The 126,558-nt window shown below is 43.4% G+C and overlaps 1 protein-coding gene across 1 annotated transcript; it reads left to right on the forward strand.

Moving 5' to 3' along the window:
• Positions 1-16,995: 16,995 nt before the first annotated feature.
• Positions 16,996-120,297, forward strand: LOC121287881 (3-phosphoinositide-dependent protein kinase 1-like). Its single transcript, XM_041205880.1, has 14 exons — positions 16,996-17,142; positions 89,266-89,562; positions 95,395-95,437; positions 96,365-96,502; positions 96,693-96,837; positions 99,800-99,897; positions 100,312-100,387; positions 101,923-101,991; positions 104,640-104,736; positions 107,222-107,395; positions 108,138-108,355; positions 110,182-110,239; positions 112,446-112,598; positions 115,285-120,297. The coding sequence occupies exons 1-14, from the start codon at positions 17,119-17,121 to the stop codon at positions 115,396-115,398; spliced, it is 1,704 nt and encodes a 567-aa protein (XP_041061814.1). The 5' UTR covers positions 16,996-17,118; the 3' UTR covers positions 115,399-120,297.
• The last annotated feature ends 6,261 nt before the right edge of the window (positions 120,298-126,558 follow it).

Consider the following 126,558-nt stretch of genomic DNA (forward strand, 5'->3'; position numbering starts at 1 on the left):
CCAACAAAAGCAAAACAGCAATTAAGTAGCATAGTAACATTCTATGTATAACTATTAAAGTTTAGGTATTATAGATCAACATATAATGCATCATATAAATATGAAAATCTGTGGTTTTTAAGTACTTTGCAAAAATGCTATTATTTTATGTACTCACCAGTCCATTACTTCAGCTCATGGACTTTGGCCAGGAAGCAGAGGAAACATACGTTGAGGGTTTTGAAGGGCTGATGTTGGAGATCAGGTCATTCTGCAGCATGAGGGTGATAAGGTTGGGCTCAGACAGCCCGCAGCTCAGCAACATAGGCATTGCTACCGGGTTCATGGTCGGGGCTGAATTTTCTGAGGAAGGTAGGGTGCTTCTGAACAGGCATAGGTCACAATGTATGATGGCTACTGGCCACTGGGATTTCAGCCAAGCTCTCCATATTCGCTGGAGACAGAAAATTCAGTGAAGGTGCCACAGGCAGCAGCCCATGATCTGAACTGAGAATGAGATATGAGCAGGGCAAGGGCAGGGCCAAATGCCACATGAGCCTTGGTGCCAGAGCGGGGCGTGACCCCAGAAACTGTTTCTGTGACCTCAGTTGAAGTCATGACACACAGATTGGGAACCACAGTTCTGAAGAGCAACAAATAACTTCCTCAGAACTTTGATGCGCTTCCCAGGCAATGAAGCATGCCTTTCAATGTATTCACTGTTGTACAGTGGGAAATACAGGAGCCAATTTGCAGACAGCAAGGTCCCACAAACAGCAATGAGGTAAGTGACCAGATAATCTGCTTTAGTGATGTTCTTTGAGAACATAAGAACTAAGAGCGGAGTAGGCAATTCAGCCCCTCGATCCTGCCCCACCATTCAATACGATCGTGGCTGATCTCATTTCAGCCTCAACTCCAATTTCCCGCCCTCTCCCCATAACCTTTCAACCTGTTACCAATTATAAATCTGTCTATCTCCTCCTTAAATTTATTCAGCTTCCCGGCATCCACTGCACCCTGAGGTAGTGAATTCCACAGATTCACGACCCTTTGAAAAAAGCAATTCCTCCTCATCTCTGATTTAAATCTATAACCCCTTAGCCTCAAACTGTGGCCTCTCATTCTAGAATGCCCTACAAGGGGAAACATCTGCTCCACATCTACTTTGTCTATCCCCTCTAGCATCTTATATACCTCAATTAGATCTCCTCTCATCCTACTAAACTCTAGCGAGTACAGGCCTAAACTGATCAATCTCTCCTCATAAAACAAGCCCCGCATCTCTGGAATCAATCTAGTGAACCTCCTCTGAACTGCCTCCAATGCACTACATCCCTCCTCAAGTAAGGGGACCAAAACTGTGCACAGTACTCCAGGTACGGTCTCACAAATGCCTTGTACAGTTGCAACAACATTTCCCTATTTTTATACTCTATTCCTTTAGCAATAAATGCCAAAATTCCAGTTCCTTACCCCTTCCTTAACCTTTGATTTTTTTTTGAGGGATAAGCTTTGATCAAGATACAGGGAGAACTCTCTGTTCTGCTTCAAAAAATGGCTTGGGATTTTTTACATCCACATGAACTGGCAGATAAGACTTCAGTTTAATGTCTTATCTGATAAATGGCACCACTGGTAATGCAGTACTCCCTCAGTACTGCAGCAGTGTCAGTCTACGTTATGTGCTCAAATTCCTGGAGACATTTACGATAAGAGATACATAAGATTAGAATTCTACACATTAAATATAAATAGTTGAAGATAAACTATATTGGTTCTTCACAATTAGATCTTATTCACTGCTACTGCTATTCTGCTATCTGGCACCTCTTAGCTTGAAACGTTGCATCAATATTTGGAGGAAATGACTGAGCCTGTCTTGGATAAAAACATGAGGATGACTCATCACTAAAAAACTTGTGCCCCGACTTTTAATGCTAAAAGTTGATCTCACAGTTTTCAAATGCTCTGCATAAAGAAATTTTTAAGTCTCCTTCTTTTCATCTTGTATTTATAGTTCCTTGTCTTAACACCTCAACTACTGGAAACAGTCTGTTTCTGTCTATCCATTCCATCTTTCATAATTTAAGCATTGTGATTGGATAATCAGTAAGCACGTGCAGGGAGAGAAGCAGCGCACGGCTGAGGCCCTGGATGGAGCAGCTTCAGAAATTTGGAGCACTTCGAATGTCAGGGTTTGAGGGAAAGTGGGGCAAATTTCCTGATAATTGGCCCACCTCTGAAATAAAATCTGGGGGTCTGAAGCAAACAATTTCAAAGGCTGTATGTTTGCCACCACTAGGTTAAGAGAAGTATGGAATCTAAGGTCCTTCATTTTAAATGTGGGAAATTGATAGACAGCATGTTCCCAAGGTTGGATTAAAGCAAAATTCTTTGGAAATTCTGGAAAAACTCAGTAAGTCTGGCCGCATCTGTGGAGAGAGAAACAGAGCCAACATTTCGAGTCCCTATGATTCCACATGGGCTCAAAATGTTAACTCTGTTTCTCTCTCCACAGGTACTGCCAGATCTGCTGAGTTTTTCCAGCATTTTCTGTTGTTGGACAGTTAGTTGTTCCTCACATGGCAGGAAATGTTAATAGGCCAAGGAAACAACATCTGAGCCTGATCTACACTCGTGAGTGCATCGGAAATGATCACGTCGACTACGCTATTCCACAGGTGTGAGATGATAGGAATCATTCCCTGACAGCAGAAAGAATGGATGTCCCAATTATCTAACCCACCATAACTTCCCTTTCTCATCCTTCTCAACCTGTCTATAGCCTTTGACACTGTTAAGTGTACCATCCTCCTCCAACTCCTCTCCACCATCCTCCAGCTGATTGCACTCATTGGTTCCATTCTTTTAAATTTAATCATACTCAAAAAATCGCCTGCAACTATTTCTCTTTCCACTATTGGACTGTGACCTCTGATGTCCTCCAAGAGTTTATTCTTGGCCCCTTCCTATTTCTCATCCACTTTCTACCCCTGGGAAACATCATCTGAAAACAGCATCAATTTCGAGATCAAACCCTTGTCTGCTCTAAGTTAACATCAGGGTCGTAGCAACTAGCATCAGTGCTTTTAGTTTAAGAAGGGGAAAAAAATCAGTCTGGAGTCCTGCTCCTAACTGATCCAGGTCAGATGCCAGAACATAGACATGCCTGTGCCTGTTGGGCAAGGACAGAGTGGGAACTGGCTGTAATGCCTTTACATCTGAGGTACCATCAGCCCTCCAACGCCCATAACCCATGCAGAATGGCAACTTATGGGGATCCATGGGTGCCCATAGGGGCTGTACCCCAGCAAAACTGTAAACTAAATAGTTGGGAGGAAGGGTTCACGTGAGAGGAGGGATTTGGAGGTTTAAAGAGCAAGGATGAGCCCGTAGTGCAGGGTAGTGATGCAGGTAATGGTAACCACAGTGTGACAGGAAGGAATAGAGTGTTCAAATATAAGACTGCACCAGCAAATAAAGTCAGAATAGGGAACATAGTAAAAAGACAAAATTAAAGACTCTTTATCTGAATGCACACAGCATTCATAACAAGGTGAATGAATTGACTGCACAAATAAACAGAACTGAGTATGATATTATAGACTTTATAGAGACTTGGTTGCAAAGCGACCATGACTGGGACCTGAATATTCAAGGGTAATTGACATTCTTGGAAGGACAGGAAAAAGATAAAGGAGATGGGATGGCTCTATTAATAAAGGATGAGATGAGTACAGTAGTGAGAAATGATCTTGCTTCAGGGGATCAAAATGTAGAATCAATTTGGGTGGAGATAAAAAATAACAAAGGAAAGAAGTCACTGGAGGGAGTGGGTTATAGGCCCTCTGACAGTAGCTACACTCTAGAACAGAGTATACATCAATAAATAGTGGGGGCTTGGAAGAAAGGTACTGCAATAATCGTGGGGAATTTTAATCTTCATATGGATTGGATTAATCAAATTGTCAGAGGTTGCCTGGCGGATGAATTTGTAGAGTGTATTTGAGACAGTTTCTTAGGACAATATGTTCTGAAACTAACCACGGAGCAGGCTATTTTAGACCTGGTAATGTGTAATGAGACATGATTAATTACTGACCTCATAGTAAAGGATCCTCTAGGTAAGAGTGATCATAACGTGATGGAATTTCATATTCAGTCGAGGCTGAGAAAAATGGGTCTGAAACTAGTGTGGTAAACTTAAACAAAAGCAAATAAGTGTATGAAGATAGAGTTGGCTAAATTGGAATGGGAAAATAGATTAAAAGTTAAGATGGTAGAGAAGCAGTAGCAGACATTGAAGGAGATTTTTCATAATTCTCAACAAAGTTAAGTCCATTGAAAATAAAGATGCTATGAGACTCTAACTAATGAAGTTAAGGATGGTATCAAATTGAAAAAATATGTAAAATGCTGCAAAGTTTAGTAATAACCCTGGAGAAATTTTAGACACCAACAAAGGATGGCTGAAAATACTAAAGAGGGAGAAATTAAGTATTTTGTATCTGCCTTCAAAGCAGAAGACACTAAAACAAATATTTTGCATTTGTCTTCACAGTAAAAGTCACTAAAAGGATCCCAAGAATAGTAGGAAATCAGGAGGGAAAAGGATGGGAGGAACCTAAAACAATCATGATCACTGGAGAAAAAGTACTAGGAAAACTAATGGGCTAAAGGTTGACAAGTCCCTTCAACCTGATGGACTGGATCCTAGGGTATTAAAGGAAGTGGCTGCAGAGATAGTGGATGCAGCGGTTGTAATCTTCCAAAATTTCCTAGATTCTATAAAGGTCCTACCAGGTTGGTAAACCACAAATGTAACACCACTATTACAGAAAGAAGGGAGACAGAAAGCAGGAAACTATAGGCCCGTTCATCCAACATCTATAATTGGGAAAATGCTAGAAACCATTATCAAAGGTGTCGTGGCAAAATATTTTGTTTTGATTTACTGTTGTGTGATATAAGCCTATCACATTTTAACCTGATCTCTTTGTGTGTTTGACAAATTTACCAGAGTTCTTTGAGGATGTAATAAGCAAGCTGGATAAAAGGCAACCAGTAGATGTAGGTGCCACATAAAAGGCTACTGCACAAGATAAGAGCCCATGATGTGGGTGGGGGGGGTGGGGTGGAGATATATTAGCATTGACAGAGGATTGGCTAACTAACAAGAAACAAAGTGTCAGGATAAATAGGTCATTTCCAGGTAGGCGGACTGCAATTAGTGGAGTGCCACAGGGATCAGTGCTGGGGCCTCAATTATTTACAATCTATATTAATGACTTGGATGAAAGGACAGACTGTATTGTAACCAAATTTGCTTTTGATACAAAGATAGGTAGGAAAGATAGTTGTGATACAAAGTGTCTGCAAAGGGGTATAGACTGGTTAAGTGAGTGGGCAAAATATTGGTAGATGGAATATAATGTGGGAAAATGTGAGGTTGTCCACTTTGGCAGGAAAAAATAGAAAAGCAGAATGTTACTTAAATGGAGAGACTGCAGAATGCTGCAGTAAGAGAGATCTGGGTGTCCTCATACCTGAATCACAAAATGCAAGCATGCAGTTACAGCAAGTTATTAGGAAGGCAAATGGAATGTTGGCCTTTATTGCAAGGGGATGGTGTATAAAAGTACTGAAGTCTTGCTACAATTGTAGAGGGCTTTGGTGAGACTGCACCTTGAGTACTGTGTACAGTTTTGGTCTCCTTCCTTAAGGAGGGATACACTTGCATAGGAAGCAGTTCAGAGAAAGTTCATTTCAGTTCAGAATAGGTTGTCTTATGAAGTAAGGTTGAGCAGGTTGGCCCATATGCTCATTGGAGTTTAGAAAAACAAGAGATGATCTTATTGCGATTCTAAGGGGGCTTGACTGGCTAGATGCTGGGAGGATGATTTCTCTCGTGGGAGCATCTAGAACTAGGTAGCACATTTTAAGACAGAAACGAGGAGGAATTTCTTCTCTCAGAGGGTGGTTAGTGTTTAGAATTCTCATCCACAGAGAGCAGTGGAGTCTGGATCATTGAATATATTCAAGGCTGAGTTAGGCAGATTTTTGATTGACAAAGGAGTCACAGGTTATGGGGGGCAGGCAGGAAAGTGGAGTTAAGGCCACAATCAGATGAGCCATGATCTTATCGAATGGCGGAGCATGGTCAATGGGCCAAATGGCCTACTCCTGTTCTTATTTCTTATGATCTTATGCATTATCAATGCCCTGAACACAAGAGAGAAGCATCAACGAGAGTACTTAAAAAATAAAGGAGAACTCTGCCAAACAATAATAACCTTATTCAGACATAGTGCACAAAGAGACCAGGTTAAAATGTGATAAGCTTATATCACACCACAGTAAACCCAGTTACATTCTCAACCAATGTAGACCAGTCGGTATGGTAAGGCATCAACACAGTTCCCACCTACCGTACACAGCTGTTTTTGCTCCAAATACTCTCTCATTTGTCCCTCAACAGTCCAACACACTGTACTCTCAGTTCTTTTCATTGTTAAGAACTAGAGATAGTTTGAGTCAGTTGTATGTGCTTTTGTGTGTTCGGAATGAGGTATATCTTTAAATTTAAGTTTAATTTGTGTTTCTGTATTGGTTTGTTAAGAAAGGGGGAGAACTTGAGTTTTGGTTTCATTTTAAAAGATGTCTACATTCTAATGAGGTTTTGTGATTCTTGAAAGGGAGTTAAAACAAATACAAGGTAGAAAAAACTGCTGTCACCTAGCAACAGTGTCCAGAGGGTGGGACCCACAGAGACAGAGAAACAGAACGGCAGCCTTTTAATTTAGTTGGAAGCAGGTGCCAGGAGAAGCAGCATAGAAGAGGGCCAGATAGCAAGTCCCAAACTAAAGAAGAAGCCAAAATCAGGGAGTGGAACAGGAGAAAGGCCCTAAGATGACCTAGTCAAAGGAAGAACAGGAATCTGGAAAAGGTCCTATTAAGTGAAGTTAAGAGTGAGGAGCAGAGGAAGGCTCCAAACTTAAAGGGAAAAAGCTGCAGGACACAGACTTAAAGCAAAATAGGCTTGCGAGAAGCCTGAAGATCCAAGGAGACAGCCAAAGGTCTGTAAATCTGGGCATGTGAAGCAGTGGTGTTCTGTTGGTACAGCTGAGTATCTGAAAGAAAGCTCGTGGAAGAAAGCTTCAATGTATGTGCCGATCCAGGGGAGGGAACCCCGGAGGGGAGTTTGAAACCCTGGATGTGGGACCTTGTGGAAGGCATCTGAAATAAAGCATTGATTGGGAGAAGATTCCAAGGCAGGTTCTTCGAGAATGGAGTTTGGAAACCCTTATGTGAACGATGGAGTCCAGTGAGACCTGTTGGCTCACAGTGTGACAAGCGTCTGGGGGTAGTTGATGAGAGATCCAAAAGCATTTGTTTGGGGTGGCATCTGTCACTTGGTTTCAGAGTGTGGTGTGTCTGACCACAGGTCGCCTATTGGGTTACATGGACTGTGTACTTACTGTGAACATTAGAGTAAAAGATAGCTTTTGTAACTTGTATTATCCTTACAAAATCTATATATATCTGTAAAGGTATAGTTGTGAGTGAAGGAGTATTGTAATATAGTTCATCTTTTCTTGTTTGATAAATGTTTCATTCTTTTGTTAGAAGTTCATCAGCTGGCTCTTGTGACTCTGTTCAGTAGTCACGCTCCATGTTTCTAAACAAAAAAGCCAGGTCCCACCCTGGGATCCGCCTTGTCTAATAGTAACATCAGCTAGGACCATATCATCACATGACAAACCTTTGATCTTCCAATGCTAGCCTATCTTAAAATCTCCCAATGTATGATCCAACAATCCCACACAACCCTTCCACAATATGCAGCTTGCATCCATCGACAGACTGCATTGTCAGAGGTGCTGCCTTTCAAATAAGATGCTAAACTGAGGTCCTGTCTGATATCTCAGGTGGATGCAAAAGATCCCAAAAGATATGAACGAGAGCAGGGCAGTTTCCCTCGTGTCCTGGCATATATTTATCCCTCATCATTAAAAAAAAGACACCTCCCATGTCTCACTAAGAAAACTAAGATCTCGTCATTTTTGGGATGTTGCAGTGTATACATTTCATAATTATGACAGTGACTAAATTTCAAAAGTAAATAATTGACTGTAAAGTGCTTTGGAGCATGAAAATCACCATAGAAATGTAAGTCTTTCTTTTTCTGTCAAAAGAGGTAGGTGCTGGGAGGAATCGGATGGGCTATGTTCCGGAGGCACTGATATCAGGGATGTCTAGGCTGAAGCTGAATAATGGGAGAGTTCGTGCACTAAGGTGATCTACTTGGTGAAAGACGCTCTTTGGTCTGCCCGAAACTTGTTGGTATTCCGGTGCAGAGAGTTGTCCCTTACTGAGTGTTGCAGTCTGGCACATTCCAAGGTCCAGGACTATGTGCTGAGGGGCACACTAAAGCTTGGGGCAGCCACCACAGAGGGGCAATGGAGAAATTTCCACCGTCTAAGGCCTTTCAGCCATAGTGCACTGAGGGGCTGGAAATTGTATAGAACCCCTTGGGCTGTATGACTCACATTGAATGTATACAGTAAATATTAAATGTATCATAATAATATTGAAGCACCTCAGAATGCAACATGATCTATGTAGAAAATTTGAATATCATCGCACTTTCTACGATGGCCATTTTGAAATGTTTTGTAATGTTCTTTTAGATATTTTATTAGGTATATTTTAGTATTTTAAGGTATATTTAAGGTATAAATGTCAACAGCTTTATCTGGGCTTGATATTTCGACGTTTCTTTAGTTAGTCATGGGAGGTTCAGGAGCTGTCTAAGAATGACTTCCACTGACACCTTTCTGTCACTCAAAGCAACGCAGTTGAGGTTTGAGAGGAATAAGAACATAAGAAATAGGAACAGGAGTAGACCATTCAGCCCCTCGAGCCTGCTCTGTATTCAATAAGATCATGGCTGATCTTCTTGTGTTTTGATTTCCATCTTCCCATCTAACCCTGATAACCTTTGATTCCCTTGTCTAACAAGAATCTATCTACCTCCACCTTAAAAATATCATCTGAGGCAGAGAATTCCAAAGTCGCACAACCCTCTGAGAGAAAATATTTCTCCTCATCTCTGTCCTAAAAGGGGAACCCCTAATTTTAAAACAGTGCTCCCCTAGTTCTGGACTCGCCCACAAGAGGAAACATCCTTTCCATGTCCATCTTGTCAAGGCTGTTTAGGATCTTGTATGCTTCAATCAAATCACCCCTCAGTCTTCTAAACTCCAGTGGAAACAAGCCCAGTCTTTCCTCATAAGACAACCCACTCATTCCAGGTATAAAATTTATGCCACAGCATAAATTGAAATCACTGCATCACTGTGAAGTAAGAATACCCAACCAGAAAAGTAAAAGCCAAGTTAATCCCAAAATTAATTTCAAACTTATTCTATAGAGCCTCACAATGGTAGAACTCCTTGGTTTTGTTTTCCTCCCACAACCATCTACCTTCCAAACCCAAGCTTGGTGTTGTTTCTTCTTGATTCACATCACTGCCTATCTTACCAGTTCTGCTGATGTGGCAGTATAGGCCTTGGCCCTTCACCTAGTTAACTGCTGCATCAACTGCTCCTCTGTTTACACCATATCTCTGAGATCTGATCTCAATGTCTTTATGGCTACATGTGTGTTTTTGTTTTCTAAGTCCAATCCTTTATGGCATGTTGTAAAAAGTTTGTGTCCCATTAACTGCCCTGTTTAACTAACAAAGAACAGGCCTGTTAAAAAGGCTGCAGCTGGAAATCTCAAAGAAATCCTCTTCCTTTTTATTGTTTCCATGGTACCAGGAAGTAAGTACTCAATGCACTTGATTCAGAAAAAAGAACAGAAAATGCTGGAAACACTCAGCAGGTCAGGCAGCATCTATGGAGTGAGAACCAGAGTTAACTTTTCAACAGATCGCCTCCTTATTCTTTACTCCACTTAATGTATTTTATTCAGTTCAGTGGAAGTACATGGCAGATACAGGACAATCTGGGTAATATATCTATGGATATATGGTTATTGTTTGGACTACTGGAACGTACACTATTGACATCCAGCTCAGTGCTTCAACACTATTATCATCTGCAGCAAAGTCCAAAGACACACCTAGTCAAAGAGGTGTGCTTTAATAAAGCTCTTTAAGATGAATTGAGATGTAGCAAGAGGGAGCCATTGGAGAGACAGTCCTGGAGAATAAGTGAAAGATAACTGGTGGATCTGCCACTGATGTATAAAAATACAAGAGGGAGGGATTAAACAATGGACAAAGGCTGGGAAAGTGGAGTGTACCATGGATGTATGCTGGAAAAGGGTGCAAAGATCAAGAAAGGCAAACTCATGGAGAGATTTGAAGGGAGGACAAGAATTTCAATGTTAATAGAGTGGGGCAACAGGGAGCCAACGGACATTGAGCAGAATGTGGCAGCAGGAGAGGAACTTTGGTAGGATGAAATGGGGCTGGTAGAGTCCTGAATGAGTTGGAGTTTGAGAGCTTGGTAGCAAAGGCATTGGAAAAGTTGAACCTGGAAGTGACAAAAAAATGAATGAAATGGGCAATAGCTTGGAGAGGGAAGTAGGTGGTCTTAGCGATGGACTAAAATGCTGGCTTTGAAGCTCAGCTTAGGTTGAGCAGGACTTTAGGGTTGTATACAGCTGATTTTATTTTGAGAAGGCATGAGGTAGGAAAACATCCAGAGAACCAGGGCTAAGGGGTGGGGGCTGAACAGAATGACTTTGCTCTTGCCAGTATAGTGGCAAAGTTCCATCCTATCTGTGGCTTAATATCAGGGAACACAAATGCAAGGATAATTGATGGGGAAGTAAAGCCTAGCATCATTTGCTCACATGGAAGAGGATCCTGCTGAGGAGCAATGTATAGATGAGGAGTTCGAAGGAATAAAGGATGGAACTTTGTGGGCACAAGAAAAGCTAGTGCAGAATGTCTACTGACTGTGGTGAGACCTGTGAGATGGTCCACAGAGGAGAAGTAAGTAGGATGACTGTGGCAGTAGCTTCAAGAGAGTAAATTGGGATTACACACCTCAGTCACTCAGATTTGGTGTTTAGGAAGGATCATTTGACCTCAATAGAAGTCGTCAGCATGTAGGTACAGTAAGTAAATAGGAAGGCAAACAGAATGCTGGCATTTATTGCAAGGTGCATGGAGTATTAAAGTAGGGAAGTCTTGCTAAAGTAGGGAAGGCATTGGTGAGACCGCACCTTGAGTACAGTGTACAATTTTGGTTTCCTTACTTAAGGAGGGACATACTTGCATTGCAAGCAATTCAGGGAACGTTCACTAGGCTGAATCCTGGGATGGAGGAGTTGTCTTATGAGGAAAGGTTTTGCAGGTTGGGCCTATACTACTTGGAGTTTATAATAATGAGGTAATGTTACTGAAACATAACATATTCTGTGAGTGTTTGACAGGTAGACACTGAGAGGATGTTTCTGCTCGTGGTGGAATCTAGAACTTGGGGATACAGTTTCAAAACTTAAGGCAAAGATGAGGAGGAATTTCTTCTCTCAGAGGATCGTTGGTATTTGGAATTCTCTTTCACAGTGAGCAGTGGAAGCCGGGTCCTTGAATATATTCAAGGCAGAGTGAGAGATATTTTTGATTGACAGGGAAGTCAAGGGTTATGGGGGCAGGCAGGAAAGTGGAGTTAAGGCCACAATCAGATTAGCCATGATCTTATCGAATGGTGGTACAGGTTTAAGGGGCCGAATGGCCTACTCCTGCTCCTATTTCTTAAGTTCTTCTGTTCTTATGATTTAAAGGAAAAGGAGAGGGTGGAGTTGGGTGATGGTAGGACCTAAGAGAGGTTAGCGTTGGTGGTGGGGAAACTTAGAAACAATAAATCAGGACACAGTTAATTAATACTTGAAAAATTATGGGCCAATACATGAAAGTCAGCAAAACAAAACAGAATTACCTGGAAAAACTCAGCAGGTCTGGCAGCATCGGCGGAGAAGAAAAGAGTTGACGTTTCGAGTCCTCATGACCCTTCGACAGAACTGAAAGTCAAATGAAAGTCAGCAATGGATTTATTAAAGGCAAACTATGTTTGACTAACTTAATTTCTTGAAATAACATTGAGTGTTTTTGAGGATAGTGGAGGTGATGTGTATATGGACTTTCAGAAGGCATTTCACAAAATGACACATAATAGGCTTGTTAGCAAGATAGAGCCCACACAATTAAAGAGACAGTGGCTTCATGGATAGAAATTTAGCTAAGGGACAGAGTACGGCTGAATGGTTGTTTGTCACACTGGAGAGAAAGACGTATAGAGTGGTTCCCCAGGGGTTAGTTCTTTTTGATATAAATTAATAACCTGGACTTGGGTATTCTTGGTATAATTTCAGACTTCGCAGATGTTACCTGAGAAATGTAATAAACAATGAGGAGATTAGTAACAGACTTCACCAGGACATAGGCAGACTGACGAGATGAGCAGGCGAAACTTAATGCAAACAAATGCAAAGTGATAAATTTTTGGCAGGAAGAATGAGGAGAGGCAATATAAACTAAATGGCACAATTTTAAAGGGTGTGAAGGAGCATGGAGATCTTGGGCTGTATTTACATAAATCTTTGCAGGTGCTAGGCCAAACTGGGGAGCCCGTTAAAAAAGGCATTTGAGATAATTGACTTTATTGATAGAGACATAGAATATAAAAGTAAGAAAGTTATGCTAAGTCTTCATAAATATTGGTTTGACCATAGCTGGAGTATTGTGTTTAATTCTGGTCTCCATACTTTAGGGAAAGTTTGGAGGCTTTATAGAGGGTGCAGAAAAGATTTACTAAAAAGGCACCAGGAGTGAGGCACTTCAGTTATGTAGAGACTGGAAAAGCTGAAGTTGTTCTCCTTGGAGCAGAGAAGGCTAAGAGGAGATTTAATAGTGGTGTTCAAAATCATGAACATTTGATAGAGTAAATGAGGAGATTTTTTTTCAGTGACACAATGATAGTAACCAGAGGATACAGATTTATGGTGATTGGCAGAAGAACCAGATCTGATAAGAGGAAAATGTTTTTACACATTGATCTGTTGTGATCTGGGATGCACTGACTGAAAGGATGGTGGAAGCGGATTTAATAGTAACTTTCAAAAAGGAATTGAATAAATACTTAAACAAGTAACAGAGCTGTAGGGAAGAACAGGAGAGCAAGATTAATTGGCTGGCTCCATCAAAGAACAGATACAGAATGGCCTCCTTCTGTTTTGTATGATTCTATGATTTCAGATTAAGAAGATAGAAAAAACACGAGGCTGGATTTAGTCAGCACAGCAGATGTCTCGTCCACTAGTTGGAGAACTGGCAGGAAACCCTGTCGCTTCCATGGGGGTGACCCAACACTATTAAACTACTGTTGGGCCTCCCCATTGCCAGCTCCCTCCATCAAGTACAGAGTGTCCGATAATGGAGCCCCCCCCCCAGGAGACCCCTGGCAAAGCCGACAGGGTTTGTTGGATGGCCTGCAGTAGTCATGGGAAAGTTGTGTGACTCCCATTTAATCCCTCTGCCGACTTAATTAGGGGAAGTTTTGCCACGACCAGGAGACTAATAGGCAGCTCTCCTGTGACCGAGTGATGATTGCCATGATTGCTACCGCAACAGGGTGCCTTAAATCCAGCCCATGTCCTTTAACAGTAAACGTTGAAAGGTTTAACAGTGCATGAGGAGGAAAGGAGCTGATGATGTTTGTCATTGAATCAAGATGGGGCTGTTGGGTGGCCAGGAGCTGAATGGGAGGGCATCAAGGGAATATGGGGTTTGTCTTGTCATTGACATGAGTGGAGATAGAGGAGAAGCTGGAGGTCAGAACTGAGGTAGACAATGGAGAATGGGAGTACAGGGGCTATTGAGGTCTGAGGCAGCTGACAAGGCATTGATATTGGGATCAGGATGCCTTCAGAGACATGAAGGTGTCCCGCTGTACACTGTCAGATGCTGTTGGTGACAGGGCTGCTGTATAATTGTTAATAACAGTATACAAGTGAAGGAGAACGGGTACAACACCTGATCTACATCACAGGGCTGCCTCCTTAGTGCTTTATTATCCTGCCTCTGGCAACAGACAGAAATGGCAGATAAATTTGGTCAGTCTGTTTGTGCAGACCATCAGTTGGCTCTCTGACTACCAGCTGCACAGACTCTTCCTCTCCTGACAAGAAGATCTGAGGCCAGAAGTTAAGACATGAATACAAGTTTTTGAGTATCTGCACATGCCCAAATCCAATGTTGCATTCAGGGAGTTATGGAGCAGTAATGGTGATGTATCCCGAATGTTTTTAGTAGGCTATATAATTACCATGTGAGTGACAGCAGTGCAGTTATTTACTCAGTACATCAGTGACACCTCATGGTAGAAGACCAATATTGCAGCAATCTGACTTTCTCCTCCTCATAACTCTTACTGGGATACAAATTCACAAATGCAGAGTGCTTAAATAGCCAGTCTTCATTGGACAGTCCAGACAGTAGATGCCAGAGGATATTTGATTACAAACCCTGTCTGTCTCCTCCCCCAGTCCACAGACGCTTATTTTCCAGAAAGGGTGTTGGAGTGGGGAATCACTGAACAGTCACGAGCAGGGATGTGAGCAGATTTTTCCTCTCAAATCCCAGAGACACTGAGGCTCCTTTTAGTGAGTGCTCTGGTACTGCTTTAACTGAGATCACCTAACTCAGAACAGAGCACAGACCAAACCTCCAACTTTCCTGGTATGTGTGATTGAGTATCACGCTGAAACGTATTTCCTACCTTATTGTTATAAAGGCAGGCTACCGAGGTTGGGTAACTGGGTCTGTTGTGTAATGGGCAGTTGGAATGTGAGCTCTTAGTAGACACTTGTCAATATGAATTTATCTGACAGAGACTACAAGCAGCACAAAAACAGGGTCCTCGCAATCTCAGAAATAAGAGACTAGCACTCCTGAATTAGACCCCTTTAAATCATTTGCCTTCTTGTAGAGAATCTTGGTATTTGTTTTCCTGTTTTTGTGTTTTTTCTCATTCTTATGATTGCTGTTGCAGCTCCTGTAGGACCTGTATATCACTGAAAACAATTCCAAAAGGCTTCAGTGGGAAAGACCATCAACCTTAATGTCAAAATTAGTTTAAATGAAATTAGGAGAGCAGGGAAATAGAACCCAAGTTCAAGACAGTATACAAGCTTAAGACTAACATCAGGAGGTTCCTCCAGACACAGTAGAATGGACTCCCGAATACTGCAGTAAAGTCTAAAACTCTGTGTTCATTTAATAAACAAATGTATGCTGTGGGATTGTTCTGGGTGAGTGAAATAAGATTGGAAACATTTTGTAATGCATAGTCATTTTCAATTTTAGCTTCCCACCCCATCCCTTTTTTCCCCTTCACCCCTGAAGCTGTTTATAATGGTTATAATACCATTCTATGGCGATTGGCTGTTTCCAGTGCCTCACCCACGGACAATCTTTGTGTGTGAAGCTAAATAGTGCCAGGATACTATTCACAGCTAAGGCCAATCCTGGTCCCATCTAAAGTCCACACAAAAATTAACCTTCCAGCAGGAGGCCCTTTCAGCCAACAGCAATGGAAAACTGGCTTGCTGCTCCCTTCTCGAGCTCAGGAAGGAGAATTACTTCTTACTGTCAGTTAGCTCAGTATGGACCAGGAATGGAAACTGGGGAATTTTCTGGCCTATATAGGTCAGCATGATGCCAACTATTAAGCAAGGAGCAACCATAAAATATCTTGAAGAGAAACAGAATTGCTTGTTGGGATGTCAGTGTGAAGGCAACATGAACCTGAAACAATATGGCTCAAAAGAAAATTAGCAATCCCTACAACCCCAACACAATTTATCCGTTTGGTGTTGTTCAATGATGCCAGCGATAACAATGCTTAGGGGTTTTTGATATATGCATGTCAAAAACTTGCCCACCCTCATTAACAATTTAATAGCTTTGCAAACCTTCTCCACCCGCCCCCACCACCCCCCCACCCCCCCACTCTGACCAAGACTGGAAATTCTGGGCCATGCTACAGCAATGTGGTGCAATTCATTTTTACACTGGAACTTTCAACCCAATTATTCCATTTTCATAAAAGCAAAATACTGCGGATGCTGGAAATTCCATTTTCATGTTATTTTCCAAAAGAAAACTACACTTCTGATTAAATAATTTTTAGATATTCTGTACATAATAAACATTTCAGATGGCACAAGTACCTAACATAAACAGGAGCTGGATGTAATGTAATTGCTCTATTAAAGCAACAGTAAAAGACTAGTGGCTCAGTTGGAAGCACTCTCACTTCTGAGTCAGAAGGTTGTGAGCTGAATTCCCACTCCAGGACTTGAGCACAAATGTTGAAGCTGACACACCAATGAAGGACTGAGGGAGTGCTGCACTGTCAGAGGTGCTGTCTTTTGGATGTGATGTTGAACTGATGTTGGATCTTTCAGGTGTTTGGAAAAAAACTCGATGCTATTTTGAAGAAAGGAAGTCATCCCATTCTCCTGGGCCAATACTTATCCCTCAAGTCAATATCACTAAAGGAGGTTATCTGGTCATTACCATATTACTGTTCGGGGAGTTTGCGATGTATAAGTTGGCTGCTCTGTTTCCTATGTCATGACACTCACTACATTTTCAAAAAGTACATCATTGGCTACAAAGAGCCTTGAGATGTCCAGTGTTCGCGAAAGGCGTTATATAAATGCAAGTCTTTCTTTAACTCAATCAAGGCAAATTTACCAGTTTGAATCCACCTTCAAAACATACCCAAATGTACTACCACGCACATGCGCTGCTCGAATAACCGGCAAAGTGGCGGGGGGGTGGGGGGGGGAGCGGTTTGTTCTTTGATCGTCACCGGTTTAGCCAATAGCAACGCAGCACAATGTGGTGGTGGTGTGGTCAGCCGGGCGCCGGCACAGTGTCCAATCAGAAGGCAAAGGGAAGGCGGGATTTCCGATTGGGCCGAGGCGCATTGTTGTGCTATGACGTAAGGAGTCAGGAGAGGGAAAATGGCGGAGGGAGCTGCTGCTTACCGGGGGTAGTGATCAGGGCCGGGCTCGGCGTTAAGACCAGGAAACAGGCCGGGGACCGTTTCCATGGCGAGAACGACCAGCCAGATGGTAGGTAACGGCTTGCTGAACCAGACATCATGGTGGCCCGATGGGGGCCTTACACTGTCTCTCCCTCTCTTCAGAGAAAATCTGTGCCAGGCGGCAGGCCTGTCTCCAGAGATCAAGATGTGCGGCCAGGTGCGACAGCGCTCCGCCCCTCGCTACCCTTGCGGCCGGGGCTTGATTAGAATAGGGGGTGGAGTGGCTGTAGTGCGGGTTGGGCACCGGTCCTGCGCCAGGTTGCGAGGGGCATGAAGTGCTTCAGTCTGATCGTGCCAAGTTGGTCCATAATCAATTTCTTCCTCCGATTGCTTCTGTGTCTATGCGTGTTTGTAAACGGGGGCGGGATGTTTATGGAGCCTTTGGTGGGGGAGCGGCGTGGGGGGTGGCGGCGTGCGCGCGTGGTGGGGGGGTGGCGGCGGCGTGCGCGCGTGGTGGGGGGGGGGGGGGGTGGCGGCGGCGTGCGCGCGTGGTGGGGGGGTGGCGGCGGCGTGCGCGCCTGGTGGGGGGGGGTGGCGGCGGCGTGCGCGCCTGGTGTGGGGGGGGGGGGGGGTGGCGGCGGCGTGCGCGCGTGGTGGGGGTGTGGCGGCGGCGTGCGCGCGTGGTGGGGGGGTGGCGGCGGCGTGCGCGCGTGGTGAGGAGGGGGGGGGGTGGCGTGCGCGCGTGGGGGGGTGGAGGCGTGCGCGCGTCGTGGGGGGAGGCGGCGTGCAGGTGGGGGGTTGGTGGCATGCGCGCGTGGTGGGGGGATGGCAGAGTGCGTGCACATGTATGTATGTTGGGGAACTTGCGTGGGGTGTGCGGGTTGGGGGGCACGTGTATGTTGGGGCTTCGCGCGTTGTGTTGTGGAGTGCGCAGGGGCTGCGCGCGAGCTGGGGAGGCGGGGGAGGGGGAGGCCGTGTGTTGGCGTGTGGAGCTGGGGGAGGCGGCTGCGTGTGGTGCTGGGGCAGGATAGAGGGAGGGTCCTTGTGTGTGTGTGTTTCTTGCGTGGGGGAGGAGGGGAGAGGATAATGGGGGCCGTGTGTGTGTGGGGTGTGGAGTGCGCACCTGTGTGTGTGTGGGGTGTGGAGTCCGCACCTGTGTGTGTGTGTGGGGTGTGGAGTCCGCACCTGTGTGTGTGTGTGGGGTGTGGAGTCCGCACCTGTGTGTGTGTGTGTGGGGTGTGGAGTCCGCACCTGTGTGTGTGTGTGGGGTGTGGAGTCCGCACCTGTGTGTGTGTGTGGGGTGTGGAGTGCGCACTTGTGTGTGTGTGGGGTGTGGAGTGCGCACCTGTGTGTGTGTGGGGTGTGGAGTGCGCACCTGTGTGTGTGTGGGGTGTGGAGTGCGCACCTGTGTGTGTGTGGGGTGTGGAGTGCGCACCTGTGTGTGTGTGGGGTGTGGAGTGCGCACCTGTGTGTGTGTGGGGTGTGGAGTGCGCACCTGTGTGTGTGTGTGGTGTGGAGTGCGCACCTGTGTGTGTGTGGAGTGCGCACCTGTGTGTGTGTGGGGTGTGGAGTGCGCACCTGTGTGTGTGTGGGGTGTGGAGTGCGCACCTGTGTGTGTGTGGGGTGTGGAGTGCGCACCTGTGTGTGTGTGTGGGGTGTGGAGTGCGCACCTGTGTGTGTGTGTGGGGTGTGGAGTGCGCACCTGTGTGTGTGTGTGGGGTGTGGAGTGCGCACCTGTGTGTGTGTGTGGGGTGTGGAGTGCGCACCTGTGTGTGGGGTGTGGAGTGCGCACCTGTGTGTGTGTGTGGGGTGTGGAGTGCGCACCTGTGTGTGTGTGTGTGTGTGTGGAGTGCGCACCCGTGTGTGTGTGTGTGTGGGGTGTGGAGTGCGCACCCGTGTGTGGGGTGTGGAGTGCGCACCCGTGTGTGTGTGTGGGGTGTGGAGTGCGCACCCGTGTGTGTGTGTGGGGTGTGGAGTGCGCGCCCGTGTGTGTGTGTGGGGTGTGGAGTGCGCGCCCGTGTGTGTGTGTGGGGTGTGGAGTGCGCGCCCGTGTGTGTGTGGAGTGCGCGCCCGTGTGTGTGTGGAGTGCGCGCCCGTGTGTGTGTGGGGTGCGCGCCCGTGTGTGTGTGGGGTGCGCGCCCGTGTGTGTGTGGGGTGCGCGCCCGTGTGTGTGTGGGGTGCGCGCCCGTGTGTGTGTGGGGTGCGCGCCCGTGTGTGTGTGGGGTGCGCGCCCGTGTGTGTGTGGGGTGCGCGCCCGTGTGTGTGTGGGGTGCGCGCCGTGTGTGTGTGGGGTGCGCGCCCGTGTGTGTGTGGGGTGCGCGCCCGTGTGTGTGTGGGGTGCGCGCCCGTGTGTGTGTGGGGTGCGCGCCCGTGTGTGTGTGGGGTGCGCGCCCGTGTGTGTGTGGGGTGCGCGCCCGTGTGTGTGTGGGGTGCGCGCCCGTGTGTGTGTGGGGTGCGCGCCCGTGTGTGTGTGGGGTGCGCGCCCGTGTGTGTGTGGGGTGCGCGCCCGTGTGTGTGTGGGGTGCGCGCCCGTGTGTGTGTGGGGTGCGCGCCCGTGTGTGTGTGGGGTGCGCGCCCGTGTGTGTGTGGGGTGCGCGCCCGTGTGTGTGTGGGGTGCGCGCCCGTGTGTGTGTGGGGTGCGCGCCCGTGTGTGTGTGGGGTGCGCGCCCGTGTGTGTGTGGGGTGCGCGCCCGTGTGTGTGTGGGGTGCGCGCCCGTGTGTGTGTGGGGTGCGCGCCCGTGTGTGTGTGGGGTGCGCGCCCGTGTGTGTGTGGGGTGCGCGCCCGTGTGTGTGTGGGGTGCGCGCCCGTGTGTGTGTGGGGTGCGCGCCCGTGTGTGTGTGGGGTGCGCGCCCGTGTGTGTGTGGGGTGCGCGCCCGTGTGTGTGTGGGGTGCGCGCCCGTGTGTGTGTGGGGTGCGCGCCCGTGTGTGTGTGGGGTGCGCGCCCGTGTGTGTGTGGGGTGCGCGCCCGTGTGTGTGTGGGGTGCGCGCCCGTGTGTGTGTGGGGTGCGCGCCCGTGTGTGTGTGGGGTGCGCGCCCGTGTGTGTGTGGGGTGCGCGCCCGTGTGTGTGTGGGGTGCGCGCCCGTGTGTGTGTGGGGTGCGCGCCCGTGTGTGTGTGGGGTGCGCGCCCGTGTGTGTGTGGGGTGCGCGCCCGTGTGTGTGTGGGGTGCGCGCCCGTGTGTGTGTGGGGTGCGCGCCCGTGTGTGTGTGGGGTGCGCGCCCGTGTGTGTGTGGGGTGCGCGCCCGTGTGTGTGTGGGGTGCGCGCCCGTGTGTGTGTGGGGTGCGCGCCCGTGTGTGTGTGGGGTGCGCGCCCGTGTGTGTGTGGGGTGCGCGCCCGTGTGTGTGTGGGGTGCGCGCCCGTGTGTGTGTGGGGTGCGCGCCCGTGTGTGTGTGGGGTGCGCGCCCGTGTGTGTGTGGGGTGCGCGCCCGTGTGTGTGTGGGGTGCGCGCCCGTGTGTGTGTGGGGTGCGCGCCCGTGTGTGTGTGGGGTGCGCGCCCGTGTGTGTGTGGGGTGCGCGCCCGTGTGTGTGTGGGGTGCGCGCCCGTGTGTGTGTGGGGTGCGCGCCCGTGTGTGTGTGGGGTGCGCGCCCGTGTGTGTGTGGGGTGCGCGCCCGTGTGTGTGTGGGGTGCGCGCCCGTGTGTGTGTGGGGTGCGCGCCCGTGTGTGGGGGTGTGGAGTGCGCGCCCGCGTGTGGGGGTGTGGAGTGCGCGCCCGCGTGTGGGGGTGTGGAGTGCGCGCCCGCGTGTGTGTGTGGGGTGCGCGCCCGCGTGTGTGTGTGGGGTGCGCGCCCGCGTGAGTGTGTGTGTGTGTGTGTGTGGAGTGCGCGCCCGTGTGTGTGTGGGGGGGGTGTGGAGTGCGCGCCCATGTGTGTGTGTGGGGGTGTGGAGTGCGCGCCCGTGTGTGTGTGGGGGGGTGTGGAGTGCGCGCCCGTGTCTGTGAGTGGGGTGCGTGCGCGCGCGTGTCTGTGAGTGGGGTGCGTGCGCGCGCGTGTCTGTGAGTGGGGTGCGTGCGCAAGCGTGTCTGTGAGTGGGGTGCGTGCGCAAGCGTGTCTGTGAGTGGGGTGCGTGCGCGCGCGTGTCTGAGTGGGGTGCGTGCGCGCGCGTGTCTGTGAGTGGGGTGCGTGCGCGCGCGTGTCTGTGAGTGGGGTGCGCGCGCGCGCGTGTCTGTGAGTGGGGTGCGCGCGCGCGCGTGTCTGTGAGTGGGGTGCGCGCGCGCGCGTGTCTGTGAGTGGGGTGCGCGCGCGCGCGTGTCTGCGAGTGGGGTGCGCGCGCGCGCGTGTCTGCGAGTGGGGTGCGCGCGCGCGCGTGTCTGCGAGTGGGGTGCGCGCGCGCGCGTGTCTGCGAGTGGGGTGCGCGCGCGCGCGTGTCTGCGAGTGGGGTGCGCGCGCGCGCGTGTCTGCGAGTGGGGTGCGCGCGCGCGCGTGTCTGTGTGTGGGGCGCGCGCGCGTGTATGTGAGTGGGGCGCGCGCGCGCGCGTGTCTGTGTGTGGGGCGCGCGCGCGTGTCTGTGTGTGGGGCGCGCGCGCGCGCGCGTGTATGTGTGTGGGGCGCGCGCGCGCGCGTGTATGTGGGTGGGGCGCGCGCGCGCGTGTATGAGGGTGGGGCGCGCGCGCGCGCGCATGAGGGTGGGGCGCGCGCGCGCGCGCATGAGGGTGGGGCGCGCGCGCGCGCGTGTATGAGGGTGGGGCGCGCGCGCGCGTGTATGAGGGTGGGGCGCGCGCGCGCGTGTATGAGGGTGGGGCGCGCGCGTGTATGAGGGTGGGGCGCGCGCGTGTATGAGGGTGGGGCGCGCGCGTGTATGAGGGTGGGGCGCGCGCGTGTATGAGGGTGGGGCGCGCGCGTGTATGAGGGTGGGGCGCGCGCGTGTATGAGGGTGGGGCGCGCGCGTGTATGAGGGTGGGGCGCGCGCGTGTATGAGGGTGGGGCGCGCGCGTGTATGAGGGTGGGGCGCGCGCGTGTATGAGGGTGGGGCGCGCGCGTGTATGAGGGTGGGGCGCGCGCGTGTATGAGGGTGGGGCGCGCGCGTATGAGAGTGGGGCGCGCGCGCGCGCATGAGAGTGGGGCGCGCGCGCGCATGAGAGTGGGGCGCGCGCGCGCATGAGAGTGGGGCGCGCGCGCGCATGAGAGTGGGGCGCGCGCGCGCATGAGAGTGGGGCGCGCGCGCGCATGAGAGTGGGGCGCGCGCGCGCGCATGAGAGTGGGGCGCGCGCGCGCGCATGAGAGTGGGGCGCGCGCGCGCGCATGAGAGTGGGGCGCGCGCGCGCGCATGAGAGTGGGGCGCGCGCGCGCGCATGAGAGTGGGGCGCGCGCGCGCGCATGAGAGTGGGGCGCGCGCGCGCGCATGAGAGTGGGGCGCGCGCGCGCGCATGAGAGTGGGGCGCGCGCGCGCGCATGAGAGTGGGGCGCGCGCGCGCGCATGAGAGTGGGGCGCGCGCGCGCGCGCATGAGAGTGGGGCGCGCGCGCGCGCGCATGAGAGTGGGGCGCGCGCGCGCGCGCATGAGAGTGGGGCGCGCGCGCGCGCATGAGAGTGGGGCGCGCGCGCGCGCATGAGAGTGGGGCGCGCGCGCGCGCATGAGAGTGGGGCGCGCGCGCGCGCATGAGAGTGGGGCGCGCGCGCGCGCATGAGAGTGGGGCGCGCGCGCGCGCGCATGAGAGTGGGGCGCGCGCGCGCGCATGAGAGTGGGGCGCGCGCGCGCGCATGAGAGTGGGGCGCGCGCGCGCGCATGAGAGTGGGGCGCGCGCGCGCGCATGAGAGTGGGGCGCGCGCGCGCGCATGAGAGTGGGGCGCGCGCGCGCGCATGAGAGTGGGGCGCGCGCGCGCGCATGAGAGTGGGGCGCGCGCGCGCGCATGAGAGTGGGGCGCGCGCGCGCGCATGAGAGTGGGGCGCGCGCGCGCGCATGAGAGTGGGGCGCGCGCGCGCGCATGAGAGTGGGGCGCGCGCGCGCGCATGAGAGTGGGGCGCGCGCGCGCGCATGAGAGTGGGGCGCGCGCGCGCGCATGAGAGTGGGGCGCGCGCGCGCGCATGAGAGTGGGGCGCGCGCGCGCGCATGAGAGTGGGGCGCGCGCGCATGAGAGTGGGGCGCGCGCGCATGAGAGTGGGGCGCGCGCGCATGAGAGTGGGGCGCGCGCGCATGAGAGTGGGGCGCGCGCGCATGAGAGTGGGGCGCGCGCGCATGAGAGTGGGGCGCGCGCGCATGAGAGTGGGGCGCGCGCGCATGAGAGTGGGGCGCGCGCCGCATGTGTGGGTGCGTGCGTACGTGAGTGGGGGGTTGTGCGCGGTTCGCGTGTGTAGGGGCGAGTGCTTGTGTGTGTTTGTGTGGAGCACACGTATGTGTGGGGGTGAGCGCACCCATATGCTTGTGGAGTTGGGTGGATGGGCAGTGTGTGTGGGGCTGGGTGGGGTGAGGGAGGGAGGTGTGTGTGGGGGGCTGTAGGGAGGAGTGTGTGTGGGGTGCTGCAGGTAGGAGTGTGTATATGGCTAGCTGGGTCGGGGGAGGGTGGAGTGTGTGTGGGGAGCTGGGTGGGGGGAGGGTGGAGTGTGTGTGGGAGGCTGGGTGGGGGAGGGAGAGTGTGTGGGGGGCACTGGGTGGGGGTGGGAGGAAGGATTGTGGGTGTGGGGAGGAAGGAGTGTGTGGGGGGAGCTGGGTGGGGGGAGGGAGGAGTGTGTGTGCTGGGTGGGGGATGGGGGCAGAGTGTCTGTGGGTGGGCTGGGGGGAGGGAGGAGTGTTTGGGGCTGAGTGGGGGGGGAGGAGTGTGTGTGGGGGGCTGGTTGGGGGAGGGAGGGAGGAGTGTGTGGGGGAGGGAGGAGTGTGTGGGGGGGCTGGGTGGGGGAGGGAGGAGGGAGTGTGGGTGGGGGGAGGAAGGAGTGTGTGTGGGGAGCTGTGTGGGGGGGAGGGAGGTGTGTGTGTGGGGGTGCTGGGTGGGGGGAGGGAGGACTGTGGCGCTGGGTAGGGGGAGGGATGAGTGTGTGGGTAGGGGGAGGGATGAGTGTGTGGGTGGGGGGAGGGAGGAGTGCTCGTGGGGCTGGGAGGGAGGAGTGTGTGTGGGGCTGGGTGGGCTGGAGGGAAGAGTGTGTGTATGAGACTGGGTGGGAGGGAGGAGTGTGTGAGGGGGCTGGGTGGGAGGGAGGAGTGTGTGTGTGGGGCTGAGTAGAAGGAGGCAGGAGTGTGTGTGTGTGGGGCTGGAAGGAGGGAGGTGGATGGAGGATCCACCTCCACCTGAGCATGGGGACAGTTTGAATGCGTACATCAGTGGGTGCTGTTAATACGCACACCTTTTGGCAGGTATTTGAATGCAGCCATCATGTGGGAGGGATTTGACATGTGTAATGGGATTGTGCATGCTCTCACCCCGCCTACATCCCAGGGGATGGCAGGCATGATTATTTGCGTAAGTTAAAAGCAAAAATAAAAGCTAAAAACTGCAGATGCTGGAAATCCAAAATAAAAATACCTGGAAAATCTCAGCAGGTCTGACAGCATCTGTGGAGAGGAATACAGTTAACGTTTCGAGTCCCTGCGACTCTTCAACAGAACGAATAAAAATAGAAAAGAGGTGAAATATAAGCTGGTTTAAGGGAGGGTGGGGCAATGATTATTTGCGTGCAGGCTTGGAGGATTATGTGCTTGTTGTTTGCGCACAGGCGTACATGCGTGAGAGGGTTTTTGTTTCTCTGCATTGGATGTCTGTCTGGGGCAGCTCTTCCAGGCAACACTGTTTTATTTGTACTGTGGATTAAAGGTTTTCCTACAGAATATCCCACTGCAACATGGAGGCAGGGTCAACATGACCTCTCAGAAATGATTTATTGAATGTTGCTGGTTGGTACAGGATTGAATTCTTACTGAAGAACTTGAGTGGAGTAAAAATTAATTGAATCTGTTCCTCCATATAAAAAGTACTATTTACTTGATTATGCTAAACCACTGAGATTTACTTCCTGGGGCTGAATTGATTGCAATGCTCTGTCATATCAGATAGCAGTGAAATTTAGTTTTGTGCAGGTTTTGTTTTGTCCTTTACCAAATTTTGAATACCCTGTTCAAAGTGTATTGCAGGTCTTTGATCAGTGTCTAGGGTGTGGATTATAACTTCTGGTTTTAAAGTACAGGGCGGATTGATGGAGATGGTCATGTCTTGCACTGTTGTGATGATTTATCACTGAATAACTCTTGACTGAGGAGATGCCTCATGGGCTTGGCTGCTATTTCTCTGAATCTTCAGTGGTTTTCTTAGTTTGAGCAAAAACTGGGATTTTGCATTCAATAGCTCATATCCTGCAATTTGTTGCAATTGTCTTAGAAAATAGATGTCCAAGAATGGTTGAATCGCAAACTGACTTGGATTTTGGCAGAGGCTTCATTTTCCAGTAGTGAAGCTGAAATGTTCTTTACAAGTTGGTAAAGCACAGACCTTTTTTTATTGGTTCAAAGTCTTGTTTGCCATATTTTTGTTTTCACTAGGAACTAATCAATTAAATTCCACTTCTCTTCTGAAACCTGGAAATCAAATTCAAAGTTTGGTTATCGTGAGTAGCCAACACCAATCCTAAAGGTGTATTTTGTATTGCAGGATGTGAAACTGATCTGTTTGTACACTTGCAGAAAGGGTTGTAGTTTTGAGGCTGTTTCCTGTAGATAAACTAGTGAACTTTTTCTTAAACAAGTGATAAACAATAGTCAAGCTCATAAGGTAGTCCAAGGCATGATGTGGCACAGAATTGTACAGATCAGCAAAGGCCTCCAATTCCATCCGTGGCCTGTACTGAATTTGCTAAAGTGCTGGTTGGTGTACTGCAATTGCTAAATACTTCTGGACTGGGACAAAATCAATTTGGGTTCCTACACCAGATTACCAATCAGTGATTTTTATGGGATAGTGTCTGATCAAGTGAGGGCTGAATTTGGTTGGCTGTGTTGCTTTCATGCTGCTATAAACTGCTGGAAATCATTGGCCTTGAGAATAAAGAGTGGTCACTAGTTGAGGTACAAGACAACAATGCCAGTTCCAATTGTTTCACACCAATGCATGAAACAGAATATTGAAAGAAGAGAATAATGCATTGGGAAGAAAAAGTGTCTAGAGAAGAACCTTAGTCCTGGGCTAGAGATCTGGCATCTTTTAGTTTTTAGCCTAGAAGTCTCCTTTTGATGAGCTAAATGGTGGCATGTTAGTGCTTGGAGTTTAACTTTAAACAGACAATGACTTCAGTAAAAGCAATACCGTTCCATTCTGTTATATGTGATGAATTAGCACAATTGAAGTTTTGACAGGTGTCGCTATATGTAAATTTTATCAATATCCTGGCTATTGGTAGAAATGGAACTATGTGCAGATCATTGATCAAAACCAGTCCTTTGCTTCAGTGAAAGTCCAAAGGTTAATCTCTCAAATTTCACTGGAAAATCCTTTGTTAGGATTTTATTTTTGCAAATCCCAGTTGAGATTGGGGTTAAATTTAATAATGTGCAGACAGTAGACCTGAATATTTTAGATTGTTGTAATTTCTCCTTCCTAGCAAAGTCCCTTTTTTTAACAAAAGTTTCTAAATAGTGTGAATTTTGTGTAGGAGAAGAAAGTGGGCTGGAGCTGATCTCATGGCTTGCTGCTTTTTACTTCCAGGTGTTAAGTGGCTATGTTGTGGTACTACTGTAATTATCCCTTAGTGATGACAGGAAAGAGAACTACACAAAACAGTAACGAAAGGGCTGTTTAAAATTGTCAAAACAATCCATATTCTATAGATTGAGAGTGGCAGGGAATTGTCATTAATATACTGTCCTTGCTTGAATTTGGGCCTGAACACACTGTTGACATGTTGGAACATCGGGAACCAACTGGGGAAAGAGAAAAACTAACTTCTCCTTGGGGTACAAAGTATGCTAATTCTGTTTCTTTATAAAAAGCTCTAGTTTCTAAACTTTGCTCAAGAATATCACTGTTTCACTTTGTTTATCCTCCGCTGCCAATGTACCAGCAAGATTGAGTTCACAAGAAGAACTGAAATGTTTATGGCTCACATTTGATACCAGAATATTGAGTGCTCTATTGAAATGTTTAAATTCATAATTTCAAAATCCAATAAATTACTGCTTCTGGAACAAACTTAGTAATGTGGTTCATGACCAGTTTTATATTGGGGACTGGGAAGGAATATAGGTAATGGTGGTGATGCCTTATGTAATATCCCTCCCAGTTCTCCCAAATAACTGTCATTGAGAGCCAAGCATACACTGTGGATACCTCATGTAGGCCAGACCAGGTTTAAGTGGTAGGTTCCTTTCATGAGAGATTTTAGTGAACTAGTTGGCTTTGTATAGGGAAGTGAGAATAATTGGTAGCTCTTTCAGAGAGCTGGCACAAGAAGGATGGACTGAATGGCTACCTCTTAACCATTATTAATCTATGATTCCATGATTTACCACAGTTTGGCAACTTTCAAGGTCATTTTACGGCTGCCAGCTCTCAAATTGCAGATTTAATATACACAGTTTCACAACTGCCTTGAAAGCATTTGAACTTGTAACCTCTGGTTGCTGCCCAGTGCCGTAACTACTACACTACCTTTCACTTTAGGTCAAGGAATACTTTAGGTCAAGGAATACTTGATTTGAGTACAGGCTAAGGGCACTGGAAGATTGCATGAAGGTATCTAGGGAGGTATCACTGAGAGCAGTGGTGGCTTTATAAGATTTGCTAGAGGTAACAGGTTTTTGATTGTCAGTATGTAATTCCAGCAAAGTACACTTGTTATCACGGACATGAGAACAATCGTGGAACTGTTTGCCATTTGAATGATTTATACAAGTCTAGCTCCAGCATTTGTTTAGGGTCCTTTTAAGAGATTCTTATTCCAGTTGCCGGTTTTCTCCCCTCTCTCAAAGGCACTTGTTTCTTGCTGGGGTAAGATTCTGTGGGTGGGTGTCTGCACCTCACTCAGAGCAAGTGACATTATTCATGAGTGAGCTTTGGTGATGGGAAACAGTTTATCCACAGTGATGGGTGTCTGAGTTGTCATCACTGCCTTTCCATAGGCACGAATTTTCAAGATAGTTACTAACTAGTGAGCGGTCAGGTGCGGAATCTTGATGGATTTTCTCCTTCTCTGCCCTGTAGTGCTACAGCTGCCACCTAATGGCACAGACTGAGTAAAGACTGAATGAATAGTTCCCCAATGAGATTTAAAAAATCAAATGTTGAAAATCTAAAATAAAAACACAACCCTAGAAGTACAGTTCTGCCAAGCAAAGGATGGACTGAAATTCTAGTCAATAGCACCAATCTAAAACATATTGACCTTTTGTTTTTGTAGGAGCGGAATGACCTGGTGTTTCTCAGGTCATCTTTAATTCTGATAAAAGAGACATGCTATCTAATGTTTTTGTCTTGCACTCATCAGAATAGCTTGCAAGAAATTACCAAACTGTAACTGGGGAACAACGATTTATACAGCAATACTCAAGTTCTGTACTACTAAACGATGGACTGTTTCGTTCCAGTTATGTAAATAAATGTTTATTCAGATCAGGCAAACGATGATCACACTTGTTAGGTTTGTCAGATCTAAAATTTGTTTCTAAATAAAGAAGAAAATCATTCAGTGTCACTATCTGTGATCATAGAACATAGCTACCAAACAGTGAGTGATAGACAAACTTTCCCTTAGAAGTGTTACTTAAAAGGCTGCTCATACACTCCAGTGATCAGATTCCCGCAAATGAATGCTTATAATATTTCAGCAAGTTACTGACCTGTAACTTGGGGACATTGATAAATAAACAGCAGGTCCCTATGCTTCTATTCCTAAATTAAATCAACTAAGAGTCAAATGGAGAACTTGGCAATAGCCTGTGTCATTAAAATAGTACAAATACGCATATAGACACAAAACACTATACTCCTGTAACACCACAGTTCATATACTCCTCTAACACCACAATCTGTCCCAATAAGCTAAATGAAGGGGTGGGGTGATGGTTAGCAGAAATAGCCAGGAGTACCCGCTTCTGATTAGTATTAAGTAACTACAGTTGGGAAGTACATGTGGAGAGAAATTAAGATCATGGTTGGTTGTGATGGCCTACATGGATGAATAACCTAACATTTACTGCCTGGACCCAAGCATTTTGTAACATCAAGAAATTATTGGCCCCCAGTGTCTCTGCTTCCACCACCATTGTAGACACAAGAACAGAAGAATTAGGAGCAGGAGTTAAATCATTCAGCCCGTCAAACCTGCTCGAGTTTTCAAACATAAGTTATCGAATATAAGACCTCAACTTCACTTTCCTGACGTCCACCCCGTCACTCTTGCCAATCAAAAAATCTATCTAACTTAATCTTCAGTATATTCAATGACCTTGCCTCTGGGGAAGAGTATTCCACAGACTAACAACTAAGATAAACAATTTCTCCTCATCTCCAGCTTAAATAGGACACCCTTAATTTTTGCACTTGATTGGTATCACTCTTACTGTCTGTCACTGTCCCTTAGTTCTAGACCTGCCCACAAGGGGAAAAATCCTTTTAACATCCACCTCACCTCGCCCCTTCAGGATCTTCTATAGTTCAACAAGATCACCGCTCTTCTAAACTCCAATGAGTATAGATCCAACCTGCTCAACCTTTCCTCATACCCGCTTTATCCCAGGAATCAGTCGAGTGAACTTTTTCTGAAATGCTCTAATGCATTATATCAGTTCCAGATCATTACCACTGGCTGAGTGAAGAAAAGGTTCCTCCTCACAGCACCTCTGCATTTCTCACCCAAAACCATAAGCCCATGTCCTGTAGTCCTTGTACCATCAGCTAATGGGAACAGGCTTTCTTTGTCTGTGTTATCTAAACCTGTCATAATCTTGCAACATCTATCAAATCTCTCCTCAACCTCCTTTGTTCCAAGGAGAACAATCTCTACTTCTCCAACATAATTTTGTACCTAAAATCTCTCATCCCTGGAATCTTCTGGTAAAGCTTCTCTGCACCCTCTTGAGAGCCCTTGCATACTTATGGACTGGACGCAATACTATATTTGTGGCTTAACTGGAGCTTTACACAGGTTCAGCTAAATCTTCCTGCTTTTTTATTCAATACCTCTATTTATGAAGCCCAAGATCTCATATGCTTTGCTAACTGTTCTCACTTTCAAAGACCTATGCATATAAACCCCCCAGGCTCCTCTGTCCATGTACAATCTTTAGAACTGTGCCATTAAGTCTATATGTCTCTCCCATCTTCCAAAATGCATTGCCTCTGTATTAAATTCCATCTGCCCACTCTATTGGCCGTTCTATGTCCTGTTGCTCTTGATTTGTATCATCCTCATTGTCTGCCACACCTCCAAGATTTGTATCATTGTCAGATTTTGAAATTTTACTCCTGATTCATATCCAAGTCATTAACATATATTTTTTTAAAAAGCAGTGGCCCTAGCACTATCTTCCAGTCTGAAAAATAACCACTTACCGTGACTTGATATTTTCTGTCCTTAAGTCAGTTTTTTTTAACCAAGCTGACACTGACCCTCCTCTTCCATAAGCCTCAGTTTTGTTAACAGCCTTTTATGTGGAACTCTGGTGAAGGCGTTCTTAAAATCTGTATGGACAACATCCATTGCTTTTCCTTTGTCAACCTTGCTGTTACTTCATTAACAAATTCAATTATATTAGTCAAGCACGTTCTGTATTTTACAAATCTGTGCTGGCTCTTAATTAACTCAAACCCCTCTCCGCAAGTGCATGTTTATCTGATTATTGTTTCTAAAACCTTACCCACCACTGGGTGAGGACAGAAAATTGAGAGAGAATGATGTTGCGTTGCGGGGATCTCCTGTTCCATGACCAAACGCCATTCCCCAACTTTAGCCATATGTCTGCATCATAAGGACAAATGTGACTGAATTAGTCGTCAAGTTGTCAGCTTGGTTGTGTATCTTTCCTGGACCTTCAGACTCCTCTTCTGGCTTGACACAGCGTTGGGTGGTGTTTGAGCAGAGGCTCGCACTCTATCTCGCTGCCTCCTCATTCTGCCATCACTCAAGAGTGCTCCCACATAGTTCTAATAGTTACTATTTGGGAACACTTCATAGGAACCTAAAGACCCTTGGTTCCCAGTTTGAAAGTCACTGGAATAGATAATTGCTTTCAATCTCCCATTTTTCTCTCTGCTACTTTACAGTGCTGTTATAAAACATTGGAAGTGAAAATGATTGTTCTGGTTGGTTCTTTTTGATAAAAACATGCTTTCATTTTAATCCAGGGGGATTGGCCTTGTCATACAGGTATTGACAGGTAAATTAAGTTGATTTATATTTTGTAGTCAAGAAAAATTATGCTCTTCCAAGTGTTTCAACTAGTTTAAACTTACAGGCATGGAGGTTCCATACTCAATTCAGCCTGTGGTCTGTGTTGAATTAGGTGATCTCAGCAGGGGGGTGTTGTTGGTTTGAATGTTGTCACTGGTTTCCTCAATATCCCAGTGTCGAGATTGGAGGGCGAGGTGCAAAATAAACCAAACTTGCAACTTCTGACTGTTGAACAGCTCTTGCTGGGAAGGCATGTCTGTGGACATTTGGTGAGGACTGTACTGGGCTCGAATGAGACCATCCCTCTTCCACTCCTATTCTCTCAATTGAATAGTCAATTTTCACTCAGCTATAGCTGCAAGTTAATGAAACTTAGGTGAGCGATCAGAGGATATGTTTCTGTGAGTGTGATTACAGTTTTTTGTGAAAATTTCATGAGTAGGATGAGCAGTGCCAGAATGTGGACAGGCCTTGCCCTCCACAACTAAACTTTTCAGAAGGCAACAGTTGATTAAAGAGGGATAAACTTAATGGAGTGCCATAATCAATATCTATTGCTGTACTATGATTCCTTTATAAGGGAACACTCTCATTTTTTGTCAGCCTTTGAATGTGCAAGGAATCTGTAGCGGAGTTAGTAAATGAGGCAATAAGGACAAGAAAGCTGCTGAAATAGGGCAACATTGTTAATTCAGGGATGGAAGTGCAAGTTGCATGTGGTGGAGCTGTTGTGCAGATTGGTAGGGTCATGGATAAGGGGATTCTAAGGGAAGCCTGTGTGAGGAGAACAAAGGCTGACAATATGATGGAGAGAGCTGAGCATGCAGTAGGGTGACTTGTTAAGGGGAAAGTAAGAGAGGATTGATACGAGCAACTATGTAGGAATTGGTGGCTGCTCATCCAAACTCTGCTGCCTGTATGCTGACTTGCACCAACATCCCTTCACTCCTCACCCCTTTGCTACTTTGATTCCCAGTCCGGCAGTGTTTTGAATTTTAAAATTCTCATCCTTATTTTTAACTCCTTCTCCATGATCTTGCTGCCCCTCATCTTTGTTATCTCCTTATCTCTGTAACCTCCTACAACCCTCCCAGTTCTCTGTGCTCTTCCAATATTGGCCTCTTGCATGTCCCCGATATGAATCACTCCACCATTCATATGTGTCTTCAGCTGTCTAGGCATTAAACTCTTCGAGTTCCTGTACTAAAATTCCTTGCCTATTTTAAGATGTTCCTTAAAACCTATCACTTTGACCAAGCTTTTGACCATTTGTCCTGCTATCGTATGCAAAATTTTTGTTTAATGCTTCTGTGAAGTACCTTGGAATGTTATACTATATTAAAGGCACTTTATAAATGCAAGTTGTTAGTGGAAACTAGATGGAGGCCTTACAAATACCCAGTAGTATCCATGATTGGGGAAGCAGCAGAGTTTGCTGTTTTGTGATGCAAGCTTAACATGGAGATATTGGGCAAGTTCTTTTTTCCTTGGTGTGATTCAGGATCATACTGTGACCTGGATACGGCCAATTTCGCTTCTGCTTTTAGTTTTGAGTGGGCGAGGCTCAGGGTGAGCTGTACAGATAGAGCGATTGCCAAGAGGAGAGATACTGTGTTGTTGAGGGTGTTTTTTTAATGTAATTTTCTACCTGCTCTTCCTGTTGGCCTTTCCAGTGAATCCGGCAGGTTTGCTTCCAGGTTGCAGTCAGCTATGGGAACACTGTGCCTTTTGAACTCTCTGGCACAGATCTCACAGCTATAAAAAAGACTATAGGTTAGAGATTACTGCAAAACATTGATCACCATCCAGGAATTTTTTTTTCCTCAGGCTATTATAAAGGAGAACAGAGATCTTCACTTAACCATCTTTAAAATTAACAATGCTTTAAACATAATTCTGGTAATTTCTAGACCACTGTAAACTGTATTTAAAGACAAGGTAGTTGGAAAAGGCAGTGTTCTGTATTTCAGTATTATTAAGTGTACGTTATCACAGCTGTCCGCACACTTGACCCACCAAACAGTTTTGCTGAAAAAGAGACTTTTTTGTCAAAGCTTTCCATTTTGCACTCATCAGGACAATTCGCAAGAGTACCAAATGTAAAGGGAACAACAATTTATACTGTATGAGAAGAGAATGCTACTCCCATCGCACATAGTATAAATTGTTGTTCCTTTTACATTTGGTATTCTTGCAGATTATCTTGACGAAAGGCTTTGACAAAAGAAGTCTCTTCAGCAAGACTCAAGTTCTGTACTCCAAATGACTAAACATAGTTTTCATGGAATACATGTTTATAACCACCATCTCCATTTTATAGTGGCACTTGGCATAACTCTGGTGTGATTCAGGACCCTGATCAGTTGAAGGGCATATGCAATTCAATTAGACTGCAGTCAGAACAGAACACTGTCAGCATGCATACCTGTTGATTGACACCTTTTTTTCCTATTAGTCTCATAAGCCTCATAAGGTTTCTTTTAACCAGTCTGCTGCCTCCCAGTTCAATTAAAGTTTATCATACTTCTAATTTCTGTTGACTCTGAAATCAGATAGTTTAAACCATAATGTGCTCACTGGACTAAGTACAGTGGGAATCTGTGCCAAGCTACTGCCCATTTATGGTTGATTCAGTTGAGATGCTTCTGGTTTTCAATATAATTTTTTTGTCAATAACACTCCATAAGCAGCTGCTAAGATGCATGGAACAATTCTCTCCAGCTATTACATTCCCCCCCCCACCGCCCCCGAAAAAATCAACAATGACTAATGACCATTAGTTTTCTCCCCAGGCAACTGGTTAAAGTTTATAGAATCACTTCAATCCACCACGCTCCGAAATAAAATTGTCTAAACAGCTAGTCATGAAACAATTTTTATCATTTGAATATTTTTGCAGTAACCGTTATATTTGAGCCCTGGCAGTGTTGGTCGACATTGAATCACATAGGAGTTTGATCAGGGGCATAAAAGTTAAGCCCCTTTCTCCCAGTTTCAGCCTGTGTACCTTCACACCTCCTTGTATATGTGCAGTCTCACCTTCTTGTGTTTGGTATCACCTCTTTGCCACATCCCTCTCCTTTGTTTCTGAAAGTTAAGATTCACATGGGTCACAAGTGATTTGTTGTAATTCTACTGAGTCCACATGGATCAAAATGACACTGAAGTGTTAGTACAGAGTATTGGTCGAGTAATTGGACATGAGGAATGAGGAGTGTCATACAACAACAACTTGTGTTTATATAGTGTTTTTAATGTAATGAAATATCCCAAGGTGCTTCACAGGAGCATTTTAAAACAAAATATGACACCAGCCACATGAGATATTAGGTCAGATGACTAAAAGCTTGGACAAAGAAGAGAGATTTCTCTTGAAAAGCGTCTTGAAGGAGAAAAGCAAATTAGAGAGACATAGAGACAAAATTACAGAACCTGGGGCCTAGGCACGGCCATCAATGGTGGAGCAATTGTGATTGGGAACGTACAAGAGGCCAGAATTAGAGAAACGAGGATATCTCAAGGTTGGAGGATGTTATAGAGATAGGGAAGGAAAAGGCCATGAGGGATTTGAAAAAAAGATGAGAATTTTAAAATCAAGATGTGGCTTGACTTGGAGCCAAGCACAGGGTGATAGGGAAACAGGATTTGCTAAGAATTAAGACACGGACAGTAGAGTTTAGGGTGATCACAGATTTACGGAGGGTAGAATGTGGAAATCCAGCTAAGAGCATGTTAGAATAGTCAAGTCCAGAGGTAATGAAGGAACTTGCAGCAGATGAGGTGGGAGAGGGGCAAAGTTGAGTGATGTTACAGAGGTGGAAAAAGGCACTCTTGGAGTTGCCATGAATGAGGTCTAAAAAGGACTTACTACTTTTCCTGTAGTGTACTGGTATAGTGCAGGCAGGGAGATCCTGTACTTTTGTTTTGTATTCACAGTTCCAAGAGTCAGCTACTTGGTATGTTACTGAATGCTCCAATAACTTTATAAATGCACAGGCAATGCAAATATGCAAGTCTGAAATAAAATCCTATGACCTGAGTTTGATCACGTGACACAGTTATAGGAACTTTACTGACTCTTACCCCTCTAGGCTTTTGAATCTTGAGCTCATGATGTTGATGAACTAATGAAGCTTTGATCTTGTGATTTGCAGTCATCTGATCCCAGAAAAGGCATATGATAAACTAGGGCTAAGGATACTAAAGAATGTAGAAATTTAGGAGGGAGTTTGGGGTTGGGGGATATAGGGAGAAGGGAATAGTGAAGACTTTTATAAGCATGTTAAAAATTGAAGTAAGAGTAGACTCACTCGAGGGTGATGGGAGATTCTGATTTTAGAGGATCAAATTATGGTGAGATATTAAATGTTAGCTGATGACCTGTTCAGCTGGTGCAAAAGATGCCATGGCACTATTCAAAGAGCAGGTAGTTTTCCTTGTCTAAATAGGTGTTCACCACTCCCAAAATAGATTAACTGGTAAGTCATCTTGCTGTGAGAACTTGCTGTACATAAATTGTTTGCCATGTATGCCTACCTGATAGTAACTACACTTCAAAAATAATTCTTTGGTAGTGAATGGCTTTTGAAAGATTTTTAGCAAAAACTAAAGAAGGGTTTTGTGTTGGGGAAAATAAGAACTGAAAAAGACTTCGGTAAGATATACAGGTTAGCAAAATAGGCGGTGGATGCAATTTAATGTGTGCAAGTGTGAGGTTGATTGCCAGTCTGTATAGAGTTCAAGCTAGCTGACATCAGCTGAGGTAGTAATGGGAAGGCTTCTGTAGGCTGGGTGAGAAAAATCAGCCAGTGTAACTGGTCCTGTTTGCTTTCGACTCTGGAAAGTGCTGGTGTCTGGATTAATTGGTCAGCTTTTTGAGTGTATTCCTAGTTTGTCTTTTTAAAACAGTGATTTCACGCACAAGCACTTTCAAAGAGAAGACACTGGATAGTGATCAGGAGATAAAAACTTGGATTTATGTGATGGTTTCACATTATCAGGATATTTCAGAAAACACCATAGGCAATCAGTTATTGATCTCTAGCTAAACCTGGCAGTGAATTTGCAGACAACAAGGTCCCACAAAAGTGCATGCATGATTTAGTGCAAATAATGATGATGTTTGATGAATGAGTGTTGGTCAGGATGCTGGGAGAACTCCATGATCCTGCTCCAGCAGTGCCTTCAGCTCTTTTACATACATTTGAACAGGCAGACTGGTTTATCATCTTGTTGGCGCCCTGACAGCACAGCACTCTATCAATGTTACGTTGGAGTGTCAGCCAAATTTTGCGCTCAAGTTCTGGGGTGGTGCTTGTACCCACAACCTTCTGACTTCAGTAAGAGCCTTTGAGCCAAGCTAATACTAGAATGAGATCTTGGTTTACTTTTTCTTTTCCCCAATTCGGGATGCCCTGCAGCTGCCAGCCTGACTTGGTGTAGTCAGGATTGAGTGAAGTCAGCACCAGTTTTCTTAGTGGTTTTGCACTCTTGAAATAAAACAGAAAATGCTTGAAAAACTCAGCAGATCTGGTGGCATCTGTGGAGAGAGTAACAGAATTTATGTTTAGAGTCCTGTATGACTCTTCAGAGCTGAAGTAAAGTAGAAATGTGATGGATTTTATACTGTTGAGAGAGTGGGGGGAGTGGTGGAGCAAAATGGAAGTTCAGGGATAGGTGGGAGCTCAAGACAGATTTGACAAAGATGTTATGCGCACAAGACAAAGGGAGTGTTAATGGTAGTGTTAAAAACTAAAGGTGCTAATGGTGGCATAAAGGTAAGATAGAATGTTAATAGCAGAACAAAGGTTTGGCGCTTTGTGAAAACAAAATATAAGAACAAGTCATAGATGGCCTTGTGTGGGGAGGGGATTGGGAAAAAAAATGTTAAGATCAAAATGGAGGACAGAGTTCATGGTCTGAAGTTGTTGAACTCAAAGTTGTGTCCAGAAGACTGCAGAGTGCCTCATCGGAAGATGAGGTGCTGTTCCTCCAGTTTGTGTTGGGCTTCACTGGAATAATAGCAGGCCAAGGACAAAAATGTGGGCATGAGAGCAAGACGGTGAATTGAAATGGCAAGCGACAGCGAGGTTGGGGTCATGCTTGTAGATTGAGCGAAGCAGTTACTCAGTCTTCATTTAGTTTCCCCAATGTAGAGGAAACAGCATTGGTAACAGTGAATACAGTAGACTAAATTGAATGAGGTGCAAGTAAATCACTGCTTCACCTGAAAGGTGTGTTTGGGGCCTTAGACGGCGAGGAGGGAAAAGATAAAGGGGCAGATGTTACACCTTCTGCGATTGCACAGGAAGATGAGATGTGATGTTGAGGTCACGGAGGAGTGGACCAGGGTGTCACGGAGGAAATGCTCCCTACATAATGCTGACAGGGGAGGTGAGGGGAAGATGTGTTTGGTGGTGGCATCGTGCTTGAGTTAGCAGAATTGGCGGAGGATGATCCTTTGAATGTGGAGGTTGGTGAGGTAAAAAGTGAGGACAAAGGGTTCTATCATGGTTCAGGAAGGGAGGGGAAATGATGAGGGCAGAGGTGTGGGAGATGGGTCGAATGTGGTTGAGGGCCCTGTCAACCGCAGTGGGGAAGAAACCTCAGCTCAGGAAGAAGGAAGACATGTCAAAAGTGCTGTTTTGGAAGGTAGCATCATTGGAACTGATGCGACAGAGGTGGAGGAACCAGGAGAATGGGATGTAGCCCTTACAGGAAGTGAGGAGCTGTAGTCGAGGTAGCTGTGGGAGTCGGTGGGCTTCTGATGAATATTGGTGGACAGTCTATCACCAGAAATGGAGGCAGAGAAGTGTTGGAGATGTGAACGTGAGAGAGGGTTGTGAACCAGAGGGAAAATTGATAAATATTTCCAGGTCCAGACGAGAGCACGAAGCGGCATCAATATACCAAAAAAAGAGTTGTTGGAGGGAAAACTCTGATTTGCTTTGCATCATTGACTCTGTTGCTTACAAGAAGGGTGAGAACAAAGGAAACTTGCTTTGTCAATTGCTCTTCACCACTGAAGTGCAGTATTTGAGAGTCTTGGTAGAAAGCTAGGGCAGGATTGTGTACTGTGTAGTGCAATAGCCAAATGTTGTAATTAGGTGCAAACTATCTTCCCAACAAAACTGCTGCACCTTTTTCTGAGTATGGATTTTGACTGTTAATCTGTCAATTAGTAGTTTGGAAATTTGAACAATGTCCTCTAGTTTTACAAGTTATTTGATATATTTTCAGATCCTATTTTGAGTTGAATTGAAGAATAAATATTTAATAATTTTAAGAAACTTGTCTTATTTGAACTTTTGTTTGCATTGAGGGAGCATATTGCTAGGAAATAGAACACTCATTTTTCAAGCAAGCTAAATCAACCACAACATGTTTGAATGCGGATTAAAGTTGCTTCTCTGCTCTAGCAATGTGTCTAAGCTCAAAGCTCCTGTACCAATGAAACTTTCCTCTATATCCCTAACTAGTCATCCTGTGTCCTCTTAAATGTGATTGACAGTTACAACTTGCAATGTAACTACATGCTTTTGAGAAACTGCATTGATTCCAAACCAACTTGTTCCAAGTATAAAAACAAAAAACTGCGGATGCTGGAAATCTAAAACAAAAGCAGAATTACCTGGAAAAACTCAGCAGGTCTGGCAGCATCGGCGGAGAAGAAAAGAGTTGACGTTTCGAGTCCTCATGACCCTTCAACAGAACTAGGTGAATCCAAGGAGAGGGGTGAAATATAAGCTGGTGAACACCCCCCCCCCCCCCCCCCCCCACACACACACCCACACACACCCACACACACACCTTAAACCAGCTTATATTTCACCCCTCTCCTTGGATTCACCTAGTTCTGTTGAAGGGTCATGAGGACTTGAAACGTCAACTCTTTTCTTCGCCGATGCTGCCAGACCTGCTGAGTTTTTCCAGGTAATTCTGCTTCTGTTTTTGTTCCAAGTAGGGTCCTTACAGCCAGCAGACACTATCTATTGAATGAGACAATCCGTGTGTAATGAGCTTAGCAGTCTCCTTTAAGTTCCCAGTGTGTGTGCGGACATGGACCATAAAATTGATCCGAATTTGGTATTAATTGACAGTTGTACTGATTTAAAAGATGATGTTCAATGCAATGCACCATCCTGGCTTTAAATTCTAATCAAAGCATAACTGACGAATGATCAAATTATAAACTTGCAAAACTATAATTGGCATTTTTTTGGGTGAATTGGTGATTACAGCTTTTCTGTGCAACTTCCTACTTACAAACTTTATCTTCTAAGGGGAAAGCTGTGTGTAAACATCTATAAAGTAAATGTTGCAGTTTGTTGATGAGCCAATCAAATAATCCAATTCTTTTAGAAAAAAAATCTAATATTTATCTCTAACTGAAATTTCTAAAATTAAAAACACTTGTTTTGCAGTAGCATAATTAATTTACTAGTTGAATTGTGTTTTGTGTCTATTAATATACCCCCAGTCCTACTTCATCCCTTACCACTATTTCAAAGAACAGCTGAATTCTCCATGGTATCTTAGCAAATATTTTTCCCTCAACCAACTAAATCAGATTACTGGTCATCCCCTTCCCTGCTTCTGAATCCCCTGCCCCCTCTCCCTGTTCTGCTTCATCCCTAATACTTCCCTCCCCAGTGCCCATGGCCTCTCTCCATTACTCCCAGACCCAGTTCTCTCGCTTACTAGTAGTTTGTGCCAAAGTTGTTCCCAAAGACAACCACAACTTGCATTTATATCAGGTCTTTAATGCAGTAAAAGGTGCATTACAAACAAGTCAATATTGTGGTAATACTACAAGTACATAACACCCCAGTTCATATAAAACTTCCATGACAGTGCACATGGTGAGTTGGAAGATCTTGCCAGTGTGTGATGTATAAGTTTTAAATTTGTGGGTCTATACCTAACATTGAGATATACTTTAGTATGAATAGGAGAAAACTGTTTCCTCTTATAAAATGTTGGTGTCGAAAAGTCAGCTTAAAATTCAATGAGGAGAATGTTGGAATAAATTTCATTTGCTAAAAGGGTTATTGCAGTATAGCTTTGCTTACAGGGAGTAGTTGGTGCATAGACTACTGTATATTTAAGGGTAAATTTAATAAACATTTGAAGCTGGGTTAAATCAATGGCAACAGGGAGAGCTTTAGCAAAGAGCCAGGCTAAGTGGGTATTCTGCAAGCTGTAAATTAACTTGGCTCTGATACTTCACTATCTTTATCTTAATGTCCTTAAATCTCTTAATGTTTAATTTTGGGCAAGAACTCATTTCATTGGTGCTTGCTGAGTTGTTGCCTTGTGATTGAAGATAGGTGTCGGGTTGAATGCCTACTATTTTAAAACTTTTTCCAAAAAGTTACAGAAAAAATCCTCCAGCCCTCTTCTGTTGGAACTTCTTGCCATTTTGAAATTAATAGTTTGGCCCTGTGGTGTAACACAGCATATGTTACGCCACATGATGGTTGGTCACAGATCTCTATCTGCAATTCCTGTGCCTCTTAAACAAAGCTTGTCCTATGTTAACTGAGTATCTGTAGGTGGAAAGCAAACGTCAGGCACTTACCATCTCATGCTCTCATCGTCTCAAATCATGGCACTTGAGCAGAAACCCATCAGTAGTACACTCCTGACTTTAACTTGTAGTGCGTACTTAGGGTAGAGGCTTGCATTGCCTTCAGATCCAGAGAATTTTGGTCTGCGTTATACTGCAGGGCAACATAGCAATTGTGTTGAAGGCAGTTACATCAATAGTTGTAAATTGCCATGAAAAGTCTGCGTATTTAAGAGGGGACGTTTGCTGAGTGGGACAGCTAAGGCTGTAGATATTCACCTTCTAATTAGAGATCCTGACAGCTGCTTTTGTTAGCGTCTGGCATGCAGGCATAGCCAACCAACTAAATGGAATCATGAATCTAGTCGTGCTAGTGCCTTTATAGTGTGTACCCAGCTCCATTTAAATATTGTAAGCTGCAAGGCCCACAGTTGGGGTTTCTTTAATTAACGAAACTCAATTTCAGAAGGCTCAGTTTTTTAAAAAAAGAAACCTGTTTTAATAAAATAACCTTTACCACTTGCCCAAGGCATGAATATGCTGGGGCAGGAAAGAAATGGAAGGTATTTATGTCTGGTCACATTTAACTGAGCAGTTTACTACAGAAGATGTTATTGTCATGCCATAAAAGATTAGTTCATTTGTGAGTTGAGAAAGCAGGATATCCTGTTGTGAAATTGTAAAGAGCAGTTTCCTCATGCTATTTTATAAAATACTGTTTGCTTTGCTTGAGATATTTTTACTTTCTCCTCATCCTGATTTCTGAACTTGCTACTTCAGTCTACAAAATTTCCCTGGACATGCCGGTGACGTTTTTTTTCTCCTTTCCCAATTTCTCTCCCACCTTGAAGGCAGTAACTTGGGGTATGGATCCATGGCCACACTAAACTGTTGCATATGAAGGGTGAGCCTGACCCTTTTCTACCTGTTGTGGACTCGAGCATGCATGTGGCTATCAAGAGTGGGAGCCTTGTCTTATTCTGCTGCCCCAACCTTGTGGGCTCCTGTAAAGCTGCCTTGGTACGGACTAGGGGTCCCTGACTATATTTGACTAAAAAATCCTCAAGGAAGCCATTGGAAATTTCTATCTGCGATGCAGAGACTTGAGTTGGGTTAAGTGTTTGTTTTTTTAACATTTCCTAAAGTTGTGCATACTAAATTCCTTCGCTCTCTGTGCTATAGAGTTGTAATTTGACATTAACTTGCACCTGTTTGTTTTTTGGAACAAATGGGGTTTTTTTTCTGCCACTTCCTCTGCTGAAAGTGATTGTCTCTGGGCTTGATTTCATGAGCTGCAGAAATCTCTTGGTAACCATGTAACTACTCTTTACATGTGGTTCAAAACAATGAATAGTTTACAGGATGGGCGCAGGGGGGATATTAGAAGAAATGGACAAATCACAGCTTGGTGTTCAGTTGACATCCAAACATGCACAACGTCGCTTTGGAAGTACTGTACATTGATTACATCCACTCATGTCCTTAAACACTCATATCATACACACATGTTGTACAAAGTGCAGAAATTGCACTGGTCAAAGACTTTAACATGCTATGTGAATGTGACCAGTTTGCTTTCTTTCTTTATCCCCTCTGACTCCAACATCAACAATTGTCTTGCCCTTCATAGTCCACCTTTGACATTTTTCCCCTGTGATTCTGCCACTAAAAAGAAAAGAATAACTTACATTTATTTTGTGCCTTTTGCAACCTCAATATCTCTAAGTGCGTCACAACCAATGAAGTACTTTGAAGTGTAGCCTGTGTTCTAATGTAGGAAATATAATGGTCAATTTGTGCACAGCAAGCTCCCACAAACAGCAATATGCTATGACCAGATAATTTTGTGCTTTCTTGTGATGTTGTTGGAATAAATACTGACTGGGGCACTGGGATAACTCACAACTCTAGAATAGTGTCATGGAATCTTTTACATTCACTTGAGATGGAAGATGAAGCCTTCAAGGTGCCATCTTTCAGATGAGACATCGAACCAATAGTGTGGCCTCCCTCAGTATTGCATTGGAGTGTCAGGCCCGGTTTATTTGCTCAAGTCCTGGAAGGGGTCTTGAACCCTCAACCTTCTGACTTGGAGGTAGGAATGCTACTAGCTGAGTCATGATTGACACCACTACCAATCTCAAGTCATTGCATTCTCTCCAATGGCTTCTCCTGCATCCGCATGTCACCTCTCTGACCACATTTCATCCTCCTTTCCCCATAAATGACATCATCTACAAATTTGTTGCAAGCTTTCCTATGTATGTAGATAATTCTCTCTTCTACCTCATCTCTTCCATCAACCCCAGGACTGTTGTCACTTCTGCAAAGTGCCTAATTGACAACTACTATGAGCCAGTTGATAGTTATGGGGTGTTGATAAACACATTCACGTCCCAGATCTTCATTCCAATTTCTTTACCATCTCCACTAAAGACTGACCTGCTTATGCTTCTGTCCCATCCCTCCCCTTTCTCCCTCCTTAGTATTCACTCATTCTATGTCTCAGTCCATGAGCTAAGTAATTGGGAGTTGTTAAGGTCACATGATGTCAAAGGTATTAGTTCATCTGGAGGGGATTTTTCCACTTCTAATTTCTAAGTGTTTGCACTTGCACCAAAACGAGTGAAGCGTCGGGAGCCCTTGGCTAGAACAATATGTCATAATTGACACCACCACCAATCTCGAGGCTCTTGTGGCTTTTCATGTTGACATTTTTATTGAAAAACATAAGCAGTGTTTCCGGGGCCATAATGCACAACGAAATTGAAGGTGGGATAGATTGGTTGTTGCCAAAATTAAACTAAAGCCCAGATTTTAAGGTCAGCTTTGAGAGTGTGGTGCTTGCAGTTCACTACACTTGGAGCTACCCACAGACTTTTTGTCCCTCAGACTTTTGAACATAACTCGCTGTCATTGAACATCTGATCCAGCGTGATGTGGTGCATCTACAAGAGATCAGTGGTGTTTGAGCAAAGACAAATGCAGCCTTTCTCTTTAGCTAACAAGATTGAAGGGCCCTCACTGAGAGAGAGCCTAAACCAGAGAAAAGATAGAATATTTAATTCCTTGTAAAAATCCTTTCCAGAAAGTGAAATAGTGAGGGAAAGATGAAATTGAGAGAGAGAAATAACAAGCAAAGAATTTTTAAAAATCTTCCAATAATTAAATTCTGAAGAAATGTGACTCCACACTTGTAAAATTGGATTTCCAAGTACCAGAGAAGTTGTTTGTCAATAATCAGAACTTATCATAGTCTTCTTTAGAATTGACTTAAACCTGGATGCACGCCTTTTTCTGGCATGTTTGGTGGATAAGTATTGTAATTTGTGCCCTTACATGGATTTCAGTGCCAATTCTAATCTTGAGGTACCAGTGTAGCAAAAGTTGCGGAGGATCAGAACAAGTTGAGCAGCAACTTCTGAATTTCATGTGCATGTATGGACTTTGGAAGTTGCTGGCCTATAACCTCCTGTAGCTCTATTTACTGTCTTGACTAAAAGTCTGGCCCACTCCCCCTTTAATTTTCCAACACTTTTTTCAAATGCACTGTTTCTGTAGACAGCCTGTTCCATACATTCAGTGTTTATGAAGCATTTAACTCATTGTATTGTTCACCTTTCATGAATTTTGTGACCCCCTGGTTAGTGCTTCTGGTTATTTCAAAACCATTTATTAGAATTCAGTTTGTCTGTAGCTCTTAAAATCTTAAACTTCTGGAAGGACTCCCTTCCCTGCCACCAATAAACAAACCTTTCTCCAGGTATGATGCACGTTCCCAACTTCCTTGTTTTCTACTGGTAGCATTGGTGTCTGAAACATTTAGTTCCCCATTTCCCTATCATTATGAAAGAAAATGCCTCAGTGGAGTGTGGAACCCAGAACTTCTCATACAGTTGCCTTTGCTACTGTTGCATTTTGTGATGCCTGCAAGGACCCACAGACTCTTCCCTCATGTCTTGTGGGAGATGCTTTTTTTATTCGTTCATGGGATATGGGTGTCGTTAGCTAGACCAGAATTTATTGCCCGTCTGTAATTGCACTTGAGAAGGTGGTGGTGAGCTGCTTTCTTGAGCCACTGCAGTCCATGAGATGTAAGTATACCCACAGTGCTGTTAGGAAGGGAGTTCCAGGATTTTGACCCAGCAACAGTAAAGGAATGGCAATATATTTCCAAGTCAGGGCGGTGTGTGGCTTGGAGGGGAACTTTTGGATGGTGGTGTTCCCATGTGCATGCTGCGCTTGTCCTTCTAGATGGTAATGGTCGTGGGTTTGGAAGGTACTGTCTAAGGAGGCTTGTTGAGTTTCTGCAGTGCATCTTGTAGCTGAAACACACTGCTGCCACTGTGTGTTGGTGTTGAAGGGCTCTAATGTTTGTGGAAGGAGTGCCAATCATCCAGGCAAGTGGAAAGTATTCCATCATACTCCTGACTTGTACCTTGTAGATGATGGATAGGCTTTGGGGAGTCAGGAGGTGAGTCACTCGTCGCAGGATTCCTAGCCTCTGATCTGCTCTTGTAGCCACAGTATTTATGTGGCTAGTCCAATTCTGTTTCTGGTCAATGGTAACCCCTAGGATGTTGATAGTGGGGTATTCAGCAATAGCAATGCCATTGAATGTCATGGGGCACTGGTTAGATTTGCTTGTTGGAGATGGTCATTGTCTAGCATTTGTATGGCATGAATGTTACTTGCCACTTGTTAGCCCAAGCCTGGATATTGTCCAGGTCTTCCTGCATTTGGACATGTATTGCTTCAGTATCTGAAGAGTCGCGAAGGTGCTGAACATCTCCGCTTCTCACCTTATGATGAAAGGAAGGTCATTGATGAAGCATCTGAAGATGGTTGGGCCTAGGACACAACCTGAGGAATTCTTGGTGATGTCCTGGACCTGAGATGACTGACCTCCAACAACCACAACCATCTTCCTTTGTGTTACGTATGACTCCAGCCAGTGGGGAGTTTCCCCCGTAATTCCCATTGACTCTAGTTTTGCTAGGAATCCCTAATGGCATACTCGGTTAAATGCTGCCAAGATGTCAAGGGCAGTCACTCTCAGCTCACCTCTGGAGTTCAGTTCTTTTGTCCATGTTTGAACCAAGGCTGTAATGAGGTCAGAAGCTGAGTAGCCCTGGTGGAACCCAAACTAAGCATCAATGAGTAGGTTATTGCTAAGCAAGTGCCACTTGATAGAACTGTTGAAGACCCTTTCCACCACTTTGCGGATGATGTAGAGTAGACAGATGGGGTGGTAATTGGCCAGGTTGGATTTGTCCTGCTTTTTGTGCACCAGACATAGCTGGGCAATTTCCCCCATTACTGAGTAGATGCCAGTGTTATATTATTTGGGATGATGTAATTAGGTGATGCCAAACTCGGGCTTTCAAATTATGTAGTTTGTAAGAGAGGCGTAAAATTGAGTGCTATGGCCTTACAGCAGAGGTGGTGGCCTTTTAGCCTGTTGTGTCTGTGCTGGCCTTAGAAGGAGCAATTCACTGAGTGCCGCTTTTTCCGAGCGCCTTTGCCTTGTGGCGCTGCACACCTTCCTTTTTCAGATAATGATCCAATTCCCCTTCAGTTGACGCGACCTCCACCATGCTCTCAGGCAATACATTCCAGATCTTGACTATTCGCTGCGTAGAAAAGTTTTTCTTCATGTTGCCATTGCTTCTTTTGCCAGTTACCTTAAATTGGTACCCTCTATGTTCTCGATCCTTCCACCAATGGGAACAGTTTCTCCATATCTGCTCTGTCCAGACCCCTCATGGTTTTGAACACCTCTATCAAATCTGCTGTCAACCTTCTCTTGAAGGATAATATAAAATATTAACACAGAATTTTAAAAAAAAGCAAATAATGACTAAAAGATGAATAAGGAGGGTCAAAATTAGAGAATGAGAGAATGCTAGCTAGAAATATAAAGACAGATAGTAAGAGTTTCCAAAGATATTAAACAACAGAATTAACAAAGTGAGTGTTTGTCCTATGGAAAGTGAGTCCCGGGAATTAATAATGGAAAATAAGGAGATGGCAGATGAATTAAACAGATGTTTTGCATTGGTCTTCACTGTAGAGTAACATCCCAGAAATAGCTGTAAATCAGGAAATGGGAGGGAGGAACTCAAGAAAATTACAATCACCAGGGAAGTGGTACTGAGCAAATTGTTGGAGCTGTGGGCTGACAAGTCCCCAGTTCCTGATGGACTTCATCCTCGGGTCTTAAAAGAAGTGGCTAGTGAGATAATTGTTGTGTTGGTTTAGTTTTCCAAAATTCCCTAAATTTGGGGAAGATTCCATTAGATGGGAAAATAGCAAATGTAACTCCTGAATAGGATTTCATTGTTCGGCAGACTTGTGCTGATCAGGTCACGATATTTGTCACATGATACAAAACATGCAAAGGATGGGATGAATCTTGCAACAATCTTCCAGAAATGACCTGGGATTGAGGGACAGGATTAAAAGTGAGCAATTGTGTACCAAAATGTTGACAGCAGCTCTGTCAAAGAATATTTTTAGTTGCAGCAACTGATCACTACACAGCATAAAGTTGTGGTGTAGCAGCTGAAGTATTTCAACATGCTTTCACTTCCTTCAGTGGGGGCCTCTTTGCCATAAACCTTAATGGAGCTAGGTACAATATTTTTAATGTGAATTTTTTTTTCCCTGTGTGATTTTCTACTTGTTTTTGACGTTGCCAAAGGTTGTGTCTGAGTCTGGAGCCATATCCTCAGTCAAATGGGCTGCTACCAGGTCCTAATGTCCACCAGATTTAAATATTTCACCTGTGAACAGTATCAGTTTGCCACATGCTTAGGGCCAATTTGCCACTAGTGGCAAGTGTATTGGACAGCACTAGTTTAAAGTCTGAATTACAACACTGAGGATACCAGGACAAGAAGTGGGTCGGACAATATATGTGTAATTTAGAGAGATCAAAGAGGACAGTTTATAGCTTCTGACTGTATTGGGATTTATTTGAAGGTAGGCAAATGTTACAACTATAAGAAAGTATCAGAATTTAAAAAACGGGATGCTGAAAGTCATTTAATAACTAAGCAACTGTAGAAGCAGAGGCAAGTGTGAATAAAGGCAGAGGAGGAAACTCAGTAGACAGGAAGCTATTTGTTCAGGGTATCTTGGGCACAGTTCATTTGTCTTTAGCTCTCAATCTGAATATCAGGTAGGATTGCAGTGTATCCAATAATGCAAGTGCAGGATGTTTGCATTCTAAATGTTCTTGCAGAACTTTTTTTTAAATGAGTTTTTTAAGTTCTGAAAGGAAATTATGTTTAGCCACTGTTTTTACATGTGAACTGTACTGGAGATCCTGTGGTTACTATAGCTGCTCCAAAGATTAAATATGTGAATGAACCCACTTCTCCATTCTTAAAGCTCTGAGAGGTATCAGCTACTACTACAGGAAACCACACTCTGCCTAATCTGCTTGGTAATGCAAGTGTCCGCTGCTCCTGTTTACTGTAGTTACTGTGTAATTGATCCTTTTTGTTTTGAGTGCAGTGTTCGTTAGCTTGAGTTTCATCTGAAGTGTTTGCCTACCTTATGTTTGCAATCTGGTTCAATGAAGAGTGCAGGAGGGCATGCCAGGAGTAGCACCAGACATAGTTAAAAATGAGATGTCAACCTGGTGAAACTGCAACACAGGGCTGCTTGCGTGCCAAATAGCATAAACAGCAAGCGAAAGACAGAGCTAAGTGGTTTCACAACCAACGGATCAGATTTTTAAAATATTCTTTCATGAGATGTGTTCATCGCTAGAAAGGCCAACATTTGTTGCCATCCCTAATTGCCCTTGAACTGACCGTGCTAGGCCATTTCAGAGGACAGTTGAGAGTCAATCTATTGCTGTGGGTATGGAGTCACATGTAGGTCAGACCAGGTAGGGATGGCAGATTTCCTTCCCTAAAGGACATCAGTGAACTAGATGGATGGGTTTTTACAACAATCGATGATAGTTGTTATGGTCACCATTACTGATGGCTAGCTTAATTTATATTCCAAATTTATTAATTGAATTTAAATTCCTCCAGCTGCTCCAAACTTTGCGGTCCTGCCATATCCAGTGGTGAACATTGGTGGACAATTAAACAACGCACTGGAAGAGGAGACTTCACAAATATCTCCATCCTCAATGAAGGCGGAGCCCAGCACATCAGTGCAAAAGATAAGGTTGAAGCATTTACAACAATCTTCCCCCAGGAGTGCTGAGTGGATGATCCATCTCTGCCTCCTCCAGAGGTCCCGAGCATCAGATGCCAATCTTCAGACAATTCAGTTCACTCTGTGTGATATCAAGAAATGGCTGAAGGCACTGCATACTGCGAAGGCTATGGGCCCTGACAATATTCCGGCAATAATACTGATGACCTTTGCTCCAGAACTTGTTGCATCCCTAGCCAAGCAGTCCCTGTACAGCTACAACACTGGCATCTACATGGCAATGTGGAAAATTGCCTAGGCACATCCTGTACACAACAAGCAGGACAAATCCAACCCGGCCAATTACCGCCCCATCAGTCTACTCTCGATGGACGGGGTCATTAACAGTGCTGTTAAGCGGCGCTTGCTTAGCAATAACCTGTTCGCAATAACCTGTTCGCTGTTGTTCAGTTTGGGATCTGCCGGGGTCACTCAGCCCCTGATCTCATTACAGTCCTTGGTTCAAACATAGACAAAAGAGCTGAACACCAGAGATGAGTTGAGAGTGACTGCCCTTGACATCAAGGTAGCATTTCACTGAGTGTGGCATCAGGGAGCCTTAGCAAAAGAGGAGTCAATGGGAACCAGGGGGAAAACACTCTGATTGGAGTCATACCTGACACAAAGGAAAATGTTTGTCGTTGCTGGAGGTCAGTCATCTCAATTCCAGGACATCATTGCAGGAGTTCCTCAGGGTAATGGCCTTGGCCAAATCATCTTCAGTTGTTTCACCAATGACTTTCCTTCCATCATAAGGTCAAAAGTGGGGATGTTTGATGATTACACATTGGTCAGTACCATTCATGACTCCTCAAATACTGGAGTAGTCTAAATGCAGCAAGACCTGGAAAATAACTAGGCTTGGGCTGACAAGTGGCAAGTAACATTCATGTCACATGAGCGCCAGGCAATGACCATCCCCAACGAGAGAATCTAACCATTGTCCCTTGATGCCTCAATGGCATTACCATCGTTGCATCCCCCACCATCAACATCTTGGGGTTTGCCGTTGACTAGAAACTGAATGGGACTAGCCATATGAATACTTGTGGCTATAAGAGCAGGTCAGAGGCTAGGAATCCTGTGGTGAGTAACTCACCTCCTATCTGCCCACCATCTATGTGGCACAAGTCAGGAGTGTGATGGAATAGTCTCCACTTGCCTGGATGAGTGTAGCTCCAACAACACTCAGGAGGATTGACACTATCCAAGACAAAGTATCCAACTTGATTGGCACCCCATTCATTCCCTCCAGCACTGATGCACAGTAACATCATTGTGTACTATGTACAAAATGCACTGCAGGAACTCACTAAGGCTCCTTAGACAGCACCTTCCAAACTGACCACCGCTCCCATCTAGAAGGATTAGGGCAGCAGATACATGGGAATATCACCACCTGGAAGTTCTCCTACAAGCCACTCACCATCTCGACTTGGAAACATATCACCATCCCTTCACTGTCAGTGGGTCAAAAGCCTGGAACTCCCTCCCTCACCATCCCGACTTGGAAACATATCACCATCCCTTCACTGTCAGTGGGTCAAAAGCCTAGAACTCCCTCCCTCAACAGCACTGTGGGTGTACCTGCACCACATGGACTGCAGCGGTTCATAAAGGCAGCTCACCACTAACTTCTCAAGGGCAATTAGGGATGGGCAATAAATTCTGGCCTAACCACATCCCATCTCCTGAATAAAATAAAATCTGTTTTATGCACAGGCCAAGCGAAGGTGATTTTATTTATCATGTCCCCTCCCTGAGCTGCCTGTCCAGCTTGAGTTTATGCTGGGTACAATTTTGAGTGCTTTGCCCAGTGGTCATCCATCATGTGATCCTAAGCAGATACTGCCAACCTATCTGACCAGACATATTACAAAGTTTTCCTGAGCTGGATTGGGCATCCACATAGATTTTCAACGGGACGCAACAGAGTAGCGAGGGGAGACATCCCTGCTAATTTTCCCTTCCCTTCTCTGATGACATTAAGGCACTTTATAGCAATCCAACTGTCATGTAGTATGAGAACTAATCTTACACAGTTCAAGGATGGGGAAATGCCCCTTTTTTTCACACTGGTTGTTGCATACTGCCTTTACCAACTCACCAATTGGGAAGCCAGCATGCTATTTTTTTTTAACTCAATTCTGTAGCATGTGATGTGCACATAAATAATTCAGAATTTGTAAGTATAACTTGATGAACGTAACTTATTTTAAATGGGACTGAAGCTGTTTCTGATTTTTGAGTTGAATTTCTAAATTGAAAAGGAGATTTTTATTTTGGAATTAAAATAGTTTTCTCCACCTATTCTATGGCATGAACATGTTTATGAATGCTCATCAGTAAAGAAAGCCACAAGTTTCTTTAACCCTACTTCCTGTGCAGTTGCACTTAAAGTGATAACCTAATTATAAGTTCTTGTACTACCTACAGAGTTGTAAATGAAGATTGTTAACATCACACTTCAATTGCATAATTTATTCAGTATTTTCTTTACCAGATAGCACATCCTAATAGTGGAAATGACTGTTTTGATATTTCAATTAGGAAAGGGCAGGCCAGTGTTTAATTTTTTTTTTTGGCATCTTCAGGTCTTGGGAAAGCCACAAATTGAGCCCCTAAGATCAGTTTCTAAGTAGTCAGTAAATTCACATGTTAATCTGCTTTAGAGGTTCTGCCTATTTCCATCTCTGTCTAAAATATACAGTCTTTACAGTCTTGTCTAGCAGCTATCACGCCTTTTGCCATGTTTTGTGACCTTTGGGTGTCAAGTTTGATATCTTTTTAAAGCCTGGAAGTAATTTTATAATGCCTACAAATGGTTTTGTTATATCTATCATTTGTTTTCCTTGCAGGCCTCCTAATATTATGTGGCACTGATGTACTTCCAAATTGTGTCTGCTAGCTCCATCCATAAACAACTATCCTGACAACTGGCCACAGTCCTGCTGTCACAAAGCACGTGGATTCTGATTTTAACCTCCTTTTAGCCAGCAAGGGGTGACCTGTTGGATATGGATGGGTGCTGCTTTAAATGTGAAGATCAGTGTAGGTTGAAAGGCCTAAAGAGTTAAAAGTGTTTTTTGTTTATCATTTCTTGCAAACAGGAGTACTGCTCTGCTCCTCATGTGGAAAATTTAGGCCTCCCTAATCAAGGAATCTCTCTTTCCTCCCTATTCCCTGCTTGCAAGAGCTTCCTGATACCTCTCAACTTCAGTCCCCAGCTGGAGTCTCCTGCCCAATATGGCAACTGGCCAGCAGGCATAAGTACAATTTTGAGTGGGAAATTGAGGTTTGAAGGTTAAAATTTCTTGGATTTGGGGTGGTTTACTGTTGCCTTAATCTCCAACTGCAAGAATGTTGCCACAAGCTAAGATTGGGGCTCTACTGTTTCCACATCCCCCATTATTGTAGCCTCTGAAACTGCCAGTTGCTAAATTTTAGCCAGAGTTTCAGTGGGGTTGTGTAAACTAGTAACTAGTCTGTGTAAACTCCCTATAACATAGGACTTACATTAATTGACATACTTTCATCTCATTGAATATTGGTTCCAAAGGTGAAGTGCCAGTGTTCTAATTGCTCAACCCACTCAGTATGATTATCCATTCAGTTTTTGTATGCATTATCAATATTTGATATTGCCAAGGTGGGTTCTGAATGATCACAAACTAAAGAGGATTCAATTCCAGGCCATGCTGATGGGTTGACAGTCTCCTCTGTCCACTGGCTGTGAAGGTTCAATGTGAAGCCCTATACTGCTAAGTGTGGGCATGCAGTGTACATTGAGGACTAATTAATAATGTCATTCAGATGGCAGTAAGGTTGGTGGTGTGAGAAATGGGATAAAGTGTCACTGTTGCAGTAGGTGGCAGGAAAGGTATTGGAGGCGGTGATGTGTCGATGCAGAATCAGAGGAATTGTACTCTATTTGGCTGTGTTTATTGACTGGAGTAAGAAATAGGAGTAGGAGTAAGTCATACAACCCATCAAGCCTACTCCACCATTCAGCAAGATCATAGCCAATTTGATCTTGGCCTTAATTCCATTTCCTACTTGTCCCTTGTAACCCTTTAATCTGATTTGTTTGCCTAGCACATTTTCTTGAGTAATTGTTTTAAGATCCTCCTGATTTTTACTGTAACTGGGATGCTTTTGGTGTCTTCTAGCATGAAGACAGATAAAGGCTTGCATTCAGTAGTGCTTTTCAGTATCACTAGACTTCTCAAAGTGCTTTACAGACAATTAAGTACTTTTTGAAGGGCAGTAACTGTTGTAATATAGGAAGTGCGGCAGCTAATTTGTACTTGGCAAACTCTCACAAGCAGCAACGTGATAATGACCAGATATTCTGTTTTGTTTTTGTGTGGTGTTGATTGAGAGATAAATATTGGCCAGAACACCAAGGATAATGCCCCTGCTCTTCTTTGAAATAGTGCTAATGGTTCTTTTCCATCCACCTGAGAAGGCAGATGGGGCCTTGGGATGGCTTCTCCAATGTAGCAATCCCGCATTACTGCACAAGAGGCAGCCTTGAGTTTTGTGCTCAAGCCCTAGAGTGAGACTTGAACCTGGCAACTTGTGATTCAAATTCATGTGCTACCTACTGAGCCACAGTTGATACTATAACAAAAATTAGAGAAAATACTGCACAGAGGGTTGTGAACCTTTGAAATTCTCCACTCTTGAGGACTGTGGCTACGCAGTTGCTGAATGTATTCAAGACAGGTGGATAGACATTTGGACACTAAGCGATGTGTGGACAGGGTGGGGAAATGGAATTGAGGTCGAAGTTAAGCCATGATTTTTCTTAATGATGGTGCAGGCTTGAGTATGGTATGGCACATGCTCCTATTTCTTATGGATATGAGAGTCCATAAGCATCAATTTTAAAGACCCTTTAAGCATCTCTGGCGTTTTGTTCCACCTGAAACTGCGTTCTTGGATGCTGATTAATCTCATGGATATTTCCTAATTTAGAAAAAAAATGAAAATAATTATGCTTCTTAAAATATGTTAGACCTAACATATATGCCTCCCAGCAGAAAGTAACACATTTTTCAGTCTCTGATCTGCTGTGTTGAACATAAGCATCTATTTTGAGTCACAGCTGCTTAACCTCAGAATATGATGTGAATTTCTTATGCGTTTGCCTTCAGCAAATAAACATACTTTCCATGACAAAACGAGTGATGGTCATGTGTACATAAAGTAAACTTTGAACTAATCCACAATTACCTTTCAAGGTTGGCTCTTGAAGATGGATGAATGGTCAACTGCACTAAATGGTAATTGGCTAATTGCTGAAAGTGATTTGTTGCTATACAGTACTCAGCTTTATTTTGTATCTTTGCTGTGAAAATTACTATTTTAGTAAATGTTTTTCTACTGCACCAACAATGCATTATTGATGGTATAATTACACGTACTTGTTTGAGTAGTGCATCAATTTCTATTTTCTTCATTTAATACTTCCGATTTGGAGAGTTTGCATCCTGCCTTTCATGCATGTACTGTGAAATGAAGTAAAGTTTGACAGTGGTATTTTTAATTGGTTAGACTTTATATTTAAGGACATGAATCTTCCTCGTGTCCATGATTGGTTCTCCTTTATGGGAAGATGCTTAACTGATCTAAAGATTGAGAAAGAGCAAAGAAAATGCACCTCATCTTAGTGATCTCACATAACTTCATTGTGTCTTCTCTAGCACTACTGTAAAGTACATCTGTGTGCTAACACCTCTTATTGCTTTACCACTTCGTCTAACGTATCTGTCACCATTTTCCTATTTACATCCAACTGACTTGGCTGCCCAAGTATAAAATTTAGTCTGGACAGCTGGGGAAGAGCTCTTATGCCTTTACGCTTCATTCCTTAAGTATCTTCTTTCTTTCTAGATCCTTGATGCTTGCCATTGTAAGTCAAGGTGCTTTATTTGCTGGTTTTGCCTCTGCTGTAAGTAGTTTTACACACACAAGGAAGTGTAGTTGCAACAGTGCTTGGCCTTACATAATGTGCACTCTGATGGCCAGCAACCAAGATGAAGTTGGTCTGGTTGCAAAAATGCACTAATCACCAGAATTGCAGGGAAATTACAATACTAAAATGAGATGTTTGGTGCAACCAGTTTGTATTGGTGTTTATCTTGCATGCAAGCAATAGTCCTAATCCTGTGTGCCTGCCCTGTTTCCATGTTTCTCTATCTGCCTTTCCTTTACCAAATTGGGAACATAGGAACAGGATTAGGCTATTCAGCCCCTTGAGTTTGTTTCATCATTCAATATCATGGCTGATCTGTGACCTAACACTGCCTTTATCCCAAATCTCTTAGTACCTTTGGTTAACAAAAATCTATCAACTTCTGATATAAGATTAACAATTGATCTAGCAGTGGAAGAGAGTTCTAAACATTTACCACCCTTTATGTTGAAGTGTTTCCTGACTTCCTGAAAGGATTGGCTCTAATTTTGAGTCTATGCTCCCTAGTCCGAGACTCCCCAACCAGTAGTCGTTTTACTCTCTTTACCCTCCCTGGTCCCCTTAATATCTTGAAAAGCTTGATCAAATCAAGTCTTAATCTTCTAGATTTTAGTGAATACAACCTTAGGTTTGTGTAATTTCTCTTGGTAATTTAGCCCTTATGTATTATTCTATTAAATCTATAATTCATTCCCTCTAAGGTCAGTATATCCTTCCTAGGGTGTAGTGCCCAGAACTGCTCTCAATATTCCAGGTGTCATCTAACCAGGTTTTTCTATAGCTGAAGCATGACTTCTATCTCTTTGTATGCTATTTCTCTAGACATAAAGTCTGGCATTCCATTGGCCTTTTTGGTTATTTTCTGGACTTGTTCATGACATTTTAATGATCTGTGTACCTGAACTTACATTGATCCTAGGTCTTCATTTGGAAATATCTTCTTCTATCCTTTTTAGGATTACCTCGTATGTGCCTACATTGAAATCCATTTGTCACAGCTTTGCCTATTTGTTTCACTTAATCTATCACTATCTTTTTGTAATTGTATGATTCCATTTACATTACTTACAATGCCACCTATCTTTGTATCATCAGCAAATTTGGATAAGAACATAAGAAATAGGAGTAGGCCATTCAGCCCTTCGAGCCCATTCCGCCATTCAATGAGGTCATGGCTAATCTTCTACTTCAACACCATTTTCCTGCACTATCCCCGTATCCCTTGATGATTTTAATATGTAGAAATCTATCGATTTTAGTCTTGAACATACTCAATGACTGAGCTTCCACAGTCCTCTGGGATGGAGGATTCCAAAGATTCACCACCCTCCGAGTGAAGAAATTCCTCCTCATCTGAGTCGTAAATGACCTGACCCTTATTCTGAAACTCTGTCCCCTGGCTTTAGACACACCAGCCGGGGGAAACATCCTTCCTGCATCTACCCTCTCAAGCTCTGTAAGAGTTTTGCATGTTTGAATGGGATCACCTCTCATTCTTTTAAACTCCAGAGAATAAAAGACCTGTCTATTTAATCATTCCTCATAAGACAATCTTTCCATCCTAAGAATTAATTTAGTGAACCTTTGTTGCACTGTCTCAAGTATAACTTTCCTTAGGTAAGGAGTGCAAAACTGCGCACAACATTCCGGTGAAATCTCACCAAGGTTCTCTATAATTGCAGTAAGACATCTTTACTCCTAGACTCAAATCCTCTTGCAATAAAGACCAGCATACTATTTGCCTTCTTAATTACTTGCCGTACTTGCATGTTAGCTTTCAGTGACTCATGAACAAGGACATCCTTTGAAGTTCAATACTTCCCAGCCTCTCTCCATTTAAGAAATACTCTGCTTTTCTGTTCTTCCTACCAAAGTGGATAAGCTCACATTTCTCCACATTGTATTCCATCTGCCAAATTTTTGCCCACTCATTTAACCTCTCCAAATCCTTTTGAATCATCCTCACAACTCACACCTTCACTTAGTTTTGTGTAATCTGCAAACTTGGAAATATTACCTTTAATCCCCTTATCCAAATCATTAATATAGATTGTGACTAACTGGGGCCCCAAGCACTGATCCTTGTGGTACCCGACTAGTCACAGTCTGCCAACTAGAAAATGACTCATTTATTCCTACACTCTGTGTTTTCTGTCCGTTAGCCAGCTCTCAATCCATGCCAGTATTTTCCCACCCCGACCAAATTCTATGTACTGTAATTTTGTTCACCACTCTGTGGAGCCTTGTCAAAAGCTTTCTGAAAATCTATACCACATCCAACGGTTCCCCCTTAACTATTCTGCTAGTTACATCCCCCAAAAAAACTCCAACAGGTTTGTTAAACATGATTTTCCTTTTATAAATTCATGTTGACTTCCCAATCCTAACATTTCATTAATGTCCTGTTATCATATCCTTTATTATAGATTATAGAAGACAGAGAGTTGGGATAAGGAGGGCATTTTCAGGATGGCAACCTGTAACTAGTGGAGTGCCATAGGGATCAGTGCTGGGGCCTCAATTATTTACAATATATATTAATGACTTAGATGAGGGAAGTGAACGTACTATTGCCAAGTTTGCGGATGACACAAAAATAGGTGGGAAGGCAAGTGGTGAGGATGACACGAGTCTATAGAAGGGTATAGACAGGTTAAGTGAGTGGGCAAAAACTTGGCAGATGGAGTTTAATGTGGGAAAATGTGAGGTTATGCACTTTGGCAGGAAGAATAGAGGAAATGAATATTATTTAAATGGAGAAAAACTGCAGAAGGCTGCAACACAGAGAGGTTTGGAAGTCCTGGTGCATGAATCCCAAAAAGCTAACATACAAGTTCAACGGGTAATAGGGAAGGCAAATGGAATGTTGGCCTTTATTTCAAAGGGAATGGAGTATAAAAATAGGGAAGTCTTGCTAAAACTATGCAAGGCATTAGTTAGACCACACCTAGAATACTGTGAACAATTTTGGCCCCCTTATCTAAGAAAAGATATACTGGCATTGGAGGCAGTCCAGAGAAGGTTCACTAGGTTGATCCTGGGTATGGAGGGATTTTCTTAGCAGAGGTTGAGTAGGTTGGACCTGTACTCATTGGAATTTAGGAGAATGAGAGGCAATCTTATTGAAACATGTAAGATTCTTAGGGGACTTGACAGGGTAGATTCTGAGAGATTGTTTCCCCTTGTGGAAGAATCCAGGATCAGAAGGCATAATCTCAGAGTAAGGGGTCACCCATTCAAGACAGATGAGGAGGAATCTCTTCTCTGAGAGTAGTCAATCTGTGGAATTCTTTACTGCTGAGGGCTGTAGAGGCTGGGTCCTTAAGTATATTCAAGGCAGAGATAGACAGATTTTTAATCTGTAAGGGAATCAAGGGTTATGGGGGAAAGGCAGGAAAGTAGAGTTGAGGATTATCAGATCAGCCATGATCTCGTTGAATGATGGAGCAGACTTGACAGGCTGAATGGCCTATTTCTGCTTTTATGTCTTATGGTCTTATAGATTCTAGCATTTTCCTACTACTGATATCAGTTTAACGGGTCTGTAGGACTCCATTTTCTCCCTCCACCCTTTCTTAAATAATGGGGTTACATTTGCCACCTTCCAATCTGCAGGAACCATTCAGAGTCTAGAATTTTAAAAGATGACCAATGCATGTACTACCTCCATAGTCACTTCTTTCAGCACTCTGGGATGTAGATCATCAGGTCCAAGGGATTTATCTACTTTGAATCCCATTACTTTAGTACTTTTTTTGAACTAATAATATCTCGCAGTTCCTCGTTTACATTAGTCCCTCGATTCCCCATTATTTCTGGAATTCTTTTAGTATTTTCCTCTGTGAAGACAGACACAAGGTATTTGTTTAGTTTCTCTGCCATTTCCTTATTCTGCATTATAAGTTCTATTGACTGCTTGAAATGGACTCATCTTTTCATTTTACATACATATAGAAGATTTTACAATTTGTTTTTTGCTAGCTAACTCTAATTCTATTTGCCCTTCCTTAATCTTTTTCTTGGTCCTCCTTTGCAAAATTCTGCAATGCTCCCAATTCTCTTGCCTACCATTATTTTTGCCAACTTTATACTCCTCTTCCTTTGATCTGATAGAATCCTTGATTTCTTTCATTAGCCATGATTGGAACATTCTCCTTGCTGGGTTTTTATGCATGAAAGGAATGTATTTTTGTTATAAACATGGCTTCCTCATGTTGGATATGTGGCTTTCTATCGCGTCATCTTAGTCATTAATAAATACGGCAAATAATTGAGGCCCCTAACAAAGATCCTTAGATCCTTGCAGAGCGTCACTAGTTACATCCTGCCAACTAGAGTGTTTGCCCATTATCCATCTGTCTCCTGTCTAACCAATTAAATGTTGACATGGTCTCTGCTTCAATCACTAACTCTAATAGTGCATTCTACAATCCTTCAATCCTCTCTTTAAAGTAATTCTGCCTTCTGTCCTAAATCTTACAGTTAATCTGCATCCTGTCATTCCAGATCCCTCAATCACAATCTACTTTTGTCCTAACCCTTCATGATTTTAAGCACCTCTAAGAAATAATCCATAATGTAGATAATCATTTGTTAGTACAAAACTTGAGTATTGCTGAAAAAAGAGACATGTCTAAGCTTTTTGTCTTGCACTCATCAGGACACTTGCAAGAATACCAATGTAAGGGAGAAAACAACAATTTATACTGTATGTGAAGAGAGTGCTAATTGGTTGGCAAGTGATGTTGCCATGGAGAATGCACCATTGATGGTGACTTACAGTTAACTGCCAAGCATTTTTTGAAGTTTAAACCAAGTAGCTTGATCCTAATTGGTCGAGACCTTGCTCTGAGGAATGAGTCAGCAAATGGCTATCACTTATTTTGTTTAGCTGAAACAGGCACGATGTGGGTACATGTTCTTTCTGTATGCAAAGAACAGGACCCCATGTATTAATATATGTAGCTTCCAATACATGCAAATGCACCACATTGTGAGCCTGACTGACCACCTTAAATTGGTTGTCAGCGTAATGCGTAGCACATTGGACAACATTTGCTAAATAATCCTCAATTGCGGAATCACACCTAGTGTTGGCCACTGTGTTTTGGGTTTTGCAAGCATGGGCTGGTTGGGTATAGTCTGTACCCTGCCCGTTGCAAACAGCAGCTGGGACATGATATGATCCGCCAGTCTTTGGGACTTACGGCCTACATACCTAGCTCATGCTGGCACTGAAATTCATATACCATATTATTCATTTGTGATGGGCAGAACATCTTTTTGGCTTGATGGCAGCATCCTTAGTGGCGAATACCACTCATTTTGCTACCTGTTGCTCAAATTTTAGATATATCTTGCCCTTTCAGGGTAATCTGAGGTAAACTGAGCAATTTTCAGGTCCAAAAGTGATGGCCTTAGGCCCGTTCATGAGTTTGTGGGATATACAGCACGAAATTATCTGATCATGGTAGCCATTATCCTGCAGGATGCCTTTGGTGTGCCCTATTTCAGCATCAAGCTTGCATGATGAGCAAATGGCCCTGGTCCTATTTACAAGATTGCAGATAAGACCAATCTTACAGTGTCTGGAATTAAGAATCCCAACGCGTATAATAATATAATATATAATAAGCAAAGGCTTGTGGTAGACCGTGGTAGAGAATCCCCTGGCACAATTCTCAACTAGTACGTCACAGGAGCAAAGTTCATTTGACTGCCCCATTTCATAGGTGAATTTGAGTGCAGGATGGAGCCCACTAAGGGATATAAGGAAATTGTTATATGCAGCTGTGGATTTAAATATAGCAAACGTATCATCCACATATTGGAAATAGATGAGGGGTAGGAGGTTAGGTGTCATTCCACTAAAGACATGTTTTTCATGGAACCCAATAGAGATGTTTGCGAGAGCTGGGCCTAGAGGAGATCCCATGGCAGCACCAGCTATTTGGGCATACATGGTGTCATTGAAACTGAATTCAACTGCGCAAGTTTTTGAGTTCATAAGTTCAATGAATACTGATTCACGCAATGGTGGCGGGCCTAGATCACCATGATATAGCGCGGCAGTGCAAATATCTATGGCTTCCTTAAGTGGAACATTGGTGAATAGGCTAGCAATGCCAAATGAGTACATGGATACAGCATTGCTATTGATTTGCAAGTCCTGTATGGCCTTCGCAAATGCATGTATGTGGAAAATTTGGTCAAAACTGGTTGTAACAATTTGCCCAATCATTTGGCCAATTCATGTTGTGCAGAACAGGTTATAGATGAGATGGGGTGTAGAAGGACATTACTTTTCTGAGTCTTGGGTAGCACGTACATACGCTGATGTAGCAAACCGTGAGGACGAACCCAGTCATATATATCACGCAGTAGCTCATTGCTCTTACACAAGTCCAGCAAGTGTTTTTTTAAGCTTACTTTCAGGCAAGGCTGTCCAGTCATGTAGAGTGGCAGGTCCAATGGATATGAATTTGGACCTGTCATTAAGAATGGTATGCATTTTGTTTACATAATCACGCTTGTTAAGGATGACTATTCCCATCCCTTTGTTAGGTTTACTGATGTATATGTCTTAAGATCTATAGGTCTTAAGATCTCGTAACACAAAGACATTCATGTTGCATGTGAATTGGGCAGGTTGTTCGGAATCCCACAATATGTATGTGCTAGATCAGCACAAACTCATGAACAGGCCTAAGGCTGTCACTTTCTGCGGTGCCCTGTCTACCTCAGATTACCATGGAAGGGCAAGATATCTCAAATTTGAGCAACAGGTAAAGCTAGCTGTTTCACGCTGCTACTATGTGGTAGCAACACGAGTGGTATTCACCACTAACAAGATGCTGCCGTCGAGCCAAAAAGATGTTCTGCCTATCAAGTGTGATGTAGTATATGAATTTCAGTGCCATTGTGATGCTAGGTATGTAGGTCGTATGTCCCAAAGTCTGGCGGTTCCTATCATGTCACAGCCGCTGTTCCACAACGGGCAGGATACAGACAACCAGCTCGTGCTTGCAAAACCCTAAACAGTGTCCAACATTAGATGTGATTCCGCGATTGGACAACATTTGCTAAATAATCCATAATGTGCTAAGCATTACACTGACAACCGATTTAAGATTCAGCTAGGCTCGCAATGTGGCGCATTTGCGTGTACTGGAAGCTACATCTATTAATGTACAGGGTCCTGTTCTTTACATACAGAAAGAACATGTACACACATCATGCCTGTTTCAGCTAAATAAGATCAGTGATAGCCATTTGCTGACTCATTCCTCAGGGAAATGCCTTGACCAGTCAGGGTCAAGCTGTTTGGATTAAATTTCAAACAATACTTGGCAGTTAACTGTCAGTCACCATCAATGGTGCATTCTCCATGACAATGCCACTCGCCAACCAGTCAGCATTCTCTTCACATACAGTGTAAATTGTTGTTTTTCCCCGTATATTGGTATTCTTGCGAGTGTCCTAATTGAGCGTAAGACAAAAAGCTTAGAAGTATTTCCTTATTCAGCAATCATCCTTAATATCATCTTTTAATTACTAGACATCCTCGTGAATCTGCACTGACTCCTCTTTACAACCTTCCTATAGTATAGAGCCCAAAACCTCATTCAGTACTCTGTGGACTTAGTAAATTTTTATATAGATTTCACCATTGCATCGTGACTTTTGCCATAAAACCCAGTATCTCATTAGCAAAGTTATGGCCATATTCACTTGAGGTGATTATTTTAATGTCTTGTTAATCTGAATCTCCAAATCCTCTGCGTTTCTACATCGCCTAACCTTCCTCCATTCAAAATATTGGACAGAATTTGTCCTTTCGAGCATTTTACACTCTCAGACCATCTCAGTACTATATGCCTAATGAAATACTTTGGTGTGTAGTTACCATTGTAATGTATAGAAAGGTGACAAATTTGTGCACAATTAGGCCCCACAAACAATAATGAAATAAATAACCAGCTAGTCTGTTTTTAGTATCAGTTAAAGGATAAATCTTAGCTGTGGAATCAGAAGAACTTCCTCAGATGCCCTTCAGATAGTGCAATGGATCTCTTACACCTGCCTGAGAGTGTGGACATGTCATCCGAAAGGCAGCTTACTTTTCACTAACCAATGTGTGTTAGCTCATATTTACTGACTTGGAATTCTATCAGCATTTTTTTGTCCAATCTTTTTTTCCAGTGCAGCTTCCTTTGGTGCTCAATTATTTACAGTAAGTCCTCGTTTTCAGTTGCTCCACTTAACGTTATGTTTTAAAGTTAGTCTTTAAGGTCTGTTTTTTCCAATTTCTATTGCCATTTTCATTTTTGCATCGTCATCGCACATCAACATGTGTTGGCATCACATGGAGTGTCGTGAGTTGTCATCGTGTATTGCATGTTGGCACATTGTTTCACGTCAATCTGACGTTGGGTCCCATGACCTGATTGGTGCCATTCTGAAGCAAGTACGATCAGAGGTATTTGTCAGCACTCGAGGGAACTGTGATTTTTTTTAAACAAAGCACTGAAACAAAGTTCTGAAGGAAGAATATCCAAACCAACGGGCTTTTTTGCAGAGAAGTTGTTGAAGCCTGTGCTGCTCACTTGTGAAGAAAAGGCCCATTTCTTGATTCTGCAAGCTGATTTTAATTTTGGAACCCTAAGTGTGTCTCTTATGGAGCTTTACATTGAGCGAGGCAGAAGCCATTTTGAAGTCTGAGGGAGAGGCATTTGTTACTGTACATGGGTAAAATTGCTTTCTTTGTCTTGGGTCTTGTTTGGGTGCAGTACCCTTTACACTACTTGCCCTTCAGGAGGCTGCCTCTGCAATCTTCTGATTAATTTGCGAGCCCAAGTCTGGCCCTTGTTAAAGTCTGCAGAAGGTGATGCAGAGGAGCCATTTTAAAGCCAGTGAGAGACTCATTTTGCTGAAGTTGAGGCAGAGGAGGCATTTTGAAGTTCCTTGTTTCATGCTTGTGACATAGTGCTGCAATCCCTTGGAATCACTTTTAAACCAGATTAAGAAAAGCCCAATAATTGGTGATAGTGAGTCTGTTGATGCTAAGGAAGCAAGAAAACTATCAGCCTGGCAATGAAATTCGATGTTTTAAAACATCTTGAGGCTGGAGAACGAGCTGTCGACATTGGTAGAGTACTTGGGCCGTTCCCTACAACGGTGAGAACAATCCATGGTAATGCTGACAAAATTAAACAAGGTGCATAAGGTGTTACACCTTTGTGTTGGCAAGGTAAGTTGAACTAGATGGAGCATAATAGAGAATATGGAAAGCCTCTTGGCAGTGTAGTTCAAAGACCAAAACCAGTGCCAGGTGCCTCTTATTTTGATGGTCATCCAAGCAAAAGTTTGCATTAAGACTTATTGAATGAACAACATGAGAGTTCTCAGTCAGAAAGTTTTTCGGCGCTAGTCATGGATGGTTTGAACATTTCAAGAGGCGTTCCTACCTGCACAATATTAAAGTGACTGATGCAGCTATTGCAGATACAGAAGTGGCTAATGAGTTCCTTGCCTATTTAAAGACCGTCATTGAAGAAGGTGGACACTCACTAAAACTATTTTTTAATGTTGATGAGACGGGGCTTTATTGGAAGCATATGCCACAGAGAATGTACACTTCCAAAGAGGAGTATATTGCACCAGTACTTAAAGCTGCGAAAGATTGCTTTGACTGTTCTGCTTAGTGGAAACTCTGCAGGAGATTTAATGGTGTACCAGCCTGAGACACCTAAGGCATTGAGGGGTTATTCCTAGGAATATCTACACGACATTTGGCATTCAAATAAGAAAGCCTGGATAACGACAGCCACCTTTCTATGCCATCCCTGCCTGGAGGACATATTGCGGCAGAGAAAATATCACCTTGAAAATATTGCTTCTCTTAGGGTGACATGAATAATTATCTATCAGCCTTAATGAATTATTTGAAAATGTGAAGGTGGTTTTCCTGCCACTCATCACAGCTTCATTAATTAAACCCATGGATCAGAGTGCAGTAACAACATTCAGGGCCTAATGCCAATGCCGTACCTTCTCCCAACTCATCAAGGCAACAGGTGGAGAGAATGCACCAGGGAGTTTTGGCATGGCTACAACATCTGCAAGGGCATCGACAATATCGCTGATTCATGGGATAAAGTCATGTTGTTGTACCTTAAGGTGTGTGGTGAAAATTGTGGCGCAAATATGTCAGTGACAATAGAGAATCACATGGCGCTGTCCCTGAGATTCAGTGAAATCCTCACCTTGGCAAGGGAGGCTGGCTTTGATGACCTAGTGGAATTGCTTGTATCTCATGAAGAGAAATTGTCCAATGAAGACTTAATGTAGCTAGAGTGTCAACGAGCTGAAGAGGAAGACCGCAGTGAAACATCACCCCCTCAGATTTTGTCAATGAAATGACTGTCGAGAACTTTCCAACTCACAGAAGAGGCATTGGAAATCTTCATGGAGGATGACCCAAACAGTGCGCTGCCAAAGTGTTTAATGATAGCATTAACTGCTACAGAGAGATCTAACAGGAGAAGCAAAACAAAACAGTCCTTAGGTAAATTTTTCAAGGTTGTTAACAATCCTGGCCCTTCATCCTATTAGCTGCACAAGGACCTGGCTGTTGCAAGCCATCTTCAATTCAAAACCAAAATCACTCCAACATCAGTCATTTGAGCTCCTTGGAAGAAGAGGACTGGAATCTTTTATTTTATATTCTTTCATGGGAAATGGGCAGTGTCACTGGCTAGGCCAACATTTTTATGCCCATCCTTAATTAACCTTGAGAAGGTGGTGGTGAGCCAACGTCTTGAACTGCTGCAGTCCATGTGGTGCAGGTACACCCACAGTGCTGTTTTGTACGTAGTTCCAGGATTTTGACTCAGCAATAAGTGAAGGAACTGCGATATATTTCTTAACTAGGATGGTATGCAGCTCAAACACAAGACTAAGGTCATGGCATCAAAGTGCCACCAGCAGTGTCTTTGAAAGATCCCCCAAATCCAGTGGCAAGAAAGGCAGTGCAACAGCAAGGTCTTCCCCCAAACCAGCATGCCCAGCATTGAGGTGCTAAATCACTCAAAGGCATCTCCACTGCAATGCTTTACTGATGTCCTCAAAGCATCCCTGAAGAGGTCAAAATCTCCACCAACTCATGGCCGACCAAAATGGGAGATGGTTCATTTGGGAATGCAGCAAACACGGACTTCATCGAAAACATGCAGAGCTAAGCCAAGGCAGCAAAGAGAGTTCAAAAACCTCCAAGCAACTCATCTAACTGACACTCTGAACAGCACCTGTCCCACATTTGGCAGTGTCTGGAGATTGTGCATTGGACTTATCAGCTTCCTCAGAACCCATCGAACCAGAGTGGAAGCAAGTCATCTCTGAACCCGAGGGACTGGTGAGTGTTATCTAATTTGAATTTAAAAAATTTTTCTTTTATATGTAACAATTTACTCTTTTTCAAGTTATTTCAGTGCGTGTACAGTATTTCAACTTGTACATTGTTTTTATCTGGGTGAGAAATGTCTGAAGGAGCCTAACTCCAGCTTTAAAATTGCTTCCAATAGGAGCCCATGATTCACTTAGTTGTTTCACTTAAGGTTACAATGTTCAGGAATGCAACTACAACTTTAAATGAGGACTTAATGTACTACGCTCACTATTTCAGTATCTGCAAATTTCGACAGCACTCCCTTTAGTCTTGTCTCCAACTCATCAATGTACACATTGAACAAAGGCAGTTCTAGACCAGAATCCTGTGGGACCCCACTACTAACTTCACATCTCTGAGAAATTCCCTTCTTATTATTTTATTTCCTCTTTTCCAATGAGTGTTTAATTCAATTTGCTACCCTCCCTCGGCTCTTACCATTAACACCAAGCCAGGGGTTCAACCCTGGTTCAATGAAGTGTTAGCCTGGTGAAACTACAACACAGGACTACTTGCATGCCAAACAGCATAAGTAGCAAGCAATAGGCAGAGCAGTTCCACAACCAATGAATGGATCAGATCTGAAGTCCTGTCACATCCAGTCGTGAATGGTGTGGACAATTAAACAACTCACTGGAGGAGGAAGCTCCACAAATATCCCCATCCTCAATGATAGGAGGTGCTAAGGCTGATGATGCATTTGCACTAATCTTCAGCCAGAGTGGAGGACCCATCTCAGCCTCTGGAGGTCCTTAGCATCACAGATGCCAGCCTTCAGCCAATTTGATTTACTCCATGCGATAGCAAGAAAAGGCAAAAGGCACTGAATACAAAGGCTATGGGCTCAGACAGTGTTCCGGCAATTATACTGAAGACTTATGCTCCAGAACCTGCTGCGCCCCCAGCCAAGCTGTTTCAATACAGCTACAACACTGGCATCTACCCGACAATGTGGAAAATTGCCCAGACATGTTCTGTATACAAAAAGCAGGACAAATCAAACCTGGCCAATTAACGCCCCATCAGTCTACTCTCGATCATGAGTAAAGTGATGGAAGGGGCCATCAGAAGTGCTTATCAAGTGGGGCTTGCTTGGCAATAACCAGCTCACCAATGCTTAGTTTAAGTTCCGCCCACATCACTCAGCCCCTGACCTCATTACAGCCTTGGTTCAAACATGGACAAAAGAGCTGAGGTCAGATTGACAGCCCTTGACATAGCCAGGGCTGTGGCATCAAGAAGCTCTAGCAAAATAAGTGTCAATGAGAATCAGGGGGAAAGCTCTCTCCTGGTTGGAGTCAAACCGGGCACAAAGAAAGATGGTTGTGTTTGTTGGAGGACAATCATCACTGCAGGAGTTCCTCATGGTAGTGTCCTAGACCCAACCATCTTCAGCTGTTTCATAAAGTCAGAAGAGGAGATGTTCGCTGATGCACAATGCTCAGCACTAATCATGACTACTCATATTGAAGCAGTCTATGTACAAATGCAGCAAGACTTGGACAATATCCAGGCTTGGGCTGACAAGTGGCAAATAACATTCATGCCACATAAGTGCTAGGCAATGACCATCTCCAACAAGAGAGAATCTAACCATCACCTCTTGACATTCAATGGCATTACCATCACTGAAACTCTCACTATCAACATCCTGGGGGTTACCATTGACAAGAAATTGAACTGGACTAGCCAGATAAATACTGTGACTACAAGAGTATGTCAGAGGCTAGGAATACTGCAGCGAGTAACTCACCCCCTGACTTCCCACATCCTGTCCACCGTCTACAAGGTAAAGGTCATGAGTATGATGGAATGCTCTCCACTTGCCTGATTGAGTGCAGCTCTAACAGCATTCAAGAAGTTCGACATCATCCAGGACAAAGCAGCTGGCTTGATTGGCACCCCATCTACAAACATTCACTCTTTCCACCACCAACGCACAGTGGCAGCAGTGTGCACCACCTGTAAGATGTGCTGGAGGAATTTACCAAGGCTTCTTAGTACCTTCCAAACCCACAACCATTACCCTCTGGAAGGACAAGGGCAGCAGACACAGGGAAGCACCACCACCTGGAATTTCCCCTCCAATCAACTCATCGTCCTCACTTGGAAATGTATCGCTGTTCCGTCACTCTTGCTGGGTCAAAATCCTGGAGCTCCTTAACAGCACTATGGGTGTACCTACATCACATGGACTGCACCAGTTCATAAAGGCAGCTCACCAGCACCTTTTCAAGGGCAAATAGGAATGGGCAATAAATGCTGGCCCAGCCAGTGATGCCCACGTTCCATGAATGAACAGGACCTTTATCATACCAGGTTCCTGAGGATGACTTGAATGGTTGCTTCCTTGCATGAAGGGTTTATTTCGCAGTTTGTGTTGTGTTCTAGGGCTGAATTTGCTGCCAATGCGGTGTTTGCGCAGTGGTACTATTTTTTCTATGTTACGTCATTGCAAGCGACCATGTCGGCAGCGACCAGGAACAAAGATGGCGCTGCTCAAATCATCACGGCCGTGTTTTCGGCAGCTTGGTATATCTTATTGGCCTTGTTTTTTTTTCTTTATTTTTGGATTTTTTTTATATTGGATTATCGTACGATGCTGTAATGTGTTTTTAGTCTATCGGTTTTCATCCTCATTTATCAAGATTCTTCCATTTGATTAGTTCCTTATTGAAAACAGCTATTCTAATAAAGTCCATAATAGGATGACACCAAAAAGCAGTTGCAGATCTTCTGGGTATTGTTTTTGTTCGCTGAATTAATACAAGTTATTGATGGGCAGGGTTATGTGAAAAAAAAGAAAAGTTTGTGTAAATGCCCAAAATATGCTTATGTAACGGTGAAGAAGTATTAACCAATTGACTGAGTGCTGTCTTTATAAAATCCAAGCAATGCATAAATACTCCACTTTCTCCACCGAGAACTGCATTAGAACATCAATTAGAAACATTGTGGAATGCGGGGAGCTGAGGTGAGTTCAGTAAAGGAGATGAACCCAGCACTTCCCAGGTGGTTGACGGTGTTGGAATCGGACTGTTGGAATGAGAATGAACAAAAGGGGCGCAACGAATGTGATGACGGACACTTACACTATCTGCCAGTCTATGGAGAATGTGCGTGCTATATTGACGCAGGCGCAAAAGGATATTGGCGGCCATCTTGCGTTAGCGGGAGGCAGTTGCTTAATATACCTTCACAGGCAACTTTACAATGCTAGCATTGTAGGGCCGTTTATAGGAACGCCGATTCACAACATTTGGTGGGGGTCACATTGTTAGACGAAACTTGATATGAGACAGTTTAGTAGTTAAATGGTTGCAGGGTTTTTTCTACCAAAAATCGAAATAAAAATCTACCAAATGAATCAAAAAAATTACCAATTAAGCAGCAAAAAGCAAAGTACTGCGGATGTTGGAAAGCATACAGTTCACTCCCTCTGTTGTCCACAGTTACACAGATAGTCTTCGCCCTGCAGCACCTCGCCCAAGTGGCTGCTTCTTCAGCAGTCAGTCAAGCTGCTAGAGGCTGTCGGGCATATTACTGTAAAGCAGTTATAGCTCAGTCAGATCAGATCAGGGTTAAGATCAAGGGTTGAAACTTTTTCTAATACATTTTGTGTAGTGGTTGTATGGTTGGGGAAGTGATCAAAGGATGAGTGAATGAACTTTAAATACATTGTGTGTTTTGCCAAAATTAATTTTTGTTGCTAGAAATTTTCCAATTGGCAAATGTTTGCTTCTGGTGAGGCGATCTACCAGGGAGTTTTAAATTACTCTGTACACTTGTGAAAAGTCTCTCCTTCCAAATGTGTTTTTGTTTCTCTTGTGTTGCATAAACAAAATACTCGAGGAGGAACTGGAACCCAAATTGTGACTCATCCGGAAGGTTGAGGACTGGTGACTTCCTTGCTGGTGCAATGAATACTGTGTTCCATAGTTCCTCACCGAGTGCCCTCAGCTGTAAAAGCTTGATTGTTTCCAGTTTGCAATCGAGTGACACTGTTACAGAAGAGCATTGAGCTTCCAGTCAAACAGATGTGTGCATTAGGTCTTACAGTTTAGTGGCTGGTCCCCATGTTCTACCCCTGGTAAACTTGAGGCCATACAAAGCTCTGTTGCCTATATCCTAACTCTCACCAAGTCCTGCACACCCATCATCCCATTGCTCACTGGCCTACATTAGTTCCCTCTTAAGCAATACATGAAAAAAAACTTCTTATCCTTGTTTGCAGCTGTTCATGGATTCGCCCCTCCCTATCCCTGTAAACTCTCCAACTCCACAACCCTCTGAGAGATATCTGTACTCCTCTAATTCTGGTCTCTTGAGGGGGGCCTGATTTTAATAGATCCACCATTGGTGGCTGCAGTTGCCTCAGCCCTAAGCTCTGGAATTCACAGAATCACAGTGCAGAAGAAGCCCTTCGGACCATCGAGTCTGCACTGACATTGAATTTTAAATTCCACCAGCTGCCATGGAGCATTAGCCTGGGCCTCTGGATTACTAATCCAAGGATATATCATAAACACCCAACATTCCTTCATAAAAAAGTCATGTGTTACAAACTGAATTTTTTTTTTTGAAGAAGTTACAAAAATGGCGGATAAGGAAAGCTCAGGAAGTACTGACTACAACAGATGATACTAAGATACTTCAGAACTATAGGTGATCCTCAACTGCTTGAGACAGGGATGGTGGTGTAATGGTAATATTACTGGATTAGTAATCCAGAGCTGAAGCCTAATGCCCTGGTGGCATGGTCCAAATTTCACCACAGCATTAAAACCTGGACCCTCTAATAGTGAACAGGAAACTATTAGATTATTATAAAATTCCAGCTGGCATTACTAATGCCCTTTAGGGAAGGAAATATACCATCCACTCTGGCCTACATGTGACTCCAGACCCCCACAATGTGTTTGTTGGCTCTCAAATGCCCTCTGAGATGGCCTAGCAGGCTATTCATTTGTATGAAGCCACTACAGAAAGGTCAAAAAGAATAAAACTGGACAGACCACCTGGCATCGACCTAGGTCCCTCCCTCAACCTCCACCTCGTTTTGCTCTTTTAAGACGCATAAAACCCACATCTGACCAAGCTTTTGGTCATCTCCCTTCATATAGACCATTGTATGACTTGTCATATTCTGTTTTGTTATGCCACTTGGGACTTTTTATTACATTAGAAGTATTCTGTAAATACGGTTTGTTTTTATTTCCCTGTTCAATCTTCTCTCCATTCTCAAAGCTCTTAATCTTTTACTGGACTACATTTCCACAGGCGATCTACACCTCCCATTATAGATAACTGTTAATTGGTCATTCAACTGTGGGTGGAAAATAACACACAGGACCTTTTACTATCCTCAGCTAATGCACATGCTCACTTTAGCAAGATATCACTGGATAACTGTCAACATTATATTTCTCCTCCTAACTCTGGGACTCTCTGGCCCATTCCCTTCATTCATCAGTAAGCAGGGATGAAACCTGCAACATTCTTGGTGTGCATGATTTAGCTACTCACAGTAACTTCACTGAAACATAGGGGCAGCCCTCTCTCTTGTTTACAAATCTGTTTAAATGTGTGAACATAGGAATTAGGAGCAGGAGTAGGCCACTCGGCCCCTCTTGTCTACTCTGCCATTCAGTAAGATCATGGCTGACCTGATGTTAGCCTCATATTCCTGCTTACCTCCAATAACCTTTTATGCCCTTGCTTATCAAGAATCTATCTGCTTTGAAGATATTCAAGGACTCTGCCTCAACCACCTTTTGCCCATTTAGGACAGAGATGAGGAAAAGTTTTTATTCTCTTGGAGGGTTGTGAGACTTTGGAATTCTCTTCCTCAAAAGGTGGTTGAGGAGTCTCCTTGAATACCTTTAAGGCAGAGGTAGATAGATTCTTGATAAGCAAGGGTGAAAGGTTATCCGGGGTAGGCAGTAATATGAGGTTAAAATCAGATCAGCCATGTTCTCACTGAATGGCGGTGCAGGCTTGCGGGGCCGAGTGGCTTATAAACACTGCGTGTTCCAGGACATTGTGAACTGTACTTTGGAGAATACATAAAATGGTTGAGCATGTGGAAAAATCATGTTGAACCTGACCAACTACGTTTTTAGCCCATTCTGTTCTTAAGCTGAGATGTACTTGTGCTGGGAATAGAATACTTCATTTCAGTGTTGAGCACTCCCAAGTTAAAGAGAGCCTTTTTCTTTTCTAATTCAGGACTAATGTAGCCCAGCCTCAAAAAAAGCAGCTATTAATGCACCATGGAATATTTTCCTTTTCCCCACAGTCGTGGGGAACCAGAATAGACCATTCAAGGCCTATAAAGGCCCTTGAGCCTCTTCTGTCATTCAGTCAGATAGTAGCTGATCTGTAACTTAACTCCATCTACCTGCTTTTACTCCATATCCTTTGATAGTAATAGTGATCTACCTGAGGGTAGGTCCTCTGTTCATTTACCCACGCCTTACAGTCTTGCGTTTTCTTCTTTAGTTACTCATTTAGTTGCCTCCCATTTTCGATTTCAGTGAGCAATATGACTAGTTGTCTTCCTCATGTGCTTAAAGGAAACAAAACCCTCTTCCCAAAAGATCCTCTGCCTGTAAGCAGCTGTTATCCCTTGAGGTTCTAGTCCTTCGGGCGTCACCATTGAAAATTCGCTGGTTCTGCCATTGGACGTGTTTGTAACCCTGAGCATGGAATCCTTACTGGGCCCGGGGTGACTCGCAAAAGGGCAGTGACAACCACCCTCTGAGGTCTCAAACGACCCTACTACCTTATATTTTTTGATAACTTTAGCTATTGATCTTGGTCTTCACTGCCAGCACCCACAGCCTTTTGGTGGAGTGGAGATCCCACATTTCCACTTTGTTCCCCTTTGTTCTTGATATCCTTGAATAAGATCACCTTCAGCTCCCTAAGTTCAAAGGAAAACAAGCTAACTTTATTGAACCTGTCATTTTAATTTAATCCTTTAGGTCCTAGTATCATTTTTGTAACGCTGTACTATAACCCCTCTAAGGTCAATATATCCTTCCTGTCATCCTGTAGCATGCCTAAGACTTACGGTTCAGTACTAATTGACGAACCTGCAGTCAGCTCTGAGGTGGCCTTTACCCAGTCAGCCTGTGTTGGATTTAAACCCAGGGTGACAGGTCATTAGCTGCTTTTTAGTGTCAGTGGAGTGTTTACACAGCAAGTTTTGGAAGTGTAGGAAGTCTGTGGGTTTGGTGACCTCGATTTGAACCTGCCAGCCTCACTAAGGCCAGTATCCAAGAAGTTTTGTCAATGGTCTGATTTTCTGGGAAACGCCAATATAAACATAGCCATATTGTAAACTGCTGCATTTCCAAAAGGCATTTGATAAGGTGCCACATCAAAGGTTATTGTGGAAAATGAAAGCTCATGGTGTAGGGGTAACATATTAGCATGTTTAGAAGATTGGCTGGCTGGCAGAAAATAGAGTATGCATAATTAGGCCTCTTACGATTGGCAAAATGTGACTATTGGAGACCCGCAGTTATATCAATGACTTAGATAAAAGGAGCAAAGACATGGTAGCTAAATTTGCAGAAGACAGAAAGATAGGTAGAAAAGTATGTTGTGAAGAGGACAAAAGGAGGTTGCAGACGGATATAGATGGGTTCAGTGAGTGGGCAAAAATCTCACAGATGGAGTATACAGGACATTGGTGAGACCACACCTCAAATATTGTATGCAGTTTTAGTTTCCTTATTCAAGGAAGGATGCAAATGCGCTGGAGGCAGTTCAGAGGAGGTTTACGACATTGATACCTGGAATAAGTGGAATGAGGAAATGTTGGACAGACTGGGCTTGTTTCCACTGGCGTTTAGAAGAATGAGAGGTGACTTGTTTGAAGTATATAAGATCCTGAATGGTATTGATGAGGTGGATGTGGAAAGGATACTTCCTCCTCTTGGCAGGTCCAGAACTAGAGGGCATTGTTTTAAAATTAGGGGTGGCCCTTTTAGGACAGAGATGAGAAGGTTTTTTTCTCGGAAGGTTGTGCCACTTTGGAACTCTGCCTCAGAAGGCAGTGGAGGCGGGTCATTGAATAATTTTAAAGCACAGGTAGATAAGATTCTTGTTAGGCAAGGGAATCAAAGGTTATCGGGGGTAGATAGTAATGTGGAATTTGAAGCACAAAAAGATCAGCCATGATCTTATTGAATTGTGGAATAGGCTCGGGGAGCTGAAGGTCCTACTTCTGCTCCTGTTTCATATGTTCATGTGTGTGCATCACTAGGTCCCTTTTCAGTCTTAGGATTAAAAAAATAAAAGTTTACATTGAACCATAGAGGTTTGCAGTACAGAAAGTCATTCAGCTAACCATGTCTGACCACTTCAGTCGAGCATTGGAAATTAATCTCTGTCCACGCCGTTAGTCCTTTGTCTTCCTCTGGTTCAAATTTAGGTCCAGTTTCCCTTAAAATATGCAATGGTCCCTGCTGTAACCCCTACCAGTGGCAAATAATTCTATGCTCCTGCAGTCCTTTGTGTAAAGAATATCTTCATGTTCTAACTCCACTGCTTATATCAAATGATCCTTGTTGCAATATGACTGATTGAACTCAGTTGTAATTGCATAAGAGCTTCTAGAATCAAAATAAACCACTAAGCCTGTTTGTTTTTTCAGCTTTCTTTCCTACTATCCTGAAGCTGCTCACTCATGTTGAGCTATAGATCTTCGCAGAACCTTGCCCAAGCAGCAATGTTCCATGTGTAAGCTGGCACGGTTTTAGCAAGCTGTTTAACTAGGGAAAACCTCGTAGCCAAGCTCCAGTCTTTGTCTCGGGTGTTGATTGCACACTACAAAATTCGGGGTAACAAAAACAGAAGACATTGGGAATACACAGGTCAGTGAAGGGAAAAAGCAGCTTCAATGGTTAATGTGTAACCTTTCATTAGACTAAAGACTGGAAGATGGAAAGGCAAAAACAAAAACTGTGGATGCTGGAAATCCAAAACAAAAACAGAATTACCTGGAAAAACTCAGCAGGTCTGGAAAGCAGATAGCTATGGCAAGGCCCATACAAAGTAGGGGAAACCTGGCATGAGAGAGATTTGAGACAAGCAGCAAATACAGCTGATCTGAAATTTAAACCATGAAATTTGAAATGAAGCGCTCGAGAGGAGCACCAACCTTTCAATATCCTTTCCCTTTGCCCGGTGACATTGAGACCAGTTGTAGCATTGTACTTTTGGACTGCCTGAGATTCTCTCTCACACCCATCAAACCCACCAACTTAACTAAGTACCTCTGCCCTCATAATTCTAGTGGTATATAGTGATTCCATTACATCCAGTGGTACACAAGGGCAGTAGTCCATTTTTTAAACAATGTATAATGTAAAAATTCTGTGACTTTTTATATCCACTGCATTATTACACTAGTTGTCTGACATTATGATTTTCAACATTTAGGAAGTCAATTCCATCCAATAGAAACCCCTTGAATATTTTGTAAACAATGAAACTACTTGAAGGACTTGATTGAGCAGCTTAAATGAATGTTGAACAGACAGTGAGAAGTGTGATCAGGCTGAAGGACAACTCTTCCTAGTGAAGTGGGCAGAGTGGAACATTGCAGTTTGCTTAATTAGAGGTTTTTTGTGGAACATATTTCTTACATATTGGTTGGTATTTCAAACCCTTCTGTACACTCTTGAAGCTAGATGAACTGCTTTTTAGCTGCATCTGCCCAGTATATTCTCAACTAGCTGTGCTTTTTTTTTTCTTTTGCCTTTCTGGAATTTTCACAAGTAGCTTTTGTACAGTTATTGAATGCATTGTAGCAGAATCTTCAGCCAACTTGTTTCCCATCTCGGACATTGAGAACTATATGCAGACACCTTCCACTTCTATACTTTCAGAATGATTCTGGAGTCCTGTTTTAAGAATGTGACCTGTATGCTGGTCTACCTGTGACAACCTGGTTGCACAGTATGATATGGAGACCCATGCACCTCCGTAATGTGGGACCAGTTCCAGTGTCTACACTATTGAAACCAACGGTTTTCACGTTTTCAAACCATAGTGATTGTGGATCTGCAATGTAACGGCTAAATTATACCTGGCCATGGAGCTAACTGAGGCAGAACCTTATGCCCATCTCCAGCTGTACTTCAATAGTTGGTGATTCTTCACTTTTTGGGCTTCAGATTGTAAACAAGCAGCATTTGCGCGTTGGCTCTCTGTTTTAAGTTGCTAGATCTAGCTACCTTATTGTGCAATCACAGGGCTGTGAAAACAATCTGCTATTAGCAATGTAAACAGAACTAGGGCCATGGTTACCACTCCCCTAAGCCCAGAATTGCTAAATGTGCAAGGGCCCTAGAAACCTGTTGAGGGCACTTCTCTTCAGAATTGTGTTTATCTAGTTTTCATCTGGCAAAGTAGCTGAAATATGTCAAGTACGTTATCTCCAAGGGGAAGAAACCAAAAGTGAAGATAAGTTCCTTGAGAGGAATTGGAAACGAGAGTTTGAATCCGTGTCATTCAAATCCACCCCCTGGTCCAACCAAGTCATGATGCATGAAAATTGGAGTGACTCACCTTGAGCCTTCTACCCTCCTAAGCAACTTGAGGAGTAGAATGTACTTGCTCTATAGGGCCAACAATTTCTCTTAAGCTTTGTGACACTATCTTTTTTATTTTTAAATTGCAAAATGAGTCTAATTGCTAAGAACAACCTGATGAGTGGCAGTACAGTGTTGCTTTAGAAAGACCAGTTGTACATATTCATTTTTGTGCATCACAAGCATCTCATAGGTAATTGTGCAGTATCAGACTTCCAATAAGCATGTCATTTTTTTTTTTTGCTACCCTTGATTCTATAGTTTTAGTTTTGACATGTACCTTAACAAATATAAAATGTTATTTTTCCTGACCTGAAAGAGAAAATCTGTTTCCAGCCCAGTGTTCATGCTGAGGTTTCTCCTCTTCCCCCACTCCCCAAAATAGATTTTTGTGCCAGTTAACAAACAAGGTTGAAAAGCGTAATGCAGTTGGGGAGCATGGATACAAAGTTGGTGGAGTTCCCCAGGGATTGGTGCTAGGACCACTGCTTTTCTTGATATATATTAATGAACAAAACTTCAGTTATACTACAATTTCAAAAACTGCAGATTAAACAAAACGTGTAAGCATTGTAAAAGGTGTGGAGGATTGTGATGGATTTCATGGGGACATAGGCTGGTGGAATGGATGGAGACGTGGCAGATGAAATGTAAAGCAGAGAAGTGTGAAGTGATGCATTTTGGTAGGAAAATTGAGGAAAGGCAATAAAAAAAGTTACAATTGGTAAGGAGTAAAGGGCCATGGAGGTATAGTGCATGAATTGTTGAAGGTGGCAGGGCAGGTTGAGAAAATGGTTAAAAAGGCACACGGGATCCTGGGCTTTAATAAATAGAGGCTTTGAGTAAAAAGCAAGGAAATTGTGATGAACCTTTATTGAAAAAAAAATGGTTTGGCCTCAACTGGAATATTGTGTACAATTCTGGGCACAGCACTTTAGGAAGGATGAGAAGGTCCAGAAAAGAATGATTCCAAAGATGAGGGACTTCAGTGGATTTGAGCAGCTGGAGTGGTTCTCGTTGGAGAAGAGAAGGTTGAGAGGAGATTTGATAGAGGTGTTCAAAATCATGAAGAGTCTAGACAGAGTAGATAAGAGAGAAACTGTTCCAGATAAGAGAGAACCAGAGAACACCAATTTAAGGTGATTAGCAAAAGAACTAACAGTGAGATAAGGAAAACCTTCTTCACACAGCACCTGTTTAGGACTTGGAATGCATTGCACTGAGAGTGGTAGAGGCAGATTCAATTGTGACTTTCAAAAGGTTATTGGATATGCACCTGGAGAGAGAAAATGTGCAGAGCTACAGGGAGAGGGCAGGGGAGTGAGACTGAGTTGTTCTTGCAGAGAGCTGGCATGGATAAGATGGACCAGATGGCAGCTCCTGTGCTGTAACCATTTTTTTATTCTACGACCTTTACACTATCTTCAGGAATGTCACCTAGTCTAGTCACCCTTCTTTCTCGCGGGCCCCTTTGCAATTCTACAGTATGACTTGTCCCAAATTAAGTCTGTGATTCTGCGTGATTGCGAGAATAGGGCTGTTTTGGAACCTGAACCTATTCTTGCTGGGAACTGGGCCATATCTGCCCCAAAACTGGCCTTAATATTTAGCAAACGTTGCTGCACTGCTTCAGGCTTGCAGGTTTTCTGTTTTATTCTGGCAATGGGTGAGGTGAACTGTCAGGCCCACTAGTACAGGCTAGGAATAGGGGTTTTCCCACATTGTTAGCCTGTAAGAATGGCCTGTGGTAGGAAGACTTGCAGCCAGAAATACGATTGTGAACATGAAGGTTAAGTAAACGCATCTGGGAGGAATCTGTTTTGTAATCTAAATTAAGCAACTGGGCCATCTTATTGAGTAGAACAATTTGAGGGTAGGAAGTATAAGGATATTTTAGTACTTTTGTTTTCTTCAGGTGGCACTATGATGGATCCTCGTGGGTTAATAAGTACAAACAAATTCACTCATTGAAGAAAATCTTAATCCTAGAGGAAATGAATTGTTAAATGTGACTGAGCAGATGAGAATGGTACATGAATAATTCAGTTTAATTGGGGCAGTCAGTTTGTTTGTATTATATTGATCCTTATTCTGTTCTGACTCATCATGGCCTCCAGGTTCTCCTTGTAAAGTACCTGGATCACCTTTCCGCTCCTAAACCTAAGTCATACACTTCCAAGGTGTGTGTAGACCCTTCCTGTCATATATCAGATAGTTGATATGATGGTGTTTTGTAGGATGCAAATGTGTTTTTTATGGTTCTTCATCCCCCCTCCACTTTTTTCCTTAAGTTGGGAAGTGGGGGTGGAATTGGCAGTGTCGATAATTCATTTTAAAACATGATGGGGTGACAGCTGGTCAGCATGCACTTGGTACTCTTTTCCTAAGTTTCCACACATTATTAAATTTCCCCCATCTTCAAAAGCCCACTGCACTCTTCTAATTCCTAGTCTGATCCGCTTTGAAGTGTTTTGGAAACTCTCACCACTCTATTTTTGCTATATAAGTGTGAGTTATTGCTGGTATCTGGTCTTAATGCTGTGCATTACCCAGCTAAATCGGTTGGGCAATATTGGGTGTTTAGATTTTTCTTATTTAAACATGACATTTTTTCCCCATCTTTTAATATATGATGCAGGAAAGGAGATAGAATAGGAACAATAAAGAATATGACAAAACAGAAAATGAGATAAAAGCATGTAGAATGGCCAAGGAAAGTGGTATGAAGACCACACAAGGAATTGGAGGAACTGAAGGAAAGACACAACATAAAGAGCATTGCATGAGAAAGTTAAAGCACTGAGCAAGGAAGGTGTACTTCCCTTTGCAAATGGTGTAGAGAAATGATGGGTGAAGTACATCAGACGATGAAGGCAGAAGTGAATTTAGTACTATTAGAGGAAAAGAGATGGACCAGAAATAATAGAGGCAGAAGTTGTGCAGCGATCAAAAAGATGAAAGTGAGGAAAGCACCTGGAATCCATGAAATACCAACAGAATGCCTGAATGATAACATTGAGATACTGAAAGACCCCTGCAACAAAATTTGTGAAATATGATTCTTACCTGAGAGCCTTATATAGTCGGTGTTCATTAAGCTTCCAGAGAAATCAAAAGCCCTAGTGCGTTCAGAACACAGGACAGTCATTTTCATCACATGGCTCGTGAGGCTTATACCTGGAAGTGCAAAAACCTGTGTATGAATGTTTTATAGACTGAGAAGGCATTTGATAGAATCTACCATCAGAAAATAATGGAGCGCTTAAACAAAATAGAAATTGACAATTGGTAAAAGGATAATTCAGAACCTGTATTGGAATCAATTAGCAGTGATGAGACTTGCTACCAGCTTGTCAGACAACTTCCCAATCAAAAGCGGAATACGTCAGGATGTGTTACATCCCCAAAATGATTCAACACTGAAGCTATCTTCAGAGACATAGAAGATCTACCAGGTTGCAATACTGGGTTGAAAATCAACAATTTGAGATACACAGATGACACTGCACTGATTGCAGAGTCAGAAAAGGCACTACAGGAAATTGTAAACCAGGTGAAAGCAAGGAATGTAGAACGTGAATCAAGAATGAATATGAAGACCACCAGGACAATGGTGATAGGCAGACACCTAATATTGGAAGCGAAAATTGAAGTACAAGCCCTGGGACAAGTGAAAAGATTCACAACCATTGGGCAGATTATCAGACGAAAGGAGATGTGATTTTGAGATCCACAGGAGAATTGAGATGGTCATGACCAGCTTTGTCAGATTGAAGGGTGTGTTGACATCAAAGAAACTGAACCTGAATATTAGGCAAAGAATTCTGAGGTGGTACATTTTGTCATCTGTTATATGCCTCCGAGACATGGACAACAAACAGAGACTAGTGATGAGATGAATGCATTGGAGATGTGGACGCATAGGAAGATGTTCTGCATGTACCACATAGACAGACTAATGAAGTGCCGGAAATGGCTGGAGAAAAGAGGAAATGAGTCTTTAACATCAAAGAAAGATACTATATTTTAGTCACATCATTTAGAGCAGACGGAGACAATTATTGGAAGGAAAGATTGATGGAAAACGTAGGAGAGGGGAGCAGAGGAGAAAATGAATGATAGGTCAGTTGCATCCAGTCCATTACATCCATGTGTGATGTTAAGGGCAGAGGTGGAGATCCATGGTAGACAACCTTCTGGGAAGAAGATGACACGCGAATGAACAAATCTAACAACAAAGAAGCTTGGCTGAATTTTAACAAAACATCTTGCAAATGGTAATGTCTGTTCAGGATTCTTGGAAAGCAGATGCTGTGATGACACTATTGCCTTACCAGAAGGTTGGTGAGAGAATTGGATGGTTAATTTACCTAGATACAGAAAAACAGAAGCTATATTGTTATTGAATTCTTGGTAGGTTGTATGGATTCAGGACTGAACACTGCACACAAATAAAGTGCCATCTGTTTTGAAGAGTTTTTTTTGTAGAAAGTTGCTAACAGTGTTTCTTGTCTGGATACAATCTTGAGAGAAGTATTGCATTAATAGTATTATTACTAAATGTACCATTAAACTAGATTTCAATACTGTAATTATCTTACATTTTGCTGTTTTTAAACATTTATTCCTGCTGAGAGCTGACATTTTTGAATATCACTGCCTCAACCTCATCCCCACACCCCATTTTTTCCAGTTTCAAATTAAACTGTAGCATAGGTTCAATTCATGATAAAATTCTTTCAGTATTAACCAAACAATGTCGTTTAACATTCCAAACTGAAGTGCAGCCTCTGCTTGAGTCATCACAATTCAATTTCCCATGGGTATCTCTGATGGAGAATTTGGGCGGTGTTTTATGCTGTAGACTCATGATTACCAACAAATGGGTTGAAGTGGCCAACCTCATTCTTACTGCACAGTACAAAAATGAGAGCGATCAGGAGAAATTTATTATGCACAGTGGGTTATTGAAGCATGGAATGCTTTGTCATGGGAGTGGTTGAGGCAGAGACGATTGCATCTTCTAAGGAAAAATTGGATAAATATTTGAGGGGGAGAGAACAGGGCAGTGAGATTAGTTTGAGATTAATACAAGGCTATAGGGGAGAGTGAAGCAGTGGGATTAGTATTGATTTCCTCCAACAAAGGCCAGCACAGTCAAAATGGATCATTTGGTCTTGTTCTGTGCTGTGAATACTTGTGACTCAATGATCAGATGAATTTCAAGGCAGACGAGTGAAGGTAAAAATACTGAGATTTAAGAAAATAGGTGCTACACTAGTTAGTGTCTGTTTTTGGATGGCAAATGAAGATGGACTGGTTGATTTCTCTCACCTGTCTTGGATGTTTTGAGGGTTTCGAACTCTAGGGAATGATTGCACAAGGAAAATATATATGAAGCTGGAAATTAAATGAATTCTCACCCAGTTCAAAATTTGTTGATGAGGTTGAATAGATTGCTTGGTTGTAATTGATTAACATACAGGGTCCTTTGTAGCCTCACTGACCTCCTTTCTCTTCACTGCTCTCTCTTGTTGATCCTGCTTTTTATTCATTACCTTTCTTTTGGTGTTGCTTTTCTTGAAGGCAGGGTGAGAATAACTTAAGGTACTAAAATAAAAACAATGAGTGAAAACAGGAGCCTGAGACTGGGACAACATGACTGATTTGAAGCACTGGAGGGAATATGGCCTTCCATATTTGAATTAATGTATTCCACTTTTATCCCATGATGCTTCATTGCTGGATGGAGTACATCTGGGCCATCAACCACAAAGGGTAACTTTTTACAACCAGGTAAGAAGTAGATGGCAGCTCCTCTCTTTCCCTACTCCTCATTTGACCACAGCAGATTTCTTTAAAATGATGTGATTGCCAATTCAGTGAGTGTTTTAGCTGTTTACATGCTGAGACTATAAATGAGACAAATAGGTTTTCTTGAGGTTAGAGAAAAGAGAATAGTCTTTATTATACTTGACCTGGTCAAAGGAAAATAATCACACTCCAATTTTCATGCACACATATTACCAAGTAGGAGGCTAAATGAAGCAATCTTAAGTCCAGTAAAGTTAAAGGGTATACGGCTCTGGAAGATTGGTGACTTGGCTGGCTTCCGGCTGAACTCAGTGGTCTTTCTGGGTTCGGCATCGAGGTGCCGATTTAGATTTAGGTGGATGATGTATCTATTCTTCTGGAGACAGCAGCTGCTGGCTTGTGTTCTTTAAAGAAGTCTCTGCCTGCAGCACATGGATAGTCAAAATCAACAGACAGGGTCCACAGATTTTAAATTGGGTGGCGAGAGAGAGAGGGAACCCACTCAGGGTCTTGTTTCTTCAGCACCTCATTTGCTTGTTCCTTGGTCTGCCGAGAAAACAGATGCTGAAACACACACAGGGTCAGCTGGGTTTTTCACATGACCCCCTCCAACTGCCCAGTGACCAAAATATAGTCATGACTAATGGATTTCAGTGGCGTGGCTTACATGATTGTCCAAGTAATTACGTCTAATGGTTTGTCTCCACCCAGGTGAACACCTGGATGCTTTACAGATGGGGTAGGAGATAGCCCCCATTCATTCTCCTTCAACGCAATTGTTCCTGGTGAGACTTTGCAGACATGTTGTGTCTCTTCAATGGCTTGGAATGTAGAAGGTGCAGTGATGCAAATGTTCAACCACCTTTGACTGTGATTTCAAGTCATTGGAATGTGGTTTTATTCTCTTTAAAAATTCATTGTGTTTTCCCGCCAGTAAATTCAGTCATTTTTTTTTAAAAAGCACAGCTTCATAATTGTATGGTTCACTTTGCTTACAGTGACTTTACTAAATATGGTCACCACAGTTAATGTTGCCCTGTATACTTCTGAATATTGGTACATGCATTTAAGTCTTGTTAGGTACTGCACAACTGCAACAATCAGACCTGTAATTTCCTATCTTGGTTAATTAGTGCATTGCAGCAATTTGGAGAGATTACATAATGCTTGTTGTCAGAAAGGCTGTTTTGATCCTTGGCCTGCACTGAGTTATCTTCTGTCAGAAAGGCCCACAATCAAGGTGCCACAGTTGGCCTTGGTTAGAGGGGGCAGGACGGGAATCTGCTAAGGTTCCTGCTCCTGACGGATAATTGCTAAACAAGTGAGCACATGTAGATATTTGATAAGGGCAGGATTGGCTTTGGCTCTGACCATCTTCACAATTTGATAGCCTGCTGAAATTCAACAGCTCATAGACAAGATATGAAGCAGCTTTAACTGTGGTGTCACCACTTAGCACTGTGCCCGGTGACCATGGAACTGAGAGGGGAAGGAGATTGGCGAAAGAGATTATTTGCATTAAAAATGTGAATAATTCCTTAGTCACACCCTTCCAATTCAGTTTCTTTGTTTCAGGGATATGTACTATTGACTGTATAATAAGTTGTGTTGAGAATTATTTTAGTGGGAGTGTAGCAGGTTCACACAAGTTATAGCAGATTGATCACTGATTACCTATCTTCAAGGAGATGTCCTTCAAGCCCTGCAATTTCTTTCCTCTATTCTGTTGATTTCAGTGAGGTAGTTCTAGGATATTGTAATTAGTACAATATTAGAGGAGAGCTTGACTGACTAATTTTGAAGTTTCAACTGTCGTGGTTATTTGCAAATTTGTGGCTTTGTAGCAGTAAAGTGTATTTTAATGAGATGTGATTTTATAATGCATGGAAAGCGAGAAACCCCATATTTTTAAAATATGAAGAAATAATAAAAATAGCATTGCGTGGAGGTTTCGTTGAGTCATTCAACAAGATCTGGTTTCTGTCAGTGAGTTATCATTTTACATGGCGAATAAAAGTGAGACTAACATGCAGAGAAGAAATGGTTTCTGTTTACGCACACCCAAAGCAGGCAGCAAGTCTGACTGTTTGAAGTGATTCTAAAATTCATTTTACTCATTTAGCTTCTGCCACTCAAAATAGTGTGTCTGTAGTAAAGTGGAAGAACCCTGTATGACTATAGCAGAGTTTTGTGTAACTTGCATTTATATAATTCCTTTCATAACCCCAGGACGTTCGAAAGCACTTCACAGCTAATCGAGTATTTTTTTTAAAAATATCGTCAATGTTGTGGGAAACGCTGCATCCAATTTACACACAGCAAAGCCCTACAAACAGTAATGATACATAAATGACCAACTCTTGCTGTATATGGATAATTTGTGAAGCACTGGGAGATATGATGAGGTGCTATAAGATATAAATGCAATTGCTATTGCTTGTGTGAAGGATGTGTGGGGTGGTAGCAAGTGGATAGAAACTTAAAATTCAAACATTTGTGCTGGATGTAAAAAGGGACAGAAACTAAAGCCATTAAAGAGCCCACCTACAGAGATACTGACTCCCAGAGGTCAGGCTTTTGTGTTCCAGAGCTTCAGATCACTCACCTATGATATGATAGGTAAGCAGCTTTTGCCATGATGATACAATTCAAAGTGACCTAATAGGTCTGAATTGCTCAGGCAGGGCAGTCAAACACCAATTACATGCAAGCTTCAGCTTATAGATTTGAGACTACGGATATGTTACCAGGAGAGCAGTAGCAGCAAGAAATTTAGGAACCCAATACAGATATAATGCAGATGGGGGTTGTGAAGAAAAGTAGTAAGCCAAAAGTGTAGGAAGTCAAAATTGGAGATGTCAGGGAGTTCTGATATCAACAGAAAGAGTAACTGCTTATCCACCTCATTGCTATTTGTAAAACGTTACTGGCACTCAGCAACTGCATTTGCCTATGTATCAGACTCTCAAAAAGCTGTTCATTGTGTGATGAAGCACTATATAAATACAAGAAAAATCTGGAGATGGCAGGTGAGATTCTCAAATCTCTCCTGGTGCCACTCTAGGTGAGTACTGACTAGGAAGTGCACAAAGGGACTGGAAGTGAAGGAACAGAGCCTTGATCAGACCCCATCTGGAGTACAGTGTTCAGTTCCGGCCATAGCACCTCAGCAAAAGCATATTGTCTTTGGATGGAGCACCATGCAGTTTCGTGGCTTGGATGTTAAATTATGATAGGTTGCATAAACTTGATTTATAATCCCTTGAGTGTAAAAGACAACGGTGATCTGACTGAGGTTTTAAAAATGCTAAATGTTTGACAGGGTGGATGGGCCAGATCTTCTGAGAAGTGGATTGCCACTCCATTCCTATTTTTTTTACACAAAGGTGGAGCTCTGCATTTCTGGCCCGCACTTTCGTACAGGGCCTCTTCAGAAATGCGGAGCGTACCTATTCTTGGAGTCCTTCCTCATAAGACAGGATTGTTGGGGGAAGTGAAGCCATGTCCCCTTTTTACGGCACCAGCTGCAGAATTTTGGTAAGTCTTCATTCATTAACACATGAAAACTTTGGGACATTTAAATAGCTTTTCACTGTCTTATTGAATGTATGACCTGAGATAAGTGGGTTGGATGACAGTGTGGATAGGATGGGGAGGTGGTAGTCTTGATCAGACCCCAGAAGTTAGACTTTTTTTTTCAGTCTAACATTTTCTGGGTAACTAACTATCCAGATAAGCGAGTCGGACCCCCCCCACCCCCCCAAAAAAAACCCGTATCCAACTCTAACTCAAAATTGGATACTTTTTTGGAGGGTTCCAGACACAAGAATTGCCCATCAGAAGCTGAAACTTCCCGTGCAATTTATACACAGTCCGTACATTGGGACTTCTGAGGGATCCCATAGCATATGTCCACTGTATGATCATCTGGAGACTGGAACATTCAGGCCATAGGTATTTCCTATAATGGGGTTGTCAAGGACAAGGAGGCATAATCTTAACATTGGTTATAGCATTCGGTAGCAAAATCAGGAAGCACTTTCCACACACACAACAAAGGCAGATAAATGACACTGCAGTACAAATGATCCATGATCCGGCAATGGGGCAGGTTCTAGGTATTGAATGACCTACTCATGTTCCTGTGTTCTGAAGAATGATCTCTTGGGAGTGTTCCACGAACTCACATTTTGTAATCCTGAGTATTAACGTTTGTTTTTGTTCAAACATATTCTGCTTCTGACTGATTAACACATTATTGCAAAAAGTGGTGATAATTATCAATGTCATGGGTTGTGAATAGTCATCTTGATTTTGCTGCATTTGTCAACTTCGGTATGTCTTGGGGAGAAACCTATCAAGTTTCTGTGGCTTATGTAGATTGTCTAAGACTAAAATGGTAACTGAAGACACTTATTGGGAAAGTACCAGACGTTATTTTTATTTAGTAGAAAATCCACAGGACTTTTTCAAAAAAAACTGGGCAAATTGATGAAATGCTTGGAAATAAGTGCAAAGTTTAAAATTTAGGGCACTTTTAAAAGCATTTTTTTTATCTGGTATTATTTGAGATATTGCAGAACAGTGGTATTAAGGAATATGAATATTTAGTGTCCTTGTGCTGCTGTGTGCCTTTGTTTTGCACATTTGAGTCCATCTTTTCACTGATAGCCGGAACACTGCAAGGCTGATTCCTAGGCTGGGCATCCTTTAAACCCATTTGCCATAGTTCGGTGCATGACTGATCCTAAATTGAGCCATTAGGTGATTGCAAGGCTGCTTATGGGTAAGATATTCACTACAGATTAATACTGGTTAAACTGTCGTCTTATTTTTAAAAAATCAGCAGCTCCTCCTGGTGGCTCAAAGATGAAGTCAGTTTTGTGCAAATCAGAAAAGCTGCAGATACCAGTATTAGACTTGCTGAGACTACTGTTCACCTATCCAGAAGAGATATGTGCCTACGTGATTACTGGGTTAAGATTACAATATTTAGGTAGTTATGGGTGACAGCACTGACTCATTCTAAATACTTAACATAACCATGGGCAAATATAAGATGCACATGAGTTCAGAAAGATCCCCTAAACACTTTGTAAACCCAGTTTAGTACTGGAGTTACCCTTGAGGCAGTGTCAAACTAATAGAGTGAGACCAGCACCTGCACAGGTCTCTCACCACCTCTCTCCAGAGACAGGTTAAGTCCTGGGCAGCCATGCTAAACTTGCATTAGAAGCCCTGCCTAAGATCCTGGGTTCAATCTAGTCTGCCTGGAGCAGTGGTATGGGTGCTATAAGTTCACTCAAGGAAGGGGAGAAGTAGTCTTAGTTTTTGCTGGTTATTATTCTATTTAGTGATCATCTACATGAAGTGTAGATTTGAATACCAGGTGAAGAGAGGATCAGGCTTGGCTGTAAAGTCCTGCTAATACCTGCTGGCCTGGCTTTTGTCAGCTTTGGATACAAGGCGGTACCACAGGGGGCTAAAGCTTGTGGAATCATACTCCATTAAAAGGGATTAATGGCTTGGGGAGAGGAGAGAAGATCTCTTCAGTCACTTGAATTTTGTTTACACTTCTAAACTGGTCAGATTTCAATTGTGTAGTGTGGTAGAGGAAGTATTTAAGTGGGAATTCTGGAACTGGTGGCCCAAGGTTTATCAGTTTCTGGTTCAAGACTAGTACTGGCAGAGTCGAGACTTCCTGCTTTGACTCTGGTGTACTAAGTGTTCTTCCCTCCATCCCCCAAATCCTGGTTGGGAATGTTGTTGGACAAAAATAAAATTTGGTTTAATAAATAGATATGCGCATTACTGAACCTCACACAAGGATTAGCCAAGTGGACAAGATGTATGAGACTGTGCCCCTGCCCTGCCAATGGAAGACGAGAACCTTGCAGGAAGACAACTTACTTAGTTTTGTTAGCGTTCTCGTTGCCTGCAGATGGCAGTAGATGAAGCTCCCTTTTTCCAGGGTGTTTGACTCTGTTTTCCTCTCCTGGGTACGTGAGCATTGTTTCTAGTCAGGGAGTCATGGGGTGGGGCAGTTATCAGTGAATACTGGAGTGTTGGGGGATTTGTCAGCACTTTGTTCTATTGTTCTAAAATAACCTGCGGTAGAGGATGGAGTTAAGTGGATGGTTATGTAGTAGCTGTGACTCATGAATTGCCTGTATGGATTACATATAAAGTCGCACAATGCAAGTCTCAGCCCTATGATTTGATTTCTGTTGATTGAACTCATTTATGATTTTTTTTCTTTTTGCCTTATTTTGCAGTATGATGCTGTTCCCATTCAGTCCAGTGTGGTCCTCTGCTCATGCCCATCTCCATCCATGGTGAGGAATCAGTCCGACTCCAGCACGCGGCCTGCTATCTCAGGTATCACCATGGACAGTAGTGCAGGTGATACTGGACCAGTGGTGAGCTCTTTACCACAGCACGTGGGGCAACGGCAACAACCGACAGCACAGACCCAGCGGCAACAAGTGGCGGGGCACACTCAGCAACCACGGAAAAAACGGCCCGAAGACTTCAAGTTTGGCAAGATTCTTGGGGAGGGATCATTCTCAACAGTATGTATTTTAAATGTCTGTATATATTGCCACATTTAAGTTGCATATATCTGCATATTTGGTTATATGTCAAGGCTGACTGTATTCATTGTCATTCTCTCTGCTGCCCACCCCATCTTCATTCTCTTTTCCCCACCCGTATTCATATACCATCCATATGCTGGCTTGTCCTGTCTTCCATTTGTACTTCTCTCTCTTATATATGGGAAAAAGACCTTCAAACAGATGGAAATAAACCTATATGGTCTGTTACTAGTAATTCAGATGTAAGGGCCAATGAATGGCCGGTGGATTGTAAAGGAATGTGCTGTCTAACTGTTTATCTTAGTTCACCTTAAAGCACACAACACCAAGCTCTAAGTCAAGAGGTCCCCAATTGAAGACTCGGTCCAGGACTTGAGAACCAAGTCTAGACTGACGTCGGTGCATTATTGAGGGAGAGCTTCACTGACACCGATGCCATTTATTTTTGCATTGCATGGTAAACTGTCTCCTTGGTTGGATGGATGTTGAAAATCCCACATGACTATTTAAAGAGTAGGAGGTTTAGTCAGCACCTGATCAATGCTGCTCCCTCAACTAACAGCATCAAACCAGATTAATCAGTCATCCTATTGCTGTTGCTGGGACCCTTCTGTGTTTGCCTACATAAATGATAACATTTCAAAAATAATCCATTAGCTCTGAAGTACATTGGGGAATGTACTGTAGACATGAGCTTTACACAGACAAGTTTCTGGTACTTGCATTATATAGCCCTCATTATTCCCAAGTCTTGTGTTAATTACTTGAAATTAATTTTAAGGAGGGACTGATTTACAGGAGTCCGCAGAACCTTGTAACCCATGAATCGGTATTTTGGAATGTTGAGCATAGGGAGTGGCCAGGATCTCTGTTTGGAAGCATCAGATTCTCTGGCAGCACTGTGAACCATGGAAAAGTTATGGCACAGAAAGAGACCATTCAGCCCCTCGTGTCTGCACCATCCAAAAAGAGAAAAAAGAAACTAGCCGCTCATTTTAATCCCACTTTCAGCACCTGGTCTGTAGCCTTGCAGGTTACAGCACTTCAGGTGCAGACCCAGGTACCTTTTAAATTAATTGAGCATTTTAGCCTCAACCACCAATTTAGGTAATGAATTCCAGACGCCCATCACTCTCTGGGTGAACGTTTTTCCTCATGTTCCCTCTAATCCTTCTACCTATCACCTTAAATCTATCCCCCCTGGTAATTGACCCCTCAGCTAGGGGAAACAGGGCTTTCCTGTCTATCCTATCAAGATCCCTCATAATTTTGTACACTTCAATTAGGTCACCCCTTAGCCTACTCTGTTCTAAGGAAAACAACCCCTAGCCTATCCAATCTCTCTTCGTAACTGCACTTTTCAAGCCCTGGCAACATTCTTGTAAATCTTCTCTGCACTGTCTCCAGAGCAATTATGTCCTTCCTGTATTGTGACCAGAACTGTACACAAAATTCCAGCTGTGGCCTAACCAGCATTTTATACAGTTCCACCATTACATCCATGCTTTTGTATTCAATATCTCACCCAATAAAGGAAAGCATTCCATATGCTTTCTTTACCACCTTATCCACCAGTCCTGCCACCTTCAGGGACCTGGGACGTGCACTCCAAGGCGTCACACTTCCTCAACCCCTCTTAATATCTACCTGTTTATTGAGTATTCCCTTACTTTGTTGCCCGTCCAAAATGCATTACTCCACATTTTCTGGATTGAGTTCCATTTGCCACTTCTCCACCCACTCAACCAAAGCATTGATATCTTTCTGTCGACAGCTATCCTCTTCACTGTCAACTACATGGCCAATTTTTATGCCATATTCAAATTTCCCAATCATGTCTCCCACATTTAAGTCTAAATCAATATATACAACAAACTGCAAGGGCCCCAACACTGAGCCCTATGGAACACCACTGGAAACTGTTTTCCATTCGCAAAAACATCCATCAATTATTACCCTTTGTTTCCTTGAGCCAATTTTGGATCCAACCTGCCACTTTCCCCTGTATCCCATGAGACCTCACTTTCCTGACCAGTCTGCCATGTGGGAACATGTTAAATGCCTTACTGACATCCATTGCACTACCTTCATCAATCCTTGTTACTTGCTCAAAAAATTCTATTAAGTTATTAAGACACAATCTTCCCATAACAAAACCATGCTGACTATTCCTGATCAATCCATACCTTTCTTATTGAAAGTTTATCCTGTCTCTCAGAGTTGTTTTCAATAATTTGTCTACCACCGAAGTCAGACTGACTGGCCTATAATTTTCTGGCTCAATCCTTGAACCCCTTTTAAATAATGGTACAGCGTTCACAGATATCCAGTCCTCTGGGACCTCACCTGTATGTAGTGAGGATTGGAAAATGATCCTCCGAGCATCTATTTTCTCCCTGGCTTCCTTCAACAGCCTGGGCTACAATCCATCTGGACCTTGTGATTTATCCACCTTCAGGAATGTCAATCCCTCCAGTACTTCCTCTCTCATTATGCTTATTGTATCTAATATTTCACACTTCCCCTCTTTAACTGGAATATCTGCATCATCGCTCTCCTTAGTGAAGACAGAGACAAAGTACTCATTGAGAACCCTGCCCACATATTCTGCATCAACCCACAAGCTACCAAGTACATCCCTGATAGGCCCTACCTTTTCCTTAGTTATTCTCTTGCTCGTAATGTACTGGTAAAACATCTTAGGGTTTTCTTTGATTTTACCTGCCAATATTTTTTCATATCTTCTCTCTGCTTTCCTAATTTCCATTTTTACTTCACCCCTGTACTTTTTATACCCCTGTAGGCTTTCGACAGTATTAAGTCTTTTGTGACTGCCATATGCTTTCTTTTTCTGCTTTATCTTGGCCTGTATGCTTCTGGATAACCAGGGGGCTCTAGATTTGGCAGTACTACCTTTTTTTTTTGTGGGGTCCTGTCTGCACTGTGCCTGTAGAATCTCACCTTTGAATGATTCCCACTGATTTGACACAGTTTTTCCTTCTAATAGCTGTATCCAGTACCTGAGAGAGCCCTCACCACAACACAGAGGTGCTGATAGTTGACTAGCCATTGATATGGCTGGTAGATGGGTAGAATTCTTTGCAAGTGTCTCTGATAACCTTCGAACCAATGCCAGCTCCCCCACATTCTGGTAAACTGTGCAGTTCTTGCCAGTAAACTCCAGCAGTAATCCGCATACCTGGGGTTTGTGCAGTCACAATGGGCCCATAGAGAGAGGAAATGTATACTCAATGATAGTGATTTGAGTTTGCTTCAGATATATTTTACCTTGACCAATGCAAGAGTCCTTGTACACAGCAAGCCCTCATTCCTAACGAACCTAAATGGCCCTTTGCATGTGCAAAGCTTTCTGGACTGCAGGCCATAAACACTTTCTACCATTGGTGTGTGTACCGTAAATAATATGGGATCCCATCACACCATCAGATCTAATGGTGAATACCAAAAATAGACCTTAGCCTCAGGCTGAAAACAATTTACAAAAGACAAGTTTTGCCCTCCAGTCTAATATTTCAGTTAACTCAGACTCGCTTCCAAAGCCTAATGGTTGCAAGGTTTTAACAATTTTCTGCAATATGTTAAATGTTAATATGTTGTTGATGAAAAGCTTTCATGTGAGAAATGAACCTCATGGTATTCTTTGTTAATGGAGGTATAAACTGGAGGAAGCTGAGGAAAGTAACCTACCAGTCCCTTTGTGATTTTTCTACTTGACACAGGTTGATGAAAAAAATAAACATTTGCATGTATCACCTTTCATAATCACCGGAAGTCTCAGAGTTTCCCAGCCAATGAATCACTTTTTGAAGTGTAGTCTCTGTTGTAATATAAGAAACCCAGAGCTAATTTGAGCACAGCAAGATCTCATAAACAACAATGAAATAACCAGATAATCTGTTTTTGTGATGTTACTTGAGGGATGCATATTTGCCTGGACACTGGAGGGAACTCCCCTACTCTTCTTTAAAATAGTGGTATCTTTGCTATCCAAGTCACATTCATGCCACACAAGTGCCAGATAATGAGCATCTCCAACGTGAGAGAATCCAGCCAGCTCTCTTTGACATTCAGTGGCACTACTATCGCTGAATCCCCTACTATCAACATCCTGGGGGTTACTATTGACCAGAAACTGAACGGACTAGCCATGTAAATACTGTGGCTACAGGAGCAGGTCAGAGGCTAGGAATTCTGCAGAGAGTAACTCACCTCCTGACCCCACAGCCAGTTCAACATCTACAAGGTAGAAGTCAGGAGTGTGACGAAATACTCCCCACTTGCTAGACTGAATGCATGTCCAGCAACACTCGAGCTCTACATGATCCAAAACAAAGAAGCCTACTTGATTGGCATCCCATCCGCCACCTTCAACATCCACCCTGTCCACCACCAACACACAGTAGCAGCAGTGTGTACCATCTACAAGATGCACTGCAGGAATTCACCAAGGCTCCTTCAACGGCACCTTCCAAATGCACAACGTCTACCACCTAGAAGGACAAAGGCAACAGGTACATGGGAACACCACCATTTGCAAGCTCCTTACCAAGCTACACACCATCCTAATTTGGAAATATATCGCTGTTCCTTTGCTGTAACTGTCAAAATCCTGGAACTTCTTTCCTAACAGCACTGTGAATGTACCTACATCACATGGACTGCAGTGGTTCAAGAAGGCAGCTCACCGCCACCTTCTCAAGGGCAATTAGAGATGGACAATCAATGCTGGCCTAGCCAGCAACACCCTCATCCAATGAAAGAATAAAAAATATCCCAGAGGGCATCTGAGGCCTCAGTCCAACATCTCAAGAAGGAATGCCATTCACCGTAACTCAAAGCTGACCACTGAAAAATACTTTTGTCCATGTCAGGCCTGCCAATCATATCACATGTATCAGGGCACAAACACAAACCAAAATATTGCCGAGGCTGGGAAGCTGAAATAAAAGCAGGAAATGCTGGAAATATTCAGCAAGTCAGGCAGGGTATTGATGAAGGATCATTGACTTGAAATGTTAACTGTTTGTCTTCATAGATGCTGCCTGACATGCTAATTATTTCTGGTATTTTTATCTGTCAATCTCCAGGACATGTTTTGACAAACCTGTGTCACTTGCACAGCACAAGATAAGCTGAAGTTGCAGGTTTTGGCCTGAGATGTTACAGCCTGCCTAATCAGGTTCCCTAATCACTGCTGCATCTGCTAAATCCAATGCTCTTTCATGTCCCTATTTACAGAATGTTCCAATTTTATTTTTGTTCTTAAGGCGTGAGCAACACTGGCAAGCCACATCTTATTGCTTAACCTTAGTTGAGGGCATGAAGAGTAGTTAGATTTTGGGACTGGGGCCAATAGGTCGGACGATTTTAGGGGTGCCAGGTTCCCCTCCATGAAGGATATTAGTGAACCAGATGGAATTTTGTAGTAGTCCATTCATTTTGTGGTTATTTTCTAGTACATGTTTACCAAGATGTCAGCCATGGTTCAGTGTTAGCATCTCACCTGAGTTGGAAAGTTGAGGGTTCAAGCTCTACTCTGGTGACTTTGAGCACATCATAATCCAGGCTGATACTGCAGTAAAATACTAAAGGAGTGCTGCAGTGTCAGATGTGCAGTAGTACTGCCTTGCACTAGGAGAGTTTAAAAAGAGGAAAAAAGTGAAGCTTTTAATGTTGACAGACTGAGCCTTGCCTTTGACGATGAAGCATGTAAATGAGCACTTGAGGTTGCATTTTCGGAAAGGATTTTGTAGTATGTGGTTGACTGCTTTATTTGTTTCTATGCAGGTTGTATTGGCCCGCGAGCAAGCAACTGGTAAAGAATATGCTAGTAAGTAACAAGTTTGTGTGGTGGTTTCAGGCTGTCGACCCCATCATGACTCATACACGTGGCTGCAGTCATCTTGGGAAAACTGCTTTCTGGCTTACATTGGCTGTAAGATCCCAAAGTCCTGTACAGGTTTCCTAAACCCCCATGGCAATGTCGTGGAGCCATATATGCATTGAGGCATAGGATGATGCAACTTGGGTTTGGCTACATTATGTTCTGGACCTTGGCCATAGTAAAGGCCTGACTCTGTGTTCCATTGCCCTGAAGTCAGAAGCAAATTAAATCTGAAGTGGGAAAGGATGCCATATTCCCAACCCTTGACAACAGGTTAAGACCAATGTTTCCAGGAGCCTGCCAGCAAGTTGGTGAATGGCCCTGGGTCAACACAGTAGTGAGACAGACAGTGGGAGCATTAACCTCAAACTTATTTTTTTCATTTTGTTTAGTTGGATGGTACAACAGCTTAAGGATTGCCCTGCAAGGAAAATGTGTGAATGTTTATAGTTTCTTGCTGTTCTGCCAAATTGAACAGAAAGTCATCCCCACTAAGCCAAACAGACCACCTGGAGTTAGCAGATGTTAGCCTGGCCAACAGCCAGCCAGTTACTGTTGGCCTGGGGTTTTCATAGTCTATGGAGTTGAAATTCATCTAGGTTCTCTTTTCCCTGTCTTGTGACCTCGGCGGGGAATTGTGCTTTGGAATGTTGGGTGGAGATCGGATTCATTTCAGCTTTGAGCTCCCCATGTTCTATAGCCAACTAGCACTCATTTTCTGGGAATATATAAAGGCAAAATTGATGGCACAGGGTTGTTGTTGCCTTTGGAGCTGTGTACTGGTAAGAACCAGCAGCATCAGTAGAAAACTAGAGTAATCTGTTTCTAATTAACACGCAGCCTCAGTGAAGCACTTTCCTTGTTGCCTTGCAGTTAAAATCCTGGAGAAGCGTCATATCATTAAGGAGAACAAGGTACCATATGTTACCCGAGAGAGGGATATCATGTCACGCCTGGATCACCCCTTTTTTGTAAAACTCTACTTCACTTTTCAGGATGATGAGAAGCTCTGTATCCTTTGTTTTTTTTTTTGGAATGTCCCAGTCATTGCTTGAAAGAAAATGCCGGGAAGCCATGAACTTGTTGCTTGTCTTGCATGAGTTTAAATTATTATTTAAAAATTACAAATTCAGTTTTTTTTCATCTTGGTATTCTGTTAATATTATAGTAAAGCACAATTGGGTCCTTAACTTAAATGCAGATTTTGGCCTTAGTTATGCTAAAAATGGAGAGCTTCTTAAATACATTCGTAAGCAGGGCTCGTTTGATGAGAACTGCACACGATTTTATTCTGCTGAAATTGTTTCAGCGCTAGAATACTTACATGAGATTGGGATCATACACAGGTAAGGAGTTTCACTATTTTGTATTAGTTATCAATGCAAAAATAAGTTACTTTCCCAGTGGATCACTGGCTTTCAGTTGAACCATGCAGACCACAAAGTTCTGTTTAACTCGCTAGTCTGTGCTGCGTTAGCAGCAATAGAACCGGTACAGGTAATCTTGGACCAAGAAGAGAAACGTAAGCACTTAATCAATTTCCAGCAACTTCTGATGGAGAATGCACCTGTGTTGAGGGAAACAATATACGCTGCCTACCTCTAAAACATGGGAAAGCATCTAACACCCAATTTGTGCCTCCTTACCGGTGATTTCGGGTGATGAAATCTGGGTTCTACCATATAACTCATATTAATGCGTCAGTTCAGATTGCAAGCCTTGCTTTCATGGTCTGAACCTAGGATCAAAAACTTGAACTGAATGCACACAACAGTCAGAGGTTAAGGTACTTGACTGGAAAATAATTTGAATTAGGTAAGGATAAATTGTGATGAAAATTGGTCAAAAGACAATATAGTCAGAGGTTATTAGGGCACAGACTAGATGTTCACACAGATTAAAGGTGTTCAGATAAACCTGGAACTCCTTGGGTGAATAGCAGAATTTAACTGAGACTCCGAGTCATCTGACAAATCTACGATTCATAATACAATAGAAAATTGAGTTGAATATGAGAAATCTGGAGGGGAAGGGAGGAAGATTAGAAAAGCCATGGAGTGGCAGGTAACAAGGTAGGTAGTAAAGGATTTTATCAAAGCAAATTGAAGAAAAAGCAGTAAATGGATAAAGTGGATTAGACATGAAAAAATAAATCTGATGGATGATGGGAAGGTGGAGATAATAGTGGGTACTTTGCCTTGGATTTCACAAGAATGTGGTAGTGGAATTGAAAAGATATGAACTATGTGGGCATTGAGGTCAGAGTGGGGAGGGAATGTGCTGTAAGTGGAACTCCTCTTCAATGCAACAGGCAAAATATTGTGGATGCTGGAAACTTGAAACAAAAACAAAAAATCCTGGAAATAATCAGGTGGAGAGAGAAATGACCTATGTCAGACTGGACAAAGTTAATGATGTAACCAATTTTAAGAAAGTACATGGGCAGGTTGAGGGTGGGGAGAACAAAAGGGAAGGTCTGTTATACGGTGAAAGGCAGGAGAGATTAATGAAGGAAGGTTTGCAAAGCAAAATGGAACGGTAATGGGACAAAAAAAAACAAAAATGGGTCTAGAGGAACTGTAAATAGCAGCAGCAGAATCCTTACCAACACCTGGCCTCTGAAAAGATAGGACCTGTGGTTAAGATTGGAAATTGTTGAACTCAATGTTGAGTCTGGAAGGCTGTAAAAGTACCTAATCGACAGATGAAGTTCTGTTCCTTGAACTTTGAGTTTCGTTGGAACAGTGTAGGAGGCTATGACGGAAATCTCTGTGGTAGTGGGCGGAGAAGGAAAATGACAATTGACTGGAAGCTTGGTCATGATAGCAGACTGCTGCATTCTTCCGCTTACTCCACAAGATGGACAGAAGGTGCTGGTAATGATGTTGCTGTTGTCATTTACACCGTCTATAGAGCCATCTTTTATTTCTTGTCCCATTACAACCTGTTTGTGCCTTGCAGCATCATCATCATCATCATCCTTTTTGTCATTAATCTCTCCTCCCTTCAACTCTATCACAGATGTTGCCTTTGGTCTCCCCCCACTCTGCCCCGCCCCACTCTTTTCCCTACATCTGCATTTGCTGAAAACTTGTTACAACTGTAGCTTTTTTCAGTTTGATTAAAAGCCATTGACCTGAAACTTTAATTCTCTCTATCCACAGATGCTGCCTGATCTGCTGAGTATTTATAGCATTTTCTGTTTATATTTCTTGCTCTTCAATACAGTCGCACTTCCACCACTCAGCAGTTGAACCTGGTGGAAAGACATTGTAACCAGTGCTGGTCCCACATTGAATACTAAAGAAACAGCCATCCACTTAGAGTCAGCAGTTGCCCGTTACATTGCAGCTCGTCATTTAAAGGTCAAGTGTGGGCCGCACCAGATAACTGTTCAAAGAATGCTCATGTGTTGCTAAAGCCCTTGCCTCATCTCCACGTCTGCATGTTGAAAACTGGGTCTCTAATACTGAAAAATCCTACCATCCCATCTCCAGTTGTTGTGGCCAATTCTCAAAATGTATTGAACCCTATAAAAGGCGATACTGTGCTACTGCTTTTCTGTCAGTGAGACATCTGCTCATTCGTGTCTCAGACTGCAAATAGGCCATGACATTCTGGCTCCTGAGTGGAAACAAACTGCAGTCATGGGCATGACACTGTGGGGGCAGCAATATATGTAACATTCACTGCTATATTCTGATGTATTATGACTCAATTGTATAGTGCCCTTACATGGAAGAATATATGTATTCTTAGGCCAAAGAGAGGCAGATGTCAGGAGAGGGACTGGAATGGCTGGTGAGTGCTCAATACAGTTGAGGAATTTGTTTTTATTTGAAGGGAGAGAGATGTAGCAAGGCCAAAGTAGTTTTGAGGAGAGCAGGACTGCCTCTGGGGGTAGCGAGGGCTTGCTTCCTCTCTGGGGGAGAGGGGACCCTTGGTCTGTCTCTGGGTTGGGCTGGAGAGGTTGGTGATGATGCTCCGAATCAACCCTTTGATTTGCTCCTTGTTTTCTGGTGAAAACCTGAAGGTAACAATTAAAATTTAGGGGTGGAAAGGGAAGTCGGGCGAGACTAATTCATCCAAAGATAATAGTGGACCAATAGAAAGTCTTCTGAGGGGAGCAGTATAGGTCACTTCAGGGGACTTCTGATTGGGGAGAGCAGGATGAGAAACATATTTTGAGAAAATGAGTAGGTTTGGTCAGGATGAGGTTAGTTTTTTGTACCTTTGCCCAGTCATAAACATTAGATGTCCAATTGGAAGGTTCTTTGTGACTTAACCCTTTTTTAAAAATGATTTCAGGGACCTTAAACCAGAGAATATTTTGCTGAGCGAGGACATGCACATACGGATTACCGACTTCGGAACAGCGAAAGTATTATCTTCAGATAGTACGCAAGGTGCAGAACTAACCCTTTCCTGTCCGTCAACCTTTTGAGTGGAAAATTGATATGCAAAAAATGAATAACCAAACAAGTCCTGGGGAGTAAACATGTGTTAGCGACAGGCACTCCAAACTGAGTCACAGCACAGTCTGGATGCAGTGTTTATGTCTGTAAGTCACAGCACTTATGAAGTTAATCTGTTCCTGAGAGGGTTCACAAGATGCTGTATAAATACAAACTTTGAATGGTATTTTGACTATGGAAAGTGCCTATGAAATATTTGTGCTCTTACTTTTGTTTAAGCCTGTGTAATTTCACTCGCTGTCAATTGAATTTAAAACACTTGGGTAACAATACAAAGTGTGGTGAATAAGTGTACCATTGTTCTGTAAAAGTGTTTCACAGCTTTGTCTTGCTTTGGTATTGCAGCACGAGCAAATTCTTTTGTTGGAACAGCACAGTATGTTTCACCAGAGCTTCTGACTGAGAAATCAGCTTGTAAAAGGCAAGTGGAAACTCACAATGCACATCTGTTGACACTGGTACTTCTCTTTAAGCTTGGTATTTTGCAATAATTTCCCCCATCCCCACCCAGAATGGTGCTGACGCCTTCATAGGGTACAGTTTCTCTACAGCTGCTGATCACCGTCTGGTATTGCACCCAAATGGCATATTACAGTAAATCCTCACTTACAGTTGTGGTTGTGTTCCTAAAAATCGCAGCTTGAAATGAAACAACTTCAAGTGAACTATGGGTTCCCAGAGAAATCAATGTTAAAGCCAGATAATGTTCCTTTCTCAAAAACAAAATTACCTGGAAAAACTCAGCAGGTCTGGCAGCATCGGCAGAGAAGAAAAGAGTTGACGTTTCGAGTCCTCATGACCCTTCTGTCGAAGGGTCATGAGGACTCGAAACGTCAACTCTTTTCTTCTCTGCTGATGCTGCCAGACCTGCTGAGTTTTTCCAGGTAATTTTGTTTTTGTTTTGGATTTCCAGCATCTGCAGTTTTTTGTTTTTGTTTTTATCAATGTTCCTTTCTCGCTGGGGAAAAATAAATGTACGAGTTGAAATAATGTACCATACATGTACAGCACTGTGCATTCCTAGCTGAAATAACTTGCAAAATAAAATGCATCACTAAATATAAAAGAAATGCAATATACAAATTAAATTATTTAAAAAAGTACAGTGCTGTTCTCCACCTTAATACATTTAGATTGACCAGGCTCCATCTAATGGCAAAAGTTGGTTGGTGCAGTTAGCAGCTGCCAGCACTGACCAACTTCTGCCACTAGGTGGAGCCCAGGACTTGGAAGCCAGGAGCAGACCCAGAAGCAGGAGTCGGGAACTGCTGAAGAACAGACCTCGAGGACTTGGGTGAGAACAGAGGCTAGGAGTAGGCAAGCGGGAGGAAGAGAGACTGAGAATGAGGGTGGAAAAACTGGGGAAAATCATGTGAGCAGACAGGCCGCAGAAGAGGAAGTCTCTGGCAAATAACGTTAAAGTGAAACTGGCAACATTAAACGGATATTCTGACACTATATGAACAATGTTAAAGTGAAAAAATATTATGTGCGTCGACATTAAGTGAGGACTTACTGTATTCATGTGTGACCAATGACCATGTGTCTCAGCTTTAGGGAATATCACAACTGAGCCCAAATGAACAACAGGAGAGGTTAGTTAAACATTTTTTTTCAATTGTTGGACTGTGGTTTTAAAAAAAAATCATTTGGTTTACTCCCATCCCACCCAATGGGTTCCTGTAAATATGTATCATTATCACTCGGGCACAATTCCTGGGAGACTGGGCTCTCTCCCCACTCTACTTATTTTCTGAGATAGCAGTGGATTGCACTTGCGATGCTGAAATGGGAACTGAATGGAATGGCAGGCATGATCCTGATAATCTAGCTCAAGCTTGGACTCACATCACTTTCAGTTTATTCACAGAGCAGGATTCTCCAACTGTTTCACCTTTGTTGAAGTACATGTGTGCAAATACAATGACTGACGTTTATTTTTCTAACCCCATACAGTTCTGACCTCTGGGCTCTTGGCTGCATTATATACCAGCTGGTAGCTGGACTGCCACCATTTAGGGCTGGGTAAGTACTTGAGCCGATGAGATGGATGGTACGTTGTGATACGGGATAAGGCCCCTACAAGATTTCATTTCTGGCAATTTGGTCCATTGTCTTTTTTTTAATTCGTTCGTGGAATGTGGGCGTTGCTGGCTAGGCCAGCATTTATTGCCTATCCTTAATTGCCCTTGAGAAGGTGGTGGTGGTGACCTCTTGAACCCTGCATTTCATGTGATGTAGGTACACCCACAGGGTGTTAGGACTTTGACCCAGTGACAGTGAAGGGATGGCAATACATTTCCAAGTCAGGATGGGGAGTGGTTTGGAGGGGAACTTCCAGCCGGTGGTGTTCCCATATATCTGCTTGTCCTTCTAACTGGTAGTGGTCATGGGTTTGGAAGGTACTGTCTAAGGAGATCTGGTGAGTTCCTGCAGTGCATCTTGTAGATGGTACACACTGCTGCCACTGTGCGTCGGTAGGGGAGAGGGTGAATGTGAATGGGGTGCCAATCATGCGGGCTGCTTTGTCCTGGATGGTGTCAGGCTTTGGGAATCCAGGTGGTGAGTTACACGCTGCAGGATTCCTAGCATCTGACCTGTTCTTGTAGCCACAGTATTTATATGGCTAGTCCAGTTCAGTTTCTGGTCAATGGTAAACCCCCCCCCCCCCCCCCCCCCAGGAAGTTGATAGTGGAGGACTCAGTGATTATAATGCCATTGAATGTCAAGGCGCGATGGTTAGTTTCTCTCTTATTGAAATGGTCATTGCCTGGTACTTATGTGGCATGAATGTTACTTGCCACTTGTCAGCCCAAGCCTGGATGTTGTCCAGGTCTTGCTGCATTTGGACATGGGCTGCTTCAGTATCTGAGGAGTTGCGAATGGTGCTGAACATTATGCAGCCATCAGTAAACATCCCCACTTTTGACCTTATGATGGAAGGAAGATCATCGATGAAGTAGCTGAACATAGTTGAGCCTAGGACACTACGCTAAAGAACAGTTTAAACTTGTCAATACCACTACTAAGTTTGACTTATTTTCAAATAATTCCCATTAACTTAGCTGAAGGCACTCTGAATAAAACTGTATAGAGAGAGACTTCCAGGTGCTGTAATATACTTTTTGAAGGACTTTCTCATGCCTTTTTTTTTTTGCTACTAGTTCCTGCTCCTTCCTTATCTTCATTGTATGATGTGCCATTCCTGATTAATAGGGTTTGGTTTACAGCTGGTCTGCTTTGCATGGGGTGCCATCAATAAATGGCCCCTACTTTTCTTTTGCCCTCTTCCCCTACTGCACTTGATGTCTTCTGGAACTGTCCATTGATGGCACAGTCAAAGCATCTTGGGATTGCAAGCCAATGCGCACAGACTAGAAATTGCATGGTACTGTGCTGAAGTATGTTGGGATAACTGTGAGCTGCCTTGTCACTACATTCTTCATTGATTAAGACGGACGTGAATTGATAGCAAGGGACCAAATTCTATTCATTGGCAATGGAACTTAGACTTTACTTTCTTTAAATAAATGTTTCTAAGTAGCAAGTATTGTAACTTTTCAATCTGCGATGCTTACTAAACAATTTGATTTATGAAGTGGTAGGAAAGTCCTTGACCTTTATCACTTATTGGTGAAGAAGTGTCTTTAGTCACATGCCCATCAGTTCAGATAGTGGAAATGTGACTTGCTGCATTAACCCAGTGGAAAGCCCATCACCATCTACGAAACAATGAAGAACTTAAATGATTAATGGGGCAATTTCATCACCTGGTTTGATTTTTTTTTAAAGATTTCTCCTCCTCACCCACCCACAACCCCCCCCCCCAATCTCATGAAGGCATTGGTTCTTTGTGTAAGTACATGGTACAGTAGAAAGAAACTATTCATTATGTTTGAACAGGCTATTTGGCCAATAAAGCATGCCAACCATGCCCAGTATGTACCTTTGCCAGCCGGGGTTGTTAGATGTTACTCAGGAGCAGCAGTCCTGATCCACAAATCAAGCTGTGTCCTTTCTCTAATTTAGCTGATCAGCTCACTCTGCACAGACTATGGTTCAATCCAGGACCACCGTGGTCTGAGAGATTTGTTGCACTTAACCAGCTGAGTCTTCGAGGGTGCCAGCCTTTGCATTTTATTAAAAGCACCGGTCCCTCTCCTTGCAGGAATGAGGAAGGCACCTTCAGCACCCCCCCAAGTAGCCAACCTACATGTGGAGGTGTTAGCAGGTGCTTAGTCATGTGGAATGTTGCAAATGAATCTGATCCTGGCCTCACCTGTGCAGTTTTCAGCAAGAGTCACAGCTTTAGTGACCACTGTGAGATCCCTGGCTGTTTGTGTCCACTTCATCCAGGCACTGAAACCATTTGTATTCCCCTATCGCAGAACCAGCAGAAGTCGATGAACTTGACTGGACTGCAAATTTAACTGCCTAACCTGCAAGTCTTTGTGCACGGGTCAGTACGCTCACTTGCTACTTCGTTAGGTCATGGAGAATGCTGCCAGGACCTGGACACCACCAGTCCTCCTCCCCCCACCCCTGATCCTGCATTGAACATGTCGCTCAAGAAGGTCTTATCCAAGGTTTGATAAGCCCAGTGAACTTTTGAATTGTCTTGAAGTCTACTTAATACTGTTTGTTAATCTTTGCATGATTTTTCCCCTCTACAGCAATGAATATCTCATATTCCAAAAAATTATTAAATTAGAATATGAATTCCCAGAAAAGTTTTTCCCAAAAGCGAAAGATTTGGTGCAGCAACTTTTGGTAAGTGATTTAATGTCTGTGTTCTCCAGCCTGTGCTGCAGACAAAATCCTGACCTCCAAACAACCATACTCTCAGTTTCTCATTGAATAACTAATCTCAAATCAGCTTTAATAAAAATAAGGTTGCAAGATATGATGTATTCCATAATACAAACGATGTCTTTAACCTGAAGACCACATGGGATTTATCTCCCTGTGAGAGGGACTGTTGTTAATAACTATCATTTACTGTGCAATGCTTAGTAACTGGTTGATGTTTTGAGAATCTGTATAAAAAGAAAGCTCATGCATTGAATGTACAGATCCAACGGTTCGATTCATAGGGAGATTGGAATTCCCAAATAATACTTTCAATTTGACACTGTTTGTAAAATAATCATTATCAAACTTGGATGCTTTCTGTTTTTATAGTGGTCATGGGAGAGAAGTCCACCCTCACTGCTTTTTGACTTTGAGGGGTGTCCAGCTCTGAAATTTTAAATCTGTGTATGCAGTTCCCTTGCTCCTGATTCACTTCTGCTGCTGATTGTATAGTAAAAGCTTGTCACCATCAACTAGCTTTATTCTGCATGTGCAAACAAACATTTTAGGAGCAGTAGTAGGCCATTCAGCCCTTCAAGCCTGTTCCGCCATTTGATAAAATCATGGCTGATCTGAATGTGGCTCAACTACACTTTCCTGTCTATCTCCTGTATCCTTTGACTCCATTGTCAATCAAGATTTTATCCAACTCAGCCCTAAAAATATTCATCCTCCACTGCTCTCTGGGGAAACAAAATTCCACAGAATAATGAGGAGAATAAATATTTCTCCTCATCTCAGTCTTAAATGGGAGACCCATTATTTTTAAACTGTGTCCCCTAGTTCCAGTTCTTCCTGTTAGGGGAAACATCCTCACAGCATCCACCCTGTCAAGTCCCCTCAGGATCTTATGTTTCAGTAAGATCACCTCTAATTCTTAATGGATATAGGCCCAGTCTGTCCAACCTTTCCTCATAAGATAATTCCTCATCCCAGGAATCAATCAAGTGAACCTTCTCCGAATTGTTTTTAATGGAATTATATCCTTTCTTAAATAAGGAGACCAAAACTGTACACGGTACTTCAGATGTGGTCTCACCCACACCCTATACAACTGTAGCAGAACTTCCCTACTTTTATATTCATTTCCTCTTGCAATAAACAACAATACTCCATTTGCCTTCCTAATCACTGTATCTGTATAGAAACATGTACCAGGACCCCAGACCCCTCTGTACCACCGAGTTCTGCAATCTCTCTCTATTTAAATAATCTGCTGCTTTTCTATTCTTCCTGCCAAAGTGGACAAGTTCACGTTTTCCCACATTGTACTCCATCTGCCAATTTTTTGCCTACTCACTTAGCCTACCAATATCCCTTTGCAGACTCTTCATGTCCTCTTCATAACTTACTCTTATATCTATCTTTGAATCGTCAGCAAATTTAGCAGTTATACCTTCTGAACTTTCATCCAAGTCATTGATATGGATTGTGAATAGTTGAGGCTCTAGCACTGAACCCTGTGGCACTCCGCTAGTTACAATTTGACAGCCCAAAAGTTATCCATTTGTCCCTACTTTCTGCTTCCTGTTGGCTAACCAATCCTCTATCTACGTTAATATGTTACCCCTTACACCATGAGCCCTTATTTCGTGTAGTAACCTTTAATGTGGCACCTTATCAAATGCCTTTTGAAATCCAAGTATACTACATCAACAGGTTCCCCTTCATCCACGTTACTTGTTGCTTTCTCAAAGAACTCCAATAAATTAGTCAAACACAATTTCCCTTTCATAAAACCTGTGGATGACCATAAACCTAATTATTTATCTCTGATATGTTTATTTTGCTTGAACTCTAGAATAATGTGGAAAAATGAAATGTTCAGCAGTGTACCCACTGTACAAGTGCAGGCTCTACTGGTCTGAAGCTCACTTGCTGTGATTGTAGACTTGTTACTTGGGTGAGCTGTAGGCTATTGGATTAGGCTATTGCTTCATGGCTTTGCTCAGCTGGTAATGCATTTGTCTGAGGCAGACAAAGTCATGGGTTCAAACCCTAGTCCAGTGAACGTTCTAATCCAGGCCAACATTTCAGTGCAATACTTGGGGACTTTTGTGGATGTTGTCTTTCAGATGACATGTTAAGGCCACAACTACCTGGTCAGTGGGCTGTAAAAGATTCTGTGACCTATTCAAAGAAACGGGGAGTACTTCTAGTGTTTTGGCCAACACATCTCTGCCACCAAAACATATTATAAACATATTAACTGGTAAATCATCTGATTGCTGTTTGTAGGACGTGGTTAGTGAATTCACACTATTGAGAGAATTAAAAGGATTTTATTACAGCACCAACTAAATTAATGAGTGAAGAGGATAATGGAATGGGCACCAGAGTTTGGAACTATTTCGGTATTCTTGCCTCTGATATCAAGAATGTTTTCCCTACCCCTACATTCTAGGTGTTTGAACACACCAAACGCCTTGGTTGTGAAGAGCTGGGAGGTTATGGACTCCTCAAAGCCCATCCGTTCTTTGAACCTGTTGCCTGGGAGAATCTGCACCTTCAGATCCCTCCAAAACTCACCGCATATCTCCCGGCAATGTCTGAGGATGACGAGGATTGCTATGGCAATGTGAGTACTTGCACCTTTGCTCCAAATTGCTTTACCATTTTTTATATCATTTTATACTTTAATAATCATCTTCTTGTTTTTGCTCTGCTTCTGATATTTGATTTTGAATTAATCCTGCTGTTCACTGCAGTCACTGCTGGAATCCACGTTGGTGATGTGGGTGACATCACACTAGACTGTGATAGACCTGCTCTCCTTGTGTGTGTACATGGGTATGGATATTAGAATTGGACTGAAGTCTCTTCCAGCCATAACTCCAAGCATAGCCCCTCTCCAATAAATGAGGCCGATCTTTCAGTTATTATATCTCCGCCCTTTCTAATACTTTCCCAAAACAGTTTGCCTTGCTACTTCCCTACCTTCCAAGGCCTCCTACAAGTCTTTTCTGATGTTACATGGTTATATGGAGGAGGAAATTGCAGTCTGGCAGAATTCACAACACAGCAGGCCCTCATTTAGCACCTCAAATCTGTGCCAGAACTGGCTCCCCTACTAGAGCTCTCTATTCTAATTCCATTCTTCTGCCTTTTCACTTTCTCCCTTCAAATATTTATCTGTTTGTTTCCCTTCTCTTTGATCATTCTATTTTTCACATTCTCCCTCCCAAATATTCCCTCCCATTTTACTAATCTGCCTTTTTCCTCTCTGTTAAACAGTTGTTTGATGTGAGAGCATTCCAGAAATGCAAGTTATTAAGCTAACACCTTTCTTTTTCTCTTTCTATCTCGGTGGCTGACTGCAGTATGATGACCTCCTCAGTCAGTTTGGTTGCATGCAGGTGGGTCCCTCCAGCTCTTCACAGTCACTGTCTACGCTGGAGCCCAGCCCACCCCAGAGGTCAGGCAGTAACATTGACCAGTACATCCATGACCTCAACGACAATTCGTTTGAACTGGATCTTCAGTTTACAGACGAGGATAAACGGCTGCTGCTTGAGAAACAAGCCAACAGAAATCCCTGGTAAGCTGCATCAATGTGTGTCCACCTTCTCCCTTCATGCTTGGCCATCTCCCAAATACACAACACTCACAACAGCTGTTCCCTGTAGCTCCAGCTCATACACTGCTGGAGAAACATGGAGTTCTCCTGGTGTCCTTGTCAGCACCCAGAGAAGATGACTCCATAAGTATCCCATCTTCAGTGATGGAACAGCCCAGCATGTTAGTGCAAAAGACAAGGCTGAAGTACTTGCAACCATCTTCAGCAAGAAATAGCTAGTGAATGATCCACCTTGGTGGCCTCCTGGGATCGCCATTATTGCAGATGCCAGTCTTCAGTCAATTTGAGTCATTCACGTGATATCAAGAAATAGTTGAAGGCCATGGATACAGCAAAAGCTATGGGCCCTAACAACATCCCGGCTCAATACATGTTCCACAACTAGCTGCTGGAGGCCAATCGTTTCAGCCCCAGGACATTACCCTGAGGAATTACTGCAGTAGTGTCCTAGGCCCAACCATCGTCAGCTGCTTAATCAGTTAGCTTCCTTCCATCATAAGATCAGTTGTGGGGATGTTCACTGCGTGGTGGTCAGTACCATTCGTGACTCATCAGAACTGAAGCGATCTGTGTCCATGTGCAGCATGACCTGGACAACATTCAGGCTTGGGCTGATAAGTGGCAAGTGACATTGTGCCAGACAATGGCCATCTCCAATCTCCCCTTGAGACTCAACAGCATTACCATCATTAAATCTCCCACTATTTTGCACTGAGAGTTACCATTGATCAGAAACACAACTGGACCAACCATATAAATACTGTGCCTACAAGAGCAAGTCAGAGTCTGGGGATTCTGTGGCGAACAACTCACTTCCTGACTCCCCATAGCCTGTCCATCATCTACAAGGCACAAGTCAGGAGTGCGATAGAATACACTCTACGTGTTTGGATGAGCGCAGCTCCAACAACACTGAAGCTGGATACCATCCAAGACAAAGCAGCCTGTTCAAATGGCACCCCATCCATCACCTTAAACATTCACTCCCTCCTCCATTGGTACACCATGGCAGAATTGTGTACCATTTACAAGATGTAGCAACTTGCCAAGTCGCCTTCAACAGCACTTTCCAAACCCACAGCATATACCATCTAGCAGGACATGGACAGCAGATACATGGGAACGCCACCACCTCCAAGTTCTGCTTCAAGCCACACACCATCCTGACTTGGAACTATATTGCCGTTCCTTCACTGTTGCTGGGCCAAAAACCTAGAACTCCCTAACAGCACTGTGGGTATACCTACACCACATAAACTGCAGCAATTCAAGAAAGCGGCTCACCACCACCTTCTAAGACCCATAAGGGATGGGCAACAAATGTACGCCTTACCCATGAAAGAATATTACAAAAAACTCCTTCTACCACAAAACGTCTGATTCACCGCTCGTTGATGTTATGGCTACTTATGGGATATTTCTGATGTACAAACATTCACATTGGTGAATGCAGCTGTTTCTTTGCTTATTCCAATGTTATTACTGTCATTGTATTCGAAAAAACACATTTTGAAATGATATTACTGTGTTCAACTGGGTATTTGGTACTTGTCTTGGATTGCAGGCCCAAGGAAGTGTCTGTATTTAAAGGGGGCTCCCGGAGATTTTTAAAATATTTACAGGGGTTGTTGGGCATTGGCTGGTGTGTGCTGGCTGTCCCTGCTCCCTTTTCTCTCTCCCCTCCCCAACACAAGTTTGTAATATCACTGGTAGGACATTGCTTATCTGTTCTGCATTTCTCCCATTAGTTTGCACAGTGTAATTAATACTGGCCTTTTGTCTTTCAGGCACCAGTTTGTAGAAAACAATTTAATCCTGAAGATGGGTCCAGTTGATAAGAGGAAGGTATGTTTTATTTTCCATCGATGTGTAAGAGACTCTGTCAGGATAAGATCTGACTCCCCACGACCCTGAATTGGATGAAGTGGTTCTGGAAAAGTGTAAGAGACTCTGGCACTTATTGTTTCATGCTTAGTGTTTGGGACACAAAGCGGTGATCTGGTCAGCTACTGAGTGGCTCCAGTCCCTGGTTTCCTGGTCCCCAGGGCAGCCGTTCCCTATCTAGGTGTCAGAGTAAGGGGGGGTGTAATAAAGTCTAAAAAAGGGTTACTGTGAATGTGTGAAGTCTGGTAAATAGGTTGATGAGCTGAAAGTGCAGTTAGGCACATGGAAATGTGATGTTGCGATAATGGCTACCTGACTCAAAGAAGGGCAGGACTGGGTGCTAAATATTTCTAGATACAAGGTGTTCAGGAATGATCAAGAAGAAAAGAAAGACAGAGGGGTAGCAGTATTTTTTTGAATATTCTTTCATGGGATTTGAATATCATAGGAAGGCAAGCATTTGTTGCTCATCTCTATTTGCCTTTGAGAAGGTGTGGTAAGTTACCTCCTTGAACTGCTGCAGTCTTATCTGGTAATGTATTGGTTCAGATGAACGTTGCAGTGCCCCAGAAGGGTCAAGGACAGAATCCACTTGGCTAGAGCTAAGAAATAATAGCGGTACCGTTATATATTGCTATATGTATTTCGTAGGCCACCAACTAGTAGGAAAGCTGTAGTGGAACAAATTTGCAAGGAAATTACAGAGCAGTGCAAGAATTATAGAGTAGTTATAATGGAGGATCATCCTAATATAGACTGGGATAGTAATAGTGTAAAGGGTAGAGTTCCTAGAGTATGTTCAGGAGAAGTTTGGACATCAGTATGCTTCCAGTCCAACAATGATAGCTAAACTCCAAGCATTAACTTACGGGGAAAGGTTACACAAAATGGGGTTGTATTCTCTGCAGCTTAGAAGATTAAGAGGTGGTTTAATTGAAGTTTATAAGATATTAAGGAGATCTGATAGTGTAGGAGCGTTTCTCTCTGATAGGCTAGGTCCAGAGAGCGCGCGCCCCTGTCTGATAAGCAAGGTGTAGAAAACACACATGCCCTCCCCCATAGCCTGGGTGCAGAGAGCATGCCAACAGCCCTGATAGGTTAGGCATGGAGAACGTGCACCCCCCCTCTCCCCAGATAGGCTAGGTGCCGAGAATGCGCGTTGCTCTCTGATAGGATAGATGCACAGAGCATGCGCTCCTCCCTGATAGGCTAGGTGCAGAGAATGTGCGCCACCCTCGATTGGTGAGGTGCAGAGAACATGCGTGCCGCTGTCTGATAGGCTGGGTGCAGAGAGTACGCGCGCCCCTGTCTGATGGGCTAGATGTAGTGAGCATGTGCTCCCTCCCCCCGTAGGCTTGGTGCAGAGAGCATGCCACCCCCAGTAGGCTAGGTGCAGAGAGCACACCCTCCTCTCATAGGCTAGGTGCAAAGAGCGCGCCCTTCTCTCTGATAGGCTAGGTGCAAAGAGTGCGCCCTTCTCTCTGATAGGCTAGGTGCAAAGAGCGCGCCCTTCTCTCTGATAGGTGAGGTGCAAAGAGCGCGCCCTTCTCTCTGATAGGCGAGGCGCAAAGAGCGCGCCCTTCTCTCTGATAGGCGAGGCGCAAAGAGCGCGCCCTTCTCTCTGATAGGCTAGGTGCAAAGAGCGCAGGCGCCCCTGTCTAACAGGCAAGGTGCAGAGATTATGCGCACTGCTGTCTGATAGGCTAGATGCAGAGTGCGTATGTGCCTCTTTTTGATATGCTAGATGCAAAGAGCGTGCCCCCCCCCCCCCCCCCCCCCCCCCCAGCCTAGGAGCAGAAATCACACGCGCCCCTGCCTGATAAGCTGGGTTCAGAGAGCGCGCTCTCCTCTGGTAGGCTGGGTGCAGAGAGCCCAGGCGCCCCTGTCTGGTAGGCTAGATGCTTTGATAGGTTAGGTGGAGAAAGCATGTGCCCCCCTCCCTCCCGCAGATAGGTGCAGCATTTATGGAGAGAGTGGTGAAGCATCAGCAGTTGACCCTAGTGGGGTGGGACTGCCTAAATGATTTGTGAACTGGGGATGTATCAGGGCTTTGTGTCTGCTATTTGCTACAATGATCCTGATGTAGCTGTGCCATTCCCCAGTTCCGGGCTAGCTTTGTCTTGTAAATTGAGCCTGTTGCTTTTATTGATGATTTTTGGTTGTGCAGGGTCTGTTTGCACGACGCAGACAGTTGCTCCTCACCGAGGGCCCCCATCTCTATTACGTGGATCCCGTCAACAAGGTTCTGAAAGGGGAGATTCCCTGGTCACAGGAGCTACGTCCAGAAGCCAAGAACTTCAAAACCTTTTTTGTTCATACTGTAAGTCTGTTAATAGGTAGTTTGTTTTGTGCATGAGTCTGGATCCAACAATAAAATATTGTAATTGTAGATCAACTGCTAATTCTCCAGTATTAGATTGTGGCATCTTTGCTCAATGTCAGCTTAATGCAGTGGTTTTGCCCAGAAAAATAGTGAGGGCCAATTGTTATATTGACAAATTTTGACCGGGCTGCATGAGATGAGGGGTTGGGGGGATTAATTGCGAGTGCGGAGGGTGGGTAGAATTGTAAGCGTAGGAAGTGATCGTTTTGTTCCCCACAATCGTTTTGCGGCCTCTGGAACCAGTGCTCAGGTCTCACTCATTCCTTGAGGCCACACCCTCCAAATCGTGACAAGAAGAAAAAAAGAGCATGTGCGCATGTATTATGGGGTCATGGAACCAATCTCAGGGCTGTCCTGCCAGAATTGCCACTTGACAATCAGTACTGCTGCCTTAGAGGTGGGGGGGAAGCTCATGACCCCAGTTGTTTGTGGGGTTGAGACCCACAATTTTGGGAGCCCTTGGCTTAGGCAGCCAATTCATCTTCATAATATGGTACCAAAAACGGCCCGGGGAGACATCATAAGAAGTTGCCACATGCAGCTCATGGGCTCAATGAGTACCCAATGGTCTAATGTGTGGTTTTGATGTAAGGTGCATTTTACTATCTAAGATGATGTGTGTATATAGGCTTGGGGGAGGGCAGGGTTCTGGAAAGGGGATATGTAGGCTTAAAAAGCAAAAGGATATGGCAGCCTTGCAGGGCAGCTAATTAGGTAATGATACCCAGAATGTGACAGGAAGGGACAGAGTGTACAAACATTTTAAAAAAGCATCAAATAGAGTCAAAAGGGGAAAAAATGGTAAAAAGGCAAAATGAATGGCTCTTTACTTAAAGTACGTTGTATTCGGAACAAAATAAATGAATTAACGGCACAAATAGAGGTTAGTGGATATGATCTTATAACCATTATGGAGGCGTGATTACACGAAGATCAAAGTTGGGAACTAAATATTCAGGGGTGTGTGACTTTTCTAAAGGACAGGCAGGAAGGAAAGGGTGGTGGGGTAGTTTTGTTACTATGAGATGGAATAAGTACGATAGCAAGAAAGGATCTTGGATCAGAAGATGTAGAACCCATATGAGTGGAGGTAAGAAATAACAAGGGGAAGAAGACACTAGTGGGAGTAGCCTATAGGCCCCCTGACAGTAGCTATACTGTAGGACAGAGAATAAATCAGGAGATAATGAGGGCGTGTAAAAGTGGCAGTACCTTAATCATGGGTGACTTTAATCTTCATGTAGATTGGGAAAATCAAATTGGCAGAGGTAGACAGGAGCAAGAATTCATAGTGTATTCAGGACAGTTTCTTGGAACAATATGTTATGAATCTAACCAGGGATCAAGCTATTTTGGATCTAGTAATGTGTAATGAGGCAGGTTTAATAAATGATCTGAGTAAAGGATCCCCTAGGAAACAGTGACCATAATATGGTAGAATTTAGCATTCAGTTTGAGAGTGAGAAACTTGGGTCGGAAACAACTGTGCTAAGCTTAAATAAGGGTAATTACAAAGGGATGAGGGCAGAGTTGGCTGGAGTGGACTGGGAAAGGAGTTTAGCAGAAAAGATGGTTGATGAACAATGGCAGACGTTTAAGAAAGTAGTTCATGACTCTCAACAAAGATATATCCCGGTGAAAAAGAAGGGTTCTAGGTTGGGCCTGTACTCATTGGAGTTTAGAAGAATAAGAGGCGACCTCATAGAAACATGTAAGATTCTTAGGGGGCTTGACAGGGTAGATGCTGAGAGGTTGTTTCCCCTTGTGGGAGAATCTGGGACCAGAGGGCATGATCTCAGAGTAAGGGGGCGCCCATTTAAAGCTGAGGAGGAATTTCTTTTCTCAGAGTAGTCAATCTGTGGAATTCTTTACCACAGAGGGCTATAGCGGCTGGGTCGTTAAATTATATTCAAGGCTGAGAAAGACATTTTTAATGAGTAAGGGAATCAAGGGTTATGGGGGAAAAGGCAGGAAAGTGGGGTTGAGGATTATCAGGTCAGCCATGACCTCGTTGAATGGCGGAGCAGACTCAATGGGCTGAATGTCCTACTTCTGCTTCTACATCTTATGCGCACATGAGTGTTAAAGTCTTCAGCTGCTGTTACATTGCTCTGTGCTGGTGCATTGCCATCCCAGCGCTACTGGTGTATGCAGTCAGTAGCAGACCAAAGTCAACTTGCTAGTTTGGCTAGGGCCCATGGAATGCTTCCAGTAATCGTGTCGATTGCATAAAACCCAGCAGTCAGAAAGTGGCAGCAATGGAGACATAAAAGCAGTTTTAAACTGGTTTTGTTTGCTGCTTGGACCCTCCAGGTGACTCAGGAATACAACAGGGTCCCATGTGGAATTGTGCAGGAATGGACATAGATCAGCCTCCATTCTTTGCTCTGTTCTGATGTTGGTGCTTTGGAAGTGCTTCTATATAAAGCATTTGATTCCTACTCTTAGTACCTCACACACGGCAAATAGGGTTACTTTTGAACAAGAAACTTTGATGAGGATATTCTGAGTTATCTCTCTCCTTTAGAAATGTGTGCAAGCAAAGTGTGCCTTTATAATAGTGTCAGTGAACTGATATGAGGCAATTACACAGTGTCACTTATATTGATGTTTTGTCCTGCAGCCTAACCGGACATATTACTTAATGGATCCCAGTGGGAATGCACACAAATGGTGCAAAAAGATCCAGGAAGTGTGGCGACGGCGATACCAGAACCAACAGAATGCTGGCATCTAGCAAACTGCAGCTCACATTTATGGAGAAGCTTTCTCAAGCTGCTGGTGCTCCACAGCCAAGAACTGTAGCACAGCAAATAAAGCCTCCCCACCCCCTCTTCATCCATTTCTCTTGCTCTTTCTCCCCCTCCCCTTCCCCTTCTTGCTCTTTCTCCCCTTTCCCTTTGTCCCTTTCCTCCCCAGGTTAAAAAGAAACAGCCTATGGCATCCAGATAAATCGTTCTATTTGTGTGTGTGTGTGTGGGTTGTGGTGGGGGCAGGCTTGCTCCAACCTATTTTTCCTTCCTTCCTTTCCATGTAAGTGGGATTGCGGGTTGCTTTGCCTGCTCTTTGTGCTGCAGGCCTATCATATTGCAGATAGGAAGCCCTTGCCTCTTTATGTGTAACGTCTGCTGTCGTTCCAGGTTGCTGAGTAATTGATGCTTTTAGAAAAAAAAAATCACGTGTTTATAAACTGCTTCACAGGCAGATTGCAAAACCCAATCCGTGCGTGTACCCCGCAACCCCCATTCCAGTTCAGGCAGCCCTCCATTTACACAGGGCCTGATCTTTGTGATATTACCTTTTTATTTTTTGTTTTACTTTTTTTAAATTATTCAAGAGCTGTGTAAATTTTCACTTCTGTCCTTGCTTTCTTCTGGCCTCTGACTCCTGCAGCATTGCTTTCTCATTTGTACGAATGCCAAGGGTATATAGTGGTACTGAGGAGTCGATGTGCATATAAACACACTTAAATGCAGAAGGAAATCAACCCCTTATTTATGCAGTGACTTACTTTCCCAGAGTGAAGTTGTTATTGATCTAACTATAAGGCCGGCCCTGTCTCTCCAAGTTGGTTATGGTTGATCAAGCTACACACTCAAACAGAAGATGAAGTTTTGTAATTAATTGACCTGTTCTTATCGAACCAGCCCATGTGCTGCGATAGAACTCTGTACATGTCTTGTTTTATATAATTGTTTGCCCATTCTGATTCAGCTTCAAAGCAGGCTGCTGTTAAGTTGTTGCCCATAACCAAAAGGATTGAAATTAATTTTTGATCTTGGGCAGTCAGTGAGTTTTGCTTGGCTGAAAATGTTAATCTGAACGAGTTGGGTTCATCACTGTGCAAAGCACTGAATTAATACACGCTTAAACCAACAAGTTCTTTTGCTGCTTCTCCCTTCCCTTAAATAATTGAAGTATCCAAAACCGTTTCAGTGATGGTGCAATACTCGCTAAAGTTTATACTTGCTCCGTGCTAAATTTCAGTCATGGAGTCAGGCTTGTGAGCATCTGGAAAAGGTTTGTGCAACCAAATGTTCACTTTGCAAGTTGCAGCATTTTGTTTTCTGCTGTGACTCCAATGACAGCATAGTACAACACGTGCCCAGGATCTGCCTTTAGCCATTGGTCTCTGGCCAATGGGACAGGGTGTGAAGGCAGCAGGGATTGAGGTACTTGGCTGTGCTCAATGCTGCACACTCGTACACGTGACTGGATTTGAAAGTACCCAGTCTGCTGTTGTGTAACTTCTGTAAATTTTCTGTATATATATATATATATATCTATAAATATATATAAATATATATGTGTGTGTGTGTATGTGTGTGTGTTTGCAGGGGGTGGGTTAGAATTACGCCTGGTACTTGTGTAACCGCAGTGAGACATTTCTGTGATGCTCCGTGTATGCAAGCAAAATTCAGGGGAGGGGAGGAGAAATCTATTTAAAGCAACAAAAATCAAAGCTGGCCAGGGCTCTCCTAATGCTTCACCTGTATGTAGCCAAGTCCCACAGACCCAGGGATTTCTGGCTCAATCATTGGCAGTAAGGGCAACAGTTGGCCTTTGCATCCTCAAGTTAGCAAGGGACAATTCAGCCAGCTTCTTACTCCTGTTTATTATCCAATGTACCCCTGTGGGCAAAGTGTTTGGACATTTGGGGAGGATGGGTTTGAACTTGGGTGTGTCCCTACTCTGCCCCACCCAACCGTGAATTGCTCACCATCAGGTCACCTGTAGAGAATAGCCACCTAAGCGAGGGCTGAGAGAGAAGTCACCGCCCATCGAACCAAACTCAGTCACAATCCATATCCTCGGGAAGGGGAGAAACTAACACTGCTAATCTGTAACGGCGGGTTCATGTTCATCTACGGGGCAGTGCAATGCTTAAAGACTGGAGGGTTTCGCCAAACTGGATGGTGATGTATATTTAATATAACAGTGATGTGCTGTCTACAACAGAAACTGTCCAGTACACCACAGAGCCTGTCACTAACTCAACTGTAAAGTGACTTACATAAAATGTGATTTTTTTTTCTTGGGAATACATGCAGTGAAACTCTTCACATATTCTTTGTGTGTGTGTTTTATTTTTATTTTCCCTCCTTGATTTTTTATAGTCTGAGCAGCCCATGATCTGTGTGGATGTCTGGTGGGAAATTGCTGCCTTGCAGAGTAAGCTGTGAGCTCAAACCTCCTGTACCCATGGCTGTGCCCATCGGCCACTTTCATTCAGCAGGTTGAGGCACTGCAGCATTTGACATGTGGTTTTTGACCTATCCAGGAGTTGGCTGGCTAATGTAACTTGAAAGAGCGGCCTTCAGTCAGTCTTCCAGTGATCATCTAGCAGCAGTATAACCCTTGTTACAATGAAGGGTTGGGGTCCAGCTATGGGTCACAACTGGAATGGAAACCACCTGTTACCATAATCTGTCATCTTGTCACTTTCCTCTTTTCATCCCAGTAAACTAGGTGAAACCGCTGCCTCTGACCTCTGAAACCTGACTAGGTGGAGCCTCAGGAAATGACAGCTCATGCTGTCACAGGGCTGCTACTATTGTACCAGTTTTACTTTCTCTAAGCCATCAATATCTTCTCCCAGCTAATTTTGTCCAGGTTGAAGAGCCCCACTTCATTAGATCTTAAACTAATTAACTGATCAGGAGGTAACCAAGTTTTTTTTGTAGATGATGTTCTTGGGTAGATCCCTGTTCAACCACAAAAGCTTTAGGAGGAGTTACCTGCCCTCCCAACCCCCTGAGACAGCAGGAGCAGCCACTGGTCCACCAGAGATACTGTATTTGTGCGCTCAATAAATGCTTTCACAGCATTTGTTTTGAAAGATCAATGATTGACAACTTGCTTTTAATGGGACAACAGTGCTTACTGTGTGTGTAAAAGTTATGAGTCTCTCATTCCTTGAACGTTATTGTACGTGTAGAGGGTGACAAGAATTCAAAAGGGTAGAACTCATAAAAAGCAAAAACAAAAATTGCAGGTCTGACAGCATCTGTGGAGAGAAAAACAGAGTTAATGTTTTGAGTTTGTATGACTCTTATAAAAAGCAAGTAGGATAGTAATGCAGATTTTGCAGTTTGGTGAAGATGGGTAGGTGCTTCATCTTGTCAGCGACCAGCTGATAGCACATGCATTGTATGCCTCACTGACTGCACTCATAAAAAGGACTCCTTTTTGCAATGGTGCAGACCCAAGTATCTTTCATGTGGGTCTTGAGTTGCCTATGTATTTATCAGCCCTGTAATGACACTGGGTAAGAAAGTAAACAAGGAGAAGGGCAACAGGAGTCCAGTATCTCATCACTCTTCCAAAAACAGCAGCATTAAAATGCCATAGGTTTAGTACTTCATGTTGTTTCCTAGTGAATACAGTTTGTAATCAACCAATGTCAATCAGAATGCAAGTGTTTCCTCCCCTTATGGCTACTTTTATGGGAGTGTAAGTTGAGAAATTGATTATACCATTTGGCATCATATTGAGTTGTACTTTATGGATTTTCTGTTCAAAACACCAGTTCATGTTTGCTTATGACTGTACAACTGGTGACAGCATCCATGGCTTGCTGCTTTAATCTTGGAGTCCTTTCCAAATCTGCTCAGTGAACATGTATGTTTTTTGTGTACGATATGCTATTTTAAAAATGTGATTTCATGTGTAATGCTTCACCGTGTTTGTACAAATCTGATGCACTTAGACATGCCTACATCTAGTGCTCTATCAGCTAGTAAGTGCGGATTGTTTAATAAAATTCACCACTCCCATTCCTTCCCACCCCAACAAACTCTCAACCTTGACACATATAGTTGTGGCATTGCTAATTTCTGCAGCTGTAATTCTGTATGGTCCCAAAATTAGAGGAGACATGTGTTTAGTGCCATTGAAACCTCACTTCATTATTTTGTGAAAGGCAATAACCCTATCTATCTCAAACGGGTTAGCATCTAAATTGTGAAGAGAGGACTTTCAGATAAAAAGCATTAAGCTCATGTACTCTGATATCCCACACTGTTGATCTCAGAACCTGTATTTTGTGAGCAATTAAGGGGAAGGAATTCTCTCACTCCCAAAAAATCCTTGCCACTTGCACATTTTGTCCAGGTTGATAATCATATCAAGTGGTCACATGGTGTCAAGACCCTGACTGGTTTAGAGACCAGCGGCACTGATGCACGACGGCAGTGAGCAAAGTAAAACCAGCCTGAAGCAAGTAATGCAATATATTAAACCACACACACTTTATTTTGTTTTTGTTTTATTCTTGTCAGATTACTTACTGGTTAAAGCTAGCCTGTAGTTCAGTCTGTTATTTAAATTCTAATATATGAGTTGCATCTGGAGTTAATTCATGTTCAGGGGCCATGTTGTGTATGTATGTGATGTTCAGCCTTTGAATATGAATAACTATTGTAAACTATAATATTTTGACTTTGTTTCCAGGCTTTTATTATATAAATTTTCTATTTGGTCAATGATTTGAACCATATTCCTCATAATTTAATGAACGTATAATACTTTATGAATATTTGTGCTTTAGATGGAGCGGAATGATTTGAACTTTTCACGTAATGCTCAATAGTTCTGTAATTAAAGCATGTAGGGGTTGTAGGTACAAAACATCAAATCTTTCTCTTGTCTCGTTATTTTAACAGTAATTTGTGTATCACAGTTGTTACACTGTTGCCTCTGGCGTAGAAAGTTGTGGTTTGCGTAGTTTCTGCTTTAGGCTGCTACTGCAATCCCGTACTGGCGAAGTACTGCCTCGCAGGCATCTAAAAGATAACATAACACTCTTTGAAGAGCAGAGAATTAGTTCTCTTGCTGCTTTGTCCCTCAAACAGCATCACCAAAAATGTTTCACTTACATATCTCTTTGCTGATTCTGGGATCCTGCACAAGTCTCACTGCACATCAGAGCAACTGAATGTGTGTGAACCACCTTACTGTTTCATGAAGTGCTGTATAATTTTATATCTGGTGGCGGTGTTACAAAACATAGACAAATGGTCCTGAGATTTTGTGCTTTTGCATCAGTTTGTCACTTAATTCAAAAACCTGCTCGGAGCTGAATAGAATCTTAACATAGGATAAAGCTCAACTGCTGGCTTATCTGGTGTATGTACTGGTCATACACAGCACTGATGCATGCTGTTAACTAATTTCAACAGAGAAATAATAAGTCTGCATAAGAGAAGGCAAAAAATGACCTTTGTTTCCTGTTTCTGATAGCTGTCTCTCAACTCCTGCTTAAATATGTGTTTATGTCAGGCAAGAGCTGGCTCAAGTTCTGTGCAATCCACTTTTGCCAAGATTCATGGGCAGAATGGCCACTTGGGTGAAGTGCAAGAATGTTGCTGATGCCCAGGAAATCATACCTCCGTGTGAAACAACACTTCAGAGAGCATGATACAGATTCTAGGCAATAAACTACACTAAGTTAATTAAATGTAACCCTGTCCGGTGGGGGGGACAATTGCCAAGATGTCACGCTCCTATATCACGCTAAAAGTAATTCAACAATTGTCTCATGGTACTGGAGGTGACAGCAGTTATTACAGGGATGGTGGCACACGGTTGTCACTCCCATTTTGGAGGTGATGCAGCAGCTGTCATGAGGTTCAACTGGAAATAAAGGGCCAAATTTTGCTGTGGCAGGGCATCTAACAATGTCTGCCACTAGTTAGAATCAATAAAACATTAAGGAATGTGATACTGCACTTGTAATTAGTTTTCAGTGCCAAAGCTCTAGTTTAGAAGTAATTAACACGTATCTCATTAAAAGGGTACTTAAAGTAGAATGGACAAAACTCTCATTTCTGTACCAAGTTTAATTTGAATCTATCTCACAAACATGACAACTTAAGGCTGCTCAATGCATTTCAGTGGTAAGACATGGGAGCTGGGGGGGGGGGGGGGGGGGAGGGGGGGGTGCGGTCATGGGATTGTTATCAGGAATGGGAACCCAATCATCATGTCGCTATCATTGCAGCTGAGATCAGCTTCATTAATAGCTTCCTTGGGGTGTCCAACATGCTGACCACTTCCCCTTCTGTAAATATTGATGCAAAACACTTATTCGGCATGCCTGTTATTTTCACTGACAACAACATTCAGTTTTCAAGAGATCCACATTGCTTTTTTCCTAGTTTAATTGTAAAAGTTTTGTGTTGATTTTGATATCCCTTGCAAGTTTCTTTTCATACTTTTTGTAGCTCTTACTATCTGTTTTGTCACTCGTTGCTGCACTTTGCACAGATCCGGATGAATGGGAAAGATACAATCTCTTGAATTTTTGTTTGCTTTTCCTTTTTTATGGTGTGTCTTACTTCTAATTATCCATGACTCCCTTTTTTGGCAAATATAACTTCCCCTTTAGGAGCATAAACTGGTTCTGCATTGCACTAATTAAGAATGACATTGACAACCAATCTTAGATTGGTTAGATTAGGCTGTCAGGCTCACAGTATAGTGCATTTGTGCGTACTGGAAGCTACACATATTAATACACAGGGCCCTGTTCTTTGCAGACACATCATGTACACACATTGCACCTGTTTTTTTTAATTCATTCATGGGTTGTGGGCTTCGCTGGCTGGGCAAGCATTTATTGCCCATCCCTAATTGCCTTTGAGAAGGTGGTGGTGAGCTGCGTTCTTGAACCGCTGCAGTCCATGTGGTGTAAGTACACCCACAGTGCAGGTAGGGAGGGAGTTCCAGGAATTTGATCTAGCAATGGTGAAGGAACAGTGATATATTTCCAAGTCAGATGGTTAGTGACTTGGAGGGAAACCTCCAGGTGGTGGTGATCCCATCTATTTGCTGCCCTTGTACTTCTAGATGGTAGTGGTCGTGGGTTTGAAAGGTGCTGTCTAAGCAGCCTTGGTGAATTCCTGCAGTGCATCTTGTAGATGGTACACTGATGCCACTGTGCGTCGGTGGTAGGGGGAGTGAATGTTTTGTGGATGTGGTGCCAATCATGTGGGCTGCTTCGTCCTGGACAGTGATAAAAACAAAAAAACTGCGGATGCTGGAAATCCAAAACAAAAACAGAATTACCTGGAAAAACTCAGCAGGTCTGGCAGCATCGGCGGAGAAGAAAAGAGTTGACGTTTCGAGTCCTCATGACCCTTCGACAGAACTTGAGTTCGAGTCCAGGAAAGAGCTGAAATATAAGCTGGTTTAAGGTGTGTGTGTGGGGGGCGGAGAGATAGAGAGACAGAGAGGTGGAGGGGGTTGGTGTGGTTGTAGCGACAAACAAGCAGTGATAGAAGCAGAATATCAAAAGATGTCAACAACAATAGTACAATAGAACACATAGGTGTTAAAGATAAAGTTGGTGATATTATCTAAACGAATGTGCTAATTAAGAATGGATGGTAGGGCACTCAAGGTATAGCTCTAGTGGGTTTTTTTTTTATTTTATATAATGGAAATAGGTGGGAAAAGGAAAATCTTTATAATTTATTGGGAAAAAAAAGAGAAGGGGGAAACAGAAAGGGGGTGGGGATGGGGGAGGGGACTCACGACCTAAAGTTGTTGAATTCAATATTCAGTCCGGAAGGCTGTAAAGTCCCTAGTCGGAAGATGAGGTGTTGTTCCTCCAGTTGCATTGTTCCAGTGAAGCCCAACGCAAACTGGAGGAACAACACCTCATCTTCCGACTAGGGACTTTACAGCCTTCCGGACTGAATATTGAATTCAACAACTTTAGGTCGTGAGTCCCCTCCCCCATCCCCACCCCCTTTCTGTTTCCCCCTTCTCTTTTTTTTCCCAATAAATTATAAAGATTTTCCTTTTCCCACCTATTTCCATTATATAAAATAAAAAAAAAACCCACTAGAGCTATACCTTGAGTGCCCTACCATCCATTCTTAATTAGCACATTCGTTTAGATAATATCACCAACTTTATCTTTAACACCTATGTGTTCTATTGTACTATTGTTGTTGACATCTTTTGATATTCTGCTTCTATCACTGCTTGTTTGTCGCTACAACCACACCAACCCCCTCCACCTCTCTGTCTCTCTATCTCTCCGCCCCCCACACACACACCTTAAACCAGCTTATATTTCAGCTCTTTCCTGGACTCGAACTCAAGTTCTGTCGAAGGGTCATGAGGACTCGAAACGTCAACTCTTTTCTTCTCCGCCGATGCTGCCAGACCTGCTGAGTTTTTCCAGGTAATTCTGTTTTCGTCCTGGACAGTGTCTAGCTTCTTGAGTGTTGTGGGAGCTGCACTCATCCAGGCAAGTGTGGAGTATTCCATCACACTCCTGACTTGTGCCTTGTAGGTGGTGGACAGGCTTTGGGGAGTCAGCAGGTGAATTACTCATTGCAGGATTCCTAGCCTCTAACCTGCCCTTGTAGCCACAGTATTTATGACTAGTCCAGTTCAGTCTCTGGTCAATGGTAACCCCACCCCCCAGGATGTTGGTAGTGGGGGATTCAGTGATGTTAATGCCATTGAACATCAAGGGGCGATGGTTGGTTTTTCTCTTGTTGGAGATGTCATTGCCTGAGACTTGTGTGGTGTGAATGTTACTTGCCACTTGTCAGCCCAAGCCTGGCTATTGTCCAGGTCTTGCTGCATTTGGACATGGACTGTTTCAGCTAAACAAAATAAGTGACAACCATTCATTGATTCATTCCTCAGCAATGCCTTGACCAATCACAGTCAAGCTGTCTGGTTTCTCTCTTCTCATACAGTATAAATTGTTCTCTTTACATTTAGTATTCTTGAGAATCATCCTGATGAGTGCAAGATGAAAAGCTTTGACCAAAAATGTATTTTATCAGTTAAACTGTTAACTAAATCTGGCCCATTACTCATATAATATGGCCTGACCCTTTGTTGGTTCTCAAAAATATTGTTTCTGAAAACTATCCTGGACCAAAAAAGGAAATTCACTACATTTCTGTTGCGCTGGTCTCTTTATCCCAAACTATATGGAAGTTAAAATTCTCCCATTAAAACTACTCTGCCTTTGCTTCATGCTTGTCTTATCCCTGCATTTATACAAGGTACCACTTCTCAAATACTACCAGGAGTCTCATATAACTCCCAATACATTTTTAGATCCCCTTCTATTTGTCTACCATTAAGCCTCCACTACGTGTTTACCCCCTTATATCTTCTCATCATTAACGCGATTTCATCCGTCATCATTGTTACTCCTCCCCTCCACTATTTCCATATATTTCCTGTAGACTTTATAACATAGTATATTCAGTTCTCAGTGCTGATCGCCTTGCAGCCATGCCATATCCTCCAAATTGAATTTGTTCCTTGTACTCCGTGCATTTATGTGAAGATACTTATTTGGGCGCCACACTCTAACCTGTCTTTCTCTAATATTTTACTTGTGTTTCCTATTTCTCTCAATTTAATTACATACATATTTTAGTTTTCTCTTTACTTCAATGCCTAAAGTTTAAGTTCTTACTGTTACTCTACTCCTTTCCGTTCCTTCGTTTTCAAACTATCATACCACCTTTTCCAATATTTTGGTATTGATTGCATCAATTACGAATATGAGGTACGTTTTCAGGAATCACGGCTTTAAAATATTTTCAGTAAAATTAGATCTTCAAACAGCTGTGTGCTCTTTAATCAAGGAATTGGGACTCATTGCCCAGAAAACACATTGGCATGAACACGAAGCAATGTCCCAAAAACATGGTGTATGTAGACTTTCCAAAGACCTTTTAACAGAGTGCTACATGAAAAGGTTTGTTTACAAAATCGGCAGCATACGTAAAATGTAGATGTGGTTAATTGGGTAAAGACAAGGAAGCAGAGGATAGCTACACGAGCAAATAAGACCCATACTGATCCTTGAATGTGGAAGGGAAACATCTGCAGCATAGGGCAGAAGTATGGTGAGGTAAGCAGGAGAGTGGGATTAGACAGGATGGGACATTAAAGGGTGCAGGGAGATAAGGGAAGAGAGGTTGGGTGGAATATTGAAGAGTTAGAGGGTGGAAAGAGTGGGATTAACCTGGTGGGCATTGGAGGATGGGATGCGAAGAGTGGGGTGCGTTTGGCTGGATGGGGGTGCAAAGTCGGGTAACAGGTGTTTTGAGACTGAGTATAAAACATTGCTGGGTCTTTACAGGATACTGACCGCGCAGTTGAGCTGTCTCGGTTCTTTTCGTTAAAAGTTTAGACTTCAAAAAATATTTTCTCTTGCGTGACTTTCATTCCACAATTGCAACAGCCATGCACGGATTTGCGTGCAATATAAAACCACAATATTCTGCAAATACAGAGCGAGGCCACTTGCCTGTAATGTTTCCAGGTGGGAAGTTTGCTGCTTGTACGGCTCCCCCTAGCATTTCAGTTCGATCCTTCCTCAAAATTACACCCTGCTGCCATTAGATGGCGCTTTCTGCCGGGAAGTTGCTCAAGTTCTTAGGACGCGTTTTTTACATTTGCAACAAGTTGTGGAACCTTCAAAATTTAATGGGAACAGTATAACACATGGAAACAGACTCATCGTCCCGTTTCTAATATTTTCATAGGGTTGTGACTGGACAAGTACGGCTCTGTCTTTCCAAGAGTGAGTTTTTTCTGAATGAAGCTTCAACCCCGCCTCATCAATTTTTTTTAAAAAGCGTGGGAGCAAAAACTTAGCAGCCAAAGAAAAATATTCCAGTAGTTGAAACTGACCAAATGGTAATGCAACATTTTGACTGTACAATCTCTATCCAGTTTAAATAGTTAAAGCTCAAGCCAAAAATTACAAGTCCCGCCCAAGACTTTACAAAAAGTCGAAGCTATCAAATAAATTTTTTTAATAGATGTATTAATTACTTACTAAAGCAATTCAATCCATAAATTAAATCATACTAGTGTCACAAATAAGTCATTTGATTTTTTTTCT

The sequence above is a fragment of the Carcharodon carcharias genome, chromosome 15, assembly GCF_017639515.1.
Source record: "Carcharodon carcharias isolate sCarCar2 chromosome 15, sCarCar2.pri, whole genome shotgun sequence".
Classification (NCBI taxonomy): Eukaryota; Metazoa; Chordata; class Chondrichthyes; order Lamniformes; family Lamnidae; genus Carcharodon; species Carcharodon carcharias.

Coding starts and splice junctions, on each gene's coding strand:
- LOC121287881 (XM_041205880.1), top strand. CDS start 17,119: ATGGCGAGAACGACCAGCCAGATG. Junction 101,992..104,639: donor CTGCCACCATTTAGGGCTGG/GTAAGTACTTGA, acceptor TCCCCTCTACAG/CAATGAATATCTCATATTCC. Junction 107,396..108,137: donor ACGAGGATTGCTATGGCAAT/GTGAGTACTTGC, acceptor GGCTGACTGCAG/TATGATGACCTCCTCAGTCA.